Source organism: Oncorhynchus kisutch, unplaced genomic scaffold (genome assembly GCF_002021735.2).
Source record: "Oncorhynchus kisutch isolate 150728-3 unplaced genomic scaffold, Okis_V2 scaffold3813, whole genome shotgun sequence".
In the NCBI taxonomy this organism is placed as follows: Eukaryota; Metazoa; Chordata; class Actinopteri; order Salmoniformes; family Salmonidae; genus Oncorhynchus; species Oncorhynchus kisutch.
This window is the reverse complement of record NW_022265758.1, coordinates 6,282-150,460: the sequence shown is the minus strand read 5'-3', so window position 1 is coordinate 150,460 and position 144,179 is coordinate 6,282. Positions and strand designations below refer to the sequence as shown.

The 144,179-nt window shown below is 45.7% G+C and overlaps 6 protein-coding genes across 7 annotated transcripts in view; 3 read left to right on the top strand and 3 right to left on the bottom strand.

Moving 5' to 3' along the window:
* The first annotated feature begins 43,747 nt into the window (after positions 1 to 43,747).
* LOC109876951 (zinc fingers and homeoboxes protein 2) lies at positions 43,748 to 75,194 on the top strand. Its single transcript, XM_031821025.1, has 3 exons — positions 43,748 to 44,155; positions 71,109 to 73,755; positions 74,193 to 75,194. Exon 2 carries the CDS (start codon positions 71,262 to 71,264, stop codon positions 73,743 to 73,745), a length of 2,484 nt encoding a protein of 827 aa, XP_031676885.1. The 5' UTR covers positions 43,748 to 44,155; positions 71,109 to 71,261; the 3' UTR covers positions 73,746 to 73,755; positions 74,193 to 75,194.
* Positions 75,195 to 76,689: 1,495 nt separating this feature from the next.
* LOC116371889 (derlin-1-like) lies at positions 76,690 to 89,595 on the bottom strand. Its single transcript, XM_031821024.1, has 7 exons — positions 89,165 to 89,595; positions 87,195 to 87,306; positions 84,972 to 85,036; positions 82,685 to 82,711; positions 78,429 to 78,577; positions 78,200 to 78,310; positions 76,690 to 77,944 (listed from the first exon to the last, which is right to left on the bottom strand). Exons 1-7 carry the CDS (start codon positions 89,315 to 89,317, stop codon positions 77,785 to 77,787), a joined length of 777 nt encoding a protein of 258 aa, XP_031676884.1. The 5' UTR covers positions 89,318 to 89,595; the 3' UTR covers positions 76,690 to 77,784.
* Positions 89,596 to 91,595: 2,000 nt separating this feature from the next.
* Positions 91,596 to 113,068, top strand: LOC109877362 (TBC1 domain family member 31). 2 transcript variants are annotated; one of them, XM_031821028.1, is made up of 22 exons: positions 91,596 to 92,433; positions 92,658 to 92,804; positions 92,897 to 93,012; positions 93,231 to 93,409; positions 93,589 to 93,740; positions 93,899 to 94,058; positions 94,261 to 94,461; positions 94,623 to 94,784; positions 95,234 to 95,313; positions 96,059 to 96,205; positions 96,391 to 96,524; positions 97,000 to 97,133; positions 97,347 to 97,526; positions 100,492 to 100,724; positions 100,941 to 101,093; positions 104,808 to 104,943; positions 107,690 to 107,782; positions 107,992 to 108,132; positions 108,684 to 108,878; positions 110,292 to 110,445; positions 111,625 to 111,780; positions 112,380 to 113,068. In XM_031821028.1, the coding sequence occupies exons 1-22, from the start codon at positions 92,360 to 92,362 to the stop codon at positions 112,679 to 112,681; spliced, it is 3,429 nt and encodes a 1,142-aa protein (XP_031676888.1). In that variant the 5' UTR covers positions 91,596 to 92,359; the 3' UTR covers positions 112,682 to 113,068. The 2 variants fall into 2 exon arrangements, with proteins under 2 accessions (XP_031676888.1, XP_031676889.1); XM_031821029.1 differs by having other exon boundaries at positions 91,598 to 92,433; positions 112,513 to 113,068.
* A 10,681-nt stretch (positions 113,069 to 123,749) lies between these two features.
* On the top strand, positions 123,750 to 132,348 carry LOC116371887 (protein FAM83A-like). The gene is made up of 5 exons (XM_031821023.1): positions 123,750 to 124,063; positions 128,081 to 128,355; positions 128,865 to 129,032; positions 129,963 to 130,087; positions 130,665 to 132,348. Exons 1-5 carry the CDS (start codon positions 123,817 to 123,819, stop codon positions 131,779 to 131,781), a joined length of 1,932 nt encoding a protein of 643 aa, XP_031676883.1. The 5' UTR covers positions 123,750 to 123,816; the 3' UTR covers positions 131,782 to 132,348.
* On the bottom strand, positions 132,265 to 134,362 carry LOC109877364 (uncharacterized protein C8orf76). Its single transcript, XM_020469640.2, has 6 exons — positions 134,134 to 134,362; positions 133,948 to 134,043; positions 133,700 to 133,843; positions 133,196 to 133,518; positions 132,775 to 132,907; positions 132,265 to 132,532 (listed from the first exon to the last, which is right to left on the bottom strand). Exons 1-6 carry the CDS (start codon positions 134,239 to 134,241, stop codon positions 132,362 to 132,364), a joined length of 975 nt encoding a protein of 324 aa, XP_020325229.2. The 5' UTR covers positions 134,242 to 134,362; the 3' UTR covers positions 132,265 to 132,361.
* A 3,771-nt stretch (positions 134,363 to 138,133) lies between these two features.
* LOC109884238 (zinc fingers and homeoboxes protein 1) overlaps positions 138,134 to 144,179 on the bottom strand; it is a 6,556-nt gene continuing 510 nt past the window's right edge. The window contains exons 1-6 of the mRNA XM_020476231.2: positions 144,148 to 144,179; positions 143,374 to 143,656; positions 141,535 to 142,031; positions 141,150 to 141,371; positions 140,764 to 140,925; positions 138,134 to 140,633 (exon numbers count right to left, since the gene is read on the bottom strand). The exon at positions 144,148 to 144,179 is cut by the window's right edge and continues 510 nt beyond it. Coding sequence (XP_020331820.2) covers positions 139,140 to 140,633; positions 140,764 to 140,925; positions 141,150 to 141,371; positions 141,535 to 142,031; positions 143,374 to 143,536 — 2,538 coding nt within the window. The 5' untranslated portion in view covers positions 143,537 to 143,656; positions 144,148 to 144,179 and the 3' untranslated portion in view covers positions 138,134 to 139,139. The remainder of the gene's footprint in view (positions 140,634 to 140,763; positions 140,926 to 141,149; positions 141,372 to 141,534; positions 142,032 to 143,373; positions 143,657 to 144,147) is intronic.

Below are 144,179 nucleotides of genomic sequence, written 5' to 3'. Positions count from 1 at the left end.
AGTGGTCAGACCGAACTCCCTCAGTGGTCAGACCAAAACGTCAACTGACAACAGAGGGATTTAAAGAGATAAAAATAAAGCAGATGTGCATCAATCTGTTTTTTATTTTCTTTGAAACACACCAAGAGCCATGGAGGCACAATTTCCCTGTATTATTCCAACCTCAAAGTGTTGAAATATACACTGTGGACAGTTTATTAGGTACACTAGTACTGGGTCAGACCCCCTCTTTGCCTCCAGAACAGCCTGAATTCTTTAGTACTCGGAAACGTTGCTCAATTGATATCAAGGAACCTAACGTGTGCCAGAAAAACATTGACACCAGGCAGGATGGAGCCATGTACTCATGCTGCTTTCTGCCATAAGCATGACTCAACAGGAACCTGGATTCGTCAGACCAAGCAATGTTTTTCCACTCCCCAATTGTCCAGTGTTTGTGATTTCGTCCCCACTGAAGCCTCTTCTTCTTGGTCTAAGCTGATAGGAGTGGAACCTGGTGTGATCTCGTGCCCACTGAAGCCTCTTCTTCTTGGTCTAAGCTGATAGGAGTGGAACCTGGTGTGATCTCGTGCCCACTGAAGCCTCTTCTTCTTGGTCTAAGCTGATAGGAGTGGAACCTGGTGTGATCTTGTGCCCACTGAAGCCTCTTCTTCTTGGTCTAAGCTGATAGGAGTGGAACCTGGTGTGATCTCGTGCCCACTGAAGCCTCTTCTTCTTGGTCTAAGCTGATAGGAGTGGAACCTGGTGTGATCTCGTGCCCACTGAAGGCTCTTCTTCTTGGTCTAAGCTGATAGGAGTGGAACCTGGTGTGATCTCGTGCCCACTGAAGCCTCTTCTTCTTGGTCTAAGCTGATAGGAGTGGAACCTGGTGTGATCTCGTGCCCACTGAAGCCTCTTCTTCTTGGTCTAAGCTGATAGGAGTGGAACCTGGTGTGATCTCGTGCCCACTGAAGCCTCTTCTTCTTGGTCTAAGCTGATAGGAGTGGAACCTGGTGTGATCTCGTGCCCACTGAAGCCTCTTCTTCTTGGTCTAAGCTGATAGGAGTGGAACCTGGTGTGATCTCGTGCCCACTGAAGCCTCTTCTTCTTGGTCTAAGCTGATAGGAGTGGAACCTGGTGTGATCTCGTGCCCACTGAAGCCTCTTCTTCTTGGTCTAAGCTGATAGGAGTGGAACCTGGTTTGATCTCGTGCCCACTGAAGCCTCTTCTTCTTGGTCTAAGCTGATAGGAGTGGAACCTGGTGTGATCTCGTGCCCACTGAAGCCTCTTCTTCTTGGTCTAAGCTGATAGGAGTGGAACCTGGTGTGATCTCGTGCCCACTGAAGCCTCTTCTTCTTGGTCTAAGCTGATAGGAGTGGAACCTGGTTTGATCTCGTGCCCACTGAAGCCTCTTCTTCTTGGTCTAAGCTGATAGGAGTGGAACCTGGTGGGATCTTTCACAAACTGCAGTCGGCGAAACACAACTCCCCTCAACAAAACAGAGAAAGGATTTTATTCATCAGACACATACAGATGTAGAATCTTAATTTGAGCCAGGCAATTTTGAGCAACAGGCAATGTGAATTATTATGTGGATTATGATTCATGGACATTATATGTAGGGGTTGATATATTTTTCATTAGGGTAAATCAAGTCTGATATATCAAAGTGGAAATGACAAACTTTCAAAGCATTTTTAAAACTCAAATACCCTACAAGTCTACAGTTCCTCCTTCCCAGGTGGTGCAGAGGATAACAGACATGGCTTGGAAACCAACCATTGCAAATTCAAACCCCACATGTGCAGATTGTCAACATATAAAGTCTTTTTCTTTTTAAATATGGTTGTGTTGTTGATTAAATGCTGTTCACATGTACAATAGAGCGACAGCCTAGCAGTTAAGAGCGTTGGGCCAGGAACTGAAACATTACTGGTTTGAATCCCTGAGCCAACTAGGTGAAAAATAGGCCCTTTGAGCAAGGCACTTCACCCTGATGCCGTGGATGTCGATTAAGGCAGCCCCCTCCACCTCTCTGATTCAGAGGGGTTGGGTTAAATGTGGAAGACCCATTTCAGTTGAATTCATTCAGTTGGACAACTGACTAGGTGTCCCCTTTCACATACTATTTCCAAACGATTCAGCCATCCATTCAGATGCTACTGTGGTAGTATAAATGATTTGTTCAGATGCTACTGTGGTAGTATAAATGATTTGTTCAGATGGTACTGTGGTAGTATAAATGATTTGTTCAGATGCTACTGTGGTGTTTGGCCGACAGACAGGGGTGGGCTGGGACTGTAGACGAGCTGGTGCTAGGGATGTATGGGAACAGCAGAGAGAGGTTGTCACTGCCAGCAGAGATGGAGGAGGAGATGGAAGGATACCAGAAGGAGGAGGAGATGGAGGTCTACCAGCGATTCACCTGACAGGTGTGCACCAGATGATCCTTATCACCTCCTCTCTCTCTCTCTGATCAATAACCTGACACCACTCAGCTCGGATGTCCACGGGCTGGGGCAGGAGGGGGCAGGGGGCAGGGAGGATGTCCTGGCGCAGGAGGGGGCAGGGATCATGGAGGATGTCCTGGGGCAGGAGGGGGCAGGAGGATGTCCTGGGGCAGGAGGGGGCAGGGAGCATGGAGGATGTCCTGGGGCAGGAGGGGGCATGGAGGATGTCCTGGGGCAGGAGGGGGCAGGGAGGATGTCCTGAGGCAGGAGGGGGCAGGGAGCATGGAGGATGTCCCCGGGCTGGGGCAGGGAGCATGGAGGATGTCCTGGGGCAGGAGGGGGCAGGGAGGATGTCCTGGGGCAGGAGGGAGCAGGGAGGATCTCCTGGGACAGGAGGGGGCAGGGAGCAGGAAGGATGTTTTGGGACAGGAGGGGGCAAGGAGGATCTCCTGGGACAGGAGGGGGCATGGAGGATATCCTGGGACAGGAGGGGGCATGGAGGATCTCCTGGGACAGGAGGGGGCATGGAGGATCTCCTGGGACAGGAGGGGGCATGGAGGATATCCTGGGACAGGAGGGGGCAGGGAGGATCTCCTGGGACAGGAGGGGGAATGGAGGATCTCCTGGGACAGGAGGGGGCAGGGAGGATATCCTGGGACAGGAGGGGGCATGGAGGATCTCCTGGGACAGGAGGGGGCAGGGAGGATATCCTGGGACAGGAGGGGGCATGGAGCAGGAAGGACGTTGTGGGACAGGAAGGATGTCGTGGGGACAGGAGGGGAAAATAATGAAATAAAACATTTCCATAAGTATACAGACCCTTTACTTAGTACGTTGTTGAAGCACCTTTGGCAGCAATTACAGACTCCAGTCTTCTTGGGTATGACGCTACAAGCTTGGCACACCTGTATTTGGGGAGTTTCTCCAATTCAGGTTTGATGGGGAGTGTCGCTGCACAGCTACCCAGCTTTGTGTAAAACAGACAGTGACCCCTACACTACAGATGGCTGGTTTTACTAAAGGAGAAGTCAGTTTACCCCAGTAGACCCCTACACTACAGATGGCTGGTTTTACTAAAGGATAAGTCAGTTTACCCCAGTAGACCCCTATACTACAGATGGCTGGTTTTACTAAAGGAGAAGTCAGTTTACCCCAGTAGACCCCTACACTACAGATGGCTGGTTTTACTAAAGGAGAAGTCAGTTTACCCCAGTAGACCCCTACACTACAGATAGCTGGTTTTACTAAAGGAGAAGTCAGTTTACCCCAGTAGACCCCTACACTACAGATGGCTGGTTTTACTAAAGGAGAAGTCAGTTTACCCCAGTAGACCCCTACACTACAGATGGCTGGTTTTACTAAAGGAGAAGTCAGTTTACCCCAGTAAACCCCTACACTACAGATGGCTGGTTTTACTAAAGGAGAAGTCAGTTTACCCCAGTAGACCCCTACACTACAGATGGCTGGTTTTACTAAAGGAGAAGTCAGTTTACCCCAGTAGACCCCTACACTACAGATGGCTGGGTTTACTAAAGGACAAGTCAGTTTACCCCAGTAGACCCCTACACTACAGATGGCTGGTTTTACTAAAGGCGAAGTCAGTTTACCCCAGTAGACTCCTACACTACAGATGGCTGGTTTTACTAAAGGCGAAGTCAGTTTACCCCAGTAGACTCCTACACTACAGATGGCTGGTTTTACTAAAGGAGAAGTCAGTTTACCCCAGTAGACCCCTACACTACAGATGGCTGGTTTTACTAAAGGAGAAGTCAGTTTACCCCAGTAGACCCCTACACTACAGATGGCTGGTTTTACTAAAGGAGAAGTCAGTTTACCCCAGTAGACTCCTACACTACAGATGGCTGGTTTTACTAAAGGAGAAGTCAGTTTACCCCAGTAGACTCCTACACTACAGATGGCTGGTTTTACTAAAGGAGAAGTCAGTTTACCCCAGTAGACCCCTACACTACAGATGGCTGGTTTTACTAAAGGTTCTAACAAGACTAGTTAGCAAACGGTCCCTTGGATTTACAGCGCAGTGAAAAAGTATTTGGCACCTTTCTGGTTTTCTGTATTTTTTTTCAACCAAAACCTAATATTATACAAAGGGGTTCTGAGTTTACAAAGAGCAAAACAAATTGGTACAACATGGGTCCCATTATGCCTGGCGAAAACCAAACACTGCATTCTACAGTAAGAACGGTCAAGCATGATGGCGGTCGTGTGATGGTTTGGGGTCAAGCATGATGGCGGTCGTGTGATGGTTTGGGGTCAAGCATGGTGGTGGTCGTGTGATGGTTTGGGGTCAAGCATGGTGGCGGTCGTGTGATGGTTTGGGGTCAAGCATGGTGGTGGTCGTGTGATGGTTTGGGGTTAAGCATGGTGGTGGTCGTGTGATGGTTTGGGGTTAAGCATGGTGGTGGTCGTGTGATGGTTTGGGGTTAAGCATGGTGGTGGTCGTGTGATGGTTTGGGGTCAAGCATGATGGTGGTCGTGTGATGGTTTGGGGTTAAGCATGGTGGCGGTCGTGTGATGGTTTGGGGTTAAGCATGGTGGTGGTCGTGTGATGGTTTGGGGTTAAGCATGGTGGTGGTCGTGTGATGGTTTGGGGTCAAGCATGGTGGCGGTCGTGTGATGGTTTGGGGTTAAGCATGGTGGCGGTCGTGTGATGGTTTGGGGTTAAGCATGGTGGTGGTCGTGTGATGGTTTGGGGTTAAGCATGGTGGTGGTCGTGTGATGGTTTGGGGTTAAGCATGGTGGTGGTCGTGTGATGGTTTGGGGTCAAGCATGATGGCGGTCGTGTGATGGTTTGGGGGTTAAGCATGGTGGCGGTCGTGTGATGGTTTGGGGTTAAGCATGGTGGTGGTCGTGTGATGGTTTGGGGTCAAGCATGATGGCGGTCGTGTGATGGTTTGGGGTTAAGCATGGTGGCGGTCGTGTGATGGTTTGGGGTTAAGCATGGTGGTGGTCGTGTGATGGTTTGGGGTCAAGCATGATGGCGGTCGTGTGATGGTTTGGGGTCAAGCATGGTGGTGGTCGTGTGATGGTTTGGGGTTAAGCATGGTGGTGGTCGTGTGATGGTTTGGGGTTAAGCATGGTGGTGGTCGTGTGATGGTTTGGGGTTAAGCATGGTGGTGGTCGTGTGATGGTTTGGGGTCAAGCATGGTGGTGGTCGTGTGATGGTTTGGGGTTAAGCATGGTGGTGGTCGTGTGATGGTTTGGGGTTAAGCATGGTGGTGGTCGTGTGATGGTTTGGGGGTTAAGCATGGTGGTGGTCGTGTGATGGTTTGGGGTCAAGCATGGTGGTGGTCGTGTGATGGTTTGGGGTCAAGCATGGTGGTGGTCGTGTGATGGTTTGGGGTTAAGCATGGTGGTGGTCGTGTGATGGTTTGGGGTTAAGCATGGTGGTGGTCGTGTGATGGTTTGGGGTTAAGCATGGTGGTGGTCGTGTGATGGTTTGGGGTTAAGCATGGTGGTGGTCGTGTGATGGTTTGGGGTTAAGCATGGTGGCGGTCGTGTGATGGTTTGGGGTTAAGCATGGTGGTGGTCGTGTGATGGTTTGGGGTCAAGCATGATGGCGGTCGTGTGATGGTTTGGGGTTAAGCATGGTGGCGGTCGTGTGATGGTTTGGGGTTAAGCATGGTGGTGGTCGTGTGATGGTTTGGGGTTAAGCATGGTGGTGGTCGTGTGATGGTTTGGGGTCAAGCATGGTGGCGGTCGTGTGATGGTTTGGGGTTAAGCATGGTGGCGGTCGTGTGATGGTTTGGGGTTAAGCATGGTGGTGGTCGTGTGATGGTTTGGGGTTAAGCATGGTGGTGGTCGTGTGATGGTTTGGGGTTAAGCATGGTGGTGGTCGTGTGATGGTTTGGGGTCAAGCATGATGGCGGTCGTGTGATGGTTTGGGGTTAAGCATGGTGGCGGTCGTGTGATGGTTTGGGGTTAAGCATGGTGGTGGTCGTGTGATGGTTTGGGGTTAAGCATGGTGGTGGTCGTGTGATGGTTTGGGGTCAAGCATGGTGGCGGTCGTGTGATGGTTTGGGGTTAAGCATGGTGGCGGTCGTGTGATGGTTTGGGGTTAAGCATGGTGGTGGTCGTGTGATGGTTTGGGGAGGCTTTGCTTCCTCAGGACCTGGATGACTTGCCTTAATAGAAGGGACCATGAATTCTGCTCTGTATCAGAGAATTCTACAGGAGAATGACAAGCCAATCGTCTGTGAGCTGAAGCAAGACAATGATCTAAAACACACAATCAAGTCTACATGAAAAGAACCCTGCAGAGCAGACTGTGGCGACACACACTAAGGGAAAGTCCACGGCCAAAGTCCTCTTCCTCCTCTCACTCCTAAACCACTAAAGTACTGTTTGAGGTCTGGCTTGGAGGTCTAACTACTTCCTCTCAGTGACTTATTCTATGGTGCCATAAAACATGTCCTGTTCTGAACCAAACAGACACAGTCCTGGTGGGTAGAGAGACCACTAAAAGGAGTGTTCTGAACCACAGACACAGACACAGTCCTGGTGGGTAGAGAGAGACCACTAAAAGGAGTGTTCTGAACCACAGACACAGTCCTGGTGGGTAGAGAGACCACTAAAAGGAGTGTTCTGAACCACAGACACAGACACAGTCCTGGTGGGTAGAGAGAGACCACTAAAAGGAGTGTTCTGAACCACAGACACAGTCCTGGTGGGTAGAGAGACCACTAAAAGGAATGTTCTGAACCACAGACACAGTCCTGGTGGGTAGAGAGAGGCCACTAAAAGGAATGTTCTGAACCACAGACACAGTCCTGGTGGGTAGAGAGAGACCACTAAAAGGAGTGTTCTGAACCACAGACACAGTCCTGGTGGGTAGAGAGAGACCACTAAAAGGAGTGTTCTGAACCACAGACACAGTCCTGGTGGGTAGAGAGACCACTAAAAGGAGTGTTCTGAACAACAGACACAGTCCTGGTGGGTAGAGAGAGACCACTAAAAGGAGTGTTCTGAACCACAGACACAGTCCTGGTGGGTAGAGAGAGACCACTAAAAGGAGTGTTCTGAACCACACAGACACAGTCCTGGTGGGTAGAGAGAGACCACTAAAAGGAGTGTTCTGAACAACAGACACAGTCCTGGTGGGTAGAGAGAGACCACTAAAAGGAGTGTTCTGAACAACGGACACAGTCCTGGTGGGTAGAGAGACCACTAAAAGGAGTGTTCTGAACCACAGACACAGTCCTGGTGGGTAGAGAAAGACCACTAAAAGGAGTGTTCTGAACCAAAGACACAGTCCTGGTGGGTAGAGAGAGACCACTAAAAGGAGTGTTCTGAACCACAGACAGTCCTGGTGGGTAGAGAGAGACCACTAAAAGGAGTGTTCTGAACAACAGACACAGTCCTGGTGGGTAGAGAGAGACCACTAAAAGGAATGTTCCATCTATACAGTACCATCTATACAGCACCATCTATACAGTACCATCTATACAGTACCATCTATACAGCACCATCTATACAGCACCATCTATACAGTACCATCTATACAGCACCATCTATACAGTACCATCTATACAGCACCATCTATACAGTACCATCTATACAGCACCATCTATACAGTACCATCTATACAGTACCATCTATACAGTACCATCTATACAGCACCATCTATACAGCACCATCTATACAGCACCATCTATACAGTACCATCTATACAGCACCATCTATACAGTACCATCTATACAGTACCATCTATACAGTACCACCTATACAGTACCATCTATACAGTACCATCTATACAACACCATCTATACAGTACCAGTACAGTACCATCTATACAGTACCATCTATACAGTACCATCTATACAGCACCATCTATACAGTACCAGTACCATCTATACAGTACCATCTATACAGTACCATCTATACAGTACCATCTATACAGTACCAGTACCATCTATACAGTACCATCTATACAGTACCATCTATACAGTACCAGTACCATCTATACAGTACCATCTATACAGTACCACCTATACAGTACCATCTATACAGTACCAGTACCATCTATACAGTACCAGTACCATCTATACAGTACCATCTATACAGTACCATATATACAGTACCATCTATACAGTACCATCTATACAGTACCATCTATACAGTACCATCTATACAGCACCATCTATACAGTACCATCTATACAGTACCATCTATACAACACCATCTATACAGTACCATCTATACAGTACCAGTACCATCTATACAGTACCATCTATACAGTACCATCTATACAGTACCATCTATACAGTACCACCTATACAGTACCATCTATACAGTACCATCTATACAGTACCATCTACACAGTACCAGTACAGTACCATCTAAACAGTACCATCTATACAGCACCATCTATACAGTACCATCTATACAGTACCAGTACAGTACCATCTATACAGTACCATCTATACAGTACCAGTACAGTACCATCTATAGAGTACCAGTACAGTACCATCTATACAGCACCATCTATACAGTACCATCTATACAGTACCATCTATACAGTAGCATCTATACAGCACCATCTATACAGTACCATCTATACAGTACCATCTATACAGTACCATTTATACAGCACCATCTATACAGCACCATCTATACAGTACCATCTATACAGTACCATCTATACAGCACAATCTATACAGTACCATCTATACAGCACCATCTATACAGCACCATCTATACAGCACCATCTATACAGTACCATCTATACAGTACCATCTATACAGTACCATCTATACAGTACCATCTATACAGCACCATCTATACAGTACCATCTATACAGTACCATCTATACAGCACCACCTATACAGTACCATCTATACAGTACCATCTATACAGCACCATCTATACAGTACCATCTATACAGTACCATCTATACAGCACCACCTATACAGTACCATCTATACAGTACCATCTATACAGTACCATCTATACAGCACCATCTATACAGTACCATCTATACAGTACCATCTATACAGTACCATCTATACAACACCATCTATACAGTACCATCTATACAGTACCATCTATACAGTACCACCTATACAGTACCATCTATACAGTACCATCTATACAGTACCATCTACACAGTACCAGTACAGTACCATCTATAAAGTACCATCTATACAGCACCATCTATACAGTACCATCTATACAGTACCATCTATACAGTACCACCTATACAGTACCATCTATACAGTACCATCTATACAGTACCATCTACACAGTACCAGTACAGTACCATCTAAACAGTACCATCTATACAGCACCATCTATACAGTACCATCTATACAGTACCAGTACAGTACCATCTATACAGTACCATCTATACAGTACCATCTATACAGCACCATCTATACAGTACCAGTACAGTACCATCTATACAGTACCATCTATACAGTACCATCTATACAGCACCATCTATACAGTACCATCTATACAGTACCATCTATACAGCACCATCTATACAGTACCAGCTATACAGTACCATCTATACAGTACCATCTATACAGTACCATCTATACAGCACCATCTATACAGCACCATCTATACAGTACCATCTATACAGTACCATCTATACAGTACCATCTATACAGCACCATCTATACAGCACCATCTATACAGTACCATCTATACAGTACCATCTAGGCGTACTGCTAGGCGACCTAAACTGGAACATGCTTAACACCCCAGCCATCCTACAATCTAAACTTGATGCCCTCAATCTCACACAAATTATCAATGAACCTACCAGGTACCTCCCCAAAGCCTTAAACACGGGCACCCTCATAGATATCATCCTAACCAACTTCCCCTCTAAATACACCTCTGCTGTCTTCAACCAAGATCTCAGCGATCACTGCCTCATTGCCTGCATCCGTAATGGGTCAGCGGTCAAACGACCTCCACTCATCACTGTAAAACGCTCCCTGAAACACTTCTGCGAGCAGGCCTTTCTAATCGACCTGGCCGGGGTATCCTGGAAGGATATTGATCTCATCCCGTCAGTAGAGGATGCCTGGATATTTTTTTTTAAATGCCTTCCTAACCATCTTAAATAAACATGCCCCATTCAAGAAATGTAGAACCAGGAACAGATATAGCCCTTGGTTCTCCCCAGACCTGACTGCCCTTAACCAACACAAAAACATCCTATGGCGTTCTGCATTAGCTTCGAACAGCCCCCGTGATATGCAGCTGTTCAGGGAAGCTAGAAACCATTATACACAGGCAGTTAGAAAAGCCAAGGCTAGCTTTTTCAAGCAGAAATTTGCTTCCTGCAACACTAACTCAAAAAAGTTCTGGGACACTGTAAAGTCCATGGAGAATAAGAACACCTCCTCCCAGCTGCCCACTGCACTGAAGATAGGAAACACTGTCACCACTGATAAATCCACCATAATTGAGAATTTCAATAAGCATTTTTCTACGGCTGGCCATGCTTTCCACCTGGCTACTCCTACCCCGGACAACAGCACTGCACCCCCAACAGCAACTCGCCCAAGCCTTCCCCATTTCTCCTTCTCCCAAATCCATTCAGCTGATGTTCTGAAAGAGCTGCAAAATCTGGACCCCTACAAATCAGCCGGGCTAGACAATCTGGACCCTTTCTTTCTAAAATTATCTGCCGAAATTGTTGCCACCCCTATTACTAGCCTGTTCAACCTCTCTTTCGTGTCGTCTGAGATTCCCAAAGATTGGAAAGCAGCTGCAGTCATCCCCCTCTTCAAAGGGGGGGACACTCTTGACCCAAACTGCTACAGACCTATATCTATCCTACCGTGCCTTTCTAAGGTCTTCGAAAGCCAAGTCAACAAACAGATTACCGACCATTTCGAATCTCACCATACCTTCTCTGCTATGCAATCTGGTTTCAGAGCTGGTCATGGGTGCACCTCAGCCACGCTCAAGGTCCTAAACGATATCTTAACCGCCATCGATAAGAAACATTACTGTGCAGCCGTATTCATTGATCTGGCCAAGGCTTTCGACTCTGTCAATCACCATATCCTCATCGGCAGACTCGACACTCTTGGTTTCTCAAATGATTGCCTCGCCTGGTTCACCAACTACTTCTCTGATAGAGTTCAGTGTGTCAAATCGGAGGGTCTGCTGTCCGGACCTCTGGCAGTCTCTATGGGGGTGCCACAGGGTTCAATTCTTGGACCGACTCTCTTCTCTGTATACATCAATGACTCTCTTCTCTGTATACATCATCTTGCTGCTGGTGAGTCCCTGATCCACCTCTACGCAGACGACACCATTCTGTATACTTCCGGCCCTTCTTTGGACACTGTGTTAACAACCCTCCAGGCAAGCTTCAATGCCATACAACTCTCCTTCCGTGGCCTCCAATTGCTCTTAAATACAAGTAAAACTAAATGCATGCTCTTCAACCGATCGCTACCTGCACCTACCCGCCTGTCCAACATCACTACTCTGGACGGCTCTGACTTAGAATACGTGGACAACTACAAATACTTAGGTGTCTGGTTAGACTGTAAACTCTCCTTCCAGACCCATATCAAACATCTCCAATCCAAAGTTAAATCTAGAATTGGCTTCCTATTTCGCAACAAAGCATCCTTCACTCATGCTGCCAAACATACCCTTGTAAAACTGACCATCCTACCAATCCTCGACTTTGGCGATGTCATTTACAAAATAGCCTCCAATACCCTACTCAACAAATTGGATGCAGTCTATCACAGTGCAATCCGTTTTATCACCAAAGCCCCATATACTACCCACCATTGCGACCTGTACGCTCTCGTTGGCTGGCCCTCGCTTCATACTCGTCGCCAAACCCACTGGCTCCATGTCATCTACAAGACCCTGCTAGGTAAAGTCCCCCCTTATCTCAGCTCGCTGGTCACCATAGCATCTCCCACCTGTAGCACACGCTCCAGCAGGTATATCTCTCTAGTCACCCCCAGAACCAATTCTTTCTTTGGCCGCCTCTCCTTCCAGTTCTCTGCTGCCAATGACTGGAACGAACTACAAAAATCTCTGAAACTGGAAACACTTATCTCCCTCACTAGCTTTAAGCACCAACTGTCAGAGCAGCTCACAGATTACTGCACCTGTACATAGACCACCTATAATTTAGCCCAAACAACTACCTCTTTCCCAACTGTATTTAATTTTTATTTATTTATTTATTTTGCTCCTTTGCACCCCATTATTTTTATTTCTACTTTGCACATTCTTCCATTGCAAAACTACCATTCCAGTATTTTACTTGCTATATTGTATTTACTTTGCCATCATGGCCTTTTTTGCCTTTACCTCCCTTCTCACCTCATTTGCTCACATTGTATATAGACTTGTTTATACTGCATTATTGACTGTATGTTTGTTTTTACTCCATGTGTAACTCTGTGTCGTTTTATCTGTCGAACTGCTTTGCTTTATCTTGGCCAGGTCACAATTGTAAATGAGAACTTGTTCTCAACTTGCCTACCTGGTTAAATAAAGGTGAAATAAATAAATAAATAAAATAAACAGTACCATCTATACAGTACCATCTATACAGTACCATCTATACAGTACCATCTATACAGCACCATCTATACAGTACCACCTATACAGCACCATCTATACAGTACCATCTATACAGTACCATCTATACAGCACCATCTATACAGTACCATCTATACAGCACCATCTATACAGTACCACCTATACAGCACCATCTATACAGTACCACCTATACAGTACCATCTATACAACACCATCTATACAGTACCATCTATACAGTACCACCTATACAGTACCATCTATACAGTACCATCTATACAGTACCATCTATACAGTACCATCTATACAGCACCATCTATACAGTACCATCTATACAGTACCATCTATACAGTACCACCTATACAGTACCATCTATACAGTACCAGTACCATCTATACAGTACCATCTATACAGTACCATCTATACAGTACCATCTATACAGCACCATCTATACAGTACCATCTATACAGTACCACCTATACAGTACCATCTATACAACACCATCTATACAGTACCATCTATACAGTACCACCTATACAGTACCATCTATACAGTACCATCTATACAGTACCATCTATACAGTACCAGTACCATCTATACAGTACCATCTATACAGCACCATCTATACAGTACCATCTATACAGTACCAGTACCATCTATACAGTACCACCTATACAGTACCATCTATACAGTACCAGTACCATCTATACAGTACCACCTATACAGCACCATCTATACAACACCATCTATACAGTACCATCTATACAGTACCACCTATACAGTACCATCTATACAGTACCACCTATACAGCACCATCTATACAGTACCACCTATACAGTACCATCTATACAGTACCATCTATACAGTACCATCTATACAGTACCATCTATACAGTACCATCTATACAGTACCAGTACCATCTATACAGTACCATCTATACAGTACCAGTACCATCTATACAGTACCATCTATACAGTACCAGTACCATCTATACAGTACCATCTATACAGTACCATCTATACAGTACCAGTACCATCTATACAGTACCATCTATACAGTACCATCTATACAGCACCATCTATACAGTACCATCTATACAGTACCAGTACCATCTATACAGTACCACCTATACAGTACCAACTATACAGTACCAGTACCATCTATACAGTACCACCTATACAGCACCATCTATACAACACCATCTATACAGTACCATCTATACAGTACCACCTATACAGTACCATCTATACAGTACCACCTATACAGCACCATCTATACAGTACCACCTATACAGTACCATCTATACAACACCATCTATACAGTAACATCTATACAGTACCACCTATACAGTACCATCTATACAGTACCATCTATACAGTACCATCTATACAGTACCATCTATACAGTACCATCTATACAACACCATCTATACAGTACCATCTATACAGTACCATCTATACAGCACCATCTATACAACACCATCTATACAGTACCATCTATACAGTACCATCTATACAGTACCATCTATACAGCACCATCTATACAACACCATCTATACAGTACAGTACCATCTATACAGTACCATCTATACAGTACCATCTATACAGTACCACCTATACAGTACCATCTATACAGTACCAGTACCATCTATACAGTACCATCTATACAGTACCATCTATACAGTACCATCTATACAGTACCACCTATACAGTACCATCTATACAACACCATCTATACAGTACCATCTATACAGTACCACCTATACAGTACCATCTATACAGTACCATCTATACAGTACCAGTACCATCTATACAGTACCATCTATACAGTACCAGTACCATCTATACAGTACCATCTATACAGTACCATCTATACAGTACCATCTATACAGTACCAGTACCATCTATACAGTACCATCTATACAGTACCATCTATACAGCACCATCTATACAGTACCATCTATACAGTACCAGTACCATCTATACAGTACCACCTATACAGTACCATCTATACAGTACCAGTACCATCTATACAGTACCACCTATACAGCACCATCTATACAACACCATCTATACAGTACCATCTATACAGTACCATCTATACAGTACCACCTATACAGTACCATCTATACAGTACCATCTATACAGTACCATCTATACAGTACCATCTATACAGTACCATCTATACAACACCATCTATACAGTACCATCTATACAGTACCATCTATACAGTACCATCTATACAGCACCATCTATACAACACCATCTATACAGTACCATCTATACAGTACCATCTATACAGTACCATCTATACAGCACCATCTATACAACACCATCTATACAGTACAGTACCATCTATACAGTACCATCTATACAGTACCAGTACCATCTATACAGTACCATCTATATAGAACCAGTCCAAAGTTTACACACCCCTACTCAGTCAAGTACCATCTATACAGTACCAGTACCATCTATACAGTACCAGTCCAAAGTTTACACACCCCTACTCAGTCAAGTACCATCTATATAGTACCAGTACCATCTATACAGTACCAGTACCATCTATACAGTACCAGTACCATCTATACAGTACCAGTACCATCTATACAGTATCATCTATACAGTACCAGTACCATCTATACAGTACCAGTACCATCTATACAGTACCATCTATACAGTACCAGTACCATCTATACAGTACCAGTACCATCTATACAGTACCATCTATACAGTACCAGTACCATCTATACAGTACCAGTACCATCTATACAGTACCAGTACCATCTATACAGTACCAGTACCATCTATACAGTACCATCTATACAGTACCATCTATACAGTACCATCTATACAGTACCAGTACCATCTATACAGTACCATCTATACAGTATCATCTATACAGTACCAGTACCATCTATACAGTACCATCTATACAGTACCATCTATACAGTACCATCTATACAGTACCAGTGTCCTACTCAAAGGGTTTTTCTTTATTTGTTAACTGTTCTTAGTATAATATGGACTTGGTCTTTTACCAAATAGGGCCATCTTCTCTATAGCACCCCTACCTTGTCACAACACAGCTGATTGGCTCAAATGCATTGAGAAGGAAAGAAATTCCACACATTAACATTTAACAAGGTACACCTGTTAATTGAAATGCATTCCAGGTGACTACCTCATGAAGCTGGTTGAGATAATGCCATGGGTGTGTAAAGCTGTCATCAAGGCAAAGGCTGGCTACTTTGAAGAATCTCAAATATAACATATTTTTTGGGTTACTACATGATTCCATGATGTGTTTTTTCATAGTTGTGATGTCTTCACTATTATTCTACAATGTAAAAAAAATGTAAAAATAAAGAAAAACCCTTGAATGAGTCAGTGTGTCCAAACTTTTGACTGGTACTGTAGGAATGTATAAAGATGGAACCAAAATGCTAAATGCGCCAGAAGTTTCTGGTGGTTTGGAGAGTCTAAAGACCACTAAAAAGAACCCTGCAGAGCAGACTGTGGCGACACACACTAAGGGAAAGTCCACGGCCAAAGTCCTCTTCCTCCTCTCACTCCTAAACCACTAAAGTACTGTTTGAGGTCTGGCTTGGAGGTCTAACTACTTCCTCTCAGTGACTTATTCTATGGTGCCATAAAACATGTCCTGTTCTGAACCACACAGACACAGTCCTGGTGGGTAGAGAGACCACTAAAAGGAGTGTTCTGAACCACAGACACAGTCCTGGTGGGTAGAGAGAGACCACTAAAAGGAGTGTTCTGAACCACAGACACAGTCCTGGTGGGTAGAGAGACCACTAAAAGGAGTGTTCTGAACCACAGACACAGTCCTGGTGGGTAGAGAGAGACCACTAAAAGGAGTGTTCTGAACCACACAGACACAGTCCTGGTGGGTAGAGAGAGACCACTAAAAGGAGTGTTCTGAACCACAGACACAGTCCTGGTGGGTAGAGAGACCACTAAAAGGAGTGTTCTGAACCACACAGACACAGTCCTGGTGGGTAGAGAGAGACCACTAAAAGGAGTGTTCTGAACCACAGACACAGTCCTGGTGGGTAGAGAGACCACTAAAAGGAGTGTTCTGAACCACACAGACACAGTCCTGGTGGGTAGAGAGAGACCACTAAAAGGAATGTTCTGAACCACAGACACAGTCCTGGTGGGTAGAGAGACCACTAAAAGGAGTGTTCTGAACCACACAGACACAGTCCTGGTGGGTAGAGAGACCACTAAAAGGAGTGTTCTGAACCACAGACACAGTCCTGGTGGGTAGAGAGAGACCACTAAAAGGAGTGTTCTGAACCACAGACACAGTCCTGGTGGGTAGAGAGACCACTAAAAGGAGTGTTCTGAACCACAGACACAGTCCTGGTGGGTAGAGAGACCACTAAAAGGAATGTTCTGAACCACAGACACAGTCCTGGTGGGTAGAGAGAGACCACTAAAAGGAGTGTTCTGAACCACAGACACAGTCCTGGTGGGTAGAGAGAGACCACTAAAAGGAGTGTTCTGAACCACAGACACAGTCCTGGTGGGTAGAGAGAGACCACTAAAAGGAGTGTTCTGAACCACAGACACAGTCCTGGTGGGTAGAGAGAGACCACTAAAAGGAGTGTTCTGAACCACAGACACAGTCCTGGTGGGTAGAGAGACCACTAAAAGGAGTGTTCTGAACCACAGACACAGTCCTGGTGGGTAGAGAGACCACTAAAAGGAGTGTTCTGAACCACAGACACAGTCCTGGTGGGTAGAGAGAGACCACTAAAAGGAGTGTTCTGAACCACAGACACAGTCCTGGTGGGTAGAGAGAGACCACTTAAAGGAGTGTTCTGAACCACAGACACAGTCCTGGTGGGTAGAGAGAGACCACTAAAAGGAGTGTTCTGAACCACAGACACAGTCCTGGTGGGTAGAGAGACCACTAAAAGGAGTGTTCTGAACCACAGACACAGTCCTGGTGGGTAGAGAGACCACTAAAAGGAGTGTTCTGAACCACACAGACACAGTCCTGGTGGGTAGAGAGACCACTAAAAGGAGTGTTCTGAACCACAGACACAGTCCTGGTGGGTAGAGAGACCACTAAAAGGAGTGTTCTGAACCACAGACACAGTCCTGGTGGGTAGAGAGAGACCACTAAAAGGAGTGTTCTGAACCACAGACACAGTCCTGGTGGGTAGAGAGACCACTAAAAGGAGTGTTCTGAACCACAGACACAGTCCTGGTGGGTAGAGAGAGACCACTAAAAGGAGTGTTCTGAACCACAGACACAGTCCTGGTGGGTAGAGAGAGACCACTAAAAGGAGTATTCTGAACCACAGACACAGACACAGTCCTGGTGGGTAGAGAGAGACCACTAAAAGGAGTGTTCTGAACCACAGACACAGTCCTGGTGGGTAGAGAGAGACCACTAAAAGGAGTGTTCTGAACCACACAGACACAGTCCTGGTGGGTAGAGAGACCACTAAAAGGAGTGTTCTGAACCACAGACACAGTCCTGGTGGGTAGAGAGACCACTAAAAGGAGTGTTCTGAACCACAGACACAGTCCTGGTGGGTAGAGAGAGACCACTAAAAGGAGTGTTCTGAACCACAGACACAGTCCTGGTGGGTAGAGAGAGACCACTAAAAGGAGTGTTCTGAACCACAGACACAGTCCTGGTGGTTAGAGAGACCACTAAAAGGAGTGTTCTGAACCACAGACACAGACCTGTTGGGTAGAGAGAGACCGCTAAAAGGACTGTTCTGAATCACAGACACAGTCCTGGTGGGTAGAGAGACCACTAAAAGGAGTGTTCTGAACCACAGACACAGTCCTGGTGGGTAGAGAGAGACCACTAAAAGGAGTGTTATGAACCACAGACACAGTCCTGGTGGGTAGAGAGACCACTAAAATGAGTGTTCTGAACCACAGACAGTCCTGGTGGGTAGAGAGAACAGAGGAATGCTAGAGGCCAAACTATCTCTTCTCAGTGACTTACTGTATTTAATGGTACCCTAAACTAAAACTATATCCTCTCAGTGACTTACTGTATTTAATGGTACCCTAAACTAAAACTATATCCTCTCAGTGACTTACTGTATTTTATGGTACCCTAAACTAAATCTATATCCTCTCAGTGACTTACTGTATTTAATGGTACCCTAAACTAAAACGATATCCTCTCAGTGACTTACTGTATTTAATGGTGCCCTAAACTAAAACTATATCCTCTCAGTGACTTACTGTATTTAATGGTGCCCTAAACTAAAACGATATCCTCTGTGACTTAATGTATTTAATGGTGCCCTAAACTAAAACTATATCCTCTCAGTGACTTACTGTATTTAATGGTGCCCTAAACTAAAACTATATCCTCTCAGTGACATACTGTATTTAATGGTGCCCTAAACTAAAATGTGTTATGTTTGAGACAGATTTGCAAAGTCTTCTCACTCCTAGCCTCCTAAACCCCTAGCTTCCTAAACCCTTATCATCCTAGACTCCTGAACTCCTAGCCTCATAGTCTCCTGAACTCCTAGCCTCCCAGCCTCATAGCCTCCTAAACCCCTAGCCTCCTAAACTCCTAGCCTCCTAAACTCCTAGCCTCCTAAACACCTAGCCTCCTTAACCCCTAGCTTCCTAAACCCTTAGCATCCTAGACTCCTGAACTCCTAGGCTCATAGTCTCCTAAACTCCTAGCCTCATAGCCTCCTGAACTCCTAGCCTCCCAGCCTCATAAACTCCTAAACTCCTAGCCTCCTAAACTCCTAGCCTCCTAAACACCTAGTCTCATAGCCTCCTAAACCCCTAGCCTCCTAAACTCCTAGCCTCCTAAACACATAGCCTCCTAAACTCCTAGCCTCCTAAACCCCTGGTCTCCTAAACCCCTGGCCTCCTAAACACTTAGCCTCCTAAACTCATAGCCTCCTAAACTCCTAGCCTCCTAAACACCTAGCCTCCTAAACTCCTAGCCTCCTAAACACCTAGCCTCCTAAACTCCTAGCCTCCTAAACTCCTAGCCTCCTAAACTCCTAATCTCTTAAACTCCTAGCCTCCTAAACTCCTAACCTCTTAAACCCCTAGCCTCCTAAACTCCTAGTCTCCTAAACTCCTAGCCTCCTAAACTCCTAGCCTCCTACACTCCTAGCCTCCTACACTCCTAGCCTCCTAAACTCCTAGCATCCTAGCCTCCTGCTAATACTGAGGTTTGGCAGAGAGGCCTAACTGTTTCCATTTCAGTGACTGATGACTTATTCCTCATTCAATGGTGTCCTGAAACGTGTCCAGTTTGAGATGTGTCCCAGCAGTGTCCTAGCAGTGTCCTCTCACTCCCTCTCAGGCTGCAGACAGTAAACGGACACCATTAGCTCAGGAACTCGTTAAAGAGTGTAGCCCAGTTAACATGCTTTACTTTAGACGAACGCACCGACTCAACTCAGTCAGTAGGTTCCGGATTGTAGAGGGCTGACTGACTGACAGACAGACAGAGAGAGAGAGAGAGAGAGAGAGAGAGAGAGAAAGAGAAAGACACAGAGAGATCAAGAGAGATCGAGAGAGAGCATCTCAACATCCAGTGAGATTGCAGAGCTCCAAATTCAAATACAGAAATACTCATTATAAAAATTCAGAAAACAAAACATATTTTACATAGGTTTAAAGATTAACTTCTTGTGAATCCAACCACGGTGTCAGATTTAAAAAATGCTTTACAAACAGTAACCAGCCAACTAGAATAGTTACACAAGTCAGAAATAGAGATAATATTAATCCCTTACCTTTGATGATCTTCATATGGTTGCACTCAAAATACATTAACTTACTCAATAAATGTTTCTTTTGTTCGATAAAGTCTCTTCAGTAATCCACAGGCTCAAACGCAGTATGAACAGGCAGACAAAAAAATCCAAATTGTATCCGTAAAGTTCATAGAAACATGTCAAACGATGTTTATATTCAATCCTCAGGTTGTTTTTAGCCTAAATGATCTATAATATTTCAACCGGACAATAACGTCGTCAATATAAAAGGTAAACAAGAAAGGCACTCTCTCGGTCGCGCGCATGAATAAGCTCTTTCAAGCCTGAAACAATTTCTAAAGATTGTTGACATCTAGTGGAAGGCATAGGAACTGCAATTTGAGTCCTAAGTCAATGAATACTGTAATGGCATTGAATAGAAAACTACAAAACCAACAAAAAAAACTACTTCCTGAATGGATTTTCCTCAGATTTTCGCCTGCCAAATCAGTTCTGTTATACTCACAGACACTATTTTAACAGTTTTGGAAACTATAGAGTGTTTTCTATCCAAATCTACCAGTTATATGCATATCATATCTTCTGGGCCCACGTAGCAGCCCGTTTAATTTGGGCATGCTTTTCATCCAAAATTCCGAATGCTGCCCCCTACCCTAGAGAAGTTAAAGCGGCATTATTTAAAGTGACTTGTGATCCGTTTATTAAAGTGGCTTTGATGCACCTGTACTGACCTCGCCTTCTGGATGGTAGCGGGGTGAACAGGCAGTGGCTCGGGTGGTTGTTGTCCTTGAGGATCTTTTTGGCACCTACAGCACCTACAAAAGCATGCCTGGAGGGCAGGTAGTTTGCCCCCGGTGATGCGTTGTGCAGACTGCTCCGCCTTCAACCGCAAAGCTCTCCAGAGGGTGGAGCAGTCTGCACAACGCATCACCGGGGGCAAACTACCCAGGGGCAAACTACCCAGGGGCAAACCACCCGGGGGTAAACTACCCGGGGCAAAACTACCCAGGGGAAAACTACCCGGGGGCAAATGACCTAGTTGCCATACAGGATGCTCTCAATTGTGCATCTGTAAAAGTTTGTGAGGGTTTTAGGTGATAAGCCAAATTTCTTCATCCTCCTGAGTTTGAAGAGGCGCTGTTGTGCCTTCTTCACCACTCTGTCTTCAAGAACACTCCAAGGAACTGAGGCCTCGTGTCTGTCAGGGACCTGTCTTAGAGAACACTCCAAGGAACTGAGGTCTCCTGTCTGTCAGAGGCCGCTTGCAACTGTCTGTCTGTAACTCCCAGTACATCAGAACTAGATCACGGGGCCTTAATTCATTTACACAGGTATGGCACTGTGAAGGCGTGACAGTGAGAGAGAGACTGTAAGTAGAGATCTTATATCCTTAACTGTCTGTCTGTCAGAGGCCTATCTCAGGATGGGATAACAGCTGATAATAGCTGAGGGCCTCATCTCCAGTGGAAGCTTGAATAAGAGTCTGACTGTACGTGACGATGCAGCCCATGCAGCTGTTTGTCAGTAGCTCTTAGTAGCAAAAAAAACAACTGATTCTTGATTTGATTTGTACCCAGGCTTTTAATATGTCAGCTTATCTGTGATCCACAGATCCTCATTTAACCACATGGAAACCAACCCCATCTGATGCAATTTTGAGTAAAATGTAGATGGAGAAATGCTTCTATTTCCTTCGTTATTCAAACGGAGGAGCTTTTTCTATCTATTGATCTTGGACGGCACAAGTATTCCCAGCTTTCTCCACTCTGTCCAGGCTGTACACCACAAACAAGTAGTCATTAACTCAGGGTCATTAACTAGCATTTGAAATAATACTACAGGGTATCAAATGTTTACATACAAACTGCTGAATCTTATTGGGGTTTCACTGAACCCTGAGAGAGCGGGAACAGCAGGGCGTCTGGTTAAGGAATGGAGTTGTGACACACACACGTCTTTCAACAGTACCTAATAGTTCAGTATAAACCCTATATTATTATTAACTCCCCATGCCCAACCCAGAATCCTTTACTTCTTGAGCCTGGCATCATAAAACCAGGACAACGCTGTATAGGCTAGGGCTGACATCATAAAACCAGGACAACGCTGTATAGGCTAGGGCTGATATCATAAAACCAGGACAAAGCTGTATAGGCTAGGGCTGACATCATAACACCAGGACAAAGCTGTATAGGCTAGGGATGACATCATAAAAGCAGGACAAAGCTGTATAGGCTAAGGATGACATCATAAAACCAGGACAAAGCTGTATAGGCTAGGGCTGACATCATAAAACCAGGACAAAGCTGTATAGGCTAGGGATGACATCATAAAACCTGGACAAAGCTGTATAGGCTAGTGCTGACATCATAAAACCAGGACAAAGCTGTATAGGCTAAGGATGACATCATAAAACCAGGACAACGCTGTATAGGCTAGGGCTGACATCATAAAACCAGGACAAAGCTGTATAGGCTAGGGATAACATCATAACATCAGGACAAAGCTGTATAGGCTAGGGATGACATCATAACATCAGGACAAAGCTGTATAGGCTAGGGATGACATCATAAAAGCAGGACAAAGCTGTATAGGCTAAGGATGACATCATAAAACCAGGACAACGCTGTATAGGCTAAGGATGACATCATAAAACCTGGACAAAGCTGTATAGGCTAGGGCTGACATCATAAAACCAGGACAAAGCTGTATAGGCTAGGGCTGACATAAAACCAGGACAAAGCTGTATAGGCTAGGGCTGACATCATAAAAGCTGGACAAAGCTGTATAGGCTAGGGCTGACATCATAACACCAGGACAAAGCTGTATAGGCTAGGGATGACATCATAAAAGCAGGGCAAAGCTGTATAGGCTAAGGATGACATCATAAAACCAGGACAAAGCTGTATAGGCTAGGGCTGACATCATAAAAGCAGGACAAAGCTGTATAGGCTAGGGATGACATCATAAAACCAGGACAAAGCTGTATAGGCTAGGGCTGACATCATAAAACCTGGACAAAGCTGTATAGGCTAGGGCTGACATCATAAAATCCAAACAAAGCTGTATAGGCTAGGGCTGACATCATAAAACCTGGACAAAGCTGTATAGGCTAGCGGTGTGAAGTGCTGGTTGTATCCCTGCATTCTCTCCTAATCAGGCAGTGGGTGTAGCCCACTCTCTAGCTGCAACTATAAAAATTAAAAAAATGAAAATCAGAAACTGAAAGTTTAGTTTCAGGTAGCATTATGGCTTGGATGGCCTTATAACCACCGGCCACTTTCTACAGCCCACGAGATAAAAGACTGAGTGAAACCTGAAACAGCGTATTGTCAGACAACACATCAATCTCAGGGGGAACACACTTCCTTAGCGCTCTGCAATAAAACCACATGGTAATGACCAGCAACGGGAGCCTTTATATACAAACTGTGTGCACTAGTTGTTTGAAGTTGTGCCGTTGTATGCACGGTAAGCATCTAGACAAGAAGAGAAAGACGTTTCTGAAAGTCTACCTATACTTAATGAAAGGGAGAAGGTAGCCGACACGTTGCAGGAGATTATGTGTAACTCTGGCAAAGGTCTGATTATAGACCAGAATGGCAGAGTGTAGTGCACTCATATGTCAACTATGGTGTGCACCTGGACCCACACAAAGGTCTGACACTATATTCCCTATGTAGTGCACTACTTCTGACCAGGGCCCATAGCACTCTGGTCAAAAGTAGTGCACTATACAGGGAATGGGATGCCATTTGGGAAGCAGCATAAGTCCCCCCACAGAGTCCAGACTGAATATTGAACATTAGGCTTTTGTTCCGGCTTGGCTTGATTCTATCTTCTGTGTTACTTGATGACGCAGATACTGTACTGTACAGTCAATCACAATCAATGCAACAGCACAATCAACACACACACACACACACACACACACACACACACACACATACACACACACACACACACACACACACACACACACACACACACACACACACACACACACACACACACACACACATACACATACACATACACATACACACACACACACACACACACACACACACACACACACACACACACAATGAACGTATAAACACTGGAAATGCTTTATCCTGAACGACAATCTCACAAAAATAGTGCTAATTTTTTCCCAGAGTAATTCAATCATTTGATTCTCAGGTTTCTGTGAAACACTTAACTTTTTCTTTCAACTCCATGACAACCCATAAATATCACAATGATCAAAATATCAAATGAAATTCATATTTCCCATTGTTTGGTTGTTTGGTTCCCTAGTTTGAGAGTAATGACAGAACGGGTTTCTGGGGTTTGCCTGTAACAGTTCTCCTCTGTATGCACTAACTGCTGTGAGCAACGTTTTGGATACGTCCCAAATGGCACCCTAATTCCCTACAGAGTGCACTACTTTAGACCAGAGCCCTGTGGGTCCTATGAAATAGGGTTCCGTTTGGGTGGAGGCCTTTGTTGAGCTGCCACTAAGCTTTTATCAAAGCCACATGTGGTTACAATTAGTCCATATGGTCGGAGTTAGAGAGCAGAGTCGGTCTAGAAAGATTCTCAGGTAATTCATTCTCAACACTCAGAGACTTTCATCCTCCATAGTTACCCACCGTTAAGCGCATTCAGGAGTCAAAGGGAATTGTCTGTGTGAATCATGTCTGGGCCCTCAGCTTATCTTTGGTCTTTCTTTTGTCTTTCATAAAAAAATATATCACATTGGCAATCGGGGTAGGGGGGACTAGTATCTCTGTTTCTCAGTGTGTGGGACAGAGGAAGGACTAGCAGCTCTGTTTCTCAGTGTGTGGGACAGAGGAAGGACTAGTATCTCTGTTTCTCAGTGTGTGGGACAGAGTAAAGGCTAGTATCTCTGTTTCTCAGTGTGTGGGACAGAGGAAGGACTAGCATCTCTGTTTCTCAGTGTGTGGGACAGAGGAAGGACTAGTCTCTCTGTTTCTCAGTGTGTGGGACAGAGGAAGGACTAGTATCTCTGTTTCTCAGTGTGTGGGACAGAGGAAGGACTAGTATCTCTGTTTCTCAGTGTGTGGGACAGAGTAAAGGCTAGTATCTCTGTTTCTCAGTGTGTGGGACAGAGGAAGGACTAGCAGCTCTGTTTCTCAGTGTGTGGGACAGAGGAAGGACTAGTCTCTCTGTTTCTCAGTGTGTGGGACAGAGGAAGGACTAGTATCTCTGTTTCTCAGTGTGTGGGACAGAGGAAGGACTAGTATCTCTGTTTCTCAGTGTGTGGGACATAGGAAGGACTAGTGTCTCTGTTTCTCAGTGTGTGGGACAGAGGAAGGACTAATATCTCTGTTTCTCAGTGTGTGGGACAGAGTAAAGGCTAGTATCTCTGTTTCTCAGTGTGTGGGACAGAGGAAGGACTAGTATCTCTGTTTCTCAGTGTGTGGGACATAGGAAGGACTAGTATCTCTGTTTCTCAGTGTGTGGGACAGAGGAAGGACTAGTATCTCTGTTTCTCAGTGTGTGGGACAGAGAAAGGACTAGTATCTCTGTTTCTCAGTGTGTGGGACAGAGGAAGGACTAGTATCTCTGTTTCTCAGTGTGTGGGACAGAGGAAGGACTAGTATCTCTGTTTCTCAGTGTGTGGGACAGAGGAAGGACTAGTATCTCTGTTTCTCAGTGTGTGGGACAGAGGAAGGACTAGTATCTCTGTTTCTCAGTGTGTGGGACAGAGGAAGGACTAGTATCTCTGTTTCTCAGTGTGTGGGACAGAGGAAGGACTAGTATCTCTGTTTCTCAGTGTGTGGGACAGAGGAAGGACTAGTATCTCTGTTTATCAGTGTGTGGGACAGAGGAAGGACTAGTATCTCTGTTTATCAGTGTGTGGGACAGAGGAAGGACTAGTATCTCTGTTTCTCAACACTCAACTATCTAGTTTTATTGCTGCATATCAGCCACATGAAGCATCCCAATATAATGTCCTGCGTCAGCCTTCCTGTAAACTTCTCCTTGCCGTTTGTGTATAACCCAACTGTACGCCAATATTCCACTTCATTTAGCACAACTGCCTGTACTGAAAAAGCCCTGGCACTGAGTTGGGTTGGTTGGCTATCTGCAGAGATTGTTCTGTTCTGGTGCTCTGTCCCATCACAGTTACTGGAGCTAGCTCGAGTAAGACTGGCCATCTGGAAGGAAACATCTATGCAATCACAGTCCCAGTCTCAGTCCCAGTCCCAGTCCACGATGGCATTTCTAATAAATGTCTAAAACATGGTTTAAAAAATGTGTTAGGATGGTGATTGTTTCTGCCAGAAGGATGGTATGCTATTCCGTTAAGATCCCCATTAGCAGACGCCATAACATCAGTTAACCTTCCTGGGGCCCAACACTGAACTAAAAAGACATTAAACAATCCCAAAGTAACACTGAGGACAGAGTTCTCTCCACTACAGGGACCTCATAAAGTAACACTGAGGACAGAGTTCTCTCCACTACAGGGACCTCATAAAGTAACACTGAGGACAGAGTTCTCTCCACTACAGGGACCTCATAAAGTAACACTGAGGACAGAGTTCTCTCCACTACAGGGACCTCATAAAGTAACACTGAGGACAGAGTTCTCTCCACTACAGGGACCTCATAAAGTAACACTGAGGACAGAGTTCTCTCCACTACAGGGACCTCATAAAGTAACACTGAGGACAGAGTTCTCTCCACTACAGGGACCTCATAAAGTAACACTGAGGACAGAGTTCTCTCCACTACAGGGACCTCATAAAGTAACACTGAGGACAGAGTTCTCTCCACTACAGGGACCTCATAAAGTAACACTGAGGACAGAGTTCTCTCCACTACAGGGACCTCATAAAGTAACACTGAGGACAGAGTTCTCTCCACTACAGGGACCTCATAAAGTAACACTGAGGACAGAGTTCTCTCCACTACAGGGACCTCATAAAGTAACACTGAGGACAGAGTTCTCTCCACTACAGGGACCTCATAAAGTAACACTGAGGACAGAGTTCTCTCCACTACAGGGACCTCATAAAGTAACAGCACTGAGGACAGAGTTCTCTCCACTACAGGGACCTCATAAAGTAACACTGAGGACAGAGTTCTCTCCACTACAGGGACCTCATAAAGTAACAGCACTGAGGACAGAGTTCTCTCCACTACAGGGACCTCATAAAGTAACACTGAGGACAGAGTTCTCTCCACTACAGGGACCTCATAAAGTAACACTGAGGACAGAGTTCTCTCCACTACAGGGACCTCATAAAGTAACAGCACTGAGGACAGAGTTCTCTCCACTACAGGGTCCTCATAAAGTAACACTGAGGACAGAGTTCTCTCCACTACAGGGACCTCATAAAGTAACACTGAGGACAGAGTTCTCTCCACTACAGGGACCTCATAAAGTAACACTGAGGACAGAGTTCTCTCCACTACAGGGACCTCATAAAGTAACAGCACTGAGGACAGAGTTCTCTCCACTACAGGGACCTCATAAGTAACACTGAGGACAGAGTTCTCTCCACTACAGGGACCTCATAAAGTAACACTGAGGACAGAGTTCTCTCCACTACAGGGACCTCATAAAGTAACACTGAGGACAGAGTTCTCTCCACTACAGGGACCTCATAAAGTAACAGCACTGAGGACAGAGTTCTCTCCACTACAGGGACCTCATAAAGTAACACTGAGGACAGAGTTCTCTCCACTACAGGGACCTCATAAAGTAACACTGAGGACAGAGTTCTCTCCACTACAGGGACCTCATAAAGTAACACTGAGGACAGAGTTCTCTCCACTACAGGGACCTCATAAAGTAACACTGAGGACAGAGTTCTCTCCACTACAGGGACCTCATAAAGTAACACTGAGGACAGAGTTCTCTCCACTACAGGGACCTCATAAAGTAACACTGAGGACAGAGTTCTCTCCACTACAGGGACCTCATAAAGTAACACTGAGGACAGAGTTCTCTCCACTACAGGGACCTCATAAAGTAACAGCACTGAGGACAGAGTTCTCTCCACTACAGGACCTCATAAAGTAACACTGAGGACAGAGTTCTCTCCACTACAGGGACCTCATAAAGTAACACTGAGGACAGAGTTCTCTCCACTACAGGGACCTCATAAAGTAACAGCACTGAGGACAGAGTTCTCTCCACTACAGGGACCTCATAAAGTAACACTGAGGACAGAGTTCTCTCCACTACAGGGACCTCATAAAGTAACACTGAGGACAGAGTTCTCTCCACTACAGGGACCTCATAAAGTAACACTGAGGACAGAGTTCTCTCCACTACAGGGACCTCATAAAGTAACAGCACTGAGGACAGAGTTCTCTCCACTACAGGGACCTCATAAAGTAACACTGAGGACAGAGTTCTCTCCACTACAGGGACCTCATAAAGTAACACTGAGGACAGAGTTCTCTCCACTACAGGGACCTCATAAAGTAACACTGAGGACAGAGTTCTCTCCACTACAGGGACCTCATAAAGTAACAGCCTGAGGACAGAGTTCTCTCCACTACAGGGACCTCATAAAGTAACAGCACTGAGGACAGAGTTCTCTCCACTACAGGGACCTCATAAAGTAACACTGAGGACAGAGTTCTCTCCACTACAGGGACCTCATAAAGTAACACTGAGGACAGAGTTCTCTCCACTACAGGGACCTCATAAAGTAACACTGAGGACAGAGTTCTCTCCACTACAGGGACCTCATAAAGTAACACTGAGGACAGAGTTCTCTCCCACTACAGGGACCTCATAAAGTAACACTGAGGACAGAGTTCTCTCCACTACAGGGACCTCATAAAGTAAACACTGAGGACAGAGTTCTCTCCACTACAGGGACCTCATAAAGTAACACTGAGGACAGAGTTCTCTCCACTACAGGGACCTCATAAAGTAACACTGAGGACAGAGTTCTCTCCACTACAGGGACCTCATAAAGTAACAGCACTGAGGACAGAGTTCTCTCCACTACAGGGACCTCATAAAGTAACACTGAGGACAGAGTTCTCTCCACTACAGGGACCTCATAAAGTAACCACTGAGGACAGAGTTCTCTCCACTACAGGGACCTCATAAAGTAACACTGAGGACAGAGTTCTCTCCACTACAGGGACCTCATAAAGTAACACTGAGGACAGAGTTCTCTCCACTACAGGGACCTCATAAAGTAACAGCACTGAGGACAGAGTTCTCTCCACTACAGGGACCTCATAAAGTAACACTGAGGACAGAGTTCTCTCCACTACAGGGACCTCATAAGTAACACTGAGGACAGAGTTCTCTCCACTACAGGGACCTCATAAAGTAACAGCACTGAGGACAGAGTTCTCTCCACTACAGGGACCTCATAAAGTAACACTGAGGACAGAGTTCTCTCCACTACAGGGACCTCATAAAGTAACACTGAGGACAGAGTTCTCTCCACTACAGGGACCTCATAAAGTAACACTGAGGACAGAGTTCTCTCCACTACAGGGACCTCATAAAGTAACACTGAGGACAGAGTTCTCTCCACTACAGGGACCTCATAAAGAAACACTGAGGACAGAGTTCTCTCCACTACAGGGACCTCATAAAGTAACACTGAGGACAGAGTTCTCTCCACTACAGGGACCTCATAAAGTAACCACTGAGGACAGAGTTCTCTCCACTACAGGGACCTCATAAAGTAACACTGAGGACAGAGTTCTCTCCACTACAGGGACCTCATAAAGTAACACTGAGGACAGAGTTCTCTCCACTACAGGGACCTCATAAAGTAACACTGAGGACAGAGTTCTCTCCACTACAGGGACCTCATAAAGTAACACTGAGGACAGAGTTCTCTCCACTACAGGGACCTCATAAAGTAACACTGAGGACAGAGTTCTCTCCACTACAGGGACCTCATAAAGTAACACTGAGGACAGAGTTCTCTCCACTACAGGGACCATCATAAAGTAACACTGAGGACAGAGTTCTCTCCACTACAGGGACCTCATAAAGTAACACTGAGGACAGAGTTCTCTCCACTACAGGGACCTCATAAAGTAACACTGAGGACAGAGTTCTCTCCACTACAGGACCTCATAAAGTAACACTGAGGACAGAGTTCTCTCCACTACAGGGACCCTCATAAAGTAAACACTGAGGACAGAGTTCTCTCCACTACAGGGACCTCATAAAGTAACACTGAGGACAGAGTTCTCTCCACTACAGGGACCTCATAAAGTAACAGCACTGAGGACAGAGTTCTCTCCACTACAGGGACCTCATAAAGTAACACTGAGGACAGAGTTCTCTCCACTACAGGGACCTCATAAAGTAACACTGAGGACAGAGTTCTCTCCACTACAGGGACCTCATAAAGTAACAGCACTGAGGACAGAGTTCTCTCCACTACAGGGACCTCATAAAGAATATATATATATGAAGTCTCTCCAGTGATTATTGGAGTGTACGGTTTCTATGCAGGAGGCCAATCCGTTGACCTCTCTCCAGTGATTATTGGAGTGTACAGTTTCTATGCAGGAGGCCAATCCGTTGACCTCTCTCCAGTGATTATTGGAGTGTACGGTTTCTATCCAGGAGGCCAATCCGTTGACCTCTCTCCAGTGATTATTGGAGTGTACGGTTTCTATCCAGGAGGCCAATCCGTTGACCTCTCTCCAGTGATTATTGGAGTGTACGGTTTCTATCCAGGAGGCCAATCCGTTGACCTCTCTCCAGTGATTATTGGAGTGTACGGTTTCTATGCAGGAGGCCAATCCGTTGACCTCTCTCCAGTGATTATTGGAGTGTACGGTTTCTATGCAGGAGGCCAATCCGTTGACCTCTCTCCAGTGATTATTGGAGTGTACGGTTTCTATGCAGGAGGCCAATCCGTTGACCTCTCTCCAGTGATTATTGGAATGTACGGTTTCTATCCAGGAGGCCAATCCGTTGACCTCTCTCCAGTGATTATTGGAGTGTATGGTTCCTATGCATGTGTGAATCACAATGTCTGCATCCCAACATGGCACACTATTTCCTATGTAGTGCACTACTTAATAATTACTACTTAGTAATCTCGCCCACCGGCCGGCTCTCTCGCTGTCAAGTTTATATGCGGTAGCAATTGAGCCTGGGGACATGGTTAGGTCAAAAGTAGTGCACTATGTAGGGAATTGGGGTGTAATTTGTGATGCGGGTATTTTCCCTGTTGAGGAATAACCCCAGCCTGTAGAGTAGTGTTCATCATTAGTAGTGTTACATCTGTCCTTGTTCAAATGGGACGTGACCCTGACGTAATAGTTAGCACACGTGTGACTGGGCTGGTTAATGTTGCCTGGGCCCTAATGGAGGACAGCTTAGAAAGGGACTAATCCTCTCTAGTCTATTCGTTTCTTTAAGAAGAAGGGGCTGAAAAGACCTGAGAGCTGTTGTGTAGATGTAGTCTTAGAGATGGTCACTGAGACCTGGTGGTGAAGCTGTAGTCTTAGAGATGGTCACTGAGACCTGGGGTGAAGCTGTAGTCTTTGAGATGGTCACTGAGACCTGGTGGTGAAGCTGTAGTCTTAGAGATGGTCACTGAGACCTGGTGGTGAAGCTGTAGTCTTTGAGATGGTCACTGAGACCTGGTGGTGAAGCTGTAGTCTTTGAGATGGTCACTGAGACCTGGTGGTGAAGCTGTAGTCTTAGAGATGGTCACTGAGACCTGGGGTGAAGATGTAGTCTTTGAGATGGTCACTGAGACCTGGTGGTGAAGCTGTAGTCTTAGAGATGGTCACTGAGACCTGGTGGTGAAGCTGTAGTCTTTGAGATGGTCACTGAGACCTGGTGGTGAAGCTGTAGTCTTTGAGATGGTCACTGAGACCTGGGGTGAAGCTGTAGTCTTTGAGATGGTCACTGAGACCTGGTGGTGAAGCTGTAGTCTTTGAGATGGTCACTGAGACCTGGTGGTGAAGCTGTAGTCTTTGAGATGGTCACTGGGACCTGGGGTGAAGCTGTAGTCTTTGAGATGGTCACTGTGTCAGTATCAGTTGACCTGCTGGGCTATCCAGATGGATTCCTGCTGGACAAACTCAGCTGAGATTAGCAAAATCTTCTGTAGTATGCAAACCTTGATATCCAGGCTTCCTCATGGGTAAAAGCAAGACTTGGAAGTATGGTAACGCAAGACTTGGAAGTATTAGACCCTTTGAGATGTTCACTGTATCTCTTCACGTACTGAACTATTACAATGCATTATCTGCTGGACAAATTGCTCATCTCAGCTGAGGCATTAATTCGGGAGCTAACACAAGTCTCCAGGCTTCAGTCACGGTTACTCATCCCGTGAACATGGTTCACTGTCCCCCTCCATTACACAAGCACCCACAGCATCTCTCCCCATAGCTCTAACTAGGAGTGCATCATACACTGTCTGGCCTCCAATGTTGGGGAAGCTGCTCTGAATATATACGCTGACTGGACAAAACATTATGAACACCTGCTCTTTCTATGATATAGACTGACCAGGTGAATCCAGGTGAAAGCTATGATTACAATCATTTCAATCAGTGTAGATGAAGAGGAGGATTTATAAGCCTTGAGACAATTGAGACATGGATTGTGTGTGTGCCATTCATAGAGTGAATGAGGCAAGACCAAATATTGAACAGGGTATGGTAGTAGGTGCCTTTGAACAGGGTATGGTAGTAGGTGCCTTTGAACAGGGTATGGTAATAGGTGCCGTTGAACAGGGTATGGTGGTAGGTGCCTTTGAACAGGGTATGGTAGTAGGTGCCTTTGAACAGGGTATGGTAGTAGGTGCCTTTGAACAGGGTATGGTAGTAGGTGCCTTTGAACAGGGTATGGTAGTAGGTGCCTTTGAACAGGGTATGGTAGTAGGTGCCTTTGAACAGGGTATGGTAGTAGGTGCCTTTGAACAGGGTATGGTAGTAGGTGCCTTTGAACAGGGTATGGTAGTAGGTGCCTTTGAACCAGGGTATGGTAGTAGGTGCCTTTGAACCGGGTATGGTAGTAGGTGCCTTTGAACCGGGTATGGTAGTATGTGCCTTTGAACCGGGTATGGTAGTATGTGCCTTTGAACAGGGTATGGTAGTAGGTGCCTTTGAACAGGGTATGGTAGTAGGTGCCTTTGAACCAGGGTATGGTAGTATGTGCCTTTGAACCGGGTATGGTAGTATGTGCCTTTGAACCGGGTATGGTAGTAGGTGCCTTTGAACCAGGGTATGGTAGTAGGCGCAAAGGTTTGAGTGTGTCCAGATCTGCAACGCTGCTGGGTTTTTCAAGCTCAACAGTCACCTGTGTGTATCAAGAATGATCCACCACCTTAAAGGACAACTTTTTATTGAACCCTTAAATTACCAGGCAAGTTGACTGAGAACACATTCTCATTTACAGCAACAACCTGGGGAATAGTTACAGGGAAAAGGAATGAGCCAATTGGAAACTGGGGATGATTTGGTGGCCATGATGGTATGAGGGCCAGGACACCGGGGTTAACACCCCTACTCTTACAATAAGTGCCATGGGATCTTTAGTGATCACAGAGAGTCAGGACACCCGTTTAACGTCCCATCCGGAAGAAGGTACCCAATTACTGCCTTGGGGCATTGGGATATTTATTTATTTTAGACCAAAGGAAAGAGGGCCTGCTATTGGCCCTCCAACACCACTTCCAGCAGCATCTGGTCTCCCATCCAGAGACTGACCAGGACCAACCTTACTGAGCTTCAGAGGCAAGCCAGCAGTGGGGTGCAGGGTGGTATGCTGCTGGTATGCAAATTGACACAACTGACAACTGTGCTTTGGCACCTTGTAGAGTCCTGCTACATGCCTAATCAATCCCTATTGAATTACTATGTAATGCCTACACATTACTGCTACATGCCTAATCAATCCCTGTTGAATTACTATGTAATGCCTATACATTACTGCTACATGCCTAATCAATCCCTGTTGAATTACTATGTAATGCCTAATCAATCCCTATTGAATTACTATGTAATGCCTAATCAATCCCTATTGAATTACTATGTAATGCCTAATCAATCCCTATTGAATTACTATGTAATGCCTACACATTACTGCTACCATGTGTGTATCATTACTCAATTGCTCTTGATCTTATTTTCATTTCCTACATAAACCCTTTTGAGTTAATATTGACAACTGACCAATGTACTACTGTTTGCCCAGTCAAAATCCCTGTCTCAATAGTGTGTTACTACTATACTGGTTCACTGTGTTATTTCTTCAAGTTTCTAACTGTAGTTACATCATAAAACAACAAGTGATCAGCTTCTTCAAACGTAATTAAGTGTATTACATTACACATTCGATTACATATTTACAAATGTGTTAATCCCTTTGAGGCCTTGTCTTCATTCAGCTTGGATTTACCTATTGTCACGAGTTCTACCGGAGGTAGTTCCTCTCGCTGTTCGGGCGGCGCTCGGCATCGCCGGTCTACTAGCCATCAACGATCCCTTTTTCCTTTTCTGTTGGTTTTGTCTTTGGTTCTTTTTCACACCTGGTTTCATTTGCTTTCATTTCTGTGTGTATATATTTACCCTGTTTCCTGCCTGGGTTTGTGCGGGATAATTATTTCATTGTGATTGGCTCAGTGAGGTTATGCCATTCTTTGTTTTCATGGATTCATAAGAGTGTTATTGTCTGAACTTTGTTTGTTCCTCCGTGCGTTTGTACGGGTTCTCTGTTGTCGAGGGTGTTGTACTTGTTTGATTGTGCCATACCTGTGTTGGTGGACATGCCAATTAAAGTCTCAGACATCCCTGCTCTCCTGCGCCTGAGTCCTTCACCTACCTTCTAAACGCACCTACTAAACGCACCTACCTATTATCACACCTATCTTCAGATCCTTCAACTTTGACTTATCTATCTTCAGATTCTTCAACTTTGACTTAACTATCTTCAGATCATTCAACTTTGACTTAACTCTCTTCAGATCCTTCAACTTTGACTTAACTATCTTCAGATCATTCAACTTTGACTTAACTCTCTTCAGATCCTTCAACTTTGACTTAACTATCTTCAGATCCTTCAACTTTGACTTAACTATCTTCAGATCCTTCAACTTTGACTTATCTATCTTCAGATCCTTCAACTTTGATTTATCGGTCTTCAGATCCTTCAACTTTGACTTAACTATCTTCAGATCCTTCAACTTTGATTTATCTATCTTCAGATCCTTCAACTTTCACTTAACTATCTTCAGATCCTTCAACTTTCACTTAACTATCTTCAGATCCTTCAACTTTCACTTAACTATCTTCAGATCCTTCAACTTTCACTTAACTATCTTCAGATTCTTCAACTTTCACTTAACTATCTTCAGATCCTCTTTTTGTTGCAGCCACATTTCTCCACCACAGTAACGTTTTAGTAAATAAAGACACGCACAAGAGACAACCGAAGAGACAACCTCTGCTAACAGAGGTCACATACGACAACACAGATAAACAATGTTAATCTTACCAACGATGGCCTCCAGTCTTCTAATGTCGAGGGCCTCCTTGGCCATAGGTCAAAGGAGCTAAGTAGAATGGGTAAGTACATTTCAATGGGGCTAGCAAACAGATAGGGTAAACAAAAGTCTGTTTTGGCTAGCAATCTTTTTGATCTGGTAGGAAGTTATATAAGCGGCTAAACAACGACATGAAGGCATTTATAAAAAATAAAGAAAAGTTAAACTTCCAGATGGTGCCATCATAAGGGCTGTGAAAGACATGATGACAAAGGATGGAAGATCATTCCATTCAGGGGTTGTTCAAAAACAATAGCTAGGCAACAACAACCAACTACTTCCTGTTTTGTCTTCTGCGGTCGTGAAAAGCCGGTGTAGTCTGGCTGTAGTGTTGTGGCTGCTTATTTACTACCAACACAAGTAGTAAAAACTCTACCTGATTACTACTGAAAAGCCTGTGAAGTAAAGCTGTAGAGTTTTGAAAACTTATTTACCACTAATATCAAGTAGTAAAATCTCTACCTGATTACTACTTGAAACACGACTGTTTTCCTACTGAACACTATAAAATCTCTACCTGATTACAACTTGAAACACGACTGTTTTCCTACTGAACACTATAAAATCTCTACCTGATTACAACTTGAAACACGACTGTTTTCCTACTGAACACTATAAAATCTCTACCTGATTACAATTTGAAACATGACTGTTTTCCTACTGAACACTATAAAATCTCTACCTGATTACTACTTGAAACACGACTGTTTTCCTACTGAACACTATAAAATCTCTACCTGATTACAACTTGAAACACGACTGTTTTCCTACTGAACACTATAAAATCTCTACCTGATTACAATTTGAAACATGACTGTTTTCCTACTGAACACTATAAAATCTCTACCTGATTACTACTTGAAACACGACTGTTTTCCTACTGAACACTATAAAATCTCTACCTGATTACAACTTGAAACACGACTGTTTTCCTACTGAACACTATAAAATCTCTACCTGATTACAACTTGAAACACGACTGTTTTCCTACTGAACACTATAAAATCTCTACCTGATTACTACTTGAAACACGACTGTTTTGCTACTGAACACTATAAAATCTCTACCTGATTACCAGAAACGACTGTTTTCTTACTGAACACTATAAAATCTCTACCTGATTACTACTTGAAACACTACTGTTTTCCTACTGAACACTATAAAATCTCTACCTGATTACAACTTGAAACACGACTGTTTTCCTACTGAACACTATAAAATCTCTACCTGATTACTACTTGAAACACTACTGTTTTGCTACTGAACACTATAAAATCTCTACCTGATTACAACTGGAAACTACTGTTTTCCTACTGAACACTATAAAACTCTATTTGTGTATCTTGAGTAGTGCATTAACTACACATTAACTACAGAACCCCATACACGTCTCTACATATTCACTACTGCACAAATAGATTTTGTGTAGTAATTCAGTAGTACTTTTTCATGAGTGCAAGGAGAGAGAAAAAAAATAGGGGGTCATTTGTGAATTTTTTATTTTTTTCAATTAACTACTGAAAACACTAGGACGATTTGCATTTAGTTAACCTTCCAAAATGTAGTTAAATTACTATTAAAATAACATGTAATGGTACTACTCCCCAACACTGTCGGCTTCCACGTCTCCTAGGTAACCTGGGGTCATGTTCTAGAGGTCAACACGTCCTCTTAATTCCTCCATTACAGAAACAGGTCTGCTTTGTGTCACTGTCAACGTGGAAAATGTGGATCATGTTTAGTGTCTACCAGACGTTTTGCTCTTTTAACTGCCTCCTTTGATAATTGCACGAGGACCAAACCACACGTACACATACAGTATAAAATATGGAACACAAACTTACTAAGAACTAGGCTAATACATCATACAGATTTGTCACTCAGATTTAGAAACCCATTTCTCATCTTCGTGTATGAATGCAGGATACACGCAGCACTGCCACAAAGCAGTCGCCAGTTGAAAGTTACAATCTACGTTGATTACAGGTATTAAACTGATTAAGATGTGAAAGCCTTTCGTCCTGTGCCATGTCTATATCCCATAGTCATCTATTTAGACAAACAAGCTCTCCATTGGCTAACACTAACCCGTACTGTGGGAAAGAAAGTGTTGGGTCTGCTCTGTTGACATGCTTTACAGGCCTCTTGAGAAATCCTTCAAACCTTCCTTTCCAAATGTCGTCTTGAATTACGTCCACTAGGCTGGCGTCTGTAGTGCCTGTGCTGCTTGCCAGCGACATTCGGGGGGTGTTTGAGCAGTAAGCCTCAACAGAGCCGACTGTAGACGAAAGTTGGAGTGTGAAGTCGGGGGACTTGTATCTGTGACAGTCGAAAGCCGGGACACTGCAGTGGTTTTTTACAACAGCAAGGCTCAGATGAACATGGCAGTGTTTCAACATAGCTGCTATTGTTTATAAAAGTTTTTCTGCAATAAATGTCTAAATAAACAGTTTGTGAGTGTGACATAACATGTGTACAATGAATTGTTTAAAGAGACGTCTCAAATATCACTTTCGTTTGTATCCCCTGTAGCTTTAGAATCACAGCAAAGTTGGTTCCTGTTTCAGTCGCATCTTTGGCTACGCGCCTGAGTCCAACTAAAACACCCTAATGGTCGGTTGCATTGCAGGTGATGAGACTTCATGGCGACTTCATCAAACACTGCAAGTTTATGCAGTCGACATCGTAGTCTTTAAGTTGGACAATTATTATAACCATAATGCAACACACTTTGAAAGGCGGTGACGAACGATTACAAACTTGACAAAAGTGATCTGCTCGAACGCGCCCATTGGGCTTGTTCCACATTGCAGCTGACAGTGCAGGCGACTGCCAACTGACTGATCTACAAATCACCTTGCATCATAGATAAATACTAATTATTATTTGTCGATCAGTCGGTCACAATTTACCCACGATCCATCATGGCCATGGACGTTGTTGGTCTGATGCCAAAATGAACAACTGATGTGACAGAGGGAGCAAGCTGTGTGCTGTGTTACCTCCCTCTCTAGTGGGCAGTGGGGGGATAACAGTCCTTCTCAGAGGTCAATTAGGACATGTTAGGAAGCTTCATATTCACCATCACTACTGATGTGCTTTCCATGTAATTACATAGTCTTCTCCGGGGGTCAAATCAAACTTTCACGTCATCTGATAAAGTCCGTTGCAGTTCATCTCAAGAGAATCACTGATTCAGTTCCTTGCTAATCTCAGTCCTACTGAATCAGATCCCTGTGTTTTAACTCCAGGTGATTCAGTTCCTTGTTAATCTCATTCACTACTGAATCAGATCCCTGTGTTTTAACTCCAGGTGATTCAGTTCCTTGTTAATCTCATTCACTACTGAATCAGATCCCTGTGTTTTAGCTCCAGGTGATTCAGTTCCTTGTTAATCTCATTCCTACTGAATCAGATCCCTGTGTTTTAGCTCCAGGTGATTCAGTTCCTTGTTAATCTCATTCACTACTGAATCAGATCCCTGTGTTTTAGCTCCAGGTGATTCAGTTCCTTGTTAATCTCATTCCTACTGAATCAGATCCCTGTGTTTTAGCTCCAGGTGATTCAGTTCCTTGTTAATCTCATTCACTACTGAATCAGATCCCTGTGTTTTAGCTCCAGGTGATTCAGTTCCTTGTTAATCTCATTCACTACTGAATCAGATCCCTGTGTTTTAGCTCCAGGTGAATCAGTTTCTAGTGAATCCCTTTACATCCTCTGAATCAACTTCCTGTCAATCAGATCCCAGACAAGGGCCTAACTATCGACACCTTGTAGAGTCCATGCCCCCGACGCATTTAGGCTGTTCTGAGGGCAAAGGGGGGGGGGGGGGGGGGGGGGGGGCAACTCAATATTAGGAAGGGCGTACCTCATGTTTTGTACACTCAGTGTGTATTGCTAAGAATATGAGAGTAGGGGTGACTCCCCTTACCGGGGACTCAAACCCTAGGCCAGCAGCACCAATGACGAACACCCTAACCACAGTCCCAATAAGGGATCTCCTCTAGAAGAAACCCTAACCACTCCTCCTTAGACACTTAGGTAGATCTGTACCAACCTGATAGGTGGAAGCAACAGGAAGAATGCACTTTTGAAGTCAATCTCAATCTCTGTTAAAAAAGTACAATCCTAGAGAATCAGGGGTATCATTAAAAAGAGGTTATATGCCTCTGTCACGTTCTGGCCTTAGTTATTTTGTTATGTCTTTGTTTTAGTTTGGTCAGGGTGTGAGTTGGGTGGGTAGTCTATGTTCTTTTTTCAACGTTGTGGTTTTGTGTTTGTCCTGGTATGGTTCTCAATCAGAGGCAGGTGTCGTTCGTTGTCTATGATTGAGAATCATACTTAGGTAGCCTTTTCCCACCTGTGTGGGTGATTATTTTCTGTTATGTGTCTGTCACCTTTCAGAACTGTTTCGTTCTCTGTTATTTTGTTTAGTGTTCTCTGTTTAAGAATATAATGATGAACACTTACCACTCTGTGCTTTGGTCCTCACCTCATTCCAACGACCAGCGTTACAACTATACAGTAGGCCTTTCAATTGCTGAAATAAGTCATTCAAATGATGAGAATAGTCAGATTAACTGATAGCTGACACAGACATGGTGGAGCAGCAGGAAGATGGGAGTACAGTGAAGCAAGAGGATGTGAGTTCACATCCCAGGTGAGGACATGTTCAATAATAATTACTCTATAAATTAACATGCGCAATGTCATTATGTCAGTTGAAAACAGTGTATGTTAAAAGCACTGTGAGTGAGTATCTCTAACCTCGTCAACAGACAAAGAGCTACGAATGGATCAAGGAGTTCACGTTCTGTGTATGTTTGGTGAAATGTTGACAGAATATGCTCCTATTGCACAGAACCCGGAAGCATGAATGTTCTTGCAATGTTCTCATGTCTCGTACATTAATATCATATCTTCGGGGAACATGGCAACCGTGTTCCGTATATGTTTGGTGGGACGTTGATGGAATGTTCTCCTAAACCACAGAACTCCAAACCCACTTAAACTCCTCAAGCAGATAAGTCATGAAACAATAACCTCTGCTGTCCAACCAGCCGTCCTCCTGCTCCAGAAGGGTAGGAGTGCCAGTTGAAATAGGGGAAACATGATGGAAAAGGGAGACGCTCATCTCGTCTTCAGCGCGTGTGTCTGCGTGTGCGTTCTCAGCTTCCTCTGCCGGCCTACACCGTGGTCATCATGGATGGAGGTTTCCCTGTGACCTGGCCAGTGGGTCCATGCCAATAATGCAGATCACTTCTTACCAAGCTGTCCAAGCTGACATTTCCCCTCAATAAGACCATTGTGTGATGCTTCCTCCACGCTCTGCTCTCTCTCTCTCTCTCAAGACTCATGTCATATTCAGGCATGTCTATATCTATATTTACTGGTCAAAATATTCACAACACATTGTGGTATTTATATCGGAATTTGTTCTGCATAGTGCCTGTCCATAACCGGTCTATCCGTAAATATACACATCCTCTTTGTTAAGTATTCAGAACCGTCTGTCCACTGAGGTCAACTTAGCGTGAGATGTATGTTGAGGTAACATGTCCTTTGGCTCCATCTACTGGCTACATTAGGCTACTTCACACAAGTAATGAAATAATGAATATTCAGAACCTTTAGTTCAAGCTTCATGCATCGTACTGTTTTATTTAACAAAACTTACATGACACATATTACACTGTTTTTATGGTTTTGGACAGCCACCTGTCACATTTAATTTATTTAGTTTGGAGGTAGGTGGCTGTTTATGCATGTTCTGTATTGTCGATGTTAACTAAGCCTCTTCAATGACGACACAGAAACAAAGACAGCAGTAAAGTAATTATTAATATTGCATTAGAAAACAAATTTGTATGTAAATGTGTCCACAAACCATAGCAACCCAACTCCACTCTGCTTAATGAATAATGCATGAGCTGAGCCTGCGACACATCCCAAATGGCACCCTATTCCCTTTTAAAGTGCACTACTTTTGACCAGGGTCCATAAGGTAGTGCACAACTATATAGGGGCTAGTGTGTAATTTGGACCGTAACCTGAGCCTCCACCAAGCTTCTCACTGCAGCAGAGAACTGCATCATGTTTTGGAAATGCCTCACCCCCCCCGCTAATTTTTCAAAATCTGGAAAAGAGCTGTTAAATTCTACAACCACCTAAAAGGAAACGATTCCCAAACCTTCCATAACAAAGCCATCATCTACAGAGAGATTAACCTGAAGAGTCCCCTAAGCAAGCTGATCCTGGGGCTCTGTTCACAAAGAGACCCCATAGAGCCCCAGGACAGCAACACAATTAGACCCAACCAAATCCTGAGAAAACAAAAAGATAATTACTTGACACATTGGAAAGAATTAACAAAAAAACTAAGTAAACTAGAATGCTATTTGGCCCTAAACAGAGAGAACACAGTGGCAGAATACCTGACCACTGTGACTGACCCTAAACAGAGAGAACACAGTGGCAGAATACCTGACCACTGTGACTGACCCTAAACAGAGAGAACACAATGACAGAATACCTGACCACTGTGACTGACCCAAACTTAAGGAAAGCTTTGACTATGTACAGACTCAGTGAGCATAGCCTTGCTATTGAAACAGGCCGTCGTAGGCAGACCTGGATCTCAAGAGAAGACAGGCTATTTGCACACTGCCCACAAAATGAGGTGGAAACTGAGCTGCACTTCCTAACCTCTTGCCAAATGTATGACCATATTAGAGACACATATTTCCCTCAGATCACACAGAATTCAGAAAACAAAACAGATCACACAGAATTCAGAAAACAAAACAGATCACAAATAATTTAAAAAACAATACTGATAAACTCCCATATCTACTGGGTGAAATACCACAGTATGCCATCACAGCAGCAAGATTCGTGACCTCATGCCACAAGAAAAGGGCAACCAGTGAATCAAATCAAATTGTATTAGTCACATGCGCCGAATACAACAGGTGTAGAAGAACAAACACCATTGTAAATTCAACCCATATTTATGTTTATTTATTTTCCCTTTTGTACTTTAACTATTTGTACATAATATGACAATTGAAATGTCTTTATTCTTTTGTAACTTCTGTGAGTGTAATGTTTACTGTTCATTTTTGTTTATTATCTACTTCCCTTGCTTTGGCAATGTCAACATATGTTTCCCATGCCAATAAAGCCCTTCAATTGATTTGAAATTGAGAGAGAAGGAGTGAGGGCAATAAATCACTGCTGCCTTTCACGATGTCTCATTAGCTACTCAGATGGAAGGTATTCAGTGAAGAATGTCAAACTAGGTTAGACGCCAAAAAGAGACCGAGAGAAAGAGAGAAATGTAAAATCACAGTCAGTAGCACTTCTAGACACCATTGCCCTGAGACGCAGCTGTCAGTACTGCAGCAACACTAGCAGTAAAGTAGTGTCCCTCCCTAGACAGGCTCTGACACGCCCAGTCCTCTCAGTTTACTGCTTACTATTCAATGACCTACACAACGATGAGCTGGCGCAGAGCACAGGACGTCAACAACAGCTTATTCCTTTTCAAAAGTCGAAAGCAAGGTTCCAGCAACCACCGAAGGGCTGTCATTTCCTGGACACTATCCGAGGCTTGATACTGACCGCCGTCCTAACTTTTAGGAGCGATTAGAACAACTCCAGGATGGAAGTGGCCCTGGTATCGTATGCAAATACGTACGCTGACGTAGTTGATCACGTGGTTTTTGGCGTAGATCCCCCTGCGAACGCCGATTTTTTCCGGCTGTTGTCTGGCGGATTCGGTCGAATCTGTAGAATAAATCGTCGTATTCGGTTGTTAACGTGTTGTAAGACCCGTTTTGGACCCCGTTTACCGGTGCTCGGCATTACAGCGCATCATACGTGGTGGACAGGTAAGAATCTGCCAAATAGAATATTTATCAGTTTTGCATATCGGCGAAAACAAGTCCCAAAGTTAAACCTGTAGCCTAGCTATGTAGCTAGCTAGCCTCCCACCACCACTGTTTCTGTACGCAGACGCCACTACACATTTTAACTTGGTTAGCCAGTAAACTTTGATTGTCCCGGTGTGGCTGGCTACACCTGATTGACGACCTGCGAGTAGTAACAATGTGTCCAGTTTCAAGCAATGAAACGATGTGCCTACAGTCCTCTCGCTTTAGGAAGTTTTGTTTGCTACAATGCTGCGGTAATGTTAGTCGAGATTTTGTGGGAGAGGACTTGTACTTTTTCCCCTATGTCGACATAACCAGCAAAATATGGCCTCCACGCCGACATGGCGTTACGTCGTTGGCGAGGAAAGGGGACATTTGGGGAGATTTAAAAAAAAAAGATTTTATCTTGCCTATTTCTGTTGTATGCTATGGAATGGCGATTGGACTCCTAAGACCAGAAGGTTATAAATTGTTTTCTAGTTCTGGAGTTTAACCAGCAACCTACTTCGATGTCGGGTACCAATGCCGTCCGTCGTATGATGTAGGCAGGCTGCAGGCAGCGGTGACGCCTTCTTGCACGTCTCTACTGCACTGTGGCAACAGTCACAGTGGAATTAAACGCCTCGTTGCAGTACAGCCAGGCTACTGGCCGAAGTAGAATATATTGCACATATTGGTGGTTTACCATGGACTTGGTTCTCAGTATCAAGTTTGTTTCTTGATGAAGATCTATGCATATGAAATGAGCCTGACACAATAGGCAGTATCTTTACAAACTACAGTACTGTTGCCCAATGACATGCCTCATGTTATCTTCGTGTTATTTCCTCATGCTACACCACATGCTCATGTAGCCAAGTCAAGAAACGTCTGAATGGGAGTTATTTTATTGTGGTATTTAGTGGTGGGTGGTGGGTACAGTATGATTATGGTGTCCAAAAGCCTGAAAAGATGCAGCTCTCAGCAGGATGACCTGATTTGACTTTTAGCCCATTGCATGTGTCCTCTTACACCACTGTTAAAGGTACAGCGCATGTTTTTATGTTCACACAGGATTCACACAGGACACACCAACAATAATTAAATAATAATACAATTATTGTAGACCTCATCAACTAGGTTACTAACACAGGAGGTTGGTGGCACATTCATTGGGGAGGATGGGGCTCGTGGAAATGACTGGAGCAGAATAAGTGGAATGGTATCAAACACATGGTTCTGGAAAATGATGAGCTGTTCTCCCCTCCGCAGCCTCCACTGGTTACTAGGCATATTCAGGAGAGGATCACGCACGGCTTGTGCATTCATCACATTAGTTGGGGGGGGGGTATCATCAACATTAGTCGGGGGGGGGGGTATCATCAACATTAGTCGGGGGGGGATATCATCAACATTAGTCGGGGGGGGGGGATATTTTCAACATTAGTCGGGGGGGATATCATCAACATTAGTCGGGGGGGGATATCATCAACATTAGTCGGGGGGGGGGGGGGTATCATCAACATTAGTCGGGGGGGAGGGATATCATCAACATTAGTCGGGGGGAGGGATATCATCAACATTAGTCGGGGGGGGGGATATCATCAACATTAGTCGGGGGAGGGATATCATCAACATTAGTCGGGGGGGGATATCATCAACATTAGTCAGGGGGGGATATCATCAACATGAGTCAGGGGGGGATATCATCAACATGAGTCAGGGGGGGATATCATCAACATTAGTCGGGGGGGATATCATCAACATTAGTCGGGGGGGGATATCATCAACATTAGTGACCTGACTAATCCAGTCATGTCACAGTTGTGCAGCGTCTCTAGGGTGACAACCTCAGTTAATTTCTGACTGGTGGGATGTATTCATTCAGATCAAGGCATGGCAGTCATTCTCAAGTCATATGTGCACACTGACTGCTGCTGTTGTCATACAGCAGGTGTAGATCACACTTCTATTACTTGGGCTTAGGTTGCTGAAGAGAAACGTAGGCCTACATCCATTTGGTCTCCCTCCCCATTCAGTGTCCTTGATTTTTTTTTTCATGGTCCAGGCAGCGAATGGCTTGTTTAAAGATGGCTGCCTGTTCTTTGTGACTCATGTGGTGCTCACCTCAGCAATATCCTCTGTCAGACTCGGGGAGATGTTGCTCCTGCCTCCTCTGCTTCTAGATGTTGTGTCGTTAGCTAGGGGACTAAGATGGCCCTGGTGATGTCATACCTGCTGTGAGCACGTCTTCCTGTAAAATCCCTGTAGTCTGTGTGGAGCGGCCGTAGTCATGATGACTTCATGACAGCATAGAGACAGCCTCGTTAGCCTTGCACTTATTTATTAGGCAGTCGGGCCCCCAAAATGGAGTTCATCTTCTCAGTGACAGGGTTGAGGAGCTACTCGTGTTTGAAAATGTACTCACTCTCTACTGTCGCTCTGGATAATAGCATCCGCTAAATGACTCAAATATATTTATTAGGCAGTCAGGCCCCCAAAATGTAGTTTATCTCCTCAATGAGGAGGTTGAGGAAGAGTCCAGACTAATGCAGTGCATGTGCTCATCATGAATCATATGATAATCACCATATGATTACCCTCTTTTTATGTCTTTGTGTAAAATAAAGGGCTAGCCCTTTCAACCTGATAGGCCTGCAGCCCTGTCAATCACCCTTCAATTCCCCCCCCCCCCCCCCCCCCACTCATTCCAACCAATCGGGGAGCTTGGACACACTCTAGTGCTCCACCCAGTCACCTCAAGTTAGCGCGTGTTTACATGTCGTCGTAAGAAGAGAAGATACATGTTGTGTCGTGACGTACTGTTTCTATCCTGAGGTGTTGTGCTTCCATCGAACATAACCACACAACAATATCAACAAGTTGAACCATCGAACATAACCACACAACAATATCAACAAGTTGAACCATCGAACATAACCACACAACAATATCAACAAGTTGAACTGAATCGTCTGTCCATCGAACATAACCACACAACAATATCAACAAGTTGAACTGAATCGCCTGTCCATCGAACATAACCACACAACAATATCAACAAGTTGAACTGAATCGTCTGTCCATCGAACATAACCACACAACAATATCAACAAGTTGAACTGAATCGTCTGTCCATCGAACATAACCACACAACAATATCAACAAGTTGAACTGAATCGCCTGTCCATCGAACATAACCACACAACAATATCAACAAGTTGAACTGAATCGCCTGTCCATCGAACATAACCACACAACAATATCAACAAGTTGAACTGAATCGCCTGTCCATCGAACATAACCACACAACAATATCAACAAGTTGAACTGAATCGTCTGTCCATCGAACATAACCACACAACAATATCAACAAGTTGAACTGAATCGTCTGTCCATCGAACATAACCACACAACAATATCAACAAGTTGAACTGAATCGTCTGTGTGCCGTGTGATGGTTTCCAAGTGTTTAGTATGGGCCTCACCATCATGTTCTGACTGGACAACAGTGGCGTGTGATGGTGTGTTTAGTATGGGCCTCACCATCATGTTCTGACTGGACAACAGTGGCGTGTGATGGTGTGTTTAGTATGGGCCTCACCATCATGTTCTGACTGGACAACAGTGGCGTGTGATGGTGTGTTTAGTATGGGCCTCACCATCATGTTCTGACTGGACAACAGTGGCGTGTTGCTACTTTTTAAGTAAATACCTGCAGTCAACTTGTGCAATACATTAAGAGAGGACGCTGATCGCGTTGATCATTTCACCTGTCACATTATGAAGCTCACCGTAGTTCCCCAGAACAGTTGAGACAGTCACGTGTTTGTTTGTAAATGGCACAACGGGAGAAAGTGCAACACATTCAGCAGAGATTAGCACATGGACATACAAACACTACTGCCACCTTCTGGTTTGGAGTATTTTAACAAGGCTGAGTAGCTGACGACTTAAAGGTTTTTGCTGTGTGGACACAAAAAGAATGAGTGCCGACACCGTTCAGAGGTGCTAAGTACTGTCTGCAGGCAAACGTTTAACCAGTGTGTCTAAGTTATTATTATTATTGTTATTTTATTGAACCTTTATTTAACTAGGCAAGTCAGTTCAGCTTCAGATAGACAGCTAGGTGAGACGTACTATGGACTGAAACATGCTCATTTGTCCTCCGTGTTTATCGGCCAAGTCAGTGCAAGTAGGAAAAGACAAGTGCCAGTGTTTTGAGTTACATAGGGATTGTTTTATCTGGAACCAAAAGAAGCCAATCTCTTGGAAAGAAAGAGCTTCACAGAGGAGAAGCAGTGACTGTAAATAGCGTCCTGGAGCCACACAACTCTCACACAGACCGCATGGGTTTCCTAGGTAACGTCTCCCATCTGTTTTCTACTCGACAACAGTAAATTGATGTATTCATGTGTGTAATGGGCAGGCTTTCATGTTAGAGTACAGGGAAAGGAAGGAGAGAAAGAGATGATGATGATGATGATAGGAGGGAGAGAAGATGATAGGAGAGGAAGAGAAAGAGATGATAGGAAGGAAAGAAAGAGGTGATAGGAGAGGAACGAGAGAGGGATACGATAGGAGAGAAAGAGAGATGATAGGAGAGGGAGTTCGTACTGTTAGGTGACCTAAACTGGGATATGCTTAACACCCCGGCTGTCCTACAATCTAAGCTAGATGCCCTCAATCTCACACAAACGATCTAGGAACCTACCAGGTACAACCCTAAATCCGTAACCATGGGCACCCTCATAGATATCATCCTGACCAACTTGCCCTCTAAATACACCTCTGCTGTCTTCAACCAGGATCTCAGCGATCACTGCCTCATTGCCTGCGTCCGTAATGGGTCCGCGGTCAAACGACCATCCCTCAACACTGTCAAACGCTACCTTAAACACTTGGTTTCTCTTTAAAAGTGCTTTCCTCACCAACTTAAATAAGCATGCCCCGTTCAAAAAATGTAGAATTAAGAACGTATATAGCCCTTGGTTCACCCCAGACTTGACTGCCCTTGACCAGCACAAAAACATCCTGTGGCGTACTGCATTAGCATCGAATAGCCTTTTCGGGGACTTCAGGAACCAATATACACAGTCAGTTAGGAAAGCTAAGGCTAACTTTTTCAAACAGAAAAAGCACTAATTACAAAAAGTTTTGGGACACTAAAGTCCATGGAGAATAAGAGCACCTCCTCCCAGCTGCCCAATGCACTATGCTAGGAAACACTGTCACTATCGATTATCATATATTTATCGGTGATTTCAAAAAGCATTTTTCTACGGCTGGCTATGCTTTCCACCTGGCTACCCCTACCCCGCCCAACAGCTCTGCAACCCCCCTCCCCGCAGAAAATTGCCCAAGCCCCCTCTGCTTCTCCTTCACCCAAATCCAGACAGCTGATGTTCTGGAAGAGCTGCAAAATCTGGATCCCTACAAATCAGCTGGGCTGGACAATCTGGACCCTTTCTAAAATGAACCACCAAAATTGTTCCAACCCCTATTACTAGTCTGTTCAACCTCTTTCGTCTGAGATTCCTAAAGATTGGAAAGCTGCCACGGTCATCCCCCTCTTCAAAAGGGAAGACCCTCTAGACCCAAACCGTTATAGACCCATATCTGTCCTGCCCTGCCTTTCTAAAGTCATTGAAAGCCAAGTAACAAACTTATCACCGACCATTTCGAATCCCACCGTACCTTTTTTCACGATACAATCTGGTTTCCGAGCTGGTCATGGGTGCACCTCAGCCACACTCAAGGTCCTAAACGATATCATAACCGCCATCGATAAAAGACAGTACTGTGCAGCCGTCTTCATCGACCTGGCCAAGGCTTTCGACTCTGTCGATCACCGCATTCTTATCGGCAGACTCGATAGCCTTGGTTTCTCAAATGACTGCCTCGCCTGGTTCACCAACTACTTCTCAGATGGAGTTCAGTGTGTCAAATCGGAGGGCCTGTTGTCCGGACCTCTGGCAATCTCTATGGGGGTGCCACAGGGTTCAATTCTCGGGCTGACTCTTTTCTCTTTATATATCAATGATGTCGCTCTTGCTGCTGCTGATTCTCTGATCCACCTCTACACAGGCGGCACCATTCTGTATACATCTTCTTTGGACACTGCGTTCACTTCTTATGGGCAGGTGGGACGGTAGCGTCCCACCTGGCCAACATCTGGTGAAATTGCAGAGCGTGAAATAAAAAAATACCAAATTCAAATATTTAACTTTCTTGAAAATATGTGTTCTACAACAAAATAAAGCTTCACTTCTTGTTAATCCAGCCGCTGTGTCAGATTTCAAAAAGGTTTTACGACGAACGTAAACCATGCGATTATCTGAGGACAATGCTCCGCATACAAACACATAAATCATATTTCAACCAGGCAGGTGCGACACAAAAGTCAGAAATAGCGATATTTCATGCCTTACCTTTTGAAGATCTTCTGTTGGCACTCAAATGTCCCAGAAACATCACAAATGGTCCTTTTGTTCGATAATGTCCTTTGTGTCCCAAAAATGTCCCTTTTGTTTGGCGCGTTTGATTCAGAAATACACCGGTTTCAACTCGCCCAACATGCCTACGAAGTATCTAATAAGTTACCTGTAAACTTGATCCAAACATTTCAAACAACGTTCCTAATCCAACCTCGGGTACCCTAAAATGTAAATAATTGATATAATTTAAGACGGAAAGCTCGCTCCAGTTCACGCGCATCAAAACAGTCGTCCACCTGGAGTGACACTTACCATTAATAGCACTACTTATTCATTTCTCAAAAGAAAAACATTGAACAATTTCTAAAGACTGTTGACATCTAGTGGAAGCCATAGGAACTGCAGCCAGGTTCCTAATAATAAGGGTATCCCATAGAAAACAGTTGGAAAATCCTATGACCCCAATTATTTTAACAGAATGGGGGGAGGGGGGGAGGAGACGGAGGGGAGAAAGGGGGGGAGGAGACGGAGGGGAGAAAGGGGGGGAGGAGACGGGGAGGAGACGGAGGGGAGAAAGGGGGGGAGGAGACGGAGGGGAGAAAGGGGGGGAGGAGACGGAGGGGAGAAAGGGGGGGGAGGAAACGGAGGGGAGAAAGGGGGGGAGGAGACGGAGGGGAGAAAGGGGGGGAGGAGACGGAGGGGAGAAAGGGGGGGAGGAGACGAGGACAGGTTGAGAGAAGACGAGAGAAGGAGATGAGTACGTGAAGGCAAGGAGAGAGCATAAGAGGAGAGGACAAATCAGAATCAAGGTTTATTGGTTGCATACACAGATTTGCAGATGTCGCAGGTGCAGGGAAATGCTGGAGGAAGGGAGAGGACAGAAGTGCTCAGCTGGGGCTCTTCTCTCTGACTGCAGAAACCCACAGCTCTGACCCAGTCACGTGTCTCCGGCCTGACCAGCAGGTCACCCCTGCTGTAGCAGAGGCTGTCTGATATGTGGACACCCAGTAACGCCAGTCAAGCTTGGTTGACTCTACAGTAGGTCGAACAACTGTCTGTCGCTGATATAGGTTAGAGGAGGTACTCTGGATGTACAGATGGTTCGTTAGAGAAACACTACTAGGTATAACCTTGTGTTGAATGCCACAACAGAAACTCCCTATTTATTCTATCCCAACCTTTATCCCAACATGTGAAATACAATTGCATAAGAAGTAATGTTCCAAAACGTAGTTCTCTGACTGTATTTGATCTCCGTAGTGGAGAAGCCGCTTTTAAAAGATGACCCTGGCACAAATACGCCATGCGGTCTAACCCATTCCATCAGTATTTCATAACTGTCTGGGACGGCAGCCATCAGGATCTGGGTTCAAATACTATTTTAAATCTTTCAAATATGTTGAGCGTTTGCTTGAGCCTGCCTGGTGTGCCAGATGGGTTTTTCACTTTCACAACTACTCTACTTCCATTGTGCCAGGCAAGCTAAATCAAGCCCAGATGGAGTATTTGATTTAAAATAAAATTTAACCGGGGTCTGGCAGCCATGGAAGAGGCTATCTGTCTCTGCCTGGCTGGTTTTGGTTTCAGTTGGAAACGCCATATGTAGCCCAGGGTTAGGAGGGAACTTACTGACTGCTACAGATGGTTTTACCAGACACCACCCTGCCAGGACTGACTGCTACAGATGGTTTTACCAGACACCACCCTGCCAGGACTGACTGCTACAGATGGTTTTACCAGACACCACCCTGCCAGGACTGACTGCTACAGATGGTTTTACCAGACACCACCCTGACACGACTGACTGCTACAGATGGTTTTACCAGACACCACCCTGCCAGGTCTCACTGCTACAGATGGTTTTACCAGACACCACCCTGCCAGGACTGACTGCTACAGATGGTTTTACCAGACACCACCCTGCCAGGTTTTACCAGACACCACCCTGCCAGGACTGACTGCTACAGATGGTTTTACCAGACACCACCCTGCCAGGTCTCACTGCTACAGATGGTTTTACCAGACACCACCCTGCCAGGACTGACTGCTACAGATGGTTTTACCAGACACCACCCTGCCAGGTCTCACTGCTACAGATGGTTTTACCAGACACCACCCTGTCAGGACTGACTGCTACAGATGGTTTTACCAGACACCACCCTGCCAGGACTGACTGCTACAGATGGTTTTACCTGACACCACCCTGCCAGGACTGACTGCTACAGATGGTTTTACCAGACACCACCCTGCTACAGATGGTTTTACCTGACACCACCCTGGTACAGATGGTTTTACCAGACACCACCCTGCCAGGACTGACTGCTACAGATGGTTTTACCAGACACCACCCTGGTACAGATGGTTTTACCAGACACCACCCTGCCAGACACCACCCTGGTACAGATGGTTTTACCAGACACCACCCTGGTACAGATGGTTTTACCAGACACCGCCCTGCCAGGACTGACTGCTACAGATGGTTTTACCAGACACCACCCTGGTACAGATGGTTTTACCAGACACCACCCTGTCAGGACTGACTGCTACAGATGGTTTTACCAGACACCACCCTGTCAGGACTGACTGCTACAGATGGTTTTACCAGACACCACCCTGGTACAGATGGTTTTACCAGACACCACCCTGCCAGGACTGACTGCTACAGATGGTTTTACCAGACACCACCCTGGTACAGATGGTTTTACCAGACACCACCCTGCCAGACACCACCCTGGTACAGATGGTTTTACCTGACACCACCCTGGTACAGATGGTTTTACCAGACACCACCCTGCCAGACACCACCCTGGTACAGATGGTTTTACCTGACACCACCCTGCTACAGATGGTTTTACCAGACACCACCCTGCCAGGACTGACTGCTACAGATGGTTTTACCAGACACCACCCTGGTACAGATGGTTTTACCAGACACCACCCTGCCAGACACCACCCTGGTACAGATGGTTTTACCTGACACCACCCTGCTACAGATGGTTTTACCAGACACCACCCTGCCAGGACTGACTGCTACAGATGGTTTTACCTGACACCACCCTGGTACAGATGGTTTTACCAGACACCACCCTGCCAGACACCACCCTGGTACAGATGGTTTTACCTGACACCACCCTGCTACAGATGGTTTTACCAGACACCACCCTGGTACAGATGGTTTTACCAGACACCACCCTGCCAGACACCACCCTGCCAGACACCACCCTGGTACAGATGGTTTTACCAGACACCACCCTGCCAGACACCACCCTGGTACAGATGGTTTTACCAGACACCACCCTGCTACAGATGGTTTTACCAGACACCACCCTGCCAGACACCACCCTGGTACAGATGGTTTTACCAGACACCACCCTGCCAGACACCACCCTGCCTAAAGCCCAATGCAGACTGTTTTATATCAAATCCTTTCTGGGTAACAATGACGTACAGTGCTGTAATTGTTTTATATTGGTCCAAACCAATATGACCATATATGGTAAAAGACCAAGTCCATAATATGGCAAGAACAGCTCAAATAAGAAAAGAGAAACGACAGTCCATTACTTTAAGACATGCAGCACGACATCTATGCGAAGGAGATGTCGTGCTTCATGAGGCACATGGTGGTGTCATCAGATACTGATCTGTTTTCTGATCCACGCCCCTACCTTTTTTTTTAAAGGCATCTTTGACCAACAGATGCATATCTGTATTTCCAGTCATGTGACATCCATAGATTGGGACCTAATTTATTTATTTAAATTGACTGATTTCCTTATGAACTGTAACTCAGTAAAATCTTTCAAATTGTTGCATGTTGCTTTTCTTTATATTTTTGTTCAGGAGGACAGAGTTGAAGAAAGCAGGGTCATTCTCAGGGTTAGACTGCAGGGTCATTCTCAGAGTTAGACTGCAGGGTCATTCTCAGAGTTAGACTGCAGGGTCATTCTCAGGGTTAGATTGCAGGGTCATTCTCAGGGTTAGACTGCATGGTCATTCTCAGGGTTAGACTGCAGGGTCATTCTCAGGGTTAGACTGCAGGGTCATTCTCAGGGTTAGACTGCAGGGTCATTCTCAGGGTTAGACTGCATGGTCATTCTCAGGGTTAGACTGCATGGTCATTCTCAGGGTTAGACTGCATGGTCATTCTCAGGGTTAGACTGCAGGGTCATTTTCAGGGTTAGACTGCAGGGTCATTCTCAGGGTTAGACTGCAGGGTCATTCTCAGGGTTAGACTGCAGGGTCATTCTCAGGGTTAGACTGCAGGGTCATTCTCAGGGTTAGACTGCAGGGTCATTCTCAGGGTTAGACTGCAGGGTCATTCTCAGGGTTAGACTGCAGGGTCATTCTCAGGGTTAGACTGCAGGGTCATTCTCAGGGTTAGACTGCAGGGTCATTCTCAGGGTTAGACTGCAGGGTCATTCTCAGGGTTAGACTGCAGGGTCATTCTCAGGGTTAGACTGCAGGTCATTCTCAGGGTTAGACTGCAGGGTCATTCTCAGGGTTAGACTGCAGGGTCATTCTCAGGGTTAGACTGCAGGGTCATTCTCAGGGTTAGACTGCAGGGTCATTCTCAGGGTTAGACTGCAGGGTCATTCTCAGGGTTAGACTGCAGGGTCATTCTCAGGGTTAGACTGCAGGGTCATTCTCAGGGTTAGACTGCAGGGTCATTCTCAGGGTTAGACTGCAGGGTCATTCTCAGGGTTAGACTGCAGGGTCATTCTCAGGGTTAGACTGCAGGGTCATTCTCAGGGTTAGACTGCAGGGTCATTCTCAGGGTTAGACTGCAGGGTCATTCTCAGGGTTAGACTGCAGGGTCATTCTCAGGGTTAGACTGCAGGGTCATTCTCAGGGTTAGACTGCAGGGTCATTCTCAGGGTTAGACTGCAGGGTCATTCTCAGGGTTAGACTGCAGGGTCATTCTCAGGGTTAGACTGCAGGGTCATTCTCAGGGTTAGACTGCAGGGTCATTCTCAGGGTTAGACTGCAGGGTCATTCTCAGGGTTAGACTGCAGGGTCATTCTCAGGGTTAGACTGCAGGGTCATTCTCAGGGTTAGACTGCAGGGTCATTCTCAGGGTTAGACTGCAGGGTCATTCTCAGGGTTAGACTGCAGGGTCATTCTCAGGGTTAGACTGCAGGGTCATTCTCAGGGTTAGACTGCAGGGTCATTCTCAGGGTTAGACTGCAGGGTCATTCTCAGGGTTAGACTGCAGGGTCATTCTCAGGGTTAGACTGCAGGGTCATTCTCAGGGTTAGACTGCAGGGTCATTCTCAGGGTTAGACTGCAGGGTCATTCTCAGGGTAAATGCATGGTCATTCTCAGGGTTAGACTGCAGGGTCATTCTCAGGGTTAGACTGCATTGTAAATGCATGGTCATTCTCAGGGTTAGACTGCATTGTGAAAGCATGGTCATTCTCAGGGTTAGACTGCATTGTGAAAGCAGGGTCATTCTCAGGGTTAGACTGCATGGTCATTCTCCGGGTTAGACTGCATGGTCATTCTCCGGGTTAGACTGCATTGTAAATGCATGGTCATTCTCAGGGTTAGACTGCATTGTGAAAGCATGGTCATTCTCAGGGTTAGACTGCATTGTGAAAGCATGGTCATTCTCAGGGTTGGACTGCATTGTGAAAGCATGGTCATTCTCAGGGTTAGACTGCATTGTGAAAGCATGGTCATTCTCAGGGTTAGACTGCATATTGAAAGCATGGTCATTCTCAGGGTTAGACTGCATTGTGAAAGCAGGGTCATTCTCAGGGTTAGACTGCATGGTCATTCTCAGGGTTAGACTGCATTGTGAAAGCAGGGTCATTCTCAGGGTTAGACTGCAGGGTCATTCTCAGGGTTAGACTGCAGGGTCATTCTCAGGGTTAGACTGCAGGGTCATTCTCAGGGTTAGACCTGCATGGTCATTCTCAGGGTTAGACTGCAGGGTCATTCTCAGGGTTAGACTGCAGGGTCATTCTCAGGGTTAGACTGCAGGGTCATTCTCAGGGTTAGACTGCAGGGTCATTCTCAGGGTTAGACTGCAGGGTCATTCTCAGGGTTAGACTGCAGGGTCATTCTCAGGGTTAGACTGCAGGGTCATTCTCAGGGTTAGACTGCAGGGTCATTCTCAGGGTTAGACTGCAGGGTCATTCTCAGGGTTAGACTGCAGGGTCATTCTCAGGGTTAGACTGCAGGGTCATTCTCAGGGTTAGACTGCAGGGTCATTCTCAGGGTTAGACTGCAGGGTCATTCTCAGGGGTTAGACTGCAGGGTCATTCTCAGGGTTAGACTGCAGGGTCATTCTCGGGGTTAGACTGCAGGGTCATTCTCAGGGTTAGACTGCAGGGTCATTCTCAGGGTTAGACTGCAGGGTCATTCTCAGGGTTAGACTGCAGGGTCATTCTCAGGGTTAGACTGCAGGGTCATTCTCAGGGTTAGACTGCAGGGTCATTCTCAGGGTTAGACTGCAGGGTCATTCTCAGGGTTAGACTGCAGGGTCATTCTCAGGGTTAGACTGCAGGGTCATTCTCAGGGTTAGACTGCAGGGTCATTCTCAGGGTTAGACTGCAGGGTCATTCTCAGGGTTAGACTGCAGGGTCATTCTCAGGGTTAGACTGCAGGGTCATTCTCAGGGTTAGACTGCGTGGTCATTCTCAGGGTTAGACTGCAGGGTCATTCTCAGGGTTAGACTGCAGGGTCATTCTCAGGGTTAGACTGCAGGGTCATTCTCGGGGTTAGACTGCATTGTGAAAGCAGGGTCATTCTCAGGGTTAGACTGCATGGTCATTCTCAGGGTTAGACTGCATGGTCATTCTCAGGGTTAGACTGCATGGTCATTCTCAGGGTTAGACTGCATTGTGAAAGCAGGGTCATTCTCAGGGTTAGACTGCATTGTGAAAGCAGGGTCATTCTCAGGGTTAGACTGCATGGTCATTCTCAGGGTTAGACTGCATTGTAAATGCATGGTCATTCTCAGGGTTAGACTGCATGGTCATTCTCAGGGTTAGACTGCATTGTGAAAGCAGGGTCATTCTCAGGGTTAGACTGCATTGTGAAAGCATGGTCATTCTCAGGGTTAGACTGCATGGTCATCCTCAGGGTTAGACTGCATTGTGAAAGCAGGGTCATTCTCAGGGTTAGACTGCATGGTCATTCTCAGGGTTAGACTGCATTGTGAAAGCAGGGACATTCTCAGGGTTAGACTGCATTGTGAAAGCAGGGTCATTCTCAGGGTTAGACTGCATTGTGAAAGCAGGGTCATTCTCAGGGTTAGACTGCATTGTGAAAGCAGGGTCATTCTCAGGGTTAGACTGCATTGTGAAAGCAGGGTCATTCTCAGGGTTAGACTGCATGGTCATTCTCCGGGTTAGACTGCATTGTAAATGCATGGTCATTCTCAGGGTTAGACTGCATTGTGAAAGCATGGTCATTCTCAGGGTTGGACTGCATTGTGAAAGCAGGGTCATTCTCAGGGTTAGACTGCATTGTGAAAGCAGGGTCATTCTCAGGGTTAGACTGCATTGTGAAAGCATGGTCATTCTCAGGGTTAGACTGCATATTGAAAGCATGGTCATTCTCAGGGTTAGACTGCATTGTGAAAGCATGGTCATTCTCAGGGTTAGACTGCATTGTGAAAGCATGGTCATTCTCAGGGTTAGACTGCATTGTGAAAGCATGGTCATTCTCAGGGTTACACTGCATTGTGAAAGCAGGGTCATTCTCAGGGTTAGACTGCATTGTGAAAGCAGGGTCATTCTCAGGGTTAGACTGCATTGTGAAAGCAGGGTCATTCTCAGGGTTAGACTGCATTGTGAAAGCAGGGTCATTCTCAGGGTTAGACTGCAGGGTCATTCTCAGGGTTAGACTGCAGGGTCATTCTCAGGGTTAGACTGCATGGTCATTCTCAGGGTTAGACTGCAGGGTCATTCTCAGGGTTAGACTGCAGGGTCATTCTCAGGGTTAGACTGCAGGGTCATTCTCAGGGTTAGACTGCATGGTCATTCTCAGGGTTAGACTGCATGGTCATTCTCAGGGTTAGACTGCATGGTCATTCTCAGGGTTAGACTGCAGGGTCATTCTCAGGGTTAGACTGCGTGGTCATTCTCAGGGTTAGACTGCGTGGTCATTCTCAGGGTTAGACTGCGTGGTCATTCTCAGGGTTAGACTGCGTGGTCATTCTCAGGGTTAGACTGCGTGGTCATTCTCAGGGTTAGACTGCAGGGTCATTCTCAGGGTTAGACTCCAGGGTCATTCTCAGGGTTAGACTCCAGGGTCATTCTCAGGGTTAGACTCCAGGGTCATTCTCAGGGTTAGACTGCAGGGTCATTCTCAGGGTTAGACTGCATGGTCATTCTCAGGGTTAGACTGCATGGTCATTCTCAGGGTTAGACTGCAGGGTCATTCTCAGGGTTAGACTGCAGGGTCATTCTCAGGGTTAGACTGCAGGGTCATTCTCAGGGTTAGACTGCAGGGTCATTCTCAGGGTTAGACTGCAGGGTCATTCTCAGGGTTAGACTGCAGGGTCATTCTCAGGGTTAGACTGCAGGGTCATTCTCAGGGTTAGACTGCAGGGTCATTCTCAGGGTTAGACTGCAGGGTCATTCTCAGGGTTAGACTGCAGGGTCATTCTCAGGGTTAGACTGCAGGGTCATTCTCAGGGTTAGACTGCAGGGTCATTCTCAGGGTTAGACTGCAGGGTCATTCTCAGGGTTAGACTGCAGGGTCATTCTCAGGGTTAGACTGCAGGGTCATTCTCAGGGTTAGACTGCAGGGTCATTCTCAGGGTTAGACTGCAGGGTCATTCTCAGGGTTAGACTGCAGGGTCATTCTCAGGGTTAGACTGCAGGGTCATTCTCGGGGTTAGACTGCAGGGTCATTCTCGGGGTTAGACTGCAGGGTCATTCTCGGGGTTAGACTGCAGGGTCATTCTCGGGGTTAGACTGCAGGGTCATTCTCGGGGTTAGACTGCAGGGTCATTCTCGGGGTTAGACTGCAGGGTCATTCTCGGGGTTAGACTGCAGGGTCATTCTCGGGGTTAGACTGCAGGGTCATTCTCGGGGTTAGACTGCAGGGTCATTCTCGGGGTTAGACTGCAGGGTCATTCTCGGGGTTAGACTGCAGGGTCATTCTCGGGGTTAGACTGCAGGGTCATTCTCGGGGTTAGACTGCAGGGTCATTCTCGGGGTTAGACTGCAGGGTCATTCTCGGGGTTAGACTGCAGGGTCATTCTCGGGGTTAGACTGCAGGGTCATTCTCGGGGTTAGACTGCAGGGTCATTCTCGGGGTTAGACTGCAGGGTCATTCTCGGGGTTAGACTGCAGGGTCATTCTCGGGGTTAGACTGCATTGTAAATGCATGGTCATTCTCAGGGTTAGACTGCATTGTGAAAGCATGGTCATTCTCAGGGTTAGACTGCATGGTCATTCTCAGGGTTAGACTGCATTGTAAATGCATGGTCATTCTCAGGGTTAGACTGCATTGTGAAAGCAGGGTCATTCTCAGGGTTAGACTGCATTGTGAAAGCATGGTCATTCTCAGGGTTAGACTGCATTGTGAAAGCAGGGTCATTCTCAGGGTTAGACTGCATTGTGAAAGCATGGTCATTCTCAGGGTTAGACTGCATGGTCATTCTCAGGGTTAGACTGCATTGTGAAAGCATGGTCATTCTCAGGGTTAGACTGCATGGTCATTCTCAGGGTTAGACTGCATTGTGAAAGCATGGTCATTCTCAGGGTTAGACTGCATTGTGAAAGCATGGTCATTCTCAGGGTTAGACTGCATTGTGAAAGCAGGGTCATTCTCAGGGTTAGACTGCATTGTGAAAGCAGGGTCATTCTCAGGGTTAGACTGCATGGTCATCCTCAGGGTTAGACTGCATTGGGAAAGCAGGGACATTCTCAGGGTTAGACTGCATTGTGAAAGCATGGTCATTCTCAGGGTTAGACTGCAGGGTCATTCTCAGGGTTAGACTGCAGGGTCATTCTCAGGGTTAGACTGCATGGTCATTCTCAGGGTTAGACTGCAGGGTCATTCTCAGGGTTAGACTGCAGGGTCATTCTCAGGGTTAGACTGCAGGGTCATTCTCAGGGTTAGACTGCATGGTCATTCTCAGGGTTAGACTGCATGGTCATTCTCAGGGTTAGACTGCATGGTCATTCTCAGGGTTAGACTGCAGGGTCATTCTCAGGGTTAGACTGCGTGGTCATTCTCAGGGTTAGACTGCGTGGTCATTCTCAGGGTTAGACTGCGTGGTCATTCTCAGGGTTAGACTGCGTGGTCATTCTCAGGGTTAGACTGCGTGGTCATTCTCAGGGTTAGACTGCGTGGTCATTCTCAGGGTTAGACTGCAGGGTCATTCTCAGGGTTAGACTCCAGGGTCATTCTCAGGGTTAGACTGCAGGGTCATTCTCAGGGTTAGACTGCATGGTCATTCTCAGGGTTAGACTGCATGGTCATTCTCAGGGTTAGACTGCAGGGTCATTCTCAGGGTTAGACTGCAGGGTCATTCTCAGGGTTAGACTGCAGGGTCATTCTCAGGGTTAGACTGCAGGGTCATTCTCAGGGTTAGACTGCAGGGTCATTCTCAGGGTTAGACTGCAGGGTCATTCTCAGGGTTAGACTGCAGGGTCATTCTCAGGGTTAGACTGCAGGGTCATTCTCAGGGTTAGACTGCAGGGTCATTCTCAGGGTTAGACTGCAGGGTCATTCTCAGGGTTAGACTGCAGGGTCATTCTCAGGGTTAGACTGCAGGGTCATTCTCAGGGTTAGACTGCAGGGTCATTCTCAGGGTTAGACTGCAGGGTCATTCTCAGGGTTAGACTGCAGGGTCATTCTCAGGGTTAGACTGCAGGGTCAGACTGCAGGGTCATTCTCGGGGTTAGACTGCAGGGTCATTCTCGGGGTTAGACTGCAGGGTCATTCTCGGGGTTAGACTGCAGGGTCATTCTCGGGGTTAGACTGCAGGGTCATTCTCGGGGTTAGACTGCAGGGTCATTCTCGGGGTTAGACTGCAGGGTCATTCTCGGGGTTAGACTGCAGGGTCATTCTCGGGGTTAGACTGCAGGGTCATTCTCGGGGTTAGACTGCAGGGTCATTCTCGGGGTTAGACTGCAGGGTCATTCTCGGGGTTAGACTGCAGGGTCATTCTCGGGGTTAGACTGCAGGGTCATTCTCGGGGTTAGACTGCAGGGTCATTCTCGGGGTTAGACTGCAGGGTCATTCTCGGGGTTAGACTGCAGGGTCATTCTCGGGGTTAGACTGCATTGTAAATGCATGGTCATTCTCAGGGTTAGACTGCATTGTGAAAGCATGGTCATTCTCAGGGTTAGACTGCATGGTCATTCTCAGGGTTAGACTGCATTGTAAATGCATGGTCATTCTCAGGGTTAGACTGCATTGTGAAAGCAGGGTCATTCTCAGGGTTAGACTGCATTGTGAAAGCATGGTCATTCTCAGGGTTAGACTGCATTGTGAAAGCAGGGTCATTCTCAGGGTTAGACTGCATTGTGAAAGCATGGTCATTCTCAGGGTTAGACTGCATGGTCATTCTCAGGGTTAGACTGCATTGTGAAAGCATGGTCATTCTCAGGGTTAGACTGCATGGTCATTCTCAGGGTTAGACTGCATTGTGAAAGCATGGTCATTCTCAGGGTTAGACTGCATTGTGAAAGCATGGTCATTCTCAGGGTTAGACTGCATTGTGAAAGCAGGGTCATTCTCAGGGTTAGACTGCATTGTGAAAGCAGGGTCATTCTCAGGGTTAGACTGCATGGTCATCCTCAGGGTTAGACTGCATTGGGAAAGCAGGGACATTCTCAGGGTTAGACTGCATTGTGAAAGCATGGTCATTCTCAGGGTTAGACTGCATGGTCATTCTCAGCGTTAGACTGCATGGTCATTCTCAGGGTTAGACTGCATTGTGGAAGCAGGGTCATTCTCATGGTTAGACTGCATTGTGAAAGCAGGGACATGGTTTGATAACTGTCAAAATATTTATTGACTGGAAGTCTTCATGTGTCCCTCAGCTTGGTATTAATATCAGGATTCCTGTTCTAAACCAAATACTTACCACCTCATGCTGTCTGTGTTCACTGTGAATACCAGGCTCTGTGTTGTAGAGGTACTAGGTCTTTACCAGTGGGAAAGTACTATGTAATGCAGGCTACTCAATGCTCCGCTTGGGCAAAGTATCCATTCAATTGACCCCTACCTGGATCCCACCAGTTGAATAGAAGGATATGTCTTGTGGACCCCCTCCAACTTGATGTGTTTACAGTATCATCAAAAGGGGTGGTGTCTTACTACTTTTGGCCCGACCAACTTTGAGGCGGAACATTCTGGTCTCTGGTGAAGTGGAGAGAATAAATCCCCCCCCACCCCCCTGCTGTTAGCCTGTTTCCATGGTAACCTGGCTGCTAGACCAGTTCAGACTCCCATCCAGACTTTGACTGTTATATTTAAAGACACCAATGGGACCCTAACCAGTAACTGTGTGGACTATTTCATTGTCCAAATCAGAATCAATGTGATGGGGGATTGACTGGACTCACCCCGGAGAGGATAGACTTGCTCCAGTCCAGTAGTAGCCTGGTAGGCTTTAACATTGGGCTTTAAACACTGTTATTTGTACACTTCTAATGCAGAGAATCTGCACCAAGCTTTCAGTGCACTACTCAACATTCCTTGAACCAATTGACTTATTAATATTCTGTGTTCATACCCTAAATAGAATGGTAAGTAAAGCAGGGATAGAGAGATTGCCGGTTTCAATGCAGAGCTACAGTGGGTTTTTTCAGGGCCCATTTGATGAGATTTAAATTCATTCTGTGACGTTCCCAAATTCATCCCCCCTACTGGGGGATGCAGTATTAGCAGAGCACTGTCTCCTCCCACACAGCTTTTCTCTTCTCGCTCTCTACTATCATCACATCAACCTCCTCTAGAACACTGCAGCTGTGGGTCTGTTCAGAACGCCGCAATGTTTCAAAACATTAAAGTTCGGATAGCAATGCATTGTCTAGATCAGACACAGTTCTCTGTCTGGTAGAATAGGGAATTAAGTCACCTCTATTTTGTTGTGTTTCTGTCGCGGTCAAAGTTCTAAACGCTTCACCTCACTGAATACAGCAGATCTATGGAACAATGAGCCAGTCTGGATGGAATGCCTACTGTCTTCCTGTCCACTCTATCATCCTAGCAACAGTAGTCTGTGCCTTGTCCCCCTCCCCACACCCACCATGACGTGTGTTTCTGTCACGTCAGATGAAGGCTGCTCTGAAAGTGTCTCGGTACTCAGCAGGTGGATCCATTCTGCTCTTCGGTCTGTTTATAATTTACCAACTGTCTTGTTGTCATGGTAGATATGGAAGGGCTGTAGTGATGGAAGGGCTGTAGTGATGGAAGGGCTGTAGTGATGGAAGGGCTGTAGTGATGGTGTGATGGAAGGGCTGTAGTGATGGTGTGATGGAAGGGCTGTAGTGATGGAAGGGCTGTAGTGACGGTGTGATGGAAGGGCTGTAGTGATGGAAGGGCTGTAGTGATGGAAGGGCTGTAGTGATGGAAGGGCTGTAGTGATGGAAGGGCTGTAGTGATGGTGTGATGGAAGGGCTGTAGTGATAGGAGGGCTGTAGTGACGGTGTGATGGAAGGGCTGTAGTGATGGAAGGGCTGTAGTGATGGAAGGGCTGTAGTGACGGTGTGGTGGAAGGGCTGTAGTGACGGTGTGGTGGAAGGGCTGTAGTGACGGTGTGGTGGAAGGGCTGTAGTGACGGTGTGGTGGAAGGGCTGTAGTGACGGAAGGGCTGTAGTGACGGTGTGGTGGAAGGGCTGTAGTGACGGTGTGGTGGAAGGGCTGTAGTGACGGTGTGGTGGAAGGGCTGTAGTGGTGGAAGGGCTGTAGTGACGGTGTGATGGAAGGGCTGTAGGGATGGAAGGGCTGTAGGGATGGAAGGGCTGTAGTGACGGTGTGATGGAAGGGCTGTAGTGATGGAAGGGCTGTAGTGACGGTGTGGTGGAAGGGCTGTAGTGACGGTGTGGTGGAAGGGCTGTAGTGACGGTGTGGTGGAAGGGCTGTAGTGACGGTGTGGTGGAAGGGCTGTAGTGACGGTGTGATGGAAGGGCTGTAGTGACGGTGTGATGGAAGGGCTGTAGTGACGGTGTGATGGAAGGGCTGTAGTGACGGTGTGATGGAAGGGCTGTAGTGACGGTGTGATGGAAGGGCTGTAGTGATAGGCTCATGAGTCATAGTGTTGTCTCTGATTGGCCGGATAGAAAGGTCCTTTGACACACAGTCTGTGATTCAGCAGCTTCACACTTGTAGGGATTCATTGTCCTGCTGCTATTCCTGAACACATAGCAGGTTGATACACAGCAGAGTGAAGTCATTAACTCTTGAGCTTTGGTTGTTATTGTGTCAAATGGAATGACGGTAGTGATCTGGTGAGAGGGAGTCATCCATCGTCCTATGGATGTTTCATGTTCTGTAACTGATGTTGACGTCTGTGGCAAGCTAAATCGTCAGGAATGATGTATGTTCTCCTGTTGGAAGCAAATAATGAAAGCCCATGAATACAGCAGCGAGTCACCACAGCAGTGTCCATTGGGGGAGTTACTTTGGTATCTGCTGGCCTGGGTTAGTCGGGCTGGGAGCATATGAGTGGACAGAGTAGGTCTCTCCAGAGCAGAGACGGTGAGCTGAGGACATGATATGAGAGACAAGGCGTCGGCTGGAACATCATGCAAGTTTAATTTGGCTCCAGTATGGCTGTGCTCCTCTCCACCCAGCCTGACACGCCACAGCAGCACAGGGATAAGACGCCCAGCCTGACACTCCACAGCAGCACAGGGATAAGACGCCCAGCCTGACACTCCACAGCAGCACAGGGATAAGACGCCCAGCCTGACACGCCACAGCAGCACTGTCCTGAATGGAGAGGAGAGCGTCGGTCTGCTACATTTTGAAACGGACCATTAGTGTTTCTCAAGTCGAGGTTTCAGTCCTCTTTCTTCCATTTGGAGCCTACTGAACACAACCCAGGTCTGGTCGACAGACGGACTGGCTCTTAGCAACGGCCCCTGAGTCTGCCTGACTTCCTGGCTCCATGTCTCCTCCCAGATGAATGAATACCTGCGAGGTGTGTTTTTAATACACTGCAGCAGTAGCATCAACAGCAATGCATCGAGGGCAAGTCCATTTCCGGACGGTGGTTGTCATAACTACCTTATGGAAATGAGGCTGGCCTGAGTTTTAACAATGCACCTCTTCTGATGGTTATGGGAATACCCCAAGTGACGATCCAATGAGTGACTGAGTTTGACGGCAGTCATTTGTATTTAACACTTCCCAGTGCTGATGTATCTAGTCTTCGCTGTTCCAATTAGACCATCTCTTACCAGTGCCCTGACCACCAGACCAACAGCATGGAACATGATGTTCTACCTAGACCATCTCTTACCAGAGCCCTGACCACCAGACCAACAGCATGGAACATGGATGTTCTACCTAGACCATCTCTTACCAGAGCCCTGACCACCAGACCAACAGCATGGAACATGGATGTTCTACCTAGACCATCTCTTACCAGAGTCCTGACCACCAGACCAACAGCATGGAACATGGATGTTCTACCTAGACCATCTCTTACCAGAGCCCTGACCACCAGACCAACAGCATGGAACATGGATGTTCTACCTAGACCATCTCTTACCAGAGTCCTGACCACCAGACCAACAGCATGGAACATGGATGTTCTACCTAGACCATCTCTTACCAGAGCCCTGACCACCAGACCAACAGCATGGAACATGGATGTTCTACCTAGACCATCTCTTACCAGAGTCCTGACCACCAGACCAACAGCATGGAACATGGATGTTCTACCTAGACCATCTCTTACCAGAGCCCTGACCACCAGACCAACAGCATGGAACATGGATGTTCTACCTAGACCATCTCTTACCAGAGTCCTGACCACCAGACCAACAGCATGGAACATGGATGTTCTACCTAGACCATCTCTTACCAGAGCCCTGACCACCAGACCAACAGCATGGAACATGGATGTTCTACCTAGACCATCTCTTACCAGAGCCCTGACCACTAGACCAACAGCATGGAACATGATGTTCTACTTAGACCATCTCTTACCAGAGTCCTGACCAACAGCATGGAACATGTTCTACTTAGACCATCTCTTACCAGAGCCCTGACCAACAGCATGGAACATGGATGTTCTGGGTTCTAAACAGGAGGCTGTAACAGTTGTTCCTGAAATGAAACATGTTGGTTCTCATCCCGAGCACCACTGGGTCTTAGTCACCGTTGTGAATAAAAATGGGTTTTTCACAGCAAAGTGATCTTTGAAGAGTTTGAAGAGCGGCAGTTACTGAAATGTGATATTTGATCGTTTTCTCCTGATTTAGAGAAGTGATAACTGATCCGAGGTCAGGCAGTCCACTGTGAAAACATATTTGTATCATTTTGGAGCCAAAAGCTACATTATTCACCATTCATCACACAAAGCCTACTCTTCTATTAAAGTCCTCCTACCATCACTTCCTGTCGAATCAGATTCTATCAGCTCAGTCACTGCTGAATGTCGGAACACATCGGCCCTTATAGAAGTGTTCTATTGCAGAACCAGAAGTCTATGATGTTTGTTATATAAAAACACGTTCTCCCTTCCAGTTTTGTTTCATGGAAATGTGATTTGGTAAATGCATGAGGCAACTAGAATATCAATTACTTCTTTTTCACGCTCTCTTGAATCAGCTCCTATCGCTTCATAGAAAAAAGAAATGCTCAGGGAAATGAAATCCATGTACTGTATTATATTGCATCCTTAAGGCTTCTCTGAAGTTTTTTCACATCTGTTACCTTGGAGCCGATTCTGTTTTGGTGCGTTGTCAGATTTAGCTCCAGTATGTGTTGCACCAACATGGAGCTGTCTTGGCTTTGGGTGTATGTACTACTGGCTCTAGGCCTTTAATGTAGACTGTACTATACTGACTCTGTTTTACAAATCTTTTGAGAGTATTTGAACTTTTGGTATTGTTTGTTGGTTTGGCAATGCCACTGTCAGCCAGAGAAATATGTTGAGAAGGATTATCAACACAGCAAGCAAGGTACTAGGAGTCAAACAGAGAGGCCTGGATGAGATCTTTTAAGGTCAGGGCCCTCTGTAAGGTACTAGGAGTCAAACAGAGAGGCCTGGATGAGATCTTTTAAGGTCAGGTCCCTCTGTAAGGCTCACAAAATAATTTTAGACCCAAGCCACCCCCTGTACCTGGACTTTGAACTACTCCCCTCTGGGTGCAGGTATAGGGCACCCCTCAGCAGGAAAAACACAACTAGACAATCATTTGTGCCAGACGTGATATCCCTCCTAAATAGCTCGGGTGAATGTTCCTATCGACTCCATAAGGCCAGCAAGCAAATGTTCCTATCGACTCCGTATGGCCAGCAGGCTAATGTTCCTATCGACTCCGTATGGCCAGCAGGCTAATGTTCCTATCGACTCCGTATGGCCAGCAGGCTAATGTTCCTATCGACTCCGTATGGCCAGCAGGCTAATGTTCCTATCGACTCCGTATGGCCAGCAGGCTAATGTTCCTATCGACTCCGTATGGCCAGCAGGCTAATGTTCCTATCGACTCCGTATGGCCAGCAGGCTAATGTACCTATCGACTCCGTATGGCCAGCAGGCTAATGTTCCTATCGACTCCGTATGGCCAGCAGGCTAATGTTCCTATCGACTCCGTATGGCCAGCAGGCTAATGTTCCTATCGACTCCGTATGGCCAGCAGGCTAATGTTCCTATCGACTCCGTATGGCCAGCAGGCTAATGTTCCTATCGACTCCGTATGGCCAGCAGGCTAATGTTCCTATCGGCTCCGTATGGCCAGCAGGTTAATGTTCCTATCGGCTCCGTATGGCCAGCAAGCTAATGTTCCTATCGGCTCCGTATGGCCAGCAGGTTAATGTTCCTATCGACTCCGTAAGGCCAGCAGGCTAATGTTCCTATCGACTCCGTATGGCCAGCAGGCTAATGTTCCTATCGACTCCGTATGGCCAGCAGGCTAATGTTCCTATCGACTCCGTATGGCCAGCAGGCTAATGTTCCTATCGGCTCCGTATGGCCAGCAGGCTAATGTTCCTATCGGCTCCGTATGGCCAGCAGGTTAATGTTCCTATCGGCTCCGTATGGCCAGCAGGCTAATGTTCCTATCGGCTCCGTATGGCCAGCAGGTTAATGTTCCTATCGACTCCGTAAGGCCAGCAGGCTAATGTTCCTATCGACTCCGTATGGCCAGCAGGCTAATGTTCCTATCGACTCCGTATGGCCAGCAGGCTAATGTTCCTATCGACTCCGTATGGCCAGCAGGCTAATGTTCCTATCGACTCCGTATGGCCAGCAGGCTAATGTTCCTATCGACTCCGTATGGCCAGCAGGCTAATGTTCCTATCGACTCCGTATGGCCAGCAGGCTAATGTTCCTATCGACTCCGTATGGCCAGCAGGCTAATGTTCCTATCGACTCCGTATGGCCAGCAGGCTAATGTTCCTATCGACTCCGTATGGCCAGCAGGCTAATGTTCCTATCGACTCCGTATGGCCAGCAGGCTAATGTTCCTATCGACTCCGTATGGCCAGCAGGTTAATGTTCCTATCGACTCCGTATGGCCAGCAGGCTAATGTTCCTATCGACTCCGTATGGCCAGCAGGCTAATGTTCCTATCGACTCCGTATGGCCAGCAGGCTAATGTTCCTATCGACTCCATATGGCCAGCAGGCTAATGTTCCTATCGACTCCGTATGGCCAGCAGGCTAATGTTCCTATCTTGTCTTTTTTAAAATGTTTTCTTTCTTTATTGATACGTAACTGTTATGAAAGTTGTATTGTCAATTTTCTTTTGTATTTGAAATGCTACTTTAAATGTGTACATGACACTGCAACACAGTTTCCCCCCATGGGGACAATAAAGTCAGTAAAGTAAAGCTAAAGATGCACTTTGTGGAAAAAACACTATTTCCTGGTTGCTAAATTTCAAATAGTTCGCTTAATTTCAGTTTGTGACAAAACAAGCAAGTATAGTGTAGAGAATCATTGTACCATGTAAACTGCTGTGAAATTTTTTTTTTCCATAACTAAAACGAAAGTATTTTCAGCTCTTGGATACTAGTGTACAAAACTGTAAAAGACTAAAAAACCAGTGCACACAGAACAGATCTACAGCTTCTTTAGACTTGCTTTCAATGAGTGACAGATCTATAACACACATTTCTGTGTTAATTTGGTTGGGTTGCCCATAAAAGTGACATTGCATCTTTAACAGAGAGATGACATATGTAATCTACTACTAGGGAGACAGTTACATATTGCATCTAACAGAGAGATGACATATGTAATCCACTACTAGGGAGACAGTTACATATTGCAGCTGTAACACAGAGATGACATATGTAATCTACTACTAGGGATACAGTTACATATGGCATCTAACAGAGAGATGACATATGTAATCTGCTACTAGGGAGACAGTTACACATTGCATCTAACAGAGAGATGACATATGTAATCTGCTACTAGGGAGGCAGTTACACATTGCATCTAACAGAGAGATGACATATGTAATCTGCTACTAGGGAGACAGTTACATATTGCATCTAACAGAGAGATGACATATGTAATCCACTACTAGGGAGACTGTTACATATTGCATCTAACAGAGAGATGACATATGTAATCCACTACTAGGGAGACTGTTATATATGTAATCCACTACTAGGGAGACTGTTACATATGTAATCCGCTACTGGGGAGACTGTTACATATGTAATCCACTACTAGGGAGACTGTTACATATGTAATCCACTACTAGGGAGACTGTTACATATGTAATCCGCTACTGGGGAGACTGTTATATATGTAATCCGCTACTGGGGAGACTGTTATATATGTAATCCGCTACTGGGGAGACTGTTACATATGTAATCTGCTACTAGGGAGACTGTTACATATGTAATCTGCTACTAGGGAGACAGTTACATATTGCAGCTGTAACAGAGAGATGACATGTAATCTACTACTAGGGAGACAGTTACATATTGCATCTTTAACAGAGAGATGACATATGTAATCCGCTACTAGGGAGACTGTTATATGTAATCCGCTACTAGGGAGACTTATATGTAATCCGCTACTAGGGAGACGGGATCGGAAGCAGTTTAGGGTTTCTACCGTCATTGAGTTTGAAATGCTTGTTTTGTCACAGAAGGGACAGAGGGATAGAGAACAATGACTCTGAATATGTACAATGGTTTAGGGACATTTTCATTGCAGAGTTAGGCCTTATTACCATGGCCATTTATGTTAAGTAGAGAACAGGAAGAAAAGTGATGCTGACTATTGAACCAGCGGTATGGGGTTTTAATGTGGTCTGTTTTCAGGTTATTGCAGGATTGTCCTTGTTTCTTTAATTTCTCCTCTCTCTGTCTCTCTCCCTCAGATTGGGTGATCTGGGATGAAGTCTCATGAATTCCCTCATTGGAGCTGACATTAACAGTCAGCAGGAACAAGTGCATATTCTTCACAAGACAGAAACCTCCCCTCGTTTCCCCTACAACGTCCGTCTAACAGTCCCAGGTGACGTACGCACGCCATGGCCAGCCGAAGGAAGACCACGACCCCTTGTAGAGCTGATGCTGTTTTTCGAGGTGATGACATGATGTGGCAAGAGGATCCAGGTGAGATGGAGGTATCGGCAAAGGACAAAAGCACAGTGGTGAATGGATCCACAGAGATGCTTCCTGGAGAGGACTGGAGCTCCGGGACAGAGCCTAGTGGTTCACTTCAGGAGTCGCCGGCCCCTGAGAAACCTAATGCGGTGGATTCAAGGCCTCAGAGGAAGCAGCAGGGAGGCTATGAATGCAAGTACTGTCCGTTCTCTACGCAGAACCTGAATGAGTTCAAGGAACACGTGGACTCCAATCACCCCAATGTCATTCTCAACCCGCTCTACCTGTGTGCTGTGTGCAACTTCAACACAAAGAAGTTTGACACCTTGACAGAGCACAACGAGAGGTGTCATCCAGGGGAGAGCAACTTCAAGTTCAAGAGAATCAAGCTGAACAATCAGACCATCCTAGAGCAGTCGATAGAAGGAGCAGGCAACGCTGTGGTCTGTGATTCAACCAACGGCATTCAGACAGGAGAAGACTTCGCCACTTTCCCCCTGAGCAAATCCACCACGGTGAAGATTAGTAAGCCAAAAACAGACAACAAACGGTTATTCACAGAAAGTCAACCGGACAGACTCGACCACGAGCTCCCCAGAAAGCAGATCGCCGCCGTGAATGTGACCGGGACCGTGATCATCCCAGAAGCAACCCTAAAAGATGGCGTCTCTCATATCATGCCTTCTCTTCAGCGCCCGCCTAACTACAACTTAGTACCAAAAATCGCTGTCCCTTTGAACACCTCCAAGTACAACCCTTCACTGGACAGTAACATGACACTCATCACATCCTTCACCAAGTTCCCGTACCCGACCCAAGCGGAGCTGTCCTGGCTTACCGTTGCCTCCAAGCACCCCGAGGAACAGATCAAGGTGTGGTTCACCCTCCAGAGACTGAAGCAAGGCATCAGCTGGTCCCCTGAAGAGGTGGAAGAAGCTCGGAAGAAGATGTTCAACGGCACCATCCAGTCAGTCCCACAGACCACCTTCACCGTGCTGAGCGGCGCCCAGATGGCTCAGTCCACCAAAGGACAACAGTCCCTAGTTCAATCCGTCCCCTTCAACCTCCTGGGACAGACCAGTTATGTGTTGACGCCGGTTGCGAACGGCTCAGCTGTCAGTTGTTCTCCCATCACACTAACCATGGCAAACCAGGTCGTACAGTCAGTCAAGCGACCCTTGGTAGCTCCAGTAGTGGCCGCTTCAGAGATCAAACGTCCCTCCATAATCCAGACGATTCAGGCACCTACACCTAGACTGGTGGCTTCGCCTAAACCCAGCTTCACTTCAGACTCCAATAAAACCCCGGACCAGATTGCTGTACTGAAAGCGAGTTACACCCAGTGCCAGTTCCCTGAAGAGGAGGAAGTGTACCGCCTCATTGAGTCCACCGGCCTCTCTAGAGGAGAAATCAAGAAGTGGTTCAGTGAGCAACGACTCCTCAATCACAAGGTGGCGCCACAGGTGATTAAGATTGAGCCCCAGGCATTGAAAGACAGTCAGCCCAAAAAGGCTGTCCCCACCCAGTTTCCTCTCCTGGAGAGGCTCAAAGGCAAATCCTCTGAGCAGCTCAAGATGCTAGAGGAGAGTTTTCAGAGGACCAGCTCCCCCACTGAAATTGACGTTGACAATCTCGTTGTGGACACAAGGCTCTCCAAGACTGAGATCGACTGCTGGTTCTCAGAGCGCAGAGCACTGCGGGACAACTTGGAGCAAGCCCTGGCAAACTCCATGTGTCCGAAGAGCCTTGAGGAGCAACGAGGGATACTGAATAGTGTTTACGAACAGGACAGCAAAGTCCGGTGCTCACCTCTTCCCATCGTCACCACTTCCACCAGTCCTGAGCCCATCGACAGGAAATCACTAGGGCTTCTCAAAGAGGTGTTCACCCAGACCCAGTGGCCGTCGCCAGAGGAGTACAGCCAGCTGGAGGGACAGACGGGTTTGTCTCGCACAGAGATTGTCCGCTGGTTCAAGGAAAACCGATCTTCCCTGAAGAACGGAACCATGGACTGGATGGACCAGTTCCACAAAGTCAACGGCAAAGCAGGACAGAATGGTCAGAGCTCGTCAGGCATCACCGAACGACCCCCAAGCAGCATTCTCCAGCAGCACTTCACAGAAGCCAAGACCACGCTGCTTTCGGCAGAGGACGCAGAGAAGCTTCCTTTGCAGTCGAAACTCATCAACCAGGACATAGTCCAGTGGTTTACCAGTAAGCTGGGCCAGAGTATGACAGACATCAGCAGGGGCAGGGACCAACATGGACAGGCCAACGTGGACAGAAGCAGATGGGTGAAGGTGACCATGGCTGTAGGGGACGAGACTAAAGGTGCTTTGGAGAACCAGAAGATCGGCTCGGAAGCAGAGGTGCTGATGGGAGACCAACCTGGTCGGGTGACTGGATGAAAAGAGCATGGTGAGTAGTCTATGATAAGCTACTGTCCTGCAAGTTTACAATTCCTTTGATCATTAACACTGAAATGCATAATTATCTCGTCTTGATGCCTGTAAGTAAACTGTCAAAAAAGATGTCCCAGATGAAGGGGAATTGGTTATGTAGTGATGGTTTTCCCTTTAACAGAGCGATGGCTAGCAACAATCTAGCAGCTGTGGCTTTGAACCACACGGGATGCCTGTAATTTAGCCTTCAGAAAAACATCTTGGCAGGAAGAGGCTATTGAGATTATACACATGTGGTTATCACTGGGGATTTTTCCCCCTGGTGAACAGAAAAGCACCTCTGATAGCCTGCTGTATGGGTATGTTAACTGCAGAATGATAGGTTAACAACAAAGGGTGTAGTCAGCCATCTGTATAACAAGTCTTGTGTTTTGACATTTTCCTTTGTTTCAGAGGATACTGAGTTTCTCAGGCAGAAGATTCTCAAGATTGTTGAATCTGGAACCAATGATTTCCTACCTGGCCTGTGACATCAGCACAGTGGACAGTAGAGTCCACGCCAAACACTGACTGGCAAAACCATTGAGTGCCAAAGTTGGACTTGATGCATCATTATTATTATTATTATTATTACACTTAATAAATAAACAAAAGGGCCCTTGTAAATATTTTTCTGTATTGCAAAAGCTTTGTAAACATTTTCAGGGTTGCTGGTTTTTACATTTCTAACAGGAGTCAATAACCCCTAAAAGAGGAATGTTTTTTTGGTTTTTATGACTACGATGGAAATTGTAAACCAATTCATCAGTTGGTAATTATTTTCTTTTTAACAAAACATTTAGTGACTGACAGCTGGTCATAGATGGCACTTATTTCAAGTGAATAGACTAGTAACACTTCTGATCTGATAACCAGTGAGTTCATCCATTTGGACTAAAGGGACTAGTGGTTCTCTACCAGACCATAGAATCACCTAGCCTGGGTTCCAGATGTTTGGCATATGACAAGGAGTGGAATGATGGCACAAACAGGTCCGCTACCCAGGCTAAGAATCACATACTTACATTACAATAACAGTTCTCCCCGCTCTCTCATGCTGAATGCTCCTGCTGCCTGAGACGACAGTCAGCCACAGAATGGACATGAAGACATTTTAGAAAACAAGAAAATGCACTGTACATGTTTTTTTGTAGTTCAGTCTAATTTTTGAATTGCAGCGTCCGTTGCATCAGTGACTGGTCTTTTCTCGTGTTGGCTTTCTAGATATCCATAGATATCCTAGGTGTAGTTAGGCTCCATTTCAATGGCTCGCTCCTTCAGTTTCATGCTTCTTCTATTAGTGAATCATGTTCACACATGTATCTGGAATACTGTACTGCTACCAAGAATCTCTTTGCTTCCTGTTTTTTTTTATTTATCCGTCTGCTGTAACTCAATAAAACACAACCAACTGAAGGATGTCTCTTGGTCCGTTGTGCAGTGGTCACTACTCAGAGATACTCAACCCTAAGGGCCCAGGGCTGGGTTACTACTCAGAGAGATACTCAACCCTAAGGGCCCAGGGCTGGGTTACTACTCAGAGAGATACTCAACCCTAAGGGCCCAGGGCTGGGTTACTACTCAGAGATACTCAACCCTAAGGGCCCAGGGTTACTACTCAGAGATACTCAACCCTAAGGGCCCAGGGCTGGGTTACTACTCAGAGAGATACTCAACCCTAAGGGCCCAGGGCTGGGTTACTACTCAAGAGAGATACTCAACCCTAAGGGCCCAGGGCTGGGTCACTACTCAGAGAGATACTCAACCCTAAGGGCCCAGGGCTGGGTTACTACTCAGAGAGATACTCAACCCTAAGGGCCCAGAGCTGGGTTACTACTCAGAGAGATACTCATTCCTAAGGGCCCAGGGTTACTACTCAGAGATACTCAACCCTAAGGGCCCAGGGCTGGGTCACTACTCAGAGAGATACTCAACCCTAAGGGCCCAGAGCTGGGTTTCTACAAAGCTAACATATGGAATAGTTTTTTAGATGGTCATGCTGAGGATCATTTAGTTATGAGGACCCCTGTATATATTATAAAATACTAATCAAAAGGAAGTATGTTTTAAAGTGTCTGGTCTATTTCTGGGAGGTGTAAGTAAGCTCGGGGGGGGGGGGGGGGGGTTGCATTTGACTGTGGAACCTTTCCCGCCTGGTACCGTGACACTTGTGGTCGTAGAGCAAAATGGAGAACACCATTGTGTTTGTGAGTCATCTTTCCATAGACTGGTCGTATTAGTTTGTAGCCCAAACCTTTTGGACACTAAAGATATTTGTGAGATAAACGATTTTTAGGATGTCTCCTCCTGGTCTGACAAACACAGCTGCAGTTCTGCCACCTTGCACAGTAGATGTGCTGGATTGAGGACTGGCCCATGCAACAACAAAAACAGACTGATTTGTGTTATGCTGATTAGATTAAGCGGGCATGTCAATCAACTCTAGGGGAAATGCACACTGGGTAGACCAAATATTGAGTTGCATCCCCTTTTGCCCTCAGAACAGCCTCAACTCTTCAGAGCATGGACTACAAGGTGTTGAAAGCGTTTCACAGGGATGCTGATCCACGTGGACTCCAAAGCTTCCCACAGTCAAGTTGACTGGATCATTCTTGATACACACGGGAAACTTGTGTGTGGAAAAACCCAGCAACAAACCAGAGCGTACCCCGTTCAAAGGCGCTTACATTTTGTGTCTTGCCCATTTACCCACAATCCTCCTCCAGCCGGTCTCCCCTTTATCTACACTGATTCAAGTGAATACCAAAGGATCATAGCTTTCACCTGGTCAGTCTGAGTGTTGTGTTCTCAGTGTATATGGGCTGCCTTAATCTGCATTTCCCCCTTCCTCTGTGTCCTTTAACAATGTTTCGGTCCAGAGACATGTACAGGATTTGATTTACTTCAGAACAATGTTCAAATATTTTTTTTATGCAACAAAAACTGAAGTTGTTACGTTCTGTTTACTCAAGTACAAAATGGCATTGTACAAAAGTTAGAAGCAGACCCAGCCAGAAAAGAAATCATAAGATACTCAACTGAAAGACATCCTCTGGTATAAGGTCACTGTACATGTGTGTCGGGGTCAATTCCATTGTAAAAACAAATTGTAATTTCAGTTAACTTGTTGAATTGACCCTAGTGAATAACTAAATATTCATCCTCAAGACAAGAATGCTGCTATTTAGCCTGGTTCATCTTCTGAATGGAAATCAAGTTGGCAACAAGCAAATCACTCATCGTGGAAACAGTTAATACCCATTTCACACCAACTGGGGGTATTCATCAAATCTTTTCAGTTTCATTTAATTGCCATGTTGCAGAGCTAAATGAAAGGAGAAACAGAACCATGACACTGCAGTTTGATATGGATCCAAAGCATCTACTGGGACAGTCGGAGCACGAACCGTAGGCTTTTATCTCAAAATACAAACTGCATTGTTGCATCATTATACTATGTTGAAGATTACATTTTTCAATCCCCCACAACTTCGACCCTACTCCCCCATTCAAAACAGACAAACATTCAGTGTGGTGTGATCATACAACCGCGTAGACCCGGGGGGGGGTGAACAAGAAATATTGTTTTGTGTTATTATATATGAGCCTATCTACACAGCCAGCGTGAGTGTTGCTGTTGCCCCGTGTTCTATTTAAGGAGCAAAGAGAATTCAGTCCTTAGTGCTTCGGCTGTTCTCTCCCAGAACAATTCTTTTCTAAATAGCCAAACCCACGCTCTGAAAAGGCTGGCTGCGGCAACACACTGGTTAGGAGGAGCCCTGTAATTACAGTGTAATCAGATATGGCATCTTGTGTAAAAGAGAGCACTGAAAGAATAACATGCTGATCATATCCACAGCTGAGACATCTCTTTTCTGAACAGTCCAAAGGAAGGGGAGTTGGATACAAAAACAATCTGCTTTCTTCTGCATAATTTGGGCATCGGCGGTAGTCTTGAGGAGTGGAGACAAGAGTCTTTGTCCTGCTACTCGGTAGGACAGTCTCCTCAGTCGTCCCCTAGACGGAAGCCAGCTCCCCAGGCATGACGTCCTCCCATACCTCCTCCACCACCACCACCACCACCGGCCTCGGGAGCTGCAGGTCTCCTGCTGGGTGGCGCTCCAAACCCAGACACGCCCCCTCGTCTGTTGGGCAGGAAGCGGTACCTGTAGAGACAGAAGAAAGCACACTGTATTAAAACAGACATGCATCTCTGAAATGTAGAATGAGGACAACAGGGCTGTGTTCAGCAGGAATGTTCACGTAGAAATATATTTGTGTAGAACAGACACACATCTCTGACATGTAGTATAAGGAATCGTGTCACCTCTATTCATGACATTTCTACCCGTCATGTTGCTTCAGGATTAAAGCAACACATGACTGGGACACCAGACAGGCAGAGAAGCAGAGGAACTCACAGGAAGTCAGGTGTTGACAGGAAGGACCTGCCTCCCAGGTCCATGGGGTATTTAAACATCAGGAAGAAGTAGAGATGGCCCACCAGGTTCCCAATCAGTTCATTGACAACACTGGAGATGAGAACAACAAAGACACTTAGTAAAATCCTAATGGCTTTAGACATTTCTGTTATATGTAAATTGTAGTTATAACATATTGGATTGTTGATTAAATAATAGAACTACTTACGAGCCCCCAATAATGTAGTTGAATCCAAGGATGACCCAGGGTAGATAACATGCTTTGAAGCGTGTCCCAAACCAGAAGGAGACTATGGTTTCTCTGTTCAGCTGAGCCCACACGTACAGGACGGACATTATCAACGGGATCATCAGGAGCTGGAAAACACAACATCGATTTGCATATTTTAAAAATCAAAATGTATTTGTCACATGCGCTGAATACAACAGGTGTAGACCTTACAGTGAAATGCTTATGAGCCCTTAACCAACAACGCAGTTTTAAAAAAATAGATTAAAGTAACATAATTAAAGAGCACCAGTAAAATAACAATAGCGAGGCTTTATACAGGGGATACCGGTACAGAGTCAATGTGGAGGCTATATACAGGGGATATCGGTACAGAGTCAATGTGGAGGCTTTATACAGGGGGTACCGGTACAGAGTCAATGTGGAGGCTATATACAGGGGATATCGGTACAGAGTCAATGTGGAGGCTATATACAGGGGATACCGGTACAGAGTCAATGTGGAGGCTATATACAGGGGATACCGGTACAGAGTCAATGTGGAGGCTATATACAGGGGATACCGGTACAGAGTCAATGTGGAGGCTATATACAGGGGATACCGGTACAGAGTCAATGTGGAGGCTTTATACAGGGGATACCGGTACGGAGTCAATGTGGAGGCTATATACAGGGGGGTACTGGTACAGAGTCAATGTGGAGGCTATATACAGGGGGTACCGGTACAGAGTCAATGTGGAGGCTATATACAGGGGATACCGGTACAGAGTCAATGTGGAGGCTATATACAGGGGATACCGGTACAGAGTCAATGTGGAGGCTTTATACAGGGGATACCGGTACAGAGTCAATGTGGAGGCTATATACAGGGGATACCAGTAAGGAGTCAATGTGGAGGCTATATACAGGGGATACCAGTAAGGAGTCAATGTGGAGGCTATATACAGGGGGTACCGGTACAGAGTCAATGTGGAGGCTATATACAGGGGGTACCGGTACAGAGTCAATGTGGAGGCTATATACAGGGGTACCGGTACAGAGTCAATGTGGAGGCTATATACAGGGGTACCGGTACAGAGTCAATGTGGAGACTATATACAGGGGGTACCGGTACAGAGTCAATGTGGAGGCTATATACAGGGGATACCGGTACAGAGTCAATGTGGAGGCTATATACAGGGGATACCGGTACAGAGTCAATGTGGAGGCTATATACAGGGGATACCGGTACAGAGTCAATGTGGAGGCTTTATACAGGGGATACCGGTACAGAGTCAATGTGGAGGCTATATACAGGGGATACCAGTAAGGAGTCAATGTGGAGGCTATATACAGGGGATACCAGTAAGGAGTCAATGTGGAGGCTATATACAGGGGATACCAGTACAGAGTCAATGTGGAGGCTATATACAGGGGGTACCGGTACGGAGTCAATGTGGAGGCTATATACAGGGGGTACCGGTACGGAGTCAATGTGGAGGCTATATACAGGGGGTACCGGTACAGAGTCAATGTGGAGACTATATACAGGGGATACCGGTACAGAGTCAATGTGGAGGCTATATACAGGGGGTACCGGTACGGAGTCAATGTGGAGACTATATACAGGGGATACCGGTACGGAGTCAATGTGGAGGCTATATACAGGGGATACCAGTACGGAGTCAATGTGGAGATTATATACAGGGGATACCGGTACAGAGTCAATGTGGAGACTATATACAGGGGATACCTGTACAGAGTCAATGTGGAGACTATATACAGGGGGTACCGGTACAGAGTCAATGTGGAGGCTATATACAGGGGGTACCGGTACAGAGTCAATGTGGAGGCTATATACAGGGGATACCGGTACAGAGTCAATGTGGAGGCTATATACAGGGGGTACCGGTACAGAGTCAATGTGGAGGCTATATACAGGGGGTACCGGTACAGAGTCAATGTGGAGGCTATATACAGGGGATACCGGTACAGAGTCGATGTGGAGGCTATATACAGGGGATACCAGTACAGAGTCAATGTGGAGACTATATACAGGGGGTACCGGTACAGAGTCAATGTGGAGGCTATATACAGGGGGTACCGGTACAGAGTCAATGTGGAGGCTATATACAGGGGATACCGGTACAGAGTCAATGTGGAGGCTATATACAGGGGATACCGGTACAGAGTCAATGTGGAGGCTTTATACAGGGGATACCGGTACAGAGTCAATGTGGAGGCTATATACAGGGGATACCAGTAAGGAGTCAATGTGGAGGCTATATACAGGGGATACCAGTAAGGAGTCAATGTGGAGGCTATATACAGGGGGTACCGGTACAGAGTCAATGTGGAGGCTATATACAGGGGGTACCGGTACAGAGTCAATGTGGAGGCTATATACAGGGGTACCGGTACAGAGTCAATGTGGAGGCTATATACAGGGGTACCGGTACAGAGTCAATGTGGAGACTATATACAGGGGGTACCGGTACAGAGTCAATGTGGAGGCTATATACAGGGGATACCGGTACAGAGTCAATGTGGAGGCTATATACAGGGGGTACCGGTACAGAGTCAATGTGGAGGCTTTATACAGGGGATACCGGTACAGAGTCAATGTGGAGGCTATATACAGGGGATACCAGTAAGGAGTCAATGTGGAGGCTATATACAGGGGATACCAGTACAGAGTCAATGTGGAGGCTATATACAGGGGGGTACCGGTACGGAGTCAATGTGGAGGCTATATACAGGGGGTACCGGTACGGAGTCAATGTGGAGGCTATATACAGGGGGTACCGGTACAGAGTCAATGTGGAGACTATATACAGGGGATACCGGTACAGAGTCAATGTGGAGGCTATATACAGGGGGTACCGGTACGGAGTCAATGTGGAGACTATATACAGGGGATACCGGTACGGAGTCAATGTGGAGGCTATATACAGGGGATACCAGTACGGAGTCAATGTGGAGATTATATACAGGGGATACCGGTACAGAGTCAATGTGGAGACTATATACAGGGGATACCTGTACAGAGTCAATGTGGAGACTATATACAGGGGGTACCGGTACAGAGTCAATGTGGAGGCTATATACAGGGGGTACCGGTACAGAGTCAATGTGGAGGCTATATACAGGGGATACCGGTACAGAGTCAATGTGGAGGCTATATACAGGGGGTACCGGTACAGAGTCAATGTGGAGGCTATATACAGGGGGTACCGGTACAGAGTCAATGTGGAGGCTATATACAGGGGATACCGGTACAGAGTCGATGTGGAGGCTATATACAGGGGATACCAGTACAGAGTCAATGTGGAGACTATATACAGGGGGTACCGGTACAGAGTCAATGTGGAGGCTATATACAGGGGATACCGGTACAGAGTCAATGTGGAGACTATATACAGGGGGTACCGGTACATAGTCAATGTGGAGGCTATATACAGGGGATACCGGTACAGAGTCAATGTGGAGGCTATATACAGGGGATACCTGTACAGAGTCAATGTGGAGACTATATACAGGGGATACCTGTACAGAGTCAATGTGGAGACTATATACAGGGGGTACCGGTACAGAGTCAATGTGGAGACTATATACAGGGTGTTACGGTACAGAGTCAATGTGGAGGCTATATACAGGGGGTACCGGTACAGAGTCAATGTGGAGGCTATATACAGGGGATACCGGTACAGAGTCAATGTGGAGGCTATTGTTCCAATAGTCCACTGTTGATTCAATCCCGATGTGTTTTGCGTGTCAGCAGTCAAGTTGTTTTGCATCATCATGATGCACCAGTGACACTTTGCTTCTAGAAAGTCCATTATCTTGACATGATGCTGTGGCCAGTGACACTTTGCTTCTAGAAAGTCCATTATCTTGACATGATGCTGTGGCCAGTGACACTTTGCTTCTAGAAAGTCCATTATCTTGAACATGTGATTGCTGACATGCAAAACATATTGGGACTGTATCAACAATGGACTAATGGAAAATAATACCAAAAGATAGTTTGAGTGGATTTTCCATACACACACACACACACACACACACACACACACACATACATATATATATATATGTATGTATGTATCTAATAAAACCTTGCCTATCCTTGACAGGTGCAGTAGGGATGGGCTGACAGCCTTTAATTAATGCAGGGTTTGACTATGTGTCTTGGTAAATGAAAAAGGCAACAGGTCTTAATTCTTCTAAAGGACAGAGAGAATAGAAGGAACCTACCTGCATGTCCATCATTAAGCCGGTTATCTACACAAGCAATGTCAAGGAAATCTGCATTCACATGTTGAATCAAACTCCCTTCGTCTAGTTGTATATAAACAGGCCACATACCCCGACCTTCATTTCCCTTCTAGTTACCCTGACCTTCATTCCCCTTCCAGTTACCCCGACCTTAATTTCCCTTCTAGTTACCCCGACCTTCATTTCCCTTCTAGTTACCCCGACCTTCATTTCCCTTCTAGTTGCCCCGACCTTCATTTCCCTTCTAGTTGCCCCGACCTTCATTTCCCTTCTAGTTACCCGGACCTTCATTTCCCTTCTAGTTACCCTGACCTTCATTTCCCTTCTAGTTACCCTGACCTTCAGTTCCCTTCTAGTTACTCAAAAGGAAAAGCAGTGGAACAGATGACTTGACAACAGAACTATTGTATCTGTTCTGTCATGGAGCATAGAGGAGCCTAATGATCCATTCCAGCTGTACTGAGATTCTGGAACCACAACACAGTAACTGAGGCAGCATGGGCAGAAAGACAGAGGCTGTATTTCAACCCGATCTTTCACGTGAGTAGTGTTGTCCATCCATATGACCTGCATTAACCACATGGCTGTACAGACTGTAGCTAGGCTACTAGCAAACAGGGGGTTTGGCTGTACAGAGACTAGCTAGGCCACTAGCAGACAGGGGGTTTGGCTGTACAGAGACTGTAGCTAGGCCACTAGCAGACAGGGGGTTTGGCTGTACAGAGACTGTAGCTAGGCCACTAGCAGACAGGGGGTTTGGCTGTACAGAGACTGTAGCTAGGCCACTAGCAGACAGGGGGTTTGGCTGTACAGAGACTGTAGCTAGGCCACTAGCAGACAGGGGGTTTGGCTGTACAGAGACTGTAGCTAGGCCACTAGCAGACAGGGGGTTTGGCTGTACAGAGACTGTAGCTAGGCCACTAGCAGACAGGGGGTTTGGCTGTACAGAGACTGTAGCTAGGCCACTAGCAGACAGGGGGTTTGGCTGTACAGAGACTGTAGCTAGGCCACTAGCAGACAGGGGGTTTGGCTGTACAGAGACTGTAGCTAGGCCACTAGCAGACAGGGGGTTTGGCTGTACAGAGACTGTAGCTAGGCCACTAGCAGGCTGGGGGTTTGGCTGTACAGAGACTGTAGCTAGGCCACTAGCAGGCAGGGGGGTTGGCTATACAGACTGTAGCTAGGCCACTAGCAGGCAGGGGGGTATGGCTGTACAGACTGTAGCTAGGCCACTAGCAGGCAGGGGGGTATGGCTGTACAGACTGTAGCTAGGCCACTACCAGACAGGGGGTTTTGCTGTCCAGAGAAACAGATTGTAGCTAGGCCACTGGAAAGGGGCTGAACTGTTGCTTGGCAGCATAACAGGTAGGGGGGTGGCTCTAATAATACATACTATAACAAGGCCTGGACTCAGGAGAGGCAAAAACATTGGGAAATCATGGCAAAAAACATGAAAAACTATTAGCCTACCTTTAACAATGGACAAAACAGCATAACGTCGCTGTCTGATGAAAACCTTGTAACTCCAATTTTGCAAATATATATTTTTTTACATTACCGCTTTAAATGAACTCCCCTCAATGTTCTCTGAACATTTCATGACTCAAGGACACAAAACATGTATTCAAAATATATTAAAAGTTTCATAATGGTATGTTCCAATTCCTGAAAAGTTTCATAATGGTATGTTCCAATTCCTGAAAAGTTTCATAATGGTATGTTCCAATTCCTGAAAAGTTTCATAATGGTATGTTCCAATTCCTGAAAAGTTTCATAATGGTATGTTCCAATTCCTGAAAAGTTTCATAATGGTATGTTCCAATTCCTGAAAAGTTTCTGTTTTGAAGGTTTTCGGACAGAGACGATAAGTTAAATGTATGAAGAGGTTTTCAGACGGAGACGATAAGTTAAATGTATGAAGAGGTATTCAGACGGAGACGATAAGTTAAATGTATGAAGAGGTATTCAGACGGAGACGATAAGTTAAATGTATGAAGAGGTATTCAGACGGAGACGATAAGTTAAATGTATGAAGAGGTTTTCAGACAGAGACGATAAGTTAAATGTATGAAGAGGTATTCAGACGGAGACGATAAGTTAAATGTATGAAGAGGTATTCAGACGGAGACGATAAGTTAAATGTATGAAGAGGTTTTCAGACGGAGACGATAAGTTAAATGTATGGCTAATTGATTTACTAGAACTGATAATGTTGTCAGCTGCATAACAGATGAAGGCATCATATTGATAAGTAGGTAAAGGATACAACGATGCAGAGCCAGTTGAAGAGCAGCATGAACACAAAGTCAGCCGGACGCCCATCAAACGCCCCTGGAAGAGATGAGAGAGGATAGAGGGGGAGTGAGAGAGAGAGAGGATAGAGAGAAGAGATGAGAGGGAGAGAAGATAGAGAGGAGATATGAGAGGGAGAGGATAGAGAGGGAGTGAGAGGGAGAGAGGATAGAGAGGGAGAGAGAGGAGATATGAGAGAAACACTTTTGTTTGTTTATTTCATGTGCTTTGGCAACGTAAACATGTTTACCATGCCAATAAATCCCCTTTGAAATGACATTGAGAGATTTATTTGAGCGGCAGGCAATAGGTGTCATCACATTTAAAAATACTGTACATACAGACCTTACACCACAATTCTTTATTTAATCATATTCTAATTGCCTAACCCCACCATGGTCACAAGATTATTTTTAAATCTGTGTGTGTGTAGTGAACGACATGGTCTGCTTCCTCCTACCGTCCTAATGTTGTGTAACAGATCAGATGTATAATGGAGCCTGACTAACGATAAGAAGTGATCGGTGAGGCCTGGGATGGTCTAGCCGTCTAACCCACTTCCTCTGGAGCACATCTACCATGTACCGCTGTCAGCATGGGTTCCAGTCCAGCCCACTGCTCTTTAAGCCTGCTCTCTCCTACCTTTCACCTCCATCTAGCCCATAAACATACAACATTCCTGTCTATATAAAAACAAGTGATGTCTATTGGGCTGCTCATAGATTGGTGCCTGGTGGAGGGGCCTCTTCCACAGGACAGGCTCAACGTGTATTATGGTATCTGATGGAGGGGCCACTTCCACAGGACAGACTCAAATCAAATGTATTTATATAGCCCTTCGTACATCAGCTGATGTCTCAAAGTGCTGTACAGAAACCCAGCCTAAAACCCCAAACAGCAAGCAATGCAGGTGTAGAAGCACGGAAGACTCAATGTGTATTATGGTGCCTGATGGAGGGGTCTCTTCCACAGGACAGGCTCAATGTTTATTATGGTACCTGATGGAGGGGCCTCTTCCACAGGACAGACTCAATGTGTATTATGGTACCTGATGGAGGGGCCTCTTCCACAGGACAGACTCAATGTTTATTATGGTACCTGATGGAGGGGCCTCTTCCACAGGACAGACTCAATGTGTATTATGGTACCTGATCGAGGGGCCTCTTCCACAGGACAGACTCAATGTGTATTATGGTACCTGATGGAGGGGCCTCTTCCACAGGACAGACTCAATGTGTATTATGGTGCCTGATGGAGGGGCCTCTTCCACAGGACAGGCTCAATGTGTATTATGGTGCCTGATGGAGGGGCCTCTTTCACAGGACAGGCCTCTTCCACAGGACAGGCTCAACATGTATTATGGTGCCTGGTGGAGGGGCCTCTTCCACAGGACAGGCTCAATGTGTATTATTTACCCTCAGACATAACAACTGCAAATGAGAGCTGGCAGACTGTCAGCCTAGCTAGCCTCTGACCTGGCGTGAACCCACCTTCTGTGACCTGGCGTGAACCCACCTTCTGTGACCTGGCGTGAACCCACCTTCTGTGACCTGGCGTGAACCCACCTTCTGTGACCTGGCGTGAGCTCACCTGTCTCCAACCCCCGTGACCTGGCGTGAACCCACCTGTCTCCAGCCCGGTAGAGTACTGTGTGAACCCACCTGTCTCCAGCCCGGTAGAGTACTGTGTGAACCCACCTGTCTCCAGCCCGGTAGAGTACTGTGTGAACCCACCTGTCTCCAGCCCGGTAGAGTACTGTGTGAACCCACCTGTCTCCAGCCCGGTAGAGTACTGTGTGAACCCACCTGTCTCCAGCCCGGTAGAGTACTGTGTGAACCCACTTGTCTCCAGCCCGGTAGAGTACTGTGTGAACCCACCTGTCTCCAGCCCGGTAGAGTAGTGTGAACCCACCTGTCTCCAGCCCGGTAGAGTACTGTGTGAACCCACCTGTCTCCAGCCCGGTAGAGTACTGTGTGAACCCACCTGTCTCCAGCCCGGTAGAGTACTGTGTGAACCCACCTGTCTCCAGCCCGGTAGAGTACTGTGTGAACCCACCTGTCTCCAGCCCGGTAGAGTACTGTTTGAACCCACCTGTCTCCAGCCCGGTAGAGTACTGTGTGAACCCACTTGTCTCCAGCCCGGTAGAGTACTGTGTGAACCCACCTGTCTCCAGCCCGGTAGAGTAGTGTGAACCCACCTGTTTCCAGCCTGGTAGAGTACTGGTAGAGGAAATAAAGATTGACTAGGTAGAGGAAGCCTGTTCCAGGGCCCACAGGGAAGTATAGGGTGGAGGTGATTGGTCTCCATACCTGTAGAGAGAGAGAAAGAGAGATATCATAGAGTATGTTAGCATTTAGGCAGGTCAGGGCAGTAACTGGTAGTGGGGGGGGGGGGGGGGTGCCAGGGCAGTAACTGGTGTGTGGGCGGGGGGGGTGCCAGGGCAGTAACTGGTGTGTGGGCGGGGGGGGGGGGGGGGGAGTGCCAGAGCAGTAACTGGTGTGTGGGGGGAGATTTGCAGGCCCTCCACAGCTAGACACTTTATTCTCATGTGATGTAATGGGGCACCAGATCACAGTGACAAAATGTGAACTCAACTGTCACATTCACTGGTTGATGTAAACACACGAGGGTATTCAGGATACCATACACGTATTGTGATACCAGGAAAATCCAAAGCAGACTAAACTCTATGGTTCTTTAAAGCCTGCCTGCATGTAACGGTCTATGATATAAGCCTAGTTGGGAGAAACTAATGTGACTGTTGACAACAGAAGGCTGTGTGTTTACAGCTTTAGAATGTTTTTTTTCTCAACAAATGAAGTCTGCTTCATGTTTTGTGGCCACAATACTTCCAAGTATTGCAATACTGGTATCGTGAGAACCCTAAAACATACACCCTGGGCCATCTGACCAGGTTGGGGCACTGCACTGGTTTACACAAAAACCCCAATGGAACAACAGCCCAGACTGCCCAGCACAGGTGTGCCAGCTGTGGCCTCGCCAATGGAAACCTACTCTGCCTTCACAAGATAACAACCAGTAGTCAGCTGAGCTGTCAGGGCTGAGAACCGATACTGTCCACCCGGTATGTGGTCGTGGTGAGAAATAACCCAATTATCATACTTGAGTTAAAAAAATAAAAAAAAGATACTTGAGTCATTTTCTATTAAAGTAAGTCACCCAAAAAAATACTACTTGAGTAAAAGTATTTGGTTTTAAATATAATTAAGTATCAAAAGTAAAATAAATTAATAAATTTAAATATCTTATATTAAAAGAAAACAAGTATTTTTTTATACGTTTTTAAGGATAGGCCTAGGCAAACTACAACACGCAGACAATGCTTACAAACTAGGCATGTGTGTTTAGTGAGTCCACCAGATCAGAGGCAGTAGGGATGATCTCTTGATGAGTGAGTGAATTGGCCCACTTTCCTGTCCTGCTAAGCATTGAAAATATAACAAGTACTTTTGGGTGTCAGGGAAAATGTATGGAGTAAAAAGTAGATTATTTTCTTTAGGAATGTAGTGAAGTAAAAGTTGTCAAAAATATCAATAGTAAAGTAAGGTTCAGATACCTAAAAGAATTAATAATAATTGTGTGGTACTTTCAAGTATTTTTACTTGAAAACTTTACACCACTCTGTGTGCGTGTGTGTGAACCCACTTCATAGAGGTGGGGTCCAGTAACAAAAGAAGGGTCGAGTGTCACGTTGTGACGCCACCTGTCAGAAGACTATGATGAAACCCTTGCTTGAGAGTCATGATGACTACTGTATGTAATGTGGGAGGTGCCAGTTATGATGAGGATGTCCAAATGTGGATGTGATAGCACCACCTGTTGGAATTGCATTGACATTATTTTTGGTCAAACCTCACTCAACCAAACCTATAACAAATCCAGGAATATCAAATATATGTGAGATATTCACCAAACCTTTCTAAATAATCATGTAGTTAATTTGTACATAATTGCTATTGAAAATGCTGCTATCCTATCACTGAACTAGCGTCTTCATACATCCCGGAAGTCCAACCTGTTCGTTTTGTGATTGGACTGAATTCACACCCCTCGTACAATCCAAGGCCTGCTAGCCTTGATGCTAGGCTATCATAGAAACACAGCAAATTGTAGCACAGAAAAACAACCCCACTGCCCATAACTTACCTGAAATTTGTGAAAGAAGTTCTCTGGCCATAAGACGAGGTACATGGGACTGATTAGTCCCAGTTTACCTATCAAGGGAACCGCAATCGACCCAGCAAACCAGTACCGGGTGATGAACGGGATTGTTTTGAACCAGTCCCCGATATCTGACATCTTTCCATACGATCTTGGCAAAACGACCACAGTCAACGAATTGCCTAAAGGCAAACGAACAGTCCCAAAGTCCTGTGGCGACTGACGATACCCCTTGTGTTATATTCCCTTTCGAAGACAACAATTATTCACGAACGTTTGGTTCCTCAGTCAAGTTTTCATGACGTGGCTTCTTATTATACCTCAATCTTCTCGCGACTAGCTCTTGAACTGCTCACTTCCTGTCAAATTTGCACAGCAGTCCTTGCTATCTGGGATCCTTCGGACGTCACAACTCTGACGTTACCCATTGAAGTTGACATTTTTAATGATTTACACTGAACAAAAATATAAACACAACATGCAACAATTTCTAAGATTGCACTGAGTTACAGTTCATATACGGAAATCAGTCAATTTAAATAAATTCATTAGGCCCTAATCTATGGATTTCACATGACTGGAAATACAGATATGCATCTGTTGGTCAAAGATACCTTTAAAAAAAAAGGTAGGGGCGTGGATCAGAAAACAGATCAGTATCTGATGACACCACAATTTGCCTCAGGCAGTGTGACACATTTCCTTTGCATAGAGTTGACTAGGCTGTTGCTTGTGGCCTTGTGGAATGTTTTCCCACTCCTCTTCAATGGCTGTGCGAAATTGCTGGATATTGGCGGGAACTGGAACACACTGTTGTACACGTCAATCCAGAGCATCCCAAACATGCTCAATGGTTGACATGTCTGGTGAGTATGCAGGCCATGGAAAAACTGGGACATTTTCATCTTCCAGGAATGGTGTAAAGATCCTTGTGACATGGGGTCGTGCATTATCATGCTGAAACATCAAATCAAATCAAATTATTTGTCACATACACATGGTTAGCAGATGTTAATGCGAGTGTAGAGAAATGCTACATTGAGGTGATGGCGGTGGAAGAATGGCACGATAATGGGCCTCAGGATCTCGTTATGGCATCTCTGTTCATTCAAATTGCCATTGATAAAATGCAATTGTGTTTGTTGTCCGTAGCTTATGCCTGCCCATACCATAACCCCACCATGGGGCACTCTGTTCACAACGTTGACATCGGCAAACCGCTTGCCCACATGACGTCATACACGCTCTCTGCCATCTGTCCGGTACAGTTGAAACCGGGATTCATCCATCGAAGGTAAGCATTTGCCCACTGACTGCAGTCAGGTCAAGACCACAGGAAGTTGGTGGCACCTTCATTGTGGCGAACCTGCTCGTGGTAATGGCTGGAGTGGAATAGGTGGAACGGTATCAAATACATCAAACACATGGTTCCCATTCTATTTGCTCCGTTCCAGACATTATTATGAGCCATTCTCCCCTCAGCAGCCTCCACTGGACAAGACCCTGGTGAGGACGATGATCACACAGATGAGCTTCCCTGAGACGATTTCTGACAGTTTATGCAGAAATTCTTTGGTTGTGCAAACCCACAGTTTCATCAGCTGTCCGAGTGGCTAGTCTCAGACGATCCCGTAGGTGAAGAAGACGGATATGGAGGTCTTGGGCTGACGTGTTTACACGTGGTCTGCGGTTGTGAGGCCGGTTGGACGTACTGCCAAATTCTCTAAAACGTTGGAAGCGGCTTATGGTAGACAAATGAACATTAAATACTCGGGCAACAGCTCTGATGGACATTCCTGCAGTCAGCATGCCAATTGTGGCATTGTGTTGTGTGACAAAACTGCACATTTTAGAGTGGCCTTTTATTGTCTCCACCACAGCTGTCAAGTGGATGGATTATCTTGGCAAAGAATAAATGCTCACTAACAGGGATGTAAAATCATTTATGCACAACATTTGAGAGATAAGCTTTTTGTGCATATGGAACATTTTGTGGATCATTTATTTCAGCTCATGAAACTTGGGCCCAACACTTTACATGTTGCATTGATATTTCTATTCCTGTGGTTAAGGTAGGTGCTTTTATCAACGCGGGTGTAGTATTTACATACAGTAGAATTGCTTTCAATTGTATTGGGTTGCACAAAAACTTTCCGTGGGAAGCCAGAAGTTAAATACAATTGCATTTGAACCTACTGTGCATTGGGCAGGACGGTTGGTCATTATGGCTTGGGAATTTGAGACAAACTTACCAAACGTGGGTCTGTTGTAGACCCACTTCCTCTCTGCTTACTTAATGTCAAAATAAAAGTCCCCTACAAGTTATAAATTTTTTCTCCACTAATGGTGCACGTGCAGGACCTTTATTTTGACATGAGGTCAGCAGAGAGGAAGTGGGTCTACAACAGACCCACGTTTGGAAAGTCTGTTTAATAATATGATCCTTTAAGATATTTTGTCTCAATACAATTGAAAGCAACGCTAGTGTATATAATTAGAACCGCGTTGCTAAGAGTGCAGGAAAATAAGACAGGTGTCAAATACTGTAGCTAGCTAGATACATTTGATCTTGTATTGTGATCACCTTGAGAAAGTGTCCGCCTATCATACTTTTTTCTAAACCAAAACTTGGCACGGCATTGGTCCTTGTCCACCTTCATGGCCTATGGCTATGTTATGCACCCCCTTATAATTAGCAGTAATGACTATAGAACAATCACATTTATTCGTTTGTAACTGTGGTACATCTACACAGAGTGTTTCAAACCTCCAATCCTCCAATTTAACCTATTTGATCATAGAGAACTCCAGTAACCACAATTCCTGCTACTGTTTACATCCCCTTCGGGACGTCATTCAAGAAGCGACAAGATAACCGCTGACAACTTTCTAACTGAAGACAGATTTATAATAGATGTATAATATTATGGCTTTCATTTGAGTTTTGTACTCAATAAATAATTTTGCGCGATATTGATTGCTCGATAATATGCGTGTGAATGCTCTTCTTGCGATTGGAGACCAGCAATAACGTGTTATTTCAAATTTCGCGCTGTACAGACCGCCAGACGATAGGCTGGTATTCAGGCTAGCTAATTAACAGTGAATTAGTTACCACTGCTAACTCACTAGCTAGCTAGATCCAAACGTATCATATCCCCAATTCTGCTCATCAAAAAAATGCAAACGACCGATATTGGAAACAAGGAGGAGGGAAAAGTATGGCATCGAAAACCAACACCAAGTAATACTGGGTAGGTCGTTTCAAAGGATAACGTTAGCTCATAACTCACTTGTTGAGGCTCCATCACCTTGTGATAGTGAAGCCTGGCTGTTGAGTGTTGTTGATCGTAAACGAGAGGGGAATGCTAGTGTCTGTTTCTGCATATCTTGAATAGAAGCTGTGCTTTGCATTCTTGTCTGACAGCTAGACGTGCATCTTGTATGTAGACCACAATAACAGTTTTTGCTTTAACAGTATCATGGTCACAGTGATTCGCAGTGCAGCTGCCTACCAGTCCAAAACAGTCCGCTTCCTTCATGTCACCTTTGACACTACAGGGGACTCTTTCCTGGCTGGAGATCACCATGGGAATATTTATGTCTTAGACATCACCAGAAACAGGTGCAGTATGTCACACTGTCAACACCACAATATTGCATTGCAATACTCTTACTGGTGCAGGCCGTGCTCATACCTGTTCTGTCTCTCTCCAGGTTTAGACTTGTCCAGAAAACCGGTCAAGCATGCACTGCCTTGGCCTTCAACTTGCGCAGAACAACGGAATTCTTGGTTGCTCTTGCAGACTACTCCATCAAGTGCTTTGACAAAGGTTTGCCTCCTTACATTACTGCTTAATTGTTTTCCAAAAGGTTAGGAACTGATTAGCTGATTGAGGAGGGTAAAGTCATCTTCTGTGGTGTATTGGCCTGTATACCCAAACTTCCAGTATGTTGAAAGACCAATGATTCCATCAGATAATGGAGTTTTTGCTGGGTGTTTGCCAATTGGAACAAAAAAAGTGATTGATTGATTGTTTGATTCCGTCAGATACGAAGCAGCTGGTGAGCTGGATGCGAGGTCACGAGGGGGCGGTATCCTCCGTGTCGGTCCATGGCTCTGGCCGCTACGCCATCAGTACATCAGCTGACACGGCTCAGCTCTGGGACCTGGACACCTTCCAGAGGAAGAGGAAACTCAATGTCCGCCAGTCTGTCGGCATACAGAGGGTTAGATCATTCACATTTACACAACTGAATCATTTCATTTTTCAGATTTGACAGTACAATGAATACATAATGGCAAAATTCACACAGTGCCTTTTTATATTTTACATTTTGTAGAACTCTAAACAATTTATCTGAATTTGTGAAAATTCATTTTAACTGTGTGTGTTATTTTTTTCTAGGTGTTCTTTCTTCCTCTGGGGAATACCATCCTCAGCTGTTTCAACGATGACTCCATCTTTGCCTGGGAGAGTGACACGTTGTTCTGCAAATACCAGCTGCCTGTTCCTGATGAGGGACCCAGGATACACTACAAGGCATTTGCTGTCACACGGTGTGTGTGTGTGTGTTTTTGAACGGTTGAGTGGAAGTCTAATATACAAAAGTGTGTCTGTCTGTGGGGCTATGACAATTACAGATAAGCCCTGAACAACAAAGCAGATGTTCAGTACCAGTGATGTCCTCCTAAAACCATCTGTGTTCTCTTGACAGTGATGGGAAGATTCTGGCTGCAGGGGGCAGATCCAACCTTCTCCATCTGTGGTGTCTGGACACCAGGCAGCTGCTTAGAGTGGTCCAGATGCCTCCCAAGGTCCGCACTGTCAGACAGCTGGAGTTCCTACCAGACAGCTTCGATGGTGGGGCCAGCCAGGTATGTATTCATTCATTCTATTTATTCATCCTTTAACCAAGGAAGTCACTTTGAGTTTTACATCTCTTTTTCAAGTGAACCCTTGCCAAAACAAGCAGCCAATGTACAGCCAATGCTATCTGATACTGAGGTATTTTGGAGAACATGCTTCATTTGTCTCGGTGGTTGGAAAATTAGACAACATTTAGTTTTTGTTCTTCAGACTCTTGGGGTGCTGAGTCAGGATGGTGTGATGCGTTTCATCAACATCCAGACCTGCAAGCTGCTCTTCAACATCGGATCCCATGATGACGCCATCACCTCAGCCACCGTCAGTCCCAACGGACGCCATATTGTCACGATAATGGACAACGGCAGCCTAAACATCTACAGTGTTCAGTGTCTGACCCAGGACTACAACAAGGTAGCAATCATCAGAGTGATTAGAAAGGCTGTTCATCTGACACGTGTCCTTGAATTTGACTGAATGACCCAGGCAGCTTAGTTTCATCTGTGTAGTTTTTACATTGGCACACATCAGTCATGTTTCTGCCTTCCCCTGAGCCACTCGTCATCCTCTCCTAGCCTCCTCCGTCCCTGGTCAAAGTGGTGTCTGGTGGAGAGTGTTCCGCTCTGACAATGAAGGTGAAGTCAGAAGGGGTCCAGCGGCCGGCCAAAAACTCTGGTCGACGGGTCAAGACCAAAGTCCTGAGGCCTCCAGCTGTCCCCATGACAGAGGATAAAGAGGTACAGATGTAGGATATTCATTGGATCACTCTTTTGTTGCACAACAGGAAATGAAAACTTGTATTCAAGGTTTTAAAAGGCTTCTGAAGTTTGTAATTTCCCCTTGAAAATTTCTGATTTTGACCCCTACAAAAAAAAATCCATTAATTATAATCAATATTGTAATTCACATTTCCTGTTGCTCCAGGATTATTTTCCCTCTGTAGCAAACTGCCTCAAATTAAGAGCCTACACCTGTAGAGCATGCAGAAACACATGGCAGACAGAAGCATAGATACTTGTGGTATAATCTCATAGTGACCGTATAATAGCATGACCTTATTTACTTCTCTGGTCTGGAGCCAAGCTGTCTAATGATTTTACCATTGGTTTTCCTCATCCCACATTTTGAATGATGTTGTTTTGAATCAAGCGAGGCATTCAACTGATTTGTGGCTTTTCTTTTTCAGAATGAACTGCCTGACGGTCTGAACAAGAAGAGGCTTGTGACGTTACTGAAGGCATTTGGAGAATATCCAGCTAAATACAGGTAACTAACTACAAATCAGGAATCGGGGCCAAGGTGTCACAGAGGGGCAGCAACATACAAATGTGCTCCTTATACACTACAGTAAATGGTGCTCCTTTAGGCACTACAGTAAACGGTGCTCCTTTAGACACTACGGTAAACGGTGCTCCTTTAGACACTAGAGTAAACGGTGCTCCTTTAGACACTACGGTAAACGGTGCTCCTTTAGACACTAGAGTAAACGGTGCTCCTTTAGACACTACGGTAAACGGTGCTCCTTTAGACACTATGGTAAACGGTGCTCCTTTAGACACTACGGTAAACGGTGCTCCTTTAGACACTACGGTAAACGGTGCTCCTTTATACACTACAGTAAACGGTGCTCCTTTAGACACTACGGTAAACGGTGCTCCTTTAGACACTACGGTAAACGGTGCTCCTTTAGACACTACGGTAAACGGTGCTCCTTTAGACACTACGGTAAACGGTGCTCCTTTAGACACTACGGTAAACGGTGCTCCTTTAGACACTACGGTAAACGGTGCTCCTTTAGACACTACGGTAAACGGTGCTCCTTTAGACACTACGGTAAACGGTGCTCCTTTAGACACTACGGTAAACGGTGCTCCTTTAGACACTACGGTAAACGGTGCTCCTTTAGACACTACGGTAAACGGTGCTCCTTTAGACACTACGGTAAACGGTGCTCCTTTAGACACTACGGTAAACGGGTTCCGTTATGATGATCATGCGTTTTATTTGTCAGGATGTTTGTGTGGAGGTCCCTCCTGCGTCTACCAGAGAACCACGCAGCTTTCAGCAGTCTGACCGATAAAGGCCTGCACTCTGCCTACCTCAGCATCCAGGAGAGATACCCCATCAAGAGCCACAAACTGCAGCGGGGACTTCAACGGTATACTTACCTGGCTGGCACTATCAGCCTGCTGGCATGTTGGCCTGGGCACCTTCAGATCAGATGGAATTATTCATAGTAGGAGCTAATGGTTCTTCAATTTTTATCAAAACGTCTTTGATGATTAATTATTGTGATGGGTGTATCTGACAGTGCTGTCATTTCCATCTCTTGTCTGCCTACAGAGTGTTGTCTGCACTAGCCCACTGGGCGGCCATCTTTGGAGAGACAGACTACCTCCCTCTGATGGCGTTTCCCTTCGTCAAGCTCTTCCAGAATAACCCACTGCTCTGTTTTGAAGTGGTCTCCACCACTATAGGTACTGTACACACTGTACACACAGTATACACACAGTGTACACACAATACACAGTACACACAGTATACACTGTACACACTGTACACACAGTACACACAGTATACACTGTACACACAGTATACACAGTACACACTGTACACACAGTATACACAGTACACACAGTATACACTGTACACACTGTACACACAGTATACACTGTACACACTGTACACACAGTATACACTGTACACAATACACACTGTACACACAGTATACACTGTACACACAGTATACACTGTACACAATACACACTGTACACACAGTATACACACTACTAGAAACTGAATCATGTTTCACTTGTCCTTTCATGTTGGCCCTGTTTGCTAACTTCGCGTTGCTGAATATTTGTCACTTTTTCAGTTTACTTTTTAGTGTACCTTGTTTATGTACCTTTGGTTGTAAAATAGAGTTTTGACAGTTTTGTTTGTCCTTTGCAGTGAACTGGTGCCAGCACTGGTTTGAATACTTCCCCAACCCTCCTCTCAATGTACTGAGCATGGCAGAGAATGTTCTGGCTCACCATGACAAGGAACTGCTGCAGCACCTCATCGACTGTGGAGTCACCTCTCAGGTGAGACGACCAGGAGATCTCTTTTTAAACTCTCCTTACAACTGTATTGTAATGACACTAGTATTGTACGGTTGTTATTTTATCTGCTCCCACAAACAAGCGTTCAGTGATACATTTCCACTCGCTGTTAGAGACTCTGTTCTCTGAGATGTTGACCAGAGAAAAGTGGCTGAAACTCTTTAATAACCTCTATCTCCCCTCCCTCTCCTCCAGCTGTATGTGTGGCCCCTGTTAGAGACTCTGTTCTCTGAGGTGCTGACCAGAGATGAGTGGCTCAAACTGTTTGACAACGTCTTCTCTAACCATCCTGCCTTCTTATTGGTATCTGTGGTCTCATATGTCACCTGCTGCCGTGCCCCACTACTGCTCTGCAGCCACAAAGAGGACTTTGAGGTAAGAGGTTTTATGTAAACCATGGGAAGGTTTACGGTAAGATGTTTTATATAGGGAAGGTTTACGGTAAGAGGTTTTATATAAACCATGGGAAGGTTTACGGTAAGATGTTTTATATAAACCATGGGAAGGTTTACGGTAAGATGTTTTATATAAACCATGGGAAGGTTTACGGTAAGAGGTTTTATATAAACCATGGGAAGGTTTACGGTAAGATGTTTTATATAAACCATGGGAAGGTTTACGGTAAGAGGTTTTATATAAACCATGGGAAGGTTTACGGTAAGAGGTTTTATATAGGGAAGGTTTACGGTAAGATGTTTTATATAGGGAAGGTTTACGGTAAGAGGTTTTATATAAACCATAGGAAGGTTTACGGTAAGATGTTTTATGTAAACCATGGGAAGGTTTACGGTAAGATGTTTTATGTAAACCATGGGAAGGTTTACGGTAAGATGTTTTATATAAACCATGGGAAGGTTTACGGTAAGATGTTTTATGTAAACCATGGGAAGGTTTACGGTAAGATGTTTTATATAAACCATGGGAAGGTTTACGGTAAGAGGTTTTATGTAAACCATGGGAAGGTTTACGGTAAGATGTTTTATATAAACCATGGGAAGGTTTGAGGTAAGAAGTTTTATATAAACCATGGGAAGGTTTACGGTAAGATGTTTTATGTAAACCATGGGAAGGTTTACGGTAAGATGTTTTATATAAACCATGGGAAGGTTTACGGTAAGATGTTTTATATAAACCATGGGAAGGTTTGAGGTAAGAGGTTTTATATAAACCATGGGAAGGTTTACGGTAAGAGGTTTTATATAAACCATGGGAAGGTTTACGGTAAGAGGTTTTATATAAACCATGGGAAGGTTTACGGTAAGAGGTTTTATATAAATCATGGGAAGGTTTACGGTAAGAGGTTTTATATAAACCATGGGAAGGTTTACGGTAAGAGGTTTTATATAAACCATGGGAAGGTTTGAGGTAAGAGGTTTTATATAAACCATGGGAAGGTTTACGGTAAGAGGTTTTATATAAACCATGGGAAGGTTTACGGTAAGAGGTTTTATATAAACCATGGGAAGGTTTACGGTAAGAGGTTTTATATAAATCATGGGAAGGTTTGAGGTAAGAGGTTTTATATAAACCATGGGAAGGTTTACGGTAAGAGGTTTTATATAAATCATGGGAAGGTTTACGGTAAGATGTTTTATGTAAACCATGGGAAGGGACACTTTCATTGGTTAGGCCCTTTATATGACTTCATGTTATGACTATATGCCACTATATATGTTGTCATGACTACTGCGACAGTCTCCGAATTGTATATTAAGGATGAATATTGAAGAACAGAGCATTATTTGCATCATTTTAACATGGTTACTCTAGTCTAATGTATTAGTTGTTCACAGCAAAGCTGAATTTTTATAAATAAAAAAATATCGCAAGCATAGATTGGGAACTTTTCTTTTCTCCAAATTTGGCACAAACAAACTACAGGACTGATTTGATCAAAAAGAATGGTACTGATTGACCTATATGTAGCGAGGTTATAAGCAGTTATAAACCCTCATATCCATCACCCCGTTTGACCTACAGCAGGGGTCTTCAACCTTTTCTTGGCCAGGGACCCCCTCCAGGGACCCCTTCCCCAGGGACCCATTCCCAGAACCCCCCCCAGGGACCCATTCCCAGAACCCCTCCCAGGGACCCCCTCCAGGGACCCCTTCCCCAGGGACCCATTCCCAGAACCCCTCCAGGGACCCCCTCCAGGGACCCCTTCCCCAGGGACCCATTCCCAGAACCCCTCCAGGGACCCCCTCCAGGGACCCCTTCCCCAGGGACCCATTCCCAGAACCCCTCCAGGGACCCCCTCCAGGGACCCCTTCCCCAGGGACCCATTCCCAGAACCTCTCCCAGGGACCCATTCCCAGAAACTCTCCCAGGGACCCATTCCCAGAACCCCTCCCAGGGACCCCCTCCAGGGACCCCTTCCCCAGGGACCCATTCCCAGAACCCCTCCAGGGACCCCCTCCAGGGACCCCTTCCCCAGGGACCCATTCCCAGAACCCCTCCAGGGACCCCCATCATACATTAGCAAAAGTAATAATAATTAAATGCACATGTCTTATCATCAGGTGAATGATAATGTCAAGGAGAAGTAATCAACATTTTTTTAAATGAATAGATTAGCTGTGTTTCATTATTTTGACCTCAACACATTTTATAATTGCAAGAGGAAGTGTCCTTTTTCCTAAGAGCAGCTGTTTAGCTGGTTAAACAAAGGTTAGCCAGGTGTTGGCAAAAAGATGAAGTCCAGAAATCCTACCAGCAGCCATCGGTACTTGTCGTACTGGTAGTCTATTAGCAAGGGCTTTTCAAAGCCTTTTGTCAGCTGCTCCAATGAGTGTGATTGGCTCATTATAAGGAGTTGAGAAATACAGTTGACATCGTTAGAATAAAGATATTCTCCTCTTTTCTACTGTAGGTAGGTCATCCACAATGTGTTCACCCCAGTTGAATTCCCCTTGACCTAGAGGCTTGGAACTTTGTATGTAGGTGACTTTTCTCATGCTGAACAAATTTGCCTCAAGGATCCATCAAAGCACTGTCACACTGAGTGGATATTCACACTGTTCTCAGGGCAGTTCTGCCGGTTTTGACTAGAAGAAGTGACTGCTCAATCAGGAAATCAACATTTAAGAGTCCATTTTAAATCCTTTGTAAATCCACTCCACAAGGGCCTATCAACGTGGAACTTTTTAGGGTCATCAGAGACATTACCATGATGAACCCTATTCAGTTTGGCGTTGATATCGTAACTATTACCCAGGTGTCCTTTCTGCCATCCTATGAACCCTGTTCATTGCTTCTTGCAGCTACAGTATATGTACCTTCTTCATGAAGGGAAAATGCACCCTTGATTCTCTCCCTGCCTCCTTCTTTCTCTCCCTCCCAGTATTTCTTCCATCACCGTAACAACCTGGACGTCAGCTCCGTGATAAAGGAGACCTACAGGCTGATGGAGAGCACCCCAGCAGACATCCACCCCAGGAACATGCTGGATGACTTTCAGCCTCTGACCAGGGGACAGTACCCTGTCTTCAACAAGTACCCCACCTACATAGTGGAGTACCAGTCTCAGGAGAGAGAGAGGATACGCCAACAGGAAGTGGACTACCTCAGAGAGAGGTCAGATTATATCATTGCCATCTTATCCTTTCTGTGGCATTCTAGAACACTGGCAAAGACGATAAGGTTCACACAAAGTCAAACTCTTAATATCTCTTATCTCTGTTTTTCTTGCAGTAGCAAGGGGGGAAAGGCTTGACACGGACGTTTCGGTCAAAGCCTTCTTCAGTATTTGTGTCAAAGAACAGTGTCAGATATGTGTGCGTGTCTCTCCAGGCAGGCGGTGCAGGAGCTGCGTGCGAAGGCGGTTCAGAGGCAGGCTGAGGACGAGGCATGGTACACCCAGCAGGAGATACTGCAGCAGGCTGAGGAGAAACGCAGGGACATCCTACAGCAGGAGGAGAGCAAGCTGGCTGAACAGAGAACCAGGTCAGAGAACAGACAGTCATCTATGTCTGCCAATTTATTACCACATCAATCATTCAGGTAGCCTAGTGGTTAGAGTGTAGGGGCAGGCAGGTAGCCTAGTGGTTAGAGTGTAGGGCCAGTAACCGAAAGGTTGCTGGATCGAATCCCATGAACAAGGCAGTTAACCCACTGTTCCCCGGGTGCCGAAGACGTGGATGTTAATTTAAGGCAGCCCCCTGCACCTTTCTGATTGAGAGGTTGGGTTAAATGCGGAATACACATTTCAGTTGAATACATTCAGTTGTACAATTTGACTAGCCCCCCCCTTTCCAAGCCAGAACTGTGTCTGCATCATGTAGGAGGAGTACATTCTGAGGTAATGTGACACTCCCATGTCATAGTTATTGATCCTCATAAATGACTTGGTACAGGCCCATCAAATGTGATGTCACTAATTAAGATGAAATAGACTTGAGTTCCCTGTTCCAAGGTTTATTTATCTAACAGTCTGTAATGTGTCCCCAGGTTAGTCTGACAGTCTGTAATGTGTTCCAAGGTTTATTTATCTAACAGTCTGTAATGTATCCCCAGGTTAGTCTGACAGTCTGTAATGTGTCCCCAGGTTAGTCTGACAGTCTGTAATGTGTTCCAAGGTTTATTTATCTGACAGTCTGTAATGTATCCCCAGGTTAGTCTCTCTGATGGTCTGTAATGTATCCCCAGGTTAGTCTCTCTGACAGTCTGTAATGTGTCTCCAGGTTAGTCTCTGACAGTCTGTAATGTGTTCCAAGGTTAGTCTGACAGTCTGTAATGTATCCCCAGGTTAGTCTCTCTGACAGTCTGTAATGTGTCTCCAGGTTAGTCTCTGACAGTCTGTAATGTATCCCCAGGTTAGTCTCTCTGACAGTCTGTAATGTGTCTCCAGGTTAGTCTCTGACAGTCTGTAATGTGTTCCAAGGTTAGTCTGACAGTCTGTAATGTGTTCCAAGGTTTATTTATCTGACAGTCTGTAATGTATCCCCAGGTTAGTCTCTCTGATGGTCTGTAATGTATCCCGAGGTTAGTCTCTCTGACAGTCTGTAATGTGTCTCCAGGTTAGTCTCTGACAGTCTGTAATGTGTTCCAAGGTTAGTCTGACAGTCTGTAATGTGTCTCCAGGTTAGTCTCTCTGACAGTCTGTAATGTGTCTCCAGGTTAGTCTCCCTGACAGTCTGTAATGTGTCTCCAGGTTAGTCTCTCTGACAGTCTGTCTCCAGGTTAGTCTCTCTGACAGTCTGTAATGTGTCCCCAGGTTAGTCTCTCTGACAGTCTGTGTCTCCAGGTTAGTCTCCCTGACAGTCTGTAATGTGTCTCCAGGTTAGTCTCTCTGACAGTCTGTAATGTGTCTCCAGGTTAGTCTCCCTGACAGTCTGTAATGTGTCTCCAGGTTAGTCTCTCTGACAGTCTGTAATGTGTCTCCAGGTTAGACTCTCTGACAGTCTAATGTGTCCCCAGGTTAGTCTCTCTGACAGTCTAATGTGTCCCCAGGTTAGTCTCTCTGACAGTCTGTAATGTGTCTCCAGGTTAGTCTCTCTGACAGTCTGTAATGTGTCTCTAAATCAAATCAAATCAAATTTTATTTGTCACATACACATGGTTAGCAGATGTTAATGCGAGTGTAGCGAAATGCTTGTGCTTCTAGTTCCGACAATGCAGTAATAACCAACAAGTAATCTAACTAACAATTCCAAAACTACTGTCTTATACACAGTGTAAGGGGATAAAGAATATGTACATAAGGATATATGAATGAGTGATGGTACAGAGCAGCATAGGCAAGATACAGTAGATGGTATCGAGTACAGTATATACATATGAGATGAGTATGTAAACAAAGTGGCATAGTTAAAGTGGCTAGTGATACATGTATTACATAAGGATGCAGTCGATGATATAGAGTACAGTATATACGTATGCATATGAGATGAATAATGTAGGGTAAGTAACATTATATAAGGTAGCATTGTTTAAAGTGGCTAGTGATATATTTACATCATTTCCCATCAATTCCCATTATTAAAATGGCTGGAGTTGAGTCAGTGTCAGTGTCAGTGTGTTGGCAGCAGCCACTCAATGTAGTGGTGGCTGTTTAACAGTCTGATGGCCTTGAGATAGAAGCTGTTTTTCAGTCTCTCGGTCCCAGCTTTGATGCACCTGTACTGACCTCGCCTTCTGGATGATAGCGGGGTGAACAGGCAGTGGCTCGTGTGGTTGATGTCCTTGATGATCTTTATGGCCTTCCTGTAACATCGGGTGGTGTAGGTGTCCTGGAGGGCAGGTAGTTTGCCCCCGGTGATACGTTGTGCAGACCTCACTACCCTCTGGAGAGCCTTACGGTTGAGGGCGGAGCAGTTGCCGTACCAGGCGGTGATACAGCCCACCAGGATGCTCTCGATTGTGCATCTGTAGAAGTTTGTGAGTGCTTTTGGTGACAAGCCGAATTTCTTCAGCCTCCTGAGGTTGAAGAGGCGCTGCTGCGCCTTCTTCACGATGCTGTCTGTGTGAGTGGACCAATTCAGTTTGTCTGTGATGTGTATGCCGAGGAACTTAAAACTTGCTACCCTCTCCACTACTGTTCCATCGATGTGGATAGGGGGGTGTTCCCTCTGCTGTTTCCTGAAGTCCACAATCATCTCCTTAGTTTTGTTGACGTTGAGGTTATTTTCCTGACACCACACTCCGAGGGCCCTCACCTCCTCCCTGTAGGCCGTCTCGTCGTTGTTGGTAATCAAGCCTACCACTGTTGTGTCGTCCGCAAACTTGATGATTGAGTTGGAGGTGTGCGTGGCCACGCAGTCGTGGGTGAACAGGGAGTACAGGAGAGGGCTCAGAACGCACCCTTGTGGGGCCCCAGTGTTGAGGATCAGCAGGGAGGAGATGTTGTTGCCTACCCTCACCACCTGGGGGCAGCCCGTCAGGAAGTCCAGTACCCAGTTGCACAAGGCGGGGTCGAGACCCAGGGTCTCGAGCTTGATGACGAGCTTGGAGGGTACTATGGTGTTGAATGCCGAGCTGTAGTCGATGAACAGCATTCTCACATAGGTATTCCTCTTGTCCAGATGGGTTAGGGCAGTGTGCAGTGTGGTTGAGATTGCATCATCTGTGGACCTAGGTTAGTCTCTTTGACAGTCTGTAATGTGTCTCCAGGTTAGTCTCTCTGACAGTCTAATGAAATCCCCAGGTTAGTCTCTCTGACAGTCTGTCATGTGTCTCCAGGTTAGTCTCTCTGACAGTCTGTAATGCGTCCCCAGGTTAGTCTCTCTGACAGTCGGTGTCTCCAGGTTAGTCTCTCTGACAGTCTGTAATGCGTCCCCAGGTTAGTCTCTCTGACAGTCGGTGTCTCCAGGTTAGTCTCTCTGACAGTCGGTGTCTCCAGGTTAGTCTCTCTGACAGTCGGTGTCTCCAGGTTAGTCTCTCTGACAGTCGGTGTCTCCAGGTTAGTCTCTCTGACAGTCTGTAATGCGTCCCCAGGTTAGTCTCTCTGACAGTCGGTGTCTCCAGGTTAGTCTCTCTGACAGTCTGTAATGCGTCCCCAGGTTAGTCTCTCTGACAGTCGGTGTCTCCAGGTTAGTCTCTCTGACAGTCGGTGTCTCCAGGTTAGTCTCTCTGACAGTCGGTGTCTCCAGGTTAGTCTCTCTGACAGTCTATAATGCGTCCCCAGGTTAGTCTCTCTGACAGTCTATAATGTGTCTCCAGGTTAACAGCCATGAAGCGTGAGTTGAAGGTGAAGGAGCTCCAGCTGATGGATGCTGCCAGGAGACGCTTCCTGAAACAGCAGCAGGACCAGAGACTGACTGATCTACACAGACTGGACGAGCAGATACAGAGGAAGGTCTGTTTTCACTTCAGTCACCTCCCTGTATTTAATATTGAAAGAAGAGATTCATTCCATCCTTTTATTTTGTGTGTAATGTGATGGTGTGCCTATATGTACTCTACTGTCTATAATGGGGTGTCTATGTCCTCTACTGTATATAATGGGGTGTCTATATGTCCTCTACTGTATATAATGGGGTGTCTATATGTACTCTACTGTCTATAATGGGGTGTCTATGTCCTCTACTGTCTATAATGGGGTGTCTATATGTCCTCTACTGTCTATAATGGGGTGTCTATGTCCTCTACTGTATATAATGGGGTGTCTATATGTCCTCTGTCTATAATGGGGTGTCTATATGTACTCTACTGTCTATAATGGGGTGTCTATGTCCTCTACTGTATATAATGGGGTGTCTATATGTACTCTACTGTCTATAATGGGGTGTCTATGTCCTCTACTGTATATAATGGGGTGTCTATATGTACTCTACTGTATATAATGGTGTGCCTATATGTACTCTACTGTCAATAATGGGGTGTCTATGTCCTCTACTGTATATAAGGGGGTGTCTATATGTCCTCTACTGTCTATAATGGGGTGTCTATATGTCCTCTACTGTATATAATGGGGTATCTATATGTACTCTACTGTATGTAATGGGGTGTCTATGTACTCTACTGTATATAATGGGGTGTCTATGTACTCTACTGTCTATAATGGGGTGTCTATGTCCTCTACTGTATATCATGGGGTGTCTATATGTACTCTACTGTATATAATGGGGTGCCTATATGTACTCTACTGTATATAATGGGGTGTCTATATGTCCTCTACTGTATATAATGGGGTGTCTATATGTCCTCTACTGTATATAATGGGGTGCCTATATGTCCTCTACTGTATATAATGGGGTGTCTATATGTCCTCTACTGTATATAATGAGGTGTCTATATGTACTCTACTGTATATAATGGGGTGTCTATATGTCCTCAATGGGGTGTCTATATGTCCTCTACTGTCTATAATGGGGTGTCTATATGTCCTCTACTGTATATAATGGGGTGCCTATATGTCCTCTACTGTATATAATGGGGTGTCTATATGTCCTCTACTGTATATAATGGGGTGTCTATATGTCCTCTACTGTATATAATGGGGTGTCTATATGTACTCTACTGTATATAATGGGGTGTCTATATGTCCTCTACTGTCTATAATGGGGTGTCTATATGTACTCTACTGTATATAATGGGGTGTCTATATGTCCTCTACTGTCTATAATGGGGTGTCTATGTCCTCTACTGTATATAATGGGGTGTCTATATGTCCTCTACTGTATATAATGGGGTGTCTATATGTCCTCTACTGTATATAATGGGGTGTCTATATGTCCTCTACTGTCTATAATGGGGTGTCTATATGTCCTCTACTGTATATAATGGGGTGTCTATATGTCCTCTACTGTATATAATGGGGTGTCTATATGTCCTCTACTGTATATAATGGGGTGCCTATATGTCCTCTACTGTATATAATGGGGTGTCTATATGTCCTCTACTGTATATAATGAGGTGTCTATATGTACTCTACTGTATATAATGGGGTGTCTATATGTCCTCTACTGTCTATAATGGGGTGTCTATGTCCTCTACTGTATATAAGGGGGTGTCTATATGTCCTCTACTGTCTATAATGGGGTGTCTATATGTCCTCTACTGTATATAATGGGGTGTCTATATGTACTCTACTGTATATAATGGGGTGTCTATATGTACTCTACTGTATATAATGGGGTGTCTATATGTACTCTACTGTATATAATGGGGTATCTATATGTCCTCAATGGGGTGTCTATATGTCCTCTACTGTATATAATGGGGTGTCTATATGTCCTCTACTGTATATAATGGGGTGTCTATGTCCTCTACTGTATATAATGTGGTGTCTATATGTACTCTACTGTATATAATGGGGTATCTATATGTCCTCAATGGGGTGTCTATATGTCCTCTACTGTATATAATGGGGTGTCTATATGTACTCTACTGTATATAATGGGGTGTCTATATGTCCTCTACTGTCTATAATGGGGTGTCTATATGTACTCTACTGTATATAATGGGGTGTCTATATGTCCTCTACTGTCTATAATGGGGTGTCTATGTCCTCTACTGTATATAATGGGGTGTCTATATGTCCTCTACTGTATATAATGGGGTGTCTATATGTCCTCTACTGTATATAATGGGGTGTCTATATGTCCTCTACTGTATATAATGGGGTGTCTATATGTCCTCTACTGTCTATAATGGGGTGTCTATATGTCCTCTACTGTATATAATGGGGTGTCTATATGTCCTCTACTGTCTATAATGGGGTGTCTATATGTCCTCTACTGTATATAATGGGGTGTCTATATGTCCTCTACTGTATATAATGGGGTGTCTATATGTCCTCTGTCTATAATGGGGTGTCTATATGTCCTCTGTCTATAATGGGGTGTCTATATGTCCTCTGTCTATAATGGGGTGTCTATATGTCCTCTACCGTATATAATGGGGTGTCTATATGTCCTCTACTGTATATAATGGGGTGTCTATATGTCCTCTGTCTATAATGGGGTGTCTATATGTCCTCTGTCTATAATGGGGTGTCTATATGTCCTCTACTGTATATAATGGGGTGTCTATATGTACTCTACTGTATATAATGGGGTGTCTATATGTCCTCTACTGTATGGTGTGTTTGTTGGGCTCAGATGAACACCAGAGACCAGGAGACGGCAGCAGCAGTACAGGATATACAAGTCAGACAGATGGAGCTGGAAGCACAGAGACGGCTGTTTGAACAGGTCAGTGACTGTCCTCATCACAGCAACAATGTGCAGAGACCTGCCCCTGAGACAAACACCATCTCGTCATTCACATTCTATTCCGGGCAGCATAAAGTTAAGACACCACACGTCATTTAACATTGGCCATTTTAACGCTGTCCAGCTACAATATGGCTTGGTCTTCATTCACCAGACCGTGATGTCACCGTGTAATCCTTGTGATGTAGCAACTGGCCAAGGAGCAGGTGCGTGTGACTCAGGAGGTCAGAGCAGAGGTGGATACCAGGAGACACAGGTCAGAGGTCGAGGAAACCACCTTCCAACACCTCCTTAACAACGACACTGACGTCAGCCTGGGAACCAAGAAGGTGAGCGTTCATCTACTGTATACTTCCAGAGACTGAAATATAGGGGGTTATTAAACAATGACTGGAGAGAGAGAGAGACTGACCTCCACCCCGTCTCAGGTTCTAGACTGAAATATAGGGGGTTATTAAACAATGACTGGAGAGAGAGAGAGACTGACCTCCACCCCATCTCAGGTTCTAGACTGAAATATAGGGGGTTATTGAACAATGACTAGAGAGAGAGAGAGACTGACCTCCTCCCCGTCTCAGGTTCTAGACTGAAATATAGGGGGTTATTAAACAATGACTGGAGAGAGAGAGAGACTGACCTCCACCCCATCTCAGGTTCTAGACTGAAATATAGGGGGTTATTGAACAATGACTAGAGAGAGAGAGAGAGAGAGACTGACCTCCTCCCCGTCTCAGGTTCTAGACTGAAATATAGGGGGTTATTAAACAATGACTGGAGAGAGAGAGAGACTGACCTCCACCCCGTCTCAGGTTCTAGACTGAAATATAGGGAGTTATTAAACAATGACTGGAGAGAGAGACTGACCTCCTCCCCGTCTCAGGTTCTAGAGGAGTGTTTAGCTGAAGCAGGCCAGCTGGGAGTGGACACCGAGTGGCAGGCTGAGGTGATGAGGCGTCTAGACCAGGAGGATGCAGCCCGGGACAGACACTACCACCATCTGGCTGGACTACACAGAGAGACCCTCACCAAGGAGCAGCAGCTAGTTAACATCATGGAGGACGTAGAGGGACAGAGGGTAGGAGAGATGATGTAGAGAGGGTATATACAGTAGATCATGAGGATGTAGAGGGACAGAGGGTAGGAGGAGAGATGATGTAGAGGGTATATACAGTAGGTCATGAGGACGTAGAGGGACAGGGTAGGAGGAGAGATGATGTAGAGGGTATAAACAGTAGGTCATGAGGACGTGGAGAGAGGATGATGTAGAGGGTATATACAGTAGGTCACAAGGACGTAGAGGGACAGAGGGTAGGAGGAGAGATGATGTAGAGGGTATATACAGTAGGTCATGAGGACGTAGAGGGACAGAGGATAGGAGGAGAGATGATGATGTAGAGGAGGGTATATACAGTAGGTCACGAGGTCGTAGAGGGACAGAGGGTAGGAGGAGAGATGATGTAGAGGGTATATACAGTAGGTCACGAGGTCGTAGAGGGGCAGAGGGTAGGAGGAGAGATGATGTAGAGAGGATATATACAGTAGGTCATGAGGACGTGGAGAGACAGAGGGTAGGAGGTGAGATGATGTAGAGGGTATATACAGTAGGTCAGAAGGACATAGGGGCAGAGGGTAAGAGGAGAGATGATGTAGAGAGGATATATACAGTAGGTCATGAGGACGTGGAGAGACAGAGGGTAGGAGGAGAGATGATGTAGAGGGTATATACAGTAGGTCAGAAGGACATAGGGGCAGAGGGTAGGAGGAGAGATGATGTAGAGGGTATATACAGTAGGTCATGAGGACGGAGGGTAGGAGGAGAGATGATGATGTAGAGGACGGTATATACAGTAGGTCATGAGGACATAGCGGGACAGAGGGTAGGAGGGGAGATGATGTAGAGAGTATATACAGTAGGTCATGAGGGACAGAGGGTAGGTGATGTAGAGAGTATATACAGTAGGTCATGAGGGACAGAGTGTAGGTGATGTAGAGAGTATATACAGTAGGTCATGAGGGACAGAGGGTAGGTGATGTAGAGAGTATATACAGTTGGTCATGGAGGGTCCTGTTAGTTACTGTACCTGTTGATCAACTGAAGGATTGATTTATGGTGGGAGGAGGGGGTGGTGTTCAGCGGGAGATGGGGGTGTGTTCAGCGAGAGGAGGGGGTGTGTTCAGCGGGAGGTGTGCAGTGTGTTCAGCGGGAGGAGGGGGTGGTGTTCAGCAGGAGGAGGGGTGGTGTTCAGCGGGAGGAGGGGTGGTGTTCAGCGGGAGGAGGGGTGGTGTTCAGCGGGAGGAGGGGGTGTGTTCAGCGGAGGAGGGGGTGGTGTTCAGCAGGAGGGGTGGTGTTCAGCGGGAGGAGGGGGTGTGTTCAGCGGAGGAGGGGGTGGTGTTCAGCAGAGGAGGGGGTGGTGTTCAGCGGGAGGGAGGGGGTGTGCAGTGTGTTCAGCAGGAGGTGTACAGTTTATTCAGCCATTCTGTGTTTCAGTGGGAGGAGGTGGTGTCTCAGAAGGCCCAGCTAGAGGAGCAGAGGCAGGCTGCAGCCACAGCCGAGGCCAACAGGAGAGTCTTCTTCAGCCAGGAGGAAGAGGAGAACGAGCAGCACAGAGACAACCTCCGCAGGAGCCAAGACCACTCACTCAGTGAGCCCAGCCCCATAGAAATATATGTTGTGGAGAGAATAGGCAGTCAGGTCCTATATTCTATATCTATCTGCAGTATGCTGAGTATTCTACCCCACCACCCACACTACTACACTACAGTCCTGTCACCTAAGGTTTCAGTGTTCCTCTAAGCTAATAGTTGATGTTGAAGGTTAGTGTTCCTCTAAGCTAATAGTTGATGTTGAAGGTTTCAGTGTTCCTCTAAGCTAATAGTTGATGTTGAAGGTCAGTGTTCCTCTAAGCTAATAGTTGAAGGTTGCAGTGTTCCTCTAAGCTAATAGTTGATGTTGAAGGTTAGTGTTCCTCTAAGCTAATAGTTGATGTTGAAGGTTACAGTGTTCCTCTAAGCTAATAGTTGATGTTGAAGGTCAGTGTTCCTCTAAGCTAATAGTTGATGTTGAAGGTATCAGTGTTCCTCTAAGCTAATAGTTGATGTTGAAGGTATCAGTGTTCCTCTAAGCTAATAGTTGATGTTGAAGGTTAGTGTTCCTCTAAGCTAATAGTTGATGTTGAAGATATCAGTGTTCCTCTAAGCTAATAGTTGAAGGTTTCAGTGTTCCTCTAAGCTAATAGTTGATGTTGAAGGTCAGTGTTCCTCTAAGCTAATAGTTGAAGGTTTCAGTGTTCCTCTAAGCTAATAGTTGATGTTGAAGGTCAGTGTTCCTCTAAGCTAATAGTTGAAGGTTTCAGTGTTCCTCTAAGCTAATAGTTGATGTTGAAGGTTAGTGTTCCTCTAAGCTAATAGTTGATGTTGAAGGTCAGTGTTCCTCTAAGCTAATAGTTGATGTTGAAGGTCAGTGTTCCTCTAAGCTAATAGTTGATGTTGAAGCTTAGTGTTCCTCTAAGCTAATAGTTGATGTTGAAGGTTAGTGTTCCTCTAAGCTAATAGTTGGTTACAGTGTTCCTCTAAGCTAATAGTTGAAGGTATCAGTGTTCCTCTAAGCTAATAGTTGAAGGTTTCAGTGTTCCTCTAAGCTAATAGTTGGTTACAGTGTTCCTCTAAGCTAATAGTTGATGGTTACAGTGTTCCTCTCAGCTAATAGTTGATGTTGAAGGTTTCAGTGTTCCTCTAAGCTAATAGTTGATGTTGAAGGTTTCAGTGTTTCTAAGGCAGGCCGTGTATGGGGTGTTGGTGACTAATACAGTATGTTTTGGCAGGTCAGCAGTGGGAGATGAGAGCCAGGTCTCCGTGCTCCACTAGTGGCCTGCTTCACAATCCTGTTGCTTCTCCTGGTCCTCATCAGTCTCAACAACGTCACAGTCCCAACAACATCTGTCTAAACAACCAGTCCACCTCAGACGACTCTACTTGCTGTGAGTGTTTCTGACTGTCTGTACCACGTTTATTTCACCTTTATTTAACCAGGTAAACCAGTTGAGAACAGGTTCTTATTTACAACTGCGACCTGGCCAAGATAAAGCAAAGCAGTGCGACACAAAACAGAGTTACACCTGGAATAAACACATGTACAGTCAATACCAATAGAAACACAGAGTTACACCTGGAATAAACACATGTACAGTCAATACCAATAGAAACACAGAGTTACACCTGGAATAAACACATGTACAGTCAATACCAATAGAAACACAGAGTTACACCTGGAATAAACACATGTACAGTCAATACCAATAGAAACAGAGTTACACCTGGAATAAACACATGTACAGTCAATACCAATAGAAACACAGAGTTACACCTGGAATAAACACATGTACAGTCAATACCAATAGAAACACAGAGTTACACCTGGAATAAACACATGTACAGTCAATACCAATAGAAACACAGAGTTACACCTGGAATAAACACATGTACAGTCAATACCAATAGAAACACAGAGTTACACCTGGAATAAACACATGTACAGTCAATACCAATAGAAACAAATCTACATTCACTGTTTCTACAGGTCTGTACTCCAGAAGAAAATATCAACAGAATTCTCATCTACCAAGACATTATTCAGTGTTCCCACTAATCTTGCTGAGTGTACATCCATACAGTAAGTCCCTGAAGAGTCCTGTGGTGTCTTGTTTTCTCAGTCTCTCTGGACCGGGGTCGAGGGGAGCTGGACTGCAGAGAGAGGGAGTTGATGCAGAACATCAGAGAGCTGCGGCAGAAACTGGCGGCCCGCGCCAAAACCTCCAACTCTACCGTCTCCCAGTAACCACGACGACACACAAACACACCTGCTGTGCCTTTTTAATTTAGCATATCTAGACTTGAAAAGGAAACTGAAATGGTTTGTGGTTTTCTGCTCGTTTGTCCGTTTGAAAGCTGATATTATTTGCCTTAACAAACAGCTGTCCTCTAACCACCACCCTGATGTTGACTAGTTAAAGAGGGATTAAATGAAAGCATTCCATGGTCTTAATGAGATTTGTAGCACAACCGTCTCCTGTGTATATTTAGTTATTTAAGTTGTTTTTAAGTATTGTTGTATCAACTCTGAGTCATTTTCTCTGCCTTGTTGACTAGTTTCAGTCTTTGCCAGACTATACTCACCAGTCGTGCTCTGGTCTGATGGTGACTTGACTTGCTAACCTCAGCATAGGTATCCAGGTCATTCACCTTTTAATAAAACCTTAGCAAATCAAATTGTTTTTGTCAGATTCTTGGTAAACAACAGGTGTAGACTAACAGTGAAATGCTTGGTAAACAACAGGTGTAGACTAACAGTGAAATGCTTGGTAAACAACAGGTGTAGACTAACAGTGAAATGCTTGGTAAACAACAGGTGTAGACTAACAGTGAAATGCTTGGTAAACAACAGGTGTAGACTAACAGTGAAATGCTTGGTAAACAACAGGTGTAGACTAACAGTGAAATGCTTGGTAAACAACAGGTGTAGACTAACAGTGAAATGCTTGGTAAACAACAGGTGTAGACCAACAGTGAAATGCTTGGTAAACATCAGGTGTAGACTAACAGTGAAATGCTTGTTAAACAACAGGTGTAGACTAACAGTGAAATGGTGACTGACGGGTCACAACAATGTAGAGAGAAAGAAAACAGGTAATAATATGAGTTATAATATACACACACAGGGCGAGTAACGATCACTTGGATACACACACAGGGCGAGTAACGATCACTTGGATACACACACAGGGCGAGTAACGATCACTTGGATACACACACAGGGCGACTAACGATCACTTGGATACACACACAGGGCGAGTAACGATCACTTGGATACACACACAGGGCGAGTAACGATCACTTGGATACACACACAGGCCGACTAACGATCACTTGGATACACACACAGGGCGAGTAACGATCACTTGGATACACACACAAGGCGAGTAACGATCACTTGGATACACACACAAGGCGAGTAACGATCACTTGGATACACACACAAGGCGAGTAACGATCACTTGGATACACACACAAGGCGACTAACGATCACTTGGATACACACACAGGGCGACTAACGATCACTTGGATACACACACAGGGCGAGTAACGATCACTTGGATACACACACAGGGCGAGTAACGATCACTTGGATACACACACAGGGCGAGTAACGATCACTTGGATACACACACAGGGCGAGTAACGATCACTTGGATACACACACAGGGCGAGTAACGATCACTTGGATACACACACAGGGCGAGTAACGATCACTTGGATACACACACAGGGCGAGTAACGATCACTTGGATACACACACAGGGCGAGTAACGATCACTTGGATACACACACAGGGCGAGTAACGATCACTTGGATACACACACAGGGCGAGTAACGATCACTTGGATACACACACAGGGCGAGTAACGATCACTTGGATACACACACATGGCGAGTAACGATCACTTGGATACACACACAGGGCGAGTAACGATCACTTGGATACACACACAGGGCGAGTAACGATCACTTGGATACACACACAGGGCGAGTAACGATCACTTGATACACACACAGGGCGAGTAACGATCACTTGGATACACACACAGGGCGAGTAACGATCACTTGGATACACACACAGGGCGAGTAACGATCACTTGGATACACACACAGGGCGAGTAACGATCACTTGGATACACACACAGGGCGAGTAACGATCACTTGGATACACACACAGGGCGAGTAACGATCACTTGGATACACACACAGGGCGAGTAACGATCACTTGGATACACACACAGGGCGAGTAACGATCACTTGGATACACACACAGGGCGAGTAACGATCACTTGGATACACACACAGGGCGAGTAACGATCACTTGGATACACACACAGGGCGAGTAACGATCACTTGGATACACACACAGGGCGAGTAACGATCACTTGGATACACACACAGGGCGACTAACGATCACTTGGATACACACACAGGGCGAGTAACGATCACTTGGATACACACACAGGGCGAGTAACGATCACTTGGATACACACACAGGGCGACTAACGATCACTTGGATACACACACAGGGCGACTAACGATCACTTTGGATACACACACAGGGCGAGTAACGATCACTTGGATACACACACAGGGCGACTAACGATCACTTGGATACACACAGGGCGAGTAACGATCACTTGGATACACACACAGGGCGACTAACGATCACTTGGATACACACACAGGGCGAGTAACGATCACTTGGATACACACACAGGGCGAGTAACGATCACTTGGATACACACACAGGGCGAGTAACGATCACTTGGATACACACACAGGGCGAGTAACGATCACTTGGATACACACACAGGGCGAGTAACGATCACTTGGATACACACACAGGGCGAGTAACGATCACTTGGATACACACACAGGGCGAGTAACGATCACTTGGATACACACACAGGGCGAGTAACGATCACTTGGATACACACACAGGGCGAGTAACGATCACTTGGATACACACACAGGGCGAGTAACGATCACTTGGATACACACACAGGGCGACTAACGATCACTTGGATACACACACAGGGCGAGTAACGATCACTTGGATACACACACAGGGCGACTAACGATCACTTGGATACACACACAGGGCGAGTAACGATCACTTGGATACACACACAGGGCGACTAACGATCACTTGGATACACACACAGGGCGAGTAACGATCACTTGGATACACACACAGGGCGACTAACGATCACTTGGATACACACACAGGGCGACTAACGATCACTTGGATACACACACAGGGCGAGTAACGATCACTTGTATACACACAGGGCGAGTAACGATCACTTGGATACACACACAGGGCGAGTAACGATCACTTGGATACACACAGGGCGAGTAACGATCACTTGGATACACACACAGGGCGAGTAACGATCACTTGGATACACACACAGGGCGAGTAACGATCACTTGGATACACACACAGGGCGAGTAACGATCACTTGGATACACACACAGGGCGAGTAACGATCACTTGTATACACACAGGGCGAGTAACGATCACTTGGATACACACACAGGGCGAGTAACGATCACTTGTATACACACAGGGCGAGTAACGATCACTTGGATACACACACAGGGCGAGTAACGATCACTTGGATACACACACAGGGCGAGTAACGATCACTTGGATACACACACAGGGCGAGTAACGATCACTTGGATACACACACAGGGCGAGTAACGATCACTTGGATACACACACAGGGCGAGTAACGATCACTTGGATACACACACAGGGCGAGTAACGATCACTTGGATACACACACAGGGCGAGTAACGATCACTTGGATACACACACAGGGCGAGTAACGATCACTTGGATACACACACAGGGCGAGTAACGATCACTTGGATACACACACAGGGCGAGTAACGATCACTTGGATACACACACAAGGCGAGTAACGATCACTTGGATACACACACAAGGCGAGTAACGATCACTTGGATACACACACAAGGCGAGTAACGATCACTTGGATACACACACAGGGCGAGTAACGATCACTTGGATACACACACAGGGCGAGTAACGATCACTTGGATACACACACAGGGCGAGTAACGATCACTTGGATACACACACAGGGCGAGTAACGATCACTTGGATACACACACAAGGCGAGTAACGATCACTTGGATACACACACAAGGCGAGTAACGATCACTTGGATACACACACAGGGCGAGTAACGATCACTTGGATACACACACAAGGCGAGTAACGATCACCTGGATACACACACAAGGCGAGTAACGATCACTTGGATACACACACAAGGCGAGTAACGATCACTTGGATACACACACAGGGCGAGTAACGATCACTTGTATACACACACAGGGCGAGTAACGATCACTTGTATACACACAGGGCGAGTAACGATCACTTGGATACACACACAGGGCGAGTAACGATCACTTGGATACACACAGGGCGAGTAACGATCACTTGGATACACACACAGGGCGAGTAACGATCACTTGGATACACACACAGGGCGAGTAACGATCACTTGTATACACACACAGGGCGAGTAACGATCACTTGTATACACACAGGGCGAGTAACGATCACTTGGATACACACACAGGGCGAGTAACGATCACTTGTATACACACAGGGCGAGTAACGATCACTTGGATACACACACAGGGCGAGTAACGATCACTTGGATACACACACAGTGCGAGTAACGATCACTTGGATACACACACAGGGCGAGTAACGATCACTTGGATACACACACAGGGCGAGTAACGATCACTTGGATACACACACAGGGCGAGTAACGATCACTTGGATACACACACAAGGCGAGTAACGATCACTTGGATACACACACAAGGCGAGTAACGATCACTTGGATACACACACAAGGCGAGTAACGATCACTTGGATACACACACAAGGCGAGTAACGATCACTTGGATACACACACAGGGCGAGTAACGATCACTTGGATACACACACAGGGCGAGTAACGATCACTTGGATACACACAGGGCGAGTAACGATCACTTGGATACACACACAGGGCGAGTAACGATCACTTGGATACACACACAAGGCGAGTAACGATCACTTGGATACACACACAAGGCGAGTAACGATCACTTGGATACACACACAAGGCGAGTAACGATCACTTGGATACACACACAAGGCGAGTAACGATCACTTGGATACACACACAGGGCGAGTAACGATCACTTGTATACACACAGGGCGAGTAACGATCACTTGGATACACACACAGGGCGAGTAACGATCACTTGGATACACACACAGGGCGAGTAACGATCACTTGGATACACACACAGGGCGAGTAACGATCACTTGGATACACACACAGGGCGAGTAACGATCACTTGGATACACACACAGGGCGAGTAACGATCACTTGGATACACACACAGGGCGAGTAACGATCACTTGGATACACACACAGGGCGAGTAACGATCACTTGGATACACACACAGGGCGAGTAACGATCACTTGGATACACACACAGGGCGAGTAACGATCACTTGGATACACACACAGGGCGAGTAACGATCACTTGGATACACACACAGGGCGACTAACGATCACTTGGATACACACACAGGGCGAGTAACGATCACTTGGATACACACACAGGGCGAGTAACGATCACTTGGATACACACAGGGCGAGTAACGATCACTTGGATACACACACAGGGCGACTAACGATCACTTGGATACACACACAGGGCGAGTAACGATCACTTGGATACACACACAGGGCGAGTAACGATCACTTGGATACACACACAGGGCGAGTAACGATCACTTGGATACACACACAGGGCGAGTAACGATCACTTGGATACACACACAGGGCGAGTAACGATCACTTGGATACACACACAGGGCGACTAACGATCACTTGGATACACACACAGGGCGAGTAACGATCACTTGGATACACACACAGGGCGACTAACGATCACTTGGATACACACACAGGGCGAGTAACGATCACTTGGATACACACACAGGGCGACTAACGATCACTTGGATACACACACAGGGCGAGTAACGATCACTTGGATACACACACAGGGCGACTAACGATCACTTGGATACACACACAGGGCGACTAACGATCACTTGGATACACACACAGGGCGAGTAACGATCACTTGGATACACACACAGGGCGAGTAACGATCACTTGGATACACACAGGGCGAGTAACGATCACTTGGATACACACACAGGGCGACTAACGATCACTTGGATACACACACAGGGCGACTAACGATCACTTGGATACACACACAGGGCGAGTAACGATCACTTGGATACACACACAGGGCGAGTAACGATCACTTGGATACACACAGGGCGAGTAACGATCACTTGGATACACACACAGGGCGACTAACGATCACTTGGATACACACACAGGGCGAGTAACGATCACTTGGATACACACACAGGGCGAGTAACGATCACTTGGATACACACACAGGGCGAGTAACGATCACTTGGATACACACACAGGGCGAGTAACGATCACTTGGATACACACACAGGGCGAGTAACGATCACTTGGATACACACACAGGGCGACTAACGATCACTTGGATACACACACAGGGCGAGTAACGATCACTTGGATACACACACAGGGCGACTAACGATCACTTGGATACACACACAGGGCGAGTAACGATCACTTGGATACACACACAGGGCGAGTAACGATCACTTGGATACACACACAGGGCGACTAACGATCACTTGGATACACACACAGGGCGACTAACGATCACTTGGATACACACACAGGGCGAGTAACGATCACTTGGATACACACACAGGGCGAGTAACGATCACTTGTATACACACAGGGCGAGTAACGATCACTTGGATACACACACAGGGCGAGTAACGATCACTTGGATACACACAGGGCGAGTAACGATCACTTGGATACACACACAGGGCGAGTAACGATCACTTGGATACACACACAGGGCGAGTACGATCACTTGGATACACACACAGGGCGAGTAACGATCACTTGGATACACACACAGGGCGAGTAACGATCACTTGTATACACACAGGGCGAGTAACGATCACTTGGATACACACACAGGGCGAGTAACGATCACTTGTATACACACAGGGCGAGTAACGATCACTTGGATACACACACAGGGCGAGTAACGATCACTTGGATACACACACAGGGCGAGTAACGATCACTTGGATACACACACAGGGCGAGTAACGATCACTTGGATACACACACAGGGCGAGTAACGATCACTTGGATACACACACAGGGCGAGTAACGATCACTTGGATACACACACAGGGCGAGTAACGATCACTTGGATACACACACAGGGCGAGTAACGATCACTTGGATACACACACAAGGCGAGTAACGATCACTTGGATACACACACAAGGCGAGTAACGATCACTTGGATACACACACAAGGCGAGTAACGATCACTTGGATACACACACAAGGCGAGTAACGATCACTTGGATACACACACAGGGCGAGTAACGATCACTTGTATACACACACAGGGCGAGTAACGATCACTTGTATACACACAGGGCGAGTAACGATCACTTGGATACACACACAGGGCGAGTAACGATCACTTGGATACACACAGGGCGAGTAACGATCACTTGGATACACACACAGGGCGAGTAACGATCACTTGGATACACACACAGGGCGAGTAACGATCACTTGTATACACACACAGGGCGAGTAACGATCACGTGTATACACACAGGGCGAGTAACGATCACTTGGATACACACACAGGGCGAGTAACGATCACTTGTATACACACAGGGCGAGTAACGATCACTTGGATACACACACAGGGCGAGTAACGATCACTTGGATACACACACAGTGCGAGTAACGATCACTTGGATACACACACAGGGCGAGTAACGATCACTTGGATACACACACAGGGCGAGTAACGATCACTTGGATACACACACAGGGCGAGTAACGATCACTTGGATACACACACAAGGCGAGTAACGATCACTTGGATACACACACAAGGCGAGTAACGATCACTTGGATACACACACAAGGCGAGTAACGATCACTTGGATACACACACAAGGCGAGTAACGATCACTTGGATACACACACAGGGCGAGTAACGATCACTTGGATACACACACAGGGCGAGTAACGATCACTTGGATACACACAGGGCGAGTAACGATCACTTGGATACACACACAGGGCGAGTAACGATCACTTGGATACACACACAAGGCGAGTAACGATCACTTGGATACACACACAAGGCGAGTAACGATCACTTGGATACACACACAAGGCGAGTAACGATCACTTGGATACACACACAAGGCGAGTAACGATCACTTGGATACACACACAGGGCGAGTAACGATCACTTGTATACACACAGGGCGAGTAACGATCACTTGGATACACACACAGGGCGAGTAACGATCACTTGGATACACACACAGGGCGAGTAACGATCACTTGGATACACACACAGGGCGAGTAACGATCACTTGGATACACACACAGGGCGAGTAACGATCACTTGGATACACACACAGGGCGAGTAACGATCACTTGGATACACACAGGGCGAGTAACGATCACTTGGATACACACACAGGGCGAGTAACGATCACTTGGATACACACAGGGCGAGTAACGATCACTTGGATACACACACAGGGCGAGTAACGATCACTTGTATACACACACAGGGCGAGTAACGATCACTTGTATACACACAGGGCGAGTAACGATCACTTGGATACACACACAGGGCGAGTAACGATCACTTGGATACACACACAGGGCGAGTAACGATCACTTGGATACACACACAGGGCGAGTAACGATCACTTGTATACACACACAGGGCGAGTAACGATCACTTGGATACACACACAAGGCGAGTAACGATCACTTGGATACACACCACAAGGCGAGTAACGATCACTTGGATACACACACAAGGCGAGTAACGATCACTTGGATACACACACAAGGCGAGTAACGATCACTTGGATACACACACAGGGCGAGTAACGATCACTTGGATACACACACAGGGCGAGTAACGATCACTTGGATACACACACAGGGCGAGTAACGATCACTTGGATACACACACAGGGCGAGTAACGATCACTTGGATACACACACAGGGCGAGTAACGATCACTTGGATACACACACAGGGCGAGTAACGATCACTTGTATACACACACAGGGCGAGTAACGATCACTTGTATACCACACAGGGCGAGTAACGATCACTTGGATACACACACAGGGCGAGTAACGATCACTTGTATACACACAGGGCGAGTAACGATCACTTGGATACACACACAGGGCGAGTAACGATCACTTGGATACACACACAGGGCGAGTAACGATCACTTGGATACACACACAGGGCGAGTAACGATCACTTGGATACACACACAGGGCGAGTAACGATCACTTGGATACACACACAGGGCGAGTAACGATCACTTGGATACACACACAGGGCGAGTAACGATCACTTGGATACACACACAAGGCGAGTAACGATCACTTGGATACACACACAAGGCGAGTAACGATCACTTGGATACACACACAAGGCGAGTAACGATCACTTGGATACACACACAAGGCGAGTAACGATCACTTGGATACACACACAGGGCGAGTAACGATCACTTGGATACACACACAGGGCGAGTAACGATCACTTGGATACACACACAGGGCGAGTAACGATCACTTGGATACACACACAGGGCGAGTAACGATCACTTGGATACACACACAAGGCGAGTAACGATCACTTGGATACACACACAGGGCGAGTAACGATCACTTGGATACACACAAGGCGAGTAACTTTCACTTGGATACACACACAGGGCGAGTAACGATCACTTGGATACACACACAAGGCGAGTAACGATCACTTGGATACACACACAAGGCGAGTAACGATCACTTGGATACACACACAAGGCGAGTAACGATCACTTGGATACACACACAAGGCGAGTAACGATCACTTGGATACACACACAAGGCGAGTAACGATCACTTGGATACACACACAAGGCGAGTAACGATCACTTGGATACACACACAGGGCGAGTAACGATCACTTGGATACACACACAGGGCGAGTAACGATCACTTGGATACACACACAGGGCGACTAACGATCACTTGGATACACACACAGGGCGACTAACGATCACTTGGATACACACACAGGGCGACTAACGATCACTTGGATACACACGCAGGGCGACTAACGATCACTTGGATACACACAGGGCGACTAACGATCACTTGGATACACACAGGGCGAGTAACGATCACTAGGATACACACAGGGCGACTAACGATCACTTGGATACACACGGGCCGACTAACGATCACTTGGATACACACACAGGGCGACTAACGATCACTTGGATACACACACAGGGCAACTAACGATCACTTGGATACACACAGGGCGACTAACGATCACTAGGATACACACAGGGCGACTAACGATCACTTGGATACACACACAGGGGAGTAACGATCAATTGGCTTCAATCAGTGTAGATGAAGGGGAGGAGACAAGTTAAAGAAGGATTTTTAAGCCTTGAGACATGGATTGTGTGTGTGTAACATTCAGAGGGTGAATGGGCAAGACAAAAGATTGAAGTGCCTTTGAACAGGGTATGGCAGTAGGTGTCAAGCGCCTCCAGTTTGACTATGTCAAGAACTGCAACGCTGCTGGGTTTTTTCACGCTCAACGGTTTCAACACCCAGCCAACTTGACACAACTGTGGGAAGCATTGGAGTCAACATGGGCCAGCATCCCTGTGGAACGCTTTCGACACAGTGAGAGAGAGAGACTCACATTGCAGTGACACGTCTGTGAAAAATGCAGTCAGGTGTTATCAGCCTCCACTGAGCTGATCAGACAGTCATGTTCACCTCTGTCACTCAACTAGACTTCTCTCCCCCACTAAGGGAGGGAGTGCTTTAAACAGCAGGTCTCTGTCACGCTCTCACTCCCATAACAGCTCACCTGTCCCCCCCAGCACACTGCAACCCACAGCTGGAATGTCCTCAGAAATAACAATACTAGACTGTGCATCCCCATTCAAGTCAATGTAATTCTACTTCTATGGGTGTAGCCAACTGTACAATTGATTGAGGAGGGCAGAGCTCAGAAACCTCACGGCTGCTACTCCATCCCTGTCTGTGTCTCCACTAGGGTTTTTCACTCAGTAGCAGCAGTAGGTAACGACAGGTAATACGTGTTGATCAGAGAGCCTTGTACAGCTTCACTATGAACCTGCAGAGCAACGGCCTGTCTGTTCAGTGGTACCTGAAGTCCAAGCCGGTGGGAAAGGTGAGGCGGCGTGTACAGGAGATGAAAAACCCATCTGTGTCCCTGGTGTCGGGTGACGTTGACCTCAGCCACAACGAGAGCACCAGATTGGCCATGGACGCCTTGCTGAACCAGGGATTGGACATGTACCAGGAAGTACTGGCCGGAGAGGGCGAGGTGGACTTCCTGTCCAAGGAGGAGAAAGGTTGATCTTTTTTCTACTCTGTACCTCTTATCTACCTTAAACCCTCAGTCTGTTCCTGTCTCTTCTTATCTACCTTAAACCCTCAGTCTGTTCCTGTCTCTTCTTATCTACCTTAAACCCTGTCTGTCCCTGACTCTTATCTACCTTAACCTCAGTCTGTTCCTGTCTCTTCTTATCTACCTTAAACCCTCAGTCTGTTCCTGCCTCCTTATCTACCTTAAACCCTCAGTCTGTCCCTGCCTCTTCTTATCTACCTTAAACCCTCAGTCTGTCCCTGACTCATCTACCTTAAACCATCAGTCTGTCCCTGACTCATCTACCTTAAACCCTCAGTCTGTTCCTGCCTCTTCTTATCTACCTTAAACCCTCAGTCTGTCCCTGCCTCCTCTTATCTACCTTAAACCCTGTCTGTCCCTGACTCCTTATCTACCTTAAGGAGTCAGGGACAGACAGGGTTTAAGGTAGATAAGGAGTCAGGGACAGACAGGGTTTATCTACCTTAAACCATCAGTCTGTCCCTGCCTCCTCTTATCTACCTTAAACCCTCAGTCTGTCCCTGCCTCTTCTTATCTACCTTAAACCCTCAGTCTGTCCCTGACTCCTTATCTACCTTAAACCCTCAGTCTGTCCCTGACTCATCTACCTTAAACCATCAGTCTGTCCCTGACTCATCTACCTTAAACCCTCAGTCTGTTCCTGCCTCTTCTTATCTACCTTAAACCCTCAGTCTGTCCCTGCCTCCTCTTATCTACCTTAAACCCTGTCTGTCCCTGACTCCTTATCTACCTTAAGGAGTCAGGGACAGACAGGGTTTAAGGTAGATAAGGAGTCAGGGACAGACAGGGTTTATCTACCTTAAACCATCAGTCTGTCCCTGCCTCCTCTTATCTACCTTAAACCCTCAGTCTGTTCCTGCCTCCTCTTATCTACCTTAAACCCATCAGTCTGTCCCTGCCTCCTCTTATCTACTTTAAACCCATCTGTCTGTTCCTGCCTCCTCTTATCTACCTTAAACCCTCAGTCTGTCCCTGCCTCCTCTTATCTACTTTAAACCCATCTGTCTGTTCCTGCCTCCTCTTATCTACCTTAAACCCTCAGTCTGTTCCTGCCTCCTCTTATCTACTTTAAACCCTCAGTCTGTTCCTGTCTCTTCTTATCTACCTTAAACCCTCAGTCTGTCCCTGACTCCTTATCTACCTTAAACCCTGTCTGTTCCTGTCTCTTCTTATCTACCTTAAACCCTCAGTCTGTCCCTGACTCCTTATCTACCTTAAACCCTCAGTCTGTACCTGACTCCTTATCTACCTTAAACCTTCAGTCTGTCCCTGACTCCTTATCTACCTTAAACCCTCAGTCTGTACCTGACTCCTTATCTACCTTAAACCCTCAGTCTGTCCCTGACTCATCTACCTTAAACCCTCAGTCTGTTCCTGCCTCCTCTTATCTACCTTAAACCCTCAGTCTGTCCCTGCCTCCTCTTATCTACCTTAAACCCTGTCTGTCCCTGACTCCTTATCTACCTTAAACCCTGTCTGTCCCTGACTCCTTATCTACCTTAAACCATCAGTCTGTCCCTGCCTCCTCTTATCTACCTTAAACCCTCAGTCTGTCCCTGCCTCCTCTTATCTACCTTAAACCCATCTGTCTGTTCCTGCCTCCTCTTATCTACCTTAAACCCTCAGTCTGTTCCTGCCTCCTCTTATCTACTTTAAACCCTCAGTCTGTTCCTGCCTCCTCTTATCTACTTTAAACCCTCAGTCTGTTCCTGCCTCCTCTTATCTACTTTAAACCCTCAGTCTGTTCCTGTCTCTTCTTATCTACCTTAAACCCTCAGTCTGTTCCTGTCTCTTCTTATCTACCTTAAACCCTGTCTGTCCCTGACTCTTATCTACCTTAACCTCAGTCTGTTCCTGTCTCTTCTTATCTACCTTAAACCCTCAGTCTGTTCCTGCCTCCTTATCTACCTTAAACCCTCAGTCTGTCCCTGCCTCTTCTTATCTACCTTAAACCCTCAGTCTGTCCCTGACTCCTTATCTACCTTAAACCCTCAGTCTGTCCCTGACTCATCTACCTTAAACCATCAGTCTGTCCCTGACTCATCTACCTTAAACCATCAGTCTGTCCCTGACTCATCTACCTTAAACCCTCAGTCTGTTCCTGCCTCTTCTTATCTACCTTAAACCCTCAGTCTGTCCCTGCCTCCTCTTATCTACCTTAAACCCTGTCTGTCCCTGACTCCTTATCTACCTTAAGGAGTCAGGGACAGACAGGGTTTAAGGTAGATAAGGAGTCAGGGACAGACAGGGTTTATCTACCTTAAACCATCAGTCTGTCCCTGCCTCCTCTTATCTACCTTAAACCCTCAGTCTGTCCCTGCCTCCTCTTATCTACTTTAAACCCATCTGTCTGTTCCTGCCTCCTCTTATCTACCTTAAACCCTCAGTCTGTCCCTGCCTCCTCTTATCTACTTTAAACCCATCTGTCTGTTCCTGCCTCCTCTTATCTACCTTAAACCCTCAGTCTGTTCCTGCCTCCTCTTATCTACTTTAAACCCTCAGTCTGTTCCTGTCTCTTCTTATCTACCTTAAACCCTCAGTCTGTCCCTGACTCCTTATCTACCTTAAACCCTGTCTGTTCCTGTCTCTTCTTATCTACCTTAAACCCTCAGTCTGTCCCTGACTCCTTATCTACCTTAAACCCTCAGTCTGTACCTGACTCCTTATCTACCTTAAACCCTCAGTCTGTCCCTGACTCCTTATCTACCTTAAACCATCAGTCTGTCCCTGACTCATCTACCTTAAACCCTCAGTCTGTTCCTGCCTCCTCTTATCTACCTTAAACCCTCAGTCTGTCCCTGCCTCCTCTTATCTACCTTAAACCCTGTCTGTCCCTGACTCCTTATCTACCTTAAACCCTGTCTGTCCCTGACTCCTTATCTACCTTAAACCATCAGTCTGTCCCTGCCTCCTCTTATCTACCTTAAACCCTCAGTCTGTCCCTGCCTCCTCTTATCTACCTTAAACCCATCTGTCTGTTCCTGCCTCCTCTTATCTACCTTAAACCCTCAGTCTGTTCCTGCCTCCTCTTATCTACTTTAAACCCTCAGTCTGTTCCTGCCTCCTCTTATCTACTTTAAACCCTCAGTCTGTTCCTGCCTCCTCTTATCTACTTTAAACCCTCAGTCTGTCCCTGCCTCCTCTTATCTACCTTAAACCCTCAGTCTGTTCCTGCCTCCTCTTATCTACTTTAAACCCTCAGTCTGTTCCTGCCTCCTCTTATCTACCTTAAACCCTCAGTCTGTTCCTGCCTCCTCTTATCTACTTTAAACCCTCAGTCTGTTCCTGCCTCCTCTTATCTACTTTAAACCCTCAGTCTGTTCCTGCCTCCTCTTATCTACTTTAAACCCTCAGTCTGTTCCTGCCTCCTCTTATCTACCTTAAACCCTCAGTCTGTTCCTGCCTCCTCTTATCTACTTTAAACCCTCAGTCTGTCCCTGCCTCCTCTTATCTACCTTAAACCCTCAGTCTGTTCCTGCCTCCTCTTATCTACTTTAAACCCTCATTCTGTTCCTGCCTCCTTATCTACCTTAAACCCTCAGTCTGTTCCTGCCTCCTCTTATCTACTTTAAACCCTCAGTCTGTTCCTGCCTCCTCTTATCTACCTTAAACCCTCAGTCTGTTCCTGCCTCCTCTTATCTACTTTAAACCCTCAGTCTGTTCCTGCCTCCTCTTATCTACTTTAAACCCTCAGTCTGTTCCTGCCTCCTCTTATCTACTTTAAACCCTCAGTCTGTTCCTGCCTCCTCTTATCTACTTTAAACCCTCAGTCTGTTCCTGCCTCCTCTTATCTACCTTAAACCCTCAGTCTGTTCCTGCCTCCTCTTATCTACTTTAAACCCATCTGTCTGTTCTAGTACTGTATTTGTTGCACAACTGTAAAGGGCTTCCTCCCTGAAAAGCATTGTGTAAAAAGCACTAGATATAAAGCCAATGTATTATCACTTATGTTTCTTCAAAGGTTATATCCTGGAGAACACTACAGACCTGAGCACCAGCAGTCTGTGTGGGACGGAGAACGACGACCAGGCAGAGGGCTCCACCACCTCTTCCCAGACAAACACCTGTTGTCCATCGGTGTTGGAGAGCGAGCCCCCTGGCTTGGACCATGGCTGGCCGGCAGAGGACTGGAGCTACCGCCTGCAGGGTGAACCCAGTGTAGAGGTCTACTTCCAGTCTGATAGAGCAGCCAGCATGAAAGACCTGCTCAGGGAGTTCATCAGCAAGGCCACAATGGTACGTGATACAACTTTCACTGGTAACTATTTGGAGATGTCAATCTACTCTCATGATTATACCTGCATTATATTTTTGCAAGACTTTTAGAAAGCTGCTGATGTCTGAATGCCCTGAAAGTTGGATAATGATGTTTTGAGAGTTTGATCAAGCAGATTCAGTATCGTCTATAATTAAGCAATAAGGCCCAAGGAGGTGTGGTATATAGCCACTATACCACAGCTAAAGGCTGTTCTTATGCACGACGCAACGCGGAGTGCCTGGATACAGCCCGTAGCTGTGGTATATTGGCCATATATCACACACCCCGAGGTGCCTTATTGCTATTATGAACTCGTTACCAACGTATTTAGAGTAGTAAAAATAAATCTCGTCATACCCGTGGTATACGGTCTGATATACCACGGCTGTCAGCCAATCAGCATTCAAGGGCTCAAACCACCCAGTTCATAATGACAACTAATAATGTGGAAGATACGAATCACAGCAAACATGTGATATGTCTGCAGGTTCTGGCCATTGTAATGGACACATTCAGTGATGTGGAGATGTTCTGTGACATCCTGGAGGCAACCAGGAAGAGGAATGTGTCTGTCTACCTGCTCCTGGACCATATCAACCTGCAGGTCTTTGTCAAGATGTGTGAGACGCTACAGATCAACAGTAATCACCTCACTGTGAGTCTCTGCTAATGGTTATTTTCATCATGATATTTAGATGACACTAATGATTGCAAAAGGTGGGGCGGCAGGTAGCCTAGTGGTTAGAGGAGGCAGGTAACCTAGTGGTTAGAGCGGCAGGTAGCCTAGTGGTTAGAGCGGCAGGTAGCCTAGTGGTTAGAGCGGCAGGTAGCCTAGTGGTTAGAGCGGCAGGTAGCCTAGTGGTTAGAGCGGCAGGTAGCCTAGTGGTTAGAGCGGCAGGTAACCTAGTGGTTAGAGGAGGCAGGTAACCTAGTGGTTAGAGGAGGCAGGTAGCCTAGTGGTTAGAGGAGGCAGGTAGCCTAGTGGTTAGAGGAGGCAGGTAGCCTAGTGGTTAGAGGAGGCAGGTAGCCTAGTGGTTAGAGGAGGCAGGTAGCCTAGTGGTTAGAGGAGGCAGGTAACCTAGTGGTTAGAGGAGGCAGGTAACCTAGTGGTTAGAGCGGCAGGTAGCCTAGTGGTTAGAGGAGGCAGGTAGCCTAGTGGTTAGAGGAGGCAGGTAGCCTAGTGGTTAGAGGAGGCAGGTAGCCTAGTGGTTAGAGGAGGCAGGTAGCCTAGTGGTTAGAGGAGGCAGGTAGCCTAGTGGTTAGAGGAGGCAGGTAGCCTAGTGGTTAGAGTTTTGGGCCAGTAACCGAAAAGTTGCTAGATAGAATTCCCAAGCAGACAAGGTAAAAATCTGTTGTTCTGCCCCTGAACAAGGCAGTTAACCCACTGTTCCTAGGCCATCATTGTAAATAAGAATTTGTTCATAACTGACTTGCCTAGTTAAATATATATATATTTTTTAAAGGTACACCTTTCAGACATTTCTTCATCTTTTTAACTGTACTGTAAACTAGCAATTTGATGATAGCTTTCTGTGTTTGTCATTCACTCACTGCTTCATGAAATGCCGCCGTGTTCTGTCTGCAGAAAATGTCGGTCCGTAGTATACAAGGAGAGACGTATTGTGCAAAGTCTGGAAGGAAACTCACTGGACAGATCAAAGAGAAGTTCATGATCATTGACTGCACTTTAGTGCTGGCTGGATCATTCAGGTACATTTCTGTTGTATAATTAGCTAAGTCACAATCACAATGGTTGATGTCATTCTGAATAGGTAGATCAACGTTATGATGGTCGATGTCATTCTGAATAGGTAGGTCAACGTTATGATGGTTGACGTCATTCTGAATAGGTAGATCAACGTTATGATGGTTGTCATTCTGAATAGGTAAATCAACGTTATGATGGTTGTCATTCTGAATAGGTAGATCAACGTTATGATGGTTGTCATTCTGAATAGGTAGATCAACGTTATGATGGTTGTCATTCTGAATAGGTAGATCAACGTTATGATGGTTGTCATTCTGAATAGGTAGATCAACGTTATGATGGTTGTCATTCTGAATAGGTAGATCAACGTTATGATGGTTGTCATTCTGAATAGGTAGATCAACGTTATGATGGTTGTCATTCTGAATAGGTAGATCAATGTTATGATGGTTGTCATTCTGAATAGGTAGATCAACGTTATGATGGTTGTTTGAATTTTCAGTAATGTTTGTAGTAGTAGTAGTAGTATCTGTTCACTGTGCTCTGTTCCACCTGGCTGTCCTGTGCTCTGTTCCTCAGTTTCACCTGGCTGTCCTGGCAGGTCCACAGAAGTCTGGCTGTGCTCTTCAAGGGCAGCGCGGTCAAGCCTTTCGACCTGGAGTTCAGGAAGCTCTACGCCAGCTCCAAGCCTGTGCCAGCCTTCCTCACCGTGGCAACGGAGTTCAACCTTACCAGGCCGCTTATCACCCATCAAGCAGCAGCCACCTCAACCCCACTGACAAACCTTCCTTGCCCCAGTGCTGGTACCACGACCCAGAACAGATACTTCAACAACCAGGCTATGGATCAACCAACCACCACAGTTGTGCCCAGATTCAACAATCAACCTACTGTTCAACCAACCACCACAGCCCAGCTCAGATACTCTAGCCAAAACCCAACGGGTCAGCTAACTACAACCACCCAGCAAAGACACCCCAACACTCAGCCAACAGCACCACCAGCCTCCCAGCAGAGACACCCCAACACTCAGCCAACAGCACCACCAACCTCCCAGCAGAGGTACCCCAACACTGAGCCAACAGCACCACCAACCTCCCGGCAGAGACACCCCAACACTCAGCCAACAACCTCCCAGCAGAGACAACCCAACACTCAGCCAACAGCACCACCAACCTCCCAGCAGAGACACCCCAACACTCAACCAACAGCACCACCAACCTCCCAGCAGAGACACCCCAACACTCAGCCAACAGCACCACCAACCTCCCAGCAGAGACACCCCAACACTCGGCCAACAGCACCACCAACCTCCCAGCAGAGACACCCCAACACTCAGCCAACAGCACCACCAACCTCCCAGCAGAGACACCCCAACACTCAGCCAACAGCACCACCAACCTCCCAGCAGAGACACCCCAACACTCAGTCAACAGCGCCACCAACCTCCCAGTGCTTGGTGAATCAGTCTTACTACACAGGTCCCCGGAGCCACAGGTTTGACTGGATCACACAGAGACACACTGCAACCAGGCCTGTCCTGTTCCAGAGAACCTTCTCCAGTGATTATAGTACTGGAGACAACCTGACCTGGCGACCCTTTAACAGCAATTACCTTCTTTATGGAGGGACAACCGGCTTGTTGGACAGACACCCACTTCTCAAGACTGGCCAGTGGTTTACTGTTCCTAAATAACTGAAATGGCATTATACTGAAATTTGACAGTACACCCTGTTTGAGGCAATGTTCTCACAACTGAAAATGGGCACGTAACCTTCATAGAGTAAATGTGCCTGTTTTGCTTTGCTTGGCTTGATGCCTGGAGTACAGGAGTAGCACTTCAATCACATCATTATCTCATAAGGATGATCATTGTCTGCCTTCAGGCTGAGAGCTTTGTGTTCCAGTACATGTTAATTCAACGGAGTAAAAACAACATGTCACAGACATGAATTCCTCTTCCACCCATCAACCCTGATAGAACCACGCTGAGTGACAGCCTAGTGATGTGTGCTACGCTTAGCCAAGGGCCGGGCCTCTTAACAAACATACCTTCTGACAAATCTTCTGATCCATACACTGTCAAGCCCGAGGTAATGCAGAATGGCAAATCAAAAGTTTGTCACACTTTTTCCAAATGGTTCTACTTTGAAATTCAATACAATGATCCAATTAAACTGTACTGTAGATTGTGACAATATTTCATTTCATATGGCGGTCAGCACGTTGTTACACGCAATATTACAAAATAAATACATTCATCAAAATGTGTAGCCTAGTTGGTCTTTACAGAGGGTATTTTAGGTCCATCCTCCTTCAGTACTCCTGTCTGTACCAGTCTGTTCCACCACCGGTCTTCAAAGTCCTTCAGAGAGAGACCTGCCAAGCTCTCTCCATCCTGGTTGTCGTCTCTCATTCTCTCTGGAACTAGATCTTCTGACATCACCTGAAGGGCAAATCACCAATAACGATGCATGATCAATCTGGTCAGAAGTGGTACCTCTTACCTTTTCAAAACATTACACTTGTAATACATCTAAAAGCATAACCATGACATCTTGGTGCCAGCAAGCCACACATTTCCTTTCATTTAAAACATACCAGAAGACAAACTACAGGACATTATTTGATGAATAGACACCATGTGAGAACAGTAGTCTATGTTCTGTGTCTCTAACCGGGTTTCACCTCAGAGACTAGTTGTAGTGTGGTGTCTTTCAGTTCCAGCCAACGTAGAGCCTCATCAGCCTTCTGTAGGGCTCTCTCACTGTTCTGGAGAACAAAGGATGACTGTTGGCCCTTTAATGCCCTGAGGAGGAGTCTGGCAAGGCAACATAGTACAGTCAAACAACCATCTTCACAAGACAAAGACTGTGCTAAACAGTGACATTTAGGATGAATATGTAAATATGCTCTCTGCTTTAATCCAAGGGCTAATTTCCCCGGAGGTAAAGTAAGTATTTTCCTGGACTAAGAAGCACTTTCAATGGAGAATCTCAATCTGTGTCCGGGAAACCAGTCCTAAAGACTGCCCAACAAACTTGTATCCATGGAATTCCATATAGAATAGGCCAATAGGATGTCTGCTTGTCTCTCACTGATTATTTACCTGGCCCGGACAAAACACATGCAGGCCTTGAGCCAAACGCCGTCACGCTCTTCCTTCAGTTGCTCCTCAGTCTGAGAGTCAGGCTGTGGCACTACACCATCTCCCTGTTGAAGAGGACTGGAGCCTGAGGGTGTTGACAGAGACTGAAGAAGATGAAGGTAGCTTTCTGCCAGCTTCATCCAGTGCCACTGGTGGTAGGGGTGGAGAGAACACAGCTGCTGCAGACACGTGACCTGGCTCCTGAGGTCTCCGAAGCGCTCGTGGACGTTCGCAGTCAGGTGAAGTAGACCGGTAAGGTGACAGGTGTTGGAGGCTTCATTTTTCTGTCCATGGAATGAATTTTCAAAACAACCATTTTACTACCTGGTATACTGTAACCTTGTCCACAGACTAGAGCTGGCTGGCTGGACGACGAGACTAGGTATTTTCTATTATTCATGTATAATAAAAAAAACATATGTTGCAATAATGTATAAAGACTCACTCAACAGCAACGGTTCTTACAAGTGTTTCTGTGATCTCCAGGGCCTCCACTCTCTTCCCCAGGTGACAACAGCACCTTGCCATTCCCTCCATTATGTCCCGTCTAATGGCCAGGTTGCCGTCAGGGATATAGGAGAGGCAGGTAGTGTAGGCGTTTAAAGCTTCCTGGGGAAATGGATATAGTTAACAGATGAGAAAAGCATTTGAATACTAGATGGATATGATAGACAGTGTGTAACTAAATGACTCAAGGGAAGAGGGGTCAATACCTGGAAGTTTTTCCGCCTGTACGCCATATCAGCTCGAAATTTGAAGATCTTTTGCACCTCCAAAATGTCCTCTGTGTCGATGCTCTCCCAAAACCACTGTTGAAATAGATAACTCGTAGTTAAAAATATCCACACATTGCAATGCTAGCAAAAAAAACTGATGTTAGGTAGTTAGTTAACACTCACCTCTGCTTCACAGAACTTTGCATTGTAAGTCGACAGTGCAACAACAGTCGGCTTCGCTCTTGATTCCTCGAACACCGAATCGTCAAAGGTGCTACCGAAAATCTCCATTTCAAACGATGAATGACAGCGAATTCAGATTTTACCAACACTAAAAAAACAAAACAAACGTCAACGTGTGCAGTGTTACAAGCTAATATGACCGTTGGGAAACAGAAGAATATAGAATGTGTTCCGGGTGATATGTTCCAATGACAGACGCTTTTCTTTCTTCAATGAAATGCTGTAATATTTTCTATAAGAGAAACTCCAGTCATATTTTGAAGTTAAATATTTTATAAGACACCAAAATACACGCCTTTTCGTCCAAATGTATTGTATTTTGTCCTCAAAACAAGTATAAAATATATATTTGTCTAAATCAAGCCACAGCCTAAAATAAAAACAGTTTGATTTCAATTAAAAAGCATTGCAAAGTCTATGGCTCAGGGGACTAAAGCTTTTTCCACTGAGTTTTCAGCTCCAAGGCTACTCTGTCTCAACATGAAAAATTCCTTGGTTTACCATAACGTTTGCAAATAAACCCTCTCACTTTTCCCAAAGCACCTCAACATATCCAGAAACCAAACATTGAGCCAAACATTCTTCTCATAGATAACTTAATAAATACAGTAGGAGAAAGGAGACTGACTGACATGATCCATTATAGCTGTAGCTAGCAGAATAGTATATTAAAAGACAGGTTCAAATATTGTGTGCGCACAATCTAATAGGAAAACTGTTAAAACATGTATTAAAGTTATGTATTCAACTTTTGGGTATTAGTACTAAACAAGCACCTTTCTAAATATTGAGAAATAGCAAAGACAGACAGGTAAGAATTATTGTACTAGGATAAAAACAGTCATGTACTATGGTCACAATGTCACGTCTACTGTACAAAAAAAAAGAGCAATGTGGATACATTGAGTTGCCAACTGAAGGCAAAGTATATTTTTACACATTAACAGTAAAACGCCATACAAGCTATTAGTTGAAGTTGAGAGACAGGATTAATCATAAATAAAGATTATAAAACCATTAAAAACAACTTTTCTAAGACAAGCACATAATGCTGTTTCCTCTGCAGTCAGGTGATTATTTCATGCACTATATGGATCTCAAAATTCAAATGCATCTTTTACCTTAACTATGGTACAAATAACTGTTCCTGCATGAAAACGTTAACGATTTCACAGCATAACATGCTGCCCAATTTGAAATGTTTATGATGAGCATGAGGTATCCACGATCTTCTCCTCCTCCACCTCTTCTGTTGTCAAGTCTTGATGAAACCCTGCTCAGGAAGAATGAGCCATGCAGGCACATAGGTTTTGTCTCCTCAAAAAGGTTCCGAAGGTTCCATCCGTTTTTCTGTCAAATGTTGTGATGTTTCAAATAGATTCTAGATTGAGATTCTAGAACTTGGTAAAGCATGTTTAGAATAGTTTGAGAGACCGTTGGTAACTCATCAGGTCCGGGCCAGGCTGGAACCCAGTGACCAGAGCATATAGGACATGGCTTACAGGTAAGCAACAATGTCTTGGTTCTACTAATGTGCACATGTCAAAACTTGTCATTTAAAATGCCAGTTGGGGAGAGCATAGTCTGCAAACGTTTTCAAAATAAAAGCAAAACAAACATGCATCTGAACATACATTAGAAAAACACTCGTTTGAAAACAGCCCTGTATCAAGTCCTCCAACACTAGTCTTCATACATACAAGTACTGCAGGCTTAAAAACAATACAAGTTATACGTAAGTCAAACTCACGTTACACGTTTCCAAGTCAGCAGAGTTTCACATGATTACAATTAGGGACCCACATTGTGCCAGTTGGTTGGTGCAGGAAACAGTAGGCCACATACAGCCCATTGATTTTCATGTGTGTCATATCAACACCCAACTTTAGAATTGATCCACGAGGAGAAGGGTAAAGTCAATAAGGTGCATCCTCTTGAAAATAGAATCATTTCAGAGGAGGACAATACAAGGCAGAATACATCAATACTTCAGCGTTCATAAAGAGCTCATATAGAAAGAGATTTGGTCTCTTAAAGCCATTAAAAAGATAAGGGATATAAGGTGACTAATCAAAGTTGTTTCCCCCCCCACAATAACATGTTAAAGAGATTCTCCGGAACTTTTGTATACATTTTAGCCAGTAGTTCAGAATGTAGCGTTCAGCTAAATTGTGAACTACCTCACATCACTGGCATAGAACACAGAGACCTTGCGAGGGAGGTCTGAACACTGACACGTCCAGTCCAAAGCAGGAGGTTTAAAAAAATACTTGGTAGTCGCAAAAGTTCCGGAGCATGTCTTTAATACAGTAGTGGGCAAAGTGCACAATAATAAGTGCTACACTGTCAGTTTCCTTCAGAGACACCACAGTATACAGTACCAGTCAAAAGTTTGGCCACACCCACTCATTCAAGGGTTTTTCTTTAATTTTTTACTATTTTCTACATTGTAGAATAATAGTGAAGACATAAAACTATGAAATAACACACATGGAATCATGTAGTAACCAAAAAAAAAAAAAGTGTTAAACAAATGAAAATATGTTATATTTGAGATTCTTCAAAGTAGCCACCTTTTGCCTTGACAGCTTTGCACTCCCTTGGTATTCTCTCAACCAGCTTCATGAGGAATGCTTTTCCAACAGTCTTGAAAGAGTTCCCACATATGCTGAGCACTAGTTGGCTGCTTTTCCTTCACTCTGCAGTCCAAATCATTCCAAACCATCTCAATTGGGTTGAGGTCGGGTGATTGTGGAGGCCAGGTAATCTGATGCAGCACTCCATCACTCTCCTTCTCGGTCAAATAGCCCATACACAGCCTGGAGGTGTGTTGGGTCATTGTCCTGTTGAAAAACAAATGATAGTCCCACTAAGCCCAAACCAGATGGGATGGCGTATCGCTGCAGAATGCTGTGGTAGCCATGCTAGTTAAGTGTGCCTTGAATTCTAAATAAATCACAGAGTGTCACCAGCTAAGCACCCCCACACCTCCTCCTCCATGCTTCACGGTGGGAACTACACAATGCAGAGATCATCCGTTCACCTACTCTGCGTCTCACAAAGACACGGCGGTTGGAACCAAAAATCTAAAATTTGGCCTACAGACCAAAGGACAGATTCCCACCGGTCTAATGTCCATTGCTTGGGCCAGGAAACACGAGCAAGTCTCTTCTTCTTATTGGTGTCCTTTAGTAGTGGTTTCTTCACAGCAATTTGACCATGAAGGCCTGATTCACGCAGTCTCCTCTGAACAGTTGATGTTGAGATGCGTCTGTTACTTGAACTCGGTGAAGCATTTATTTGGACTGCAATCTGAGGTGCAGTTAACTCAAATGAACTTATCGTCTGCACCAGAGGTAACTCTGGGTCTTCCTTTCCTGTGGCGGTCCTCATGAGAGCCAGTTTCATCATAGCACTTGATGGTTTTTGCGACTGCACTTGAAGAAACGTGAAAACTTTCCGGATTTACTGACCTTCATGTCTTAAAGTAATGGACTGTCACTTCTGTTTGCTTATTTGAGCTGTTCTTGACATAATATGGACTCTGTATTTTCTTCTGTATACCACCCCTACCTTGTCACAACACAACTGATTGGCTCAAACGCATTAAGGAAAGAAATTCCACAAATTACTTTAACAAGGCACACCTGTTAATTGAAATGCATTCCAGGTGACAACCTCATGAACCTGGTTGAGAGAATGCCAAGAGTGTGCAAAGCTGTCAAGGCAATGGGTGGCTACTTTGAAGAATCTAAAATAAAAAAAATATATAACACTTTTTTGGAGACGACATGTTTCCATATGTGTTATTTCATAGTTGTGATGTCTTCACTATTATTTTACAATGTAGAAAATAGTAAAAATAAAGAAAAACCCTGGAATGAGTCGGTGTGTCCAAACTGTTGACTGGTACTGTACATACTGGGCCTCCAGGTCCGTACTCATAAAGCGTCTTAGAGTATGTATGTCATCTTTTACATTGTACAAAAGTACAGACTCAGAGCTTCGTAATGGTATATTATACACTACAGTTGGAGAAAGCTATGGAGCTTTAAAAATGGCTATTCTTGTATAACCAGTTTTGCAAAAAAAGCTTTAAGGTTTTTTTTTTCACACTTGCCAGAGAGCTGGAATTTGTTCACACCCTCTTAAGCCTTAGCCCCAACCATCTCTTTAAGGATTCACACGAGCTCATGGGTCAGTCTATGGACTCATTAGAATCTAAAAGGCTAAACTGATCCTAGATCAGCACTCCTACTCTCGAGTCCCTTGGTTTTTAAGTCTTTCATAGCACAGGAGTCCACATTCAATAGTTAACTTTGGCACCGCAGTTCCTCCAATCAATTTCAATGGGAACCCATAATATAATCTGATTTCACGACTCATTGCATTCATTCCATGAATGTACTTACAGTACTTTGTAATCTCTATAATAATAGGGATATATACGAGAGACATTAGCCATTAAAAAAAGGACCTCTTAATTGCACATAAATAACTGTGCCGAATACTGTAGATTAACAAATGTTAATCTTCCATTAATTATCATCATATCAAATATTGTATTATCAATTGAATTTCAGCATTTTAATGTCTGACCAATTCGTATAAAATTAGGTATTTAAAGTACTGGTTTGCAATTCTTGACTAGATTGACTTAATGGCGCTACTCTAGCACTGTAAAAAGGTGCACATATCGTTTGTGTTGGTGGGATATTATGGTTCAGTCTTTGCATTCAGACAGTACCTTTTAAAATACGTACGAGAAAGCGAAATGTGTTTGTGCTGTTTGACTAAATCTAATGTTGTGTTCATTTGGGCACACCATGGCAAAATGTTTTGCAACAGAAAGTGAAACTGGGCATTTCTAAATTGGACAATTCCATGTAGTCCCTCCCTGTTTCAGTCCATTTGGTGCCTAATGAACACAGCCCAGCTGTCCTTCATTACTCTGACTGTGTTTTTCTGGCACCCTGAGAGGGCTCCCAAGAATCACTTTCATCAGTGTCGTCATCCTCCTCCTCCTCCTCCTCATCTTCCTCACCCACCACAGTGTCATCCTGCTCGTCAGGTGCCATCTCATTCTCACCCAGCAACACTTCCTCTTCTTGCTGGTCCTCGTTTACCTCAACATCCCCAAATGGATCAGCACCCATATCTTCCCTCTTGTGTACCTCAGCGAACCACTCTCTCACCTGCTCGTATCCCATACTAGACTTGGTCACAAGCTCATCCAGGTCCTGCTCATTCAACAACTTGTGCTTCAGGTAATACTCCTTCAGGATGTCTTTCCCAGACTTTAACTTGATGAGGGGCAGTGGTGGTGACTTCTCCGTGCTGGTTGACCTCTTAGCCTTCCTGCTCCGAGACCTCCCCCAGCCTCGGTTACGTATCCTCCTCTTTCTGTTTTTGTTGCCGTTCAGTCCCTCCACGTTACCGCTCTGGTAGTGGAAGAACCACTTGAGGTTGCCGTTCTTGAAGGAGTACCGGGTATCTCCGAACCAGTTGACTACGTAGACCCTGGGCAGCCCGCTCTCCTCTGCCAGCTTGTCATATTCCTCTGTGGAGGGCCATTGGGTACGGACAAAGGCACTCTTCAGAACGTGGAGCTGCTCTGGGGTTTTCTTTCCAATGTTCTTGTCCCCCCTGTTTGGCCGCCGGCCACACGGAGGGGTCTGGGATCTTTTTCTAGACGAGGTGGCCTCGCTCTCCATCCGCTCTGCTTTCAGCTCAGGTGACTCTGCCTCCACTACCTTCCTCTTCTCTGTGAACCAGGCGTCGATCTCTCTCCGGGTCAGCTTGGTCTCCGTCCTCAGCCGGGTCAGCTCGTCATCAGACGGAGTGCTTCCCTTCTGATAACTCTCCTCAAGAACCACCAGCTGCTCTGCTGTCTTCTCCTTGAACTTCTGCAATGTGAAGTCTGGGAAGGAGTTCCAGGTCTTGGGGCGTGGCTCTTTCTCTTTGACAGATGGTGTGGGTGGTGGAGACTGAGGGGTCTCGTCGCTGGAGTCAATGACGATGGTGGTGCCGCTGCCGTGACCCCTGGGACTCTGGCTGTCATGGAACACGATGACGTTGCTGTTCTTGGAGTTGCGCTGGTTGTAGCGCGTGTCGCTGAACCACTTCTTGATCTCCCCTTTTGTGAGGCAGGTCAGCATCATGAGCCTGGCGATCTCCGCGTCGCTGGCGAAGTGGTTCTTCAGGTAGCTGGCTTTCAGCTCCGCCAGCTGCTCCTTGGACTTCTTAGGCCGCATTCCAAAGTGGTCGGCGCTGAGGGCCGAGTTCTCCTGTGGGGTCAGGGAGGGAGGCTGGACAGTGGTGGCTCTCTTCATCTCACTGACCGCTGGGCTGGTCTGGTGGGAGGACATCTTGGGGACCAGGCTGTGGCTTGGCATCCCTGCTACTGTCAAGGTGATGGGTGTGGTCACAGGCGTGCCAACCTGTTCAGAGTTTAGAAAAGTTTCACTCACTCCACAATATTACAACAACTGACAAGACATATTGAGTTGAGAAACTATAAACAGAAAATATTACATTACATCATCCACAATGTCATCAATAAGTACCAACCTGTGTAAAAACCAGGCCTGGCTGCCCTACTATCTGACAGGTCTGGAGGATAGACTGCAGGCCGTTGGCCGCAGCAGAGAGCTGGTGGGCCGGGATAACAGTGATGGTCTGAGGCACCGTGTGCACAGTCCCGTTGAACTGCTTCCTCCTAGCCTCCTCCACCTCAAATCAAAAAGTTGATTTGTCATATACACAGGATAGACGTAGTGTAAATGGTACAACGAAATGCGTACTTGCAAGCGTCCCCCTTCAATAGAGCGACAACAATGAAAACATATATTCAATGAGTGAAAATGTTTGTTTTTTAAATCACAATAAAAACACTATGTCCCCCCCAAAAATGTAACTCTGGTAGAAGACAAACATGAATCTAGCAGAAAAAGCACCTCCTCAGGTGTCCAGCTGACCCCGTGCTTCAGACGCTGGGCAGAGAACCAGATCTTTATCTGTTCCTCACTGAATTTGGTCTGAGCCGACAGACCCATGATCTCTGATACTGAAGGGTACGGGAACTTCTTGTAGGTGTTGACCAGGACTGTGTTGGTATCCATGGATTGGTTGTATGAGGGGATACTGCTGACGGGGATGAGGAGCTGGGCTTGGGCGCTCTGCCGGGAGGGAGGGAGAAAGAGAACGCAAGAGAGAGAGTAGAGAGCAGAGAGAGAGGTTTTAGTCACTTATTTATCAGTAACATTACATAGTATCAACAGCAGTGAAAGGTGATTTGTTTTATACAATTTACAATTTCAAAGAATTTGAAAATATGATCACCTGCTGGGCCTGCAGAGCTGAGAGGACCTGGGCCAGACCAGGGGGGAGCTGGAGTCCAGACATATTGGAGCTGAGGACAGAGGATTTCTTGTGCTCTGATGACATCATATTGGGAATGTTTAGGAGAACACTGTGTTTCATGGACTCGGTGTAATGTGGGCTCATCTTCTCTACAGGAGTGAGGGAACCCAGCCCCAGAGGTGCTTCGATAGGCTCCTGCTCCCCTTCACTCTCTCCCATCCCGTCACTCTCCTCGGCTGCTTTCAGAGACACGGCGATCCTCTTCGGTTCCGATTTACCCCTCATCTTCATGATGGGGGTTTTGCTGAGTGAGATGCCAGCTGATGCAGGGTCATCGCTCTCTTCCGTCTCATGCTGTGTGTAACCCCCATCCGAGAGAAGGTCACTGAGCGTCTGTTCCAGGGTTGGTTGGTTGCTGCGTTTCCCTCCTGTGCAGGTGACACCGTCCTCTCCGCTGGAATGACTGATGTCGTGCTCTGAAAAGTAAATTGCTCAGCTATGTTAGTTTAACTACATCAGAGAACAAGGGTCATTTTCAGGAGTAGAGCACACCATAGCAGATCGGTGTTGAAACAGTAGGTCAATATGGGCATTTCATATAGGTTTCAAAAGCTTTTCTCCTGTTTAGTGCCTACAGAACAAAATCAAATCACATTTTATTTGTCACATGCTTGGTAAACAACAGGTGTAGACTGCTTACTTACGGGTCGTTCCCAACAACGCAGAGATAAAGAGAAGAGAAAAGGAAAAATAATAACACCTGGCCGTGCTGCTGCTCCAGTTTCAACTGTTCTGCCTGCGGCTATGGAACCCTGACCTGTTCACCGGACGTGCTACCTTTCCCAGACCTGCTGTTTTCAACTCTCTAGAGACAGCAGGAGCGGTAGAGATACTCTTAATGATCGGCTATGAAAAGCCAACTGACATTTACTCCTGAGGTGCTGACTTGTTGCACCCTCGACAACCACTGTGATTATTATTTGACCATGCGGGTCATTTATGAACATTTTAACATCTTGGCCATGTTCTGTTATAATCTCCACCCGGCACAGCCAGAAGAGGACTGGCCACCCCTCATAGCCTGGTTCCTCTCTAGGTTTCTTCCTAGGTTTAGGCCTTTCTAGGGAGTTTTTCCTAGCCACCGTGCTTCTACACCTGCATTGCTTGCTGTTTGGGGTTTTAGGCTGGGTTTCTGTACAGCACTTTGTTATATCAGCTGATGTTCGAAGAGCTTTATAAATACATTTGATTTGATTATATCCAGAGTAAAGATAACTAGGCTATATACAAGGGGTACCAGCACCGTGTCATTGTGCAGGGGTACGATGTAATTGAGGCAGATATGTACATATAAATAGGGACAAAGTGACTAGGCAACAAGATAGATAATAAACAGTAGCAGCAGTGTAAGTGATGGGTCAAGAGTGCAAAAAGGGTCCATGCAGATAGTTAGTCCTGGTAGCTATTGGTTAACAGTTTTATGGCTTGGGGGGGGGGTAGAAGTTGTTCAGGGTTCTGTTGGTTCCAAACTTGCCGTGCGGTAGCATAAAGAACAGTCTAGGACTTGGGTGGCTGGAGTCTGACAATTGTTAGGGCTTTCCTCTGACACCGCCTGGTATAAAGGTCCTGGATGGCAGGGAGCTCAGCCCCAGTGATGTACCGGAACGTACACACTACCCTCTGTAGCGCCTTGCGATTGGATGCCAAGCAGTTGCCATACCAAGCGGTGATGCAGCCAGTCAAGATCGAGCCAGGTGATTAACATTTCAAGAAACAGGTGTGAGCAACATGTTGAAGATGAATAAAACCCTTCCCCACCTGTCTCTGGGTCAGTGGAGACCACAGCGGTGTCTGTAAGTCCCTCTGCAGCGCTCTCAGCTCCATCCTTTCCCTCCTCCACCTGCATGTCTGCATCCTGCTCCTCCATCACGTTAGAAGGCAGGACCATGCAAGGTGTTGTTGACTTCCTCCTGCTTGCCATTTTGTAGGTAGGCTATCCTCCAAGATAACTTTGTGTAAAGAGATGTCTGGAATGGATTTGACCTTCCGCTAGTGACGGTTTGATTCACATACTAAAACTTCCAATATTTTCATCTGTGGACTGAAATAAAAAAATATATGTATTTGACAGGTTCCATCCAATATAGCTTCACTTGAACAGCTACAATCTGTATGGATTACTGTATAATGGTAATAGTATGTTCATTGTACAGTAATTACAGTGAAGTTGAAATGTGTCCTAGCTATACCACCTTTTGCATGCGAAACCTATTACAATGATTATTTCTGCACACTAGTGCAACTTGTTTGTAGCAACTGTCTAGTTTGTAGTAGCTGGTCATTTACAATACGATTGGACCAAATTGCTCTTAAATGTCATTTGTTTATGTAGAAAAAAAATATTTCTAAGCAGTGTGACTATAGCAAATTGATTATTTTATTAGATTGCTAGCTATCCAGATCTAGCTAACTAACCTAGCTTCCATTTCTGCATCTAGCCAGCCAGTTTACACCTGGGATAGACATTGCGGCTGGAAGCCAAATACTGTAGCTAGCCACCACAGAACAGCAGCTGAGTTTGCGTGTACTTACCAGGACAAGAGGTAGCTTCTGCGCAGGCTCTC

What these genes read in the sequence shown, in the direction of transcription:
- LOC116371889 (XM_031821024.1), bottom strand. Translation starts at nt 89,317, where the DNA reads ATGTCAGATATCGGGGACTGGTTCAAAACAATCCCGTTCATCACCCGG. An exon ending in CTCTACCAGGCTGGAAACAG is followed by an intron (nt 85,037 to 87,194) that starts GTGGGTTCACAC and finishes CATCTCTTCCAG; the next exon opens with GGGCGTTTGATGGGCGTCCG. An exon ending in GCTTAATGATGGACATGCAG is followed by an intron (nt 78,578 to 82,684) that starts GTAGGTTCCTTC and finishes TGTGTTTTCCAG; the next exon opens with CTCCTGATGATCCCGTTGAT.
- LOC109877364 (XM_020469640.2), bottom strand. Translation starts at nt 134,241, where the DNA reads ATGGAGATTTTCGGTAGCACCTTTGACGATTCGGTGTTCGAGGAATCA. An exon ending in CAAAGTTCTGTGAAGCAGAG is followed by an intron (nt 134,044 to 134,133) that starts GTGAGTGTTAAC and finishes CTATTTCAACAG; the next exon opens with TGGTTTTGGGAGAGCATCGA. An exon ending in TGGAGATCACAGAAACACTT is followed by an intron (nt 133,519 to 133,699) that starts GTAAGAACCGTT and finishes TTCCATGGACAG; the next exon opens with AAAAATGAAGCCTCCAACAC.
- LOC109877362 (XM_031821028.1), top strand. Translation starts at nt 92,360, where the DNA reads ATGCAAACGACCGATATTGGAAACAAGGAGGAGGGAAAAGTATGGCAT. An exon ending in CCAACACCAAGTAATACTGG is followed by an intron (nt 92,434 to 92,657) that starts GTAGGTCGTTTC and finishes TTGCTTTAACAG; the next exon opens with TATCATGGTCACAGTGATTC. An exon ending in CATCAAGTGCTTTGACAAAG is followed by an intron (nt 93,013 to 93,230) that starts GTTTGCCTCCTT and finishes TGATTCCGTCAG; the next exon opens with ATACGAAGCAGCTGGTGAGC.
- LOC109876951 (XM_031821025.1), top strand. Translation starts at nt 71,262, where the DNA reads ATGGCCAGCCGAAGGAAGACCACGACCCCTTGTAGAGCTGATGCTGTT.
- LOC116371887 (XM_031821023.1), top strand. Translation starts at nt 123,817, where the DNA reads ATGAACCTGCAGAGCAACGGCCTGTCTGTTCAGTGGTACCTGAAGTCC. An exon ending in TCAACAGTAATCACCTCACT is followed by an intron (nt 129,033 to 129,962) that starts GTGAGTCTCTGC and finishes TTCTGTCTGCAG; the next exon opens with AAAATGTCGGTCCGTAGTAT. An exon ending in GTGCTGGCTGGATCATTCAG is followed by an intron (nt 130,088 to 130,664) that starts GTACATTTCTGT and finishes TCTGTTCCTCAG; the next exon opens with TTTCACCTGGCTGTCCTGGC.